The sequence below is a fragment of the Ruditapes philippinarum genome, unplaced genomic scaffold (genome assembly GCF_026571515.1).
Source record: "Ruditapes philippinarum isolate M1 unplaced genomic scaffold, ASM2657151v2 ctg6247_1_1_1_1, whole genome shotgun sequence".
NCBI lineage: Eukaryota > Metazoa > Mollusca > Bivalvia > Venerida > Veneridae > Ruditapes > Ruditapes philippinarum.
In genome coordinates this window covers 44,763-168,185 of record NW_026858760.1, presented here as the reverse complement: position 1 = coordinate 168,185, position 123,423 = coordinate 44,763, and the positions used below count along the sequence as shown (strand labels likewise).

Genomic DNA, 123,423 nt, shown 5'->3' with positions numbered 1-123,423 from the left:
AAACACAGAGTTTTATCAGTTCCCATGAAATTTGCCCCCGAAGCCCGTGTGATCAGGGTTTTACAAGGGGTTTTTTAATGGGTAAATTTCCAATTTGCTTGGGGCCAACCTTTAAACACGCGCCATGACGTATTTTTTAATAGTTTTTTTTTGCAAGCTTTTTAAAGTGCCAATCCCAACCTTATTTTAATACGACTTAATTTCATTCATTAAATAATGTTGTTTTTTTTTGTTTTTTGTTTTTTTCTGGGTTTTTTTATTATCGTTTTTCTGAAAAGAATACTGACCTTTAGCTACTGTATGCTCAAGAAAGCGTGACTACGCAGCCTAATATAAGAAATACATTGTATACCATTATTTCGCATATAATGAGCAAAAAACGATTAGCTACAAAGTTTTGGCACGGTCAACTTAAATGCCAATTTGTCTGCACGTGAATCACGTGCACAGATGAAATTATCATTTGTGAAGCAACTGCAGTAATCGTGGGATATTTTTTCTCTTTTTAGTAAAAATACGAGCTACCGTATTTAACATAATTCCCATCCAAGAATCAATGGTGAAGTCAAAATACCATTTTATTTTGCCATTAATGTGTTCAATTTTAACTTAAAAATAATCAATAATCCACGTTTATCCTATACATTTTTCATTGCTTATAATTGCACGGTCATTTTAAATAAATTACTAATTCATCTCAACATTAACAACAAAAATAAACATAATGTCATAAGGTTGTCATGGTAATGGATGTCGCTCGATCATTTTGTTCAACAACAACAACAACATTCATTTTTTTCACATAAGAAAAAGAAACAATATGTAAGGAAAATTATGTGCCGTTGTGTCTCATTTAGCTATCAGTCCGAGAAATAACTAACTGAAATCACGTGACCAATTGGCAGAAGACTATGCAATGTATCTAAATTCCAGTGTTAATACATGCACTGTTAATACTGAACGAAGGCGCAAAAAGAATAAAAAAGTACAGAAAAAAGAATAAAGATAGACAGAAGGAAAACAGACGAACAAATATGAATATACTCTTCTTGGTGCGCACCTTTTTTTGACTCTGTCGAAGTTCACATTTAACATATTACGATATTAAATCATATTGCACAAACAATTTAGTACAATATAAACAATTACAAGTGGATTAGAAATAACATTAATTCAACCGCTCATGTAAATTATTCAAATGTAGTATTGCCGACAATCATTTTCTATGCATCAGATTTTTTGGAGTATTTACTTATCTTTTGAAATGATCAATTCTTGTATGCAGCTCCTATTTCTATTTCTTAGATATTTATCGAATCCATAGTATTTCAAATCACATGCCTATATCAAGACGTTTGTGTAAAACACCCCAATCCCTATTGTTTTACTAGCTATACTAACATATTTTAGTACTAATTAAATTCATTATAATGACTTTTTCTTTGTACGCCATTTCCATTTATGTTTTCCAAGTTACTATCGAATCAATGCGTGTATGTATTTATCCAGATATTCTTAATATGTTTTATATCATGTGCTATGCCTTATTTCAATTGTTAATGTATTTCAGCGTATATATAACATAATCACTGTTTTATAGTGTGTGGTCCATTGCCCCAAACATTAACGATACAATATATATCATTCAATTGAAACTGGCTGTTAAACTGTTTTCAAATGGATATAAAATGAAAATTTATTTCAAGATAATTTGTATAGTAGTGTGATATTTAATGTAGCAGATTGCGAAATTCTGTTATATCATATACATTTTGGCTGATGACTATTACAATTTATAATTATACGATGATTCAATGAGAAACTGACTGTGTCAAACATATATTCATTGTCGTAAATATGTTCTAATGTTCATTCTACCGTTTCAGAGTAATTATTAAAGACAAAAACGAGATAATTATACACGCAATCGAGATTCTATTCAGCGCATAATGTCAATACTATACATGTAGTTAGTTGTGATTATCAGGCTGTCTCTGGTGCCCCTGCTTCGTTATATATAGCATTTGCCCGTAGATGAATTAAGGTCCTGCAATAATATAATTAAAGTCCAAATCAATGTAATCGGACCACCTCGGTGGTTATTCCGTAAATTGACGGAAATGGCCGAGAATTATTAAAGTTGCTAATGGCGGCAAAGCTTTTCATTTTTCGATTCAAGCGGGTTTCCGGTTTATAGAAATATTAATCAAAATCATTAAATTTGACCATGACTATATACGATTTATGCAGTGAATCACACTCAGCTTGTTCTAAGAGAACAATAATCATATGACTTGTTTCATTAGAAAGAAACCGGATCTACTTCCATTGTGCGGGAAGGACAATGATGTATCTCAAGAGGTTATTATTTTAAATGAAATCTTAGTCAACAGCTATTTTTATATTACAAACTTTCTTGTTATATTCAGTACATTTTTTTAAATCCCTAAAAATGATGAATGGCTTCGTCCATATTGAAAGATGGACCACGTCCATTTAAGATTTTAAGCATGATAAGGGTTAAAGATGGCCATGTTAACACTAGATGTATCATTATTTTCAATGTTACATGTTTTATCTACCTATCAACGGTTTTAAAACTTCAATGTGTTCGCCGCTGATATTATACAATTAAAAGATCCAGGCGAGCTATACACGGTCCATATCGAACATCTTGCTTTTAACTAACAGTTGCTGTGTCTCCGATTTAGTAATACAATTTATCAAAATATTTTGTACTCGCGATAACCAGTTTCAACTGGTCTTTTATTAAAATTAGGCTATCAGAAGATATAAAGTTTGACCATAATTATCTCATATGTATTCACTATTCTTGAGTGTAAGTGTATACATACAAACTTAGTATTTCGTGACGTACGCTGTATATGAAGTGACGTGTGCATTTTTCACTGAAACGTATAATATTTTAAAGGCTTATTTTGGAGTGTGCATTTAACCATTTATGCATTAAACTAGCTATTTGTTGAGATTTTGCAGAGAACTTTATTTAAGGTAAGTATATATATATAGTGTAGCGTTCTTTGAGAAATAAATTATTTCTTATTGATATATTTAATAAGGTTTGCTGCAAGTGGAATAAAAAATCGTAATTTACGTTTTAGAATCCCCTTCTTTTACAAATACCCCTTCTTTTTTATAAAGAAAGCAATCCGTAAATATGTTACGGTTTTAATATACAAGTACATGTACATCTTTATACATACCGCCGACTGGGCTGAAAGTTTTAATTAAATTTTATTAATTTGATTTAATTTTATCCCTCGGAAAATATAACCTAAAAGGAAATTGATGCAAAATGCAAAGTGTATACTGTAGGTAGAATCATTAAATAATGATAGATTAAGCGTTTAAAAAGCCGAGAAGAAAAGTTATTCTACTGTATTTTTTAAAAAGATTCAAGAATTTATTCATTCATCAGGCATATCGAAGCTACTAAAATACATTTGATGTATAAGAAAAAAAATTTAAACATGATATTCAAAGGTTCACAGAAAGTGACGAATATATTCTAAAAGACACTCATATGCGATCTATTTTAAAACATGTGACGTAACCGTTAATAATTACGGAAACAAATCAGGCACAATTTAGCTTGATATCGAAATAATAATTCCCAAGCAGCTTAATAAATCACTGTTTAGAGTTCGGATGCGTAGCCCTCGTGATGTAATTTCTGCATTGACTCAAAAAGTGATTTTATTTTAGGATTAAATCACTTGTTTCTTAATTCAATAAAAATAGCTCTATTATTTGGACGTTTTACGTAGCTGAATATGCTCAAATTAAATTTAAAACATGATTACATGTATTAACGTTAAAAGTTGCGAATTTAGTAGAACTTGAAACATTTTACAGTTAATGACGTAATATAGTTTTATTCATGATTTCGTAATTGTTTAAAATGTCCAAACTCGATCTGCGTTGTAAATAGGTTCAAAGTAACAAATGATTGAAAGGCAACATGTACAGTATTAGTGAATTGGGATCGAAGTCCCAATCAATGAACTCATCTTATGATATATGGCCAAACATTATTACGTTTCTCCGAATATAGCCGGTAAACTACGGTGGCATAAAGGGGACATCAGAAAATAGCTACTACGTGCGCACGCTACTACTAATACGTGCGCACGCGACAGCTACTACGTGCGCACGCGACAGCTACTACGTGCGCACGCGATAACTACTACGTGCACGCGCGATACTTACTACGTGAGCACGTAATACCTTCCATTTCTAAAATGGGCAGGGAAGTGCTTATTCATGACTTGTTTGAAATTAAAAGCTATCGCGTGCGCACGTAATAAAGTTTTTCTACTTTAAGATGCCGAGGCCCCTAAAAGGGACCAATCACATATTTTGAGCAAACTTGAAAAAAAATCTAAGAAAGCAAAAACAAACTTTGATAACGATCCATGTATCAGTTCAGTAGAAGAAGATGTTTACAGTTTTTTATCTCTTCAGCTCTAGCGGCCCCATAAAACGGGCCAATCAAATTAGTTTTAGCAAACTTTATAAAATAACCCCTAAGAATGCTACAAAAAAGATGTTTAAAGTTGTTTCTATTTTTAGCTTTAGTGGCAACTAGAAGTGGCCAATAATATTAATATCACGCCCGTTTAACTCACAACGAGTGTAAAATGTCCATCGGTAAAAATGTTGAGAGCAACTCCGTTCCTCGTTGTGAGCACCCATCTAGGACGTATGACACGATAAACAAGGTGAGGTTTTCATAATTTTTGAAGATTACAGACATTTATGTAAAAATATCGGAATGCAGTTAGCTAGCGATGTGTTTTCCGAGTATGCACATGTAAAGATATTGCCTGTTGGTCGACAATTTGATGGAAATACCGTGCGACGCAGTCACTCGGGGTAGCTGGAAAATTGGAGACAACTTCTCTCCGGACCAAATTTAACATTGAAAACGTCGATTCTGGTGACGTTTTGTGCATTCTAACCTTAAACAGATGCCCACAAGACTTCAGCGTAAATTATTATCTGAAAGTCTTCATAGAAACGAAGATATACCCTTTTTTGCTTTAATCCTCGTTGTGAGCACCATAACCTCGTTATGAGCAAGACAAGCGCAGTGCATGTCTGGTTTTAATATGTAATTCAGATGGTGAAAATATAATTTTCAATCTACCAAAGCAATTAAAACGTTTTTGCACAACAGCATTTCTTTGCAAGACGTTGTGCATACCCCGAAGGGAGGCAAATTAGTTTTGAACTGTCCGTCCGTCAATCCGTCAGAAAACTTTAACATTGGCCATAACTTCCTTATAAGTAAACCATAACCTCGTTATGAGCAAGACAAGCGCAGTGCTTGTCTGGTTTTAATATGTAATTCAAATCGCGAGAATACAATTTTCAATCTATCAAAAGCAATCAAATCGTTTTTGCACAATAGTTTTTCTTTGTAATAGTTCTTTTTTTTCTACATAACTTGGCCAGTCTAACATGAATGAAGCTCAGGATAAATACATGCATGTTTATATCACACAGACTGCCCTCGATGTTAACTCTGGCAACACGAAGTATATGCAATTAAATACATTATTTACCTCCCCTTATTAGTTCACCACCATTTGCACAAACTGCAAAACATTTGTAAAATCGTAGGTATATATAGTTTTTTTGTTTACCATTATCTATTAAGCTAAGAATATACTTGTGTAGTTGACATTATGGCCCATCTTAAATGTTTTGGACAATTTGACCTTCAAGGTAAAGGCCATTCAGGGGTCAAGGTAAAAATTACAGGTCCGTAGGAAGGTGTTGTGCAAAGGGATGTTGTGTTCAAATATGAATCAAATCCGTTTACTTATAAGGAAGTTATGGCCAATGTTAAAGTTTTCTGACGGATTGACGGACGGACAGTTCAAAACTAATTTGCCTCCCTTCGGGGTATGCACAACGTCTTGCAAAGAAATGCTGCTGTGCAAAAACGTTTTAATTGCTTTGGTAGATTGAAAATTATATTTTCACCATCTGAATTACATATTAAAACCAGACATGCACTGCGCTTGTCTTGCTCACAACGAGGTTATGGTGCTCACAACGGCCCTCATTAAACGGGCGTGAATATGAGCAAAATAGATAACACGCCCGTTTAACTCACAACGAGTGAATAATGTCCATCGGTAAAAATGTTGTGAGCAACTTCCGTTCCTCGTTGTGAGCACCCATCTTTGACGTGTGACACGATAAACAAGGTGAGTTTTTCATAATTTTTGAAGATTACAGACATTTATGTAAAAATATCGAAATGCAGTTAGCTAGCGATGTGTTTTCCGAATAGGCACATGTAAAGATATTGCCTGTTGGTGGACAATTTGACGGAAATACCGTGCGATGAAGTCACTCGGGGTAGCTGGAAAACTAGAGACAACTTCTCTTTGGACCTATTTAACATTGAAAACGTCGATTCTGGTGACGTTTTGTGCATTCTAACCTAAAACAGATGCCCACAAGTCTTCAGCGTAAATTATTATCTTAAAGTCTTCATAGAAACGAAGATATACCCTTTTTGCTTTAATCCTCGTTGTGAGCACCATAACCTCGTTGTGAGCAAGACAAGCCTAGTGCGTGTATGGTTTTAATATGTAATTCAGATGGTGAAAATATAATTTTCAATCTACCACAGCAATTAAAACGTTTTTGCACAGCAGCATTTCTTTGCAAGACGTTGTGCATACCCCAAAGGGAGGCATATTAGTTTTGAACTGTCCGTCTGTCAGTCCGTCAATCTGTCCGAAAACTTTAACATTGGCCATAACTTCCTTATTAGTAAACAGATTTGATTCATATTTGAACACAACATCCCTTAGCACCTTCCTACGGACCTGAATTTTTTTACCTTGACCCCTGAATGGCCTTTACCTTGAAGGTCAAATTGTCCGAAAACATTTAAAACACAATGTCCTGGCATAATGTTTTGGTACAACAAATCTTTGGACAAGGCCTTTCAACTATCCTATATTCTTTTGACCCCTGAATGACCTTCACCTTGAAGGTCAAATTGTCCAAAATTTAAAAATTGGTCATAACTTCCTTATTAGTATACGGATTCTACTCATATTTTGAAACAACACCCCTTTAGGCAAGACCTTCAAACTGATCTGTATTTTTTACCTTGTACCGTGAACGACCTTCTAGAACATCCAAAAACTTTAACATTGGTCATCACTTCTTTATAAGTAAGCGGAATTAATTCATATTTGGACACAATGCCCCTTTGGACAAGACCTTCCAACTGACCTATATTTATTTCACCTTGACATTGAATTACCTTCACATTGAAGATCTAATTGTCCAAAAACAAATAATCTATCTGGTCCATAAATCAAAGGACAAAGCACCACTTCAGGGGCATTGTCAACTTACCGTGATAGTTCTTGTTTTACATAACTTGGTCAGTCTTCAGCTCAGGATAAACACATGTATGTGTGTATCACACAGATTGTGAAATTGTTGAAATATTCATAAACACCCCGTGATGGTCACTCGTGCCACACTAGAGTATACGAAATAAAATACCTGATTTACCTCCACTGATTAGTTCTTCTGTTAATCTGATGACTTGTGAATATGAAGAATAATCTTCAAAAAAAGAAAAAGAAGAACTATTGCAAAGAAAAACTATTGTACAAAAACGTTTTGATTGCTTTTGGTAGATTGAAAATTATTTTCTTGCCATCTGAATTACATATTAAAACCAGACAAGCACTGCGCTTGTCTTGCTCACAACGAGGTTATGGTGCTCACAACGAGGATTAAAGCAAAAAAGAGTATATCTTCGTTTCTATGAAGACTTTAAGATAATAATTTACGCTGAAGACTTGTGGGCATCTGTTTTAGGTTAGAATGCACAAAACGTCACCAGAATCGACGTTTTCAATGTTAAAGTAGGTCCAAAGAGAAGTTGTCTCCAGTTTTCCAGCTACCCCGAGTGACTGCGTCGCACGGTATTTTCATCAAATTGTCCACCAACAGGCAATATCTTTACATGTGCATACTCGGAAAACACATCGCTAGCTAACTGCATTCCGATATTTTTACATAAATGTCTGTAATCTTCAAAAATTATGAAAAACTCACCTTGTTTATCGTGTCACTCGTCATAGATGGGAGCTCACAACGAGGAACGGAAGTTGCTCACAACATTTTTACCGATGAACATTTTTCACTCGTTGTGAGTTAAACGGGCGTGGATAACAGACTACCTTAGATTGCTACAGACAAAGTCTAGTGATCATCCATTAATTAGTTCTGTGTAAAAGTGTTTAGCTCTAGAGGCCCCGAAAAGGGGCCAATCAAATTATTTTAAACAAATTTGATAAAAGACTATAATTATAAGAATTAATGCTACAAGCCAAGTTTGGTGATCACAAATCAATTAGTTCAGTAGAAAATGATGTTTTAAAGTTTTTTTCTATTTTAAGCTTGAGCGGTCCCTAAAAGGGGCCAATCAAATTAATTTGAGCAATTTTGAATGAAGAAAGATATACTACTTAAGAATGCTACAGAAAATGTTTGGTGATCATCCATCAATTAGTTCAGTAAAAAAATGCTTTAAGGTTTTTCTATTTTTAACTTAAGCGGCCTCTAAAAGGGGCAAATCAAATTACTATGAGCTAATTTGTTAAAAAAACTACATAAGAATGGTACATACAAAATTTGGTGAGCAGCCAAAAATTAGTTCAGTTAAAGGTGGTGTTTAAAGGTTTTTTATTTTTAGCTTTAGCGTTTAGCGGGGGGGGGGGGCTAATCAATTTAATATGATCAAATTTCATGAAAAAAACTACTTAAGAATGCTACAGACACAGTTTGGTGATCAACTATCAATTAGTTCAGTAGAAGAGATGTTTAAAGGTTTTTTTCTGTTTTTACCTATAGATCGAGGCCCCTAAATTAATTTGAACAAATTTGATTACAGACCGTCACCGTCTAAGACTGTTACAAACAAAGTCTGGTGATCATCAATTAGTTAAGAAGAAAAAGATGTCTTAAGGTTTTTAGCTCTGTTGACGCCTATTGAGGCATTGAAATTTGACTACTGCTACACACCAAATTTGGAGTAAATCTATCCAGCAGTTTCAGAGATAACGTCTGACGACGGACGCCGGAGAATCCTTCACCTCAGCTGAACCTTCGCTAATACTTATTAATTGTTTAGAAAAATATCATTCAAAGGGTCAATGTTTTCTGTAAACTGCCGAGTCAATTATATTCATTCTGTACAATTTCGAATTTCTTTATTTGCCACTGCCTAAAATCGGGATGTGTGCTTGAGCTTAACTGAAAATATCAATTTTATAATGATATTGAAGTCAAATTAACCATACTAGAATAGAAAATAAAATAAAATAGAATAAAAAAGTGGAGTGTAAAGAGAAGAACAGCACAGAACAGAACAGAACAGAGCAGAACAGAATAGAATAGAATAGAATAGAATAGAATAGAATAATTATAATAAAACATGTTTTTGTGTCGCCTCTACGGAGTAGTGGCGACATATAGGGATCACTTCTCCGTCGTCTGTCTGTCCGTCTGTCTGTCTGTCTGTCTGTATGTCTGTCCGTGCGTCCGTCACAAAACTTGTCCGGACTACTCCTCATAAACTACTGGTGCAATTTCATCCAAACTTTACAGGAATGGTCAGTACCAAGTCTAGTTGTGCATATTGTCAGCATTTTCCGGTTCAATGATTTTTGTCAGAGTTATGGCCCTTTAATAATTTTTAATTTTAAAGTTTGTCCGGACTACTTCTCTTATACCACTAATGCAATTTCAATGAAACTTTACAGGATTGATCTGTAGCTCAAGTCCTTGCGCATATTGCACGGGTTTTCCGGTTGAATGATTTTTGGCCGAGTTATGGCCCTTTGAAAAAAGGTGTTTTTTTCTGTGTGTTGCCAGATACACAAAAGCTTGTCCGGACTACTCCTCATAAACTAATGGTGCAAATTCATCCAAACTTTACAGGAATGATCAGTACCAAGTCTAGTTGTGCATAGTGTCAGCATTTTCCGATTTAATGATTTTTCTTAGAGTTATGGCCCTTTAATAATTTTTATTTTTTAAAGTTTGTCCGGACTACTTCAATTATACCACTTATACAATTTCAATGAAACTTTACAGGATTGATCTGTAGCTCAATTCCTTGGGCATATTGCACGGGTTTTCCGGTTGAATGATTTTTGGCCGAGTTATGGCCCTTTGATAAAAAGGTGTTTTTTTTCTGTGTGTTGCCAGATACGCAAAAGCTTGTCCGGACTACTACTCATAAACTACTGGTGCAATTTTATCCAAACTTTACAGGAATGATCAGTACCAAGTCTAGTTGTGCACTGTCCGTCTGTCTGTCTGTCTGTCACAAAATTTGTCCCAACATGAAATTTGCCTTCATGAGGCGACACATGTGATTACTGATCGCTCTTGTGTTGAATATGGGCACAGGCACGAGTATCGGACCTGGGAAGAAAAAATATGACCAGATTGATAAACAAAAAAGACCTGTGTTCATCTTAAAAGTGTCAAAAAAACCAAAAAACAAATGTAAATAATGACCCCCTTTAAAAATATACTATAAGTTAAGAGTTTGGAGTTTCCGGCCTTCTCTTAACTTATAGTATATTTTTAAAGGGGGTCATTATTTACATTTTTTTGACACTTTTAAGATGAACACAGGTTTTTTTATCAATCTGGTCATATTTTTTCTTCCCAGGTCCGATACTCGTGCCTGTGAATATGGGTAGATTTTATAATGATTCTTAAGAAATCATAAAAAAGGTTTTTAGAACAGAGTATCACAGAATACAAGCCGGGTACATTCACCTGTGCATTTTTGTGTGTCCTCACGTAAACAAAACAAATATTTACAAACAACGTACTGATATCACGGTTCAAATTACTGTGTTCATTTATGTTACTATTTCAAATATTTAAGTTTACTATAATAACGACTGCATTGTTTAAAGTATCTCATCCAAAGCATAAATAATTGGCATGAAGTCCAAAGGTCAGTGGGTAAATTCGGTGGAAACTTATGTATAATATATTTTCCATTGTCATTGGGAAAAGTTTTTTTCATTTCTTTTTTAATTTTTTTTCGGTGGCTTAAACTGGCAACTGTCACTTGACCAATAAGCATTTGTTTTCCAATTCTGTTTGTATAGGTTCTATTTCTTTGTAGTGCGGTCTTTCAAATATTTATTCTTTCTATTTGAAATACCCTGAAGTTAACTTTTATTTACAGTTTAATCAGATGGTTTAATTTTAAATGTTTGACCTTTGACAATACTTCTGCGATTGAAAGGCTTAAGTTTTCTTATTGACCAGTTAATAAGTCACGAGGTTGACAAAGCATAAACGTTTTTTTTTTCCAAACAAAGGGAGACTACTGCGTTGAGTTTAAATCGTGTTCAGTACAATGTATCGTCACTACTAAATTTTAAAGGCCCAGTAAGATGCTTTTTTCCGTTTCTCAAAAGGTTTTACATAGTACATTGTAAATATATATTTGGTTTCCCATTAAGCTGAAGTCCAATTATAGTTTTAAGTTTAGTGTGCGGAAGAAAAAAGCGTATTGTTGCCTACTTTTACAAATCATTCGGGTTCTTCTGCAGCCATGTGTTTAGCCCAACAAATTGTGCGCTTTAGGGCTTTTTTATATAGACGATGGTCGCCATTCGTAAAGACAGACATCTATGAAATATCAGATTATTAAATCGGTCTGTCTTGCAGTCGAAATATTGAGACTTTAATTTAGCTCCAAATCCAATTACAATATTATATAATAGATGTTTGTCCTTTTTACAGGGAAAAAATGTTATCATTTTTTAGGCTTAATGCGCCCGTAAGAATGTAATATTTAGCATGAGGCCTGGCATTGCTCGCTGATTTGATTGTGTACTCTAGGCAATGTACCTCTTTAGATTTTTCAGTAGAATCCTCCTTAATTGTCACAAATCTGAAGATCCGATGAATATATCCTATAACTTCCCAAACCTAATTTTACAAAATTAAAAAAGCTTTAAAAAAATTTCAGTGAGATAAAATCGTTCATGTATCAGTCTGCAGCTGTTTCACATACTGATGTTTTTTGATATGTTAAAAAAGTATCCTTTAACAGCAATAGGTTTAATAACTTTTTTTCATAGAGCGTCTAGCCATTTTAAGTGTATTGGAAATATTCATCCAAGCAGGGCCTCGATCACCGAGTGTGCGTTCGTCATGGAAAATTTTCCTCACCCACGTGTAGTATACAAAATCGATCTGCTTCACTACAACACTACAGCTGGCTATTGTGGCCAATAGAGAACTATTTTACAGAATTCTTAATTCAGGATATATTTCTAGAAATAAAATTGATTGTATGATTTGTAACTTTATTAATTGATATAAGTCGTTATTTTATTTCATTGTGTTCAGTAAATTTATCGTGTTCAGCTGCAAACATTAACTTTTGCTGTGATATTTCATGAAGATTGTCTACAATGCCGGTAAGTTATTTAATCGCCTTTGTCGGCTATGTCAGACTGCCCGCGACATTTCCCGCGTTTTCATTTTCATTGTCTCTATAATGTCGTATATATTGAGATAATTATTTTTTTTGATTTTGTGAAAATTTGTTCTTTGTGTTAAATATAAAATAATGCGGAATATAATGTAATTCCGCTAATTGTGGAAATAATTACATTAAAAAGTGTGCATATTGGCAGTATTCTTCGACTTTATAAGAATTCAGTCTTTGATGTAAAAAGAATTGACATTTTTTTTCAAAAAGTTGCAAATTTTGCTTTTAAACTATTGCAATTTGATTTTTTTTGGATGAAATTATTTATTTACTTTTTTAATTTTGAACTTTTTCCTCTACATTTGAAAAGCATTGCCATGCCTATTTCTTTGCATTATAATTACTTGAGAAAATATGTTAAACTCTATTTCATAAGTATAAAGAAGAGGCAGTAAAAAGTTTTCAAATGCTTCGACTAAAATATTTGAACACTTACCCCTTAAACCTAGCATCTTACCCTGCAACCAATACAGATAAGAAGATGTAAGATTCTAAATTTTACCATTATCCTGAAAAGTTAAAACCCCATGTATAACAGTATACTTCTTAGTTGATAATCATTCTAAATTGCTGTTGCCAGTTTGTCTTGTGTATGTTAATTTAATATTTTATTGTGGCTTTAAAATAAGTCCAAATTATAATTTATTTGTACAAAACATTTCAAAGAGATCTTGTACTACAAGGACAGGAAATGGGATGGGCAGGATTTATGTATTTAAGCCAATAAGCCATTCCTAGATTTGTGTAGGGTCAGTGGAGACTTTGGCAATAATTTCAGTGGTCATGATAGGGTCAATTACTACCATGGTACAGAGGTTACATTAGTACATTTATTACCAATCAGTTAGTCTTAATTTTCATAAAAAGCAAAACATTTGCATTTATTATGTTAAGATAATAATTCATAATAATTCACTAGTTGTAGTTTGCATCTAATTATCTTATTATTCCCAATAGAAATCTTCTTTAAAATATCTTCTTTGAAATCATGCTGCTGCAGTTTTCCCATGGCAAAAATCAAGACTAACTACAGCTTTTTCCTTTCAAAGTAGCAGCAATTTTAGTGATAATATTTCCCTAAAATCAAGAGGCCTAGAATCAAGAGGCCTAGGCCTCTTTACAATCCCAATCAGGCAATGATAATGGGTCCAATTAGCTCTATTATAAAGCACTTCTTTGAGCAAAAGTAGAAATACAAATTATTATATCCTAGGTCAGTTTCCCAACACTGAATTTAAATACTTAAAAAAAGAGTAGAAATTAAGTAAATTTAACCAGAAAGTTAAATTCTAGTTGACATACAAAATTAATATCATATCTTTTCACCATTTTAAACATGATATTTTATACCATTGAATATGCATGATATGGACTTTACATTAATATTTGATTACCATTATTTTTGTTTATCTTGAATAATTTAATGCAGATTTGAAAGTTGCTGTTGCATACCAATTAGGTGGAATTTTACTATATATTCAAATTAAAATTCAATGTCACATCTATAATAATAAATATATTTAACAGTAATGAGTTCTAGTCTATAAAATTGATCTATAAAATTTAAAGTCAAACAATTTTATAACAGCCTCGGATATAATAAATGGTAAATTTTTTGTCTTTTCATAAAAAATACTCTTTTAGCTGAAGGTGATTTGCTGATTTTTTCCCCTTCTTTTCCTTAATTTGAATGAATTAAGTTTTCTGTCAATTCTAAAATTATATAAATTAATTATTTTTTGTATTCACTTTTTAATAAATGTTTAAACATGACCTACTGAAATGTCTGAAAATTTCCTTTCACTATATGGAAATATCTACAAAAGTTGATTAAAAAACCTATAAAAGTAAATATCCATTTACCAATATTTACCAATATTGTACATTGTAGATTGTTAATTATAAATTAATGTTGATCAAATAATGGCAATGGGTGCTCAGGTCTTTCCTGGCTTATGCTTTAAAAACATAAATTAACTTACAGTCACATGCATAGGGGCTTCATAAAAGAAAGGAATGAATATGATAACTGGGCACTAATTATTCATCGGGCAGGGGGTAAAGTATTTTCTAGGGATAATGATTTATTATTTATGATGGGTTCACAATATTATTTATAATTTTGCATATTATCTGGCATTTACATTATGTATTGCTCAAGTCGATTGTTATTCCACAGCAATAGCTTTTCAATTACAATTTAGTATTGAAAGTTGTTTACAACGTATATAGTATTGATGATGTATATTGTCCTATTTCTGGTTCAAAGTCACAGATTTACTGCGTAGTAGAAAACTTTGTTATTTTATGAAGCATTCAAATAATATTACCTCTATTCTGTGACCAAGTTTCTGTTGATAAATAAGCACCTTAATAATTATGTTTACTGCAAAATACCAGCCTATACCAGTCGTGTCAATAAACAGTAGCATTTGTACAAGAACAGGAACTGTTCTGTTCTGTATAAGACTATTGCAAATAGTATAACCATTTAATTAATTTATTATTAAACCAAAAATTGTAATGTAATAAATGTTAATTAACTCTCCTGCCTCCTTTCTGCTATAAATCTTGCAAATTTTTCTTATAAGACTTAATTGCCTTATAAATTTGATCGAAAAATTTTGCAAATCTTGTAGCTCATTCAAGCAAGAATAAGAAGAATCTATATTTTGCATTATATAGCAATTAATGCAGCTCATCGAATCACCTTTTATTAATAAAGTATATGTTTAAACTTTAACTTTAAAACCATTAAATTTAAATGCCAAAATTTAATGTTCCAAATATTATATAACTTAAAGAATTTTACTTATAAAAAATTATTTTGTGCACATGTACTGATTATACAGGCCTAAATAATGTTTTCTTTTTTAAAATGTTAGGGACTGATTCAAAAATTTAAAATCCAAATTTAATACCGTAATAAGAAGAAAAAAAAAGAGCGCAAATTAACAGTAGTTTAAATACAGTGTACTTTCACTAATTAGTTTTTAATGTGTTAATAAGAAAAAAAAATGTTGATCAAAATTAATACGGGTAGTTTTTTAATATCAATCATTCAAGAAAATTTGTCACATTCTTGAATAATTGTCAAGTTAACATTCAAAATGCAAAAAACGACAATTTATACAGAAATTTATTTGACATGAATAACGACAAGAAAACATTATATCAGAAATTTTACCAACCATCGTTGGGGATACCCAGGGCCGAACCATTAACATTGATGACATTTACATATATCAAACGTGATAATCCAACAATGTTTACCAACATGTCATCGATTTAAATATTCGATATGTCATTATGAGCCGCGCCACGACAAAACGAAACCCTATTACAAGTAGAGAAACTGATAGCGAACAGCATGGATCCTGATCAGACTGCGCGGATGCGCAGGCTGGTCTGGATCCATGCTGGTCGCAAACGCATTATGTTGGTTTTGTCGTGACGCGGCTCATATGATATAAAGAAACATTGTTTATATACACGTTAAAGTGGATTGGTCTACTATCGGCACATTGTCCATAAATATCATCAGATATTGATAAAAACAATACGTGATCGGGAAACTGAAAATGTGATACCATAATGAAATAAAGATGTTCCGTAATAACTTACTAACTATAAGTATATAGTAAACATATTTTATTGAACTTGATCATATATAAAATGCCATAACCATATAAAGCCATTAAAGCATTTTGCAATTTACCGGATGATAAAACCTGCTATAATATTATCATCTCTTAAATGGTGCATAATTTTGAAATTGACAATTAATTATGCATGAATTACAATTAAGCTCAAGTTTTAACCAAACAAAGGGTTTTGTGGCAGGTTACATGTGCATATTACCGTAATAATCTGACAGCTTGTTAAAAGACTGTACCACAATTAAAAATATATATATTTTGAAGAATTTTTAGAAATCAAGTCTTTACTAAACATAATTTTGATGCCATTTATTTATTTTGGGGGCGGACAAAAAAGCTTTCCATTTGAATGATTTCAAGTGGATAAATATCTTACAATTTAATTTGTTTCAAGGTTTCATGGCAGTTAGCGACTGAAATTGCTGGTATATTTTGTCCAATAACGTTATTCAATTTTTTTGGTTCATTTAATTTGCTAAAATCCGCACCAATCACCAGCATACTTATTGTTGAATGCTCACCCAGGTGGTACTCTGTGTGATAAGGTAGTTAGCATACTAGTATATTAAATCCATTAAAATTTGTTTCTTGCTGACCAGTTCATATATTTGTTAATGAGGGCAAAATTTATCGGAACCAAAGTAAAAACAACAAATGAAAATGAAAAAAATTGTGGTTTTTCTTTTCAGAAAGAAAAAGAAGTAAGTATACCCAGTTCCACAACTAGTAGCACAGAATCAGTGATGAAATCTGAAGAAGGCAAAGTTGTTGAGCGGGAGGGATGGAAGGGTACGATGGACTTTATCCTCACCTGCATCGGGTATGCCGTGGGTCTCGGCAATATCTGGAGATTTCCGTACCTGTGTTACAAGAGTGGTGGAGGTAAGGTTTATTTTTGAAAGTTCTTTAACCTAAGAGGCTCTCATTAGTAAAGTGATTTCAAATATGACTCCTTTAAGATTTGAAAAGAGAGAGTTTTTCAAAAAAGCTTTTCAAGCTTCCTTCCCAATCCCTAAATTATTTTTTTTATGTACTTTATTATGTAAATGAAAAGATTTCAAATAAAATATTGTTTAAACAAAAGATTCTTAAAGCATTGCAATGCAAAACTGTAAAAAATGATTGCAACTTGATTCTTAAGAAATGTAAAAAAAGATCAGTTATTTTTTAGCATTCAAGGTATAGATGATATTCAAACTAACTGATTATTTCTTATCACACTTTGCCCAAGGATTGTATCAACTTTACATTATTATTTTTCAGGTGCATTTTTCATACCGTATGTGATTTTCCTCTGTCTCTGTGGTATCCCGCTGTTTTTCATGGAGACAGTGTATGGCCAGTTTTCCAGCTTGAGTCCAATTGCTATCTGGAATATCAGTCCCATGTTTAAAGGTAAAATTTTTGTTCATAATTTCATATTATTGATAGAATTTAACCTGTACCTGGTTCTGGCTTCCAAAACTTCAAAAACCACTTTTTGTGTCACCTTGAAAAAGGCAACATATAGGGATTACTTTTTTCGGCGCAGGCTTGTCCGGAGCATAACTCAAGTCACTGTAAGTCAGATTGACTTCAAACTTGGTTTGCATGCTTCTTTCAATGACTCAAAGTGCAGTGCACAAGAATTGTTACTCTGCACTTCTTAATTTTTGAGTTATTGCCCTTTGTTAATTTTCATACATAATTTTCAATTTCTTCTTGTAAAAGCTATGGACTTAATAACATATTTCTTTTTCATCTGATGCAGCATATAAGTTCATTTCATGTCAAAGTATATAAATTGGTACACTCAGAAGACCTTAAGCTTACCTTTACCAGGCTTGAATATATTATATTTTGTCCAACTTTCAATCTGAACAAAACCATCCATAGTGAACTGTGCAGACCATGATCAGGTGGCATGGATGTGTCACATAGGTAGTGTCAGCTTGTGCCAGCAGGTAAATGGCTATGCATCAAATACTGTTTTTATTTCCTTTTTTGATTATCAATTATGAGTCGTGTTGTGTGGTAATTTTTATCTGTGAAATATCGAGAAAGATTAAGATTGTACATTTCTGTTATTATAGTGAATTATAATTGGCCATAACATTTTATACTTAAAAAAGGAGAAATAATATGCATCAGAAATGTTTATTGTTTATTTTATTGCTTTAGGCACATTGCAATGAACAAAAAAACAACATTTTTTCTATATAAACTAGCTAGTATATAATCAATTCTAATAGCAAACTTCAATAGGAAAATTGCATTTTCATTATACATTTACATGTTTGTATAAATGTATAAATTTCCATGCTGATTAGGAATAAAAAAAATTCTGAAAGTAAAAATTCTGAGAAAAAAAAAAACTTTAAATCTTTAAAGAAATAGAAACAAATAGGAAGATGTGGCCATTTATAATACAATAGAAATCTGCAGGACAGATTTATTTTAATCTGCTCAAAATAAGTCATTATGGGAAATGGAGCTTATATGGCTTGGTTGTAATCGCAATTAATTTTATTTTCCTCTCTTTCATAATGTTTTTCCATTCATAGATTAATTGTTCAAGGTTGAAATGTTAATAAAGGTTTATGTATTTGTTAGTTCTGGCTTCCAAAACTTTATAAGCCACTTTTAAAACATTTTTCTTCCATCTGACGCGGCTTAAATGTCCCGTCACAGTGTAAAACAGGTACGCTGAAGACCTTAAGCTACAATTATATTTGTATAATTTTCATGAATACCTTTATATATTGTGACCTGTCAATAGTTATTTTAATGTAATAATTCCAATATTTCCATTTTAAGATTTGGCACTTGATTGTTTATGTTGAACCTTAAGTTCCAAATCCTCTTAAAAAGTAATAAAACAGTGGTGGAAAATTTCCAGCCATCATGAAATTCATTAGAAAAACATGACTGGCATCCATCCAACGTGAATGATTAAATTGCAGAAAGAATGAATAATTAAGAGTTTAAGACTTGCTGTGATTTAATGGGAATTGGGTTAATTTAAGATTTCAAACAATAACTGGTGCCAGTCTGCATGGAAAGTTGATGATGTAATGGTAAACTTTCTGCACCTAAATCATTTCAAAGAAAAAGTCCACTTTGATGTTATTCTCTGACTTTGGGGTTGTTTAAAGATATAACTATTGACTGTAATTTAATGTATGTCGATCTGCTTAAAAAAGTTGGTGTTACAAAACAGTAAACTTTCTGCACTTTCATCTTTTCAAATATAACAGGAAGGAAATTTTTATTTAGTTTTCCATGAGGAAAAAATAGTTCTCATATTGTGAAAGCCCTTTCTCTTTTGACAGTATAACAGTGCTTCCTTTTCCATTCATGTGGTTTTAATTAGAATTGAACTTGAAGCGGCTCAGCTATGTCTTTCTATTGTGAAACTAGTAATGTTACCAATGTAGTATAATGTTTAACCAACAAAATTTGTTTACTGGACTTACATCCTGCTTTGGATTTAGATCTTGTTGAGATTTCAATAGTTGAGGGCAATAATAACGCTGTGGTCAAATTACAGTACTTAGATGCTGAAATGCAATCTGGTGACAGTTACACCTGTAAATGTCACAGACATGTTGTACCATGCAGACGACACCTAAGGTCTGCTTTCTGATACATCATATTCTATTTGTAGTCTGACATGAAGCCAAAGAAAGGTCATGAATATAGATGAATTAGATAATGTTTTCATGCCAAGAATCCAAATAATCTTTTCCCTAGATTGTTATTTACCATTTGCTGACCATATAATATTTCTTATAGTAGGGAATGTCTAATAAACAGTATATGATAATATATGGACCCATTTTTCAGACTGATTCAGTTTATTTTCAAACCATATGAGGAAATTAGACATGGCCACTTTTTGTGTGTAATTCCTGAAAAGACGCAAGATATAAAAATGTCTTCCCAGACAGATAATTATAAGTTTTCAAGTATATTTTGTCAATTAGAAAGTTTAGTTATGAAATTGTTGTATATTTCCAGGTGTGGGCATTGGTATGGTGATTGTATCAGGACTTGTTTGTGTTTACTACAATGTGATAGTTGCCTGGACACTTTACTATCTGTTCATGTCGTTCCGCGCCGTGTTACCGTGGAGCACCTGCGGTAATTGGTGGAACACTGATCATTGCCTTGATGTAGAGAGGTCTGTGGTGATGGCCGGCCGTAACGCCAGTCACGACTCAAACTCAACAAGTCTCATATCAAACCTTACAGCTGGGGCCAATTATACGTTGCTAGGCAACGCTACCTGGCTAACAGGGAACACCAGTGGCCTGATACGTAAAGAGGATTTGATCTCATCCAGTGAAGAATTTTGGGAGTGAGTATTATGCAGAGATCTGCCAAGAATTTGAAAGTACTGGGCCCTGGGCCCATCTGGTCTGAAAATGATGGGCCATTTTTACCAAAGTATGGGCCTTGGGAAAATAAGTAAACATTGACCAAAATAACTGTTAAAAAGTTTGTAGATAATTGAATTTCCCCGGTAATAAAACTTAAATCATATTTTATGACAAGTGGGTCACTTATAATTCAGTACTTTAATTTACCTATAATTAAAAATTATGCCTACATGGTAACTTTCTAACTAATATTAATTGCAGGCAAAAATAAAAATATTTTTTAAATGGCTGCTCAAAAATTTGATATGCAAATTTATTCACATAATTGCTGGTTCTTACTTGTAATGTCTTATATTGTGCATTATCCATTTAATTGTTCCTACTTTGCACCAAATGTCCCTTACCCCTGTATATTGACGAATTTTATTGCCCCTTGTATGCCTCTGTGTAGACAGCATACATCAAAGACATTTGCCGACAGACCTTTTGGTCATGAAAAAAGTCATGCACAATGTTTCTCTGATTGGTTAATCACCCTGTCAAACATTCTGATTACGAAATATACATCTTTTTTTACACTTCATCAGCCAAAACTTGCGTGAACTTGGGTGACCTTAAATTAGGGTTGATCAAGTTGAACACCTGTCAGATTATACTGTAACTTACAGCATTTCTTAAAATAGCAACACTTTTTTTTCAATTACCGATAATCATTTTAAATACTAAGTAGTTGTATAATTTGTTTGTTTGTTTTATTGGATTAAATTTACGGTAGTAGAAATGAGTATCTGTGTGGGAAAGGGATTATGAGAAGAAATGCGGTAAGTAGATAACATGGACAAAAGCTATAGGGGAATGGATAAACTCAAGAATATGCGTAATTACAGGAGCATGGGCAACATGTTGCTGTTGGTACCAGTTTTGACTGGATGACTAAATAACCCAGCAGACAGTTTTGTTTTCTTATAAGTCTGGCACAGATTTGAGATGCGCCCATGGCCCTTTGCTGCCGATTTTCCTGCGCCATTCTCATTTTTTTAGCGCCAATGGCGCAAAATCGCGTCCTCGGCAGATCTCTGAAATTTATGTAATATGTTTTATAATAATAATTTTATCTTAGAATCATGAAAGGGATGCTTTGATCTTTATGGTCTTCAAACAGGCATGAATTCTCTTTGGTTTCAATGACATTATGCCTGAAAATAAGGAAAATAATTTAGATTACTTAAGACCAATGTAATGCATTTATAGTGTTTACTGCCACATGATTGCTCTTAGATACCTTTACTTTTCCAGATTAGTGCCTTATAAAGTATGCCTTGTATGAGAGACTCTCTGTTTTTAGTTATATTTTATATTACCTCAAGAAACATGAATTTTATAGTTTCCAACTCAGAGCATGTCTTATCTTTAGGTTAATCTAGTTGTACCTGTTTATAACATACATTTATAGTATACAATGGCTGTTGTACTTTTAACCTATGATAACACATTACATAGTAAAGGTAAGCTTAGTACTTTAAAGAAAAACGAAAAAGTTCATTGCCCTTTCGGCCATTTACATGTTATGTTTATAGACATAATGAATGAAATTGATGGGTTTTTGTAGTAAAAGTCAAAATGTAAATTGAACTTTATATCGTAAGAGTGACAATTTTAAATATTTACTTAATCATTGAAATTGCAAAATGGTTTGAAAGCTTTTAGAAGTGGGTGGGAATTAAGCTTTTCATGAATAGAATCACGTGACCTTTGTTACAAAAACATATCTGACAATCAGTGTAGAAAACAAATGACAATAGTTTGTCAAGGTCAAAGCTTCTTTTGTATTAAATCGGTTAATCCCAGTTGTTAACGATACACAAAGGTAAAGCTTATGAATTCAACCAATGTGGCGCTTATGAAGGTTTAAGCAAACTTTAAGGCCCTGCACAAGAGTTCAAATCTACTTTATCTTAAGTTGAGTTAAGAAGGTCATTTTGACAGGCCGATAGGATGTAAATATTCTGTTTCCCGCCTTTTTAAACATATAGTCCATATTAGTCAAGCAATAGTATTTTGTTTAAACAGTGATGGTATGAAGTGTAATAATAAGTTTTAACTTCCGTTAATGTCATTGAAATAATCTGTCCTTGTCAATTACAAGGCTGTTATCTTTAATGTTTACACACTTAACAATAATAATGTAGTTCCCCTTGAAAAAAAAACTTTTTGTGGTTTTCCTTTTCCAACAGTTTTCATAATTTCATTGTATTTAATATACTTGATTTCCATGAAAAAGTTGTCGGTTTTTTTCCAAGCTTAAGGAGCATTGTGAAATTCATTCATGTGTAGTATATCATGCCTGAACAATATATAAAAATTGATAATAATATTTCAGTTGCTTAGTTGCCATGTCATAAAATATATGTTAAAGCTGCACACCTCCAAATTCAAAAAAAAATCAAACTTGAAAAAATTCCACTTAGATTTTAAGAAAAGTAAACAGATTGTAGATTCAAGTCATAGTTTACATGCCATGTGTGATTAATGATTGATTTTGCAGTATTTATCACTGCGTCACTATTAATGCATAAGGGTTATTTTTGCGTATTTTGAACTCTTTTTGCGTTGTAAACTTTTATGTTGCTTATAATGTTGTAACAAGAATTAAAAAACAATGTTCTGTTCTTTAAAATCCCATCTATCCTTGTTAATCTCAATATCTTAATATTTCAATTCTTTTAAAAACAAAATCCCTGAACATTGTAACTGTTAACATATCTGGATATGAAATTAATGGAAATAAAAAAAATGAATAAAAAAAATGGAAAAATGATTCAAAATTCCCCAAACAAACATTATGATACATTGTGTATTTCTTGCTATAATGGTGCTTTTTTAAAAATTTCTTTACAATCCATTAATTAACAGTTTATAATAATGTATATAGAATTGATATTTCATACAATTTTCATGATTTAATAGTCGTAATAATTAAACATCGTATGATATTCCACAGGGAAATAAGATATATACTGTTAATGAGTATTATATTGTATAGTTTGTGCCTCATTTATTCCATGTATACGAAATGAAATCTAGGCATGTCAATATGTTAATCTTGTGCCATATTTTATCCATTTAAATGAAATTTATGTCACATCAAAATGTTAAACATCAAAATGTAACTCTTGTGCCACATTTAAACAGAATCTACGCATGCCAATATGTTAATGTTGTGCCTATTTATTCCATTTAAATGGAATCTACGCCACATCAAAATGTAAATCTTGAAATTAATTTTTAAAATGTATAAACATTATTTACCAGAGGTTTATGTTAATTGCCAATATTAAATTGAAAAAAAAAATCTTTGATATTTCGAAATTGATCGGAAAAAAACAAAACCAATTTATCAACGTAATGTTTGTACATTAATTTTGTACAACATTATTTCCATTCATTGATCATGTTTAACTCTTAAAATAACTGTACAAATTATAGAATGACAAAATGTTAACCCCCTTTTCTATAATATTTGGCCTCATTTAAAAGTTTTGGCATGAATGGATCACTTTGGTGTCATTAATATACAAAGGGAATAAACAGACTGCAGATAATGTATTGGCTCAATTTTACTGAAATAAAATTTGTAGAAGGCCATTTTTCACTCAAAGATCAATTTTAATCTTTAAAACCATTAGTCAAATCTTATACAAACAGTAGGAGTGTACTGGTGTACCAAACTTATAAACTAACAAAAGGCTTAACAAAAGGCCGTAAAGCTCCGAAGTTTGCAAATAAAAACTAGGTTGAAATATAATTTAATAGGTTTCAAGGTTAAAAAAAAAATAATCATGTGATGTATTAAATTGAAAAGAATTTTCGAAAAATTGGCACAGTTTTTAAAAATGGTAATCATACCATTTGCTTTATTTGCTGTAAAGAAGGTATAGTAGTAATTATTTTAAGAGTTCAAACATAATTATAATAGTAAACAAACAAGAATCATGTGATAATGAGACAGTAAAATTTTGCTTGGGTAAATTGATTTGGCCGTTTTAATTTACATGGTTGATATGAATCCCACCAGGGGCTTTGGATTCTCTTATATCAGGGAGCTGGTTCTAATCAAGTATTCCTGCTTGTATTTTGTGAAAGGGCAAATTAAAGGGTAACTTTTCGGACGTTCCGATTGGTGAAATGGTTGTTTAAACAAAATGGTCATTCGTGTTGCGCTATATGTTATTTAAAATAACGAACTGGAGAATTTTGTAACAAATGAAATGCACACAAATTTAACAATAAATTGAACTCTTTATAAATTTATACATGTTTTTGATAAAAATTCATTTTGGCCCTGTAAATGCATTTACAAAATGTCAATACTGTCTCTTGCAGATTTCACCTGGATGCTTATACTGATTCATTATAAATACTTCTAAAGTGCATGATTTCATCCATTAAGAACAACATGTAATATTATATAAAATGCTACATTTTGTTCCCTGTCCTAATGATAAATGCATTAACAGTGCTCCTCTTAAACATAATATTCATGTGTATAATTCATTATTGATTTTTACTTGTGGAAATTTCCACTGCCTGTGTTTTTTTCTTGTTTGTGAATTTGTATTGATTCTCAAGTCTAAGGTGCTTTTCAGAGAGTGTGTTTCTCTTGAATCTTGTTGTTAGGTATTACTGAAACTAATCAATTAAGCTAACACATTTTTGTGATCCCTTCTGTTGATAGATGATGAATCATTCAATCATTTAAGCTAACTCAATCTGAATCTTTCATAACATTTCCATGTCTGACCTTGAGTTAATTTTGATCAAGTCTCAAGGTTGCACTTACCTTACTTGCACAGTCATGCTTTGATGAAAGATATTGGCTTTGCACAGATGTGAGTTTCCCTTGAAGAGTGCTACAGAAAATGAATAACAGTTTTGTTAACAAGAAAAAGATTTGTATGCACGATTCAAGTTTCCTTTGAGTTACAGGGAATAAAGTGATTTAAAACCTGCACAGTATTGCTTTTGAGCTGTGGTTAAAAAGATTAGCTCAAGAGAAATTTACCCCCAATAAACTTATACTGTCTTGTCAATCATATCTTATAAGTGTTTGTTGAAATCATTTTGAAAACTCTCTTTTAGCTCTTTATAACTCTGTTTACTAAATTTTAAGGAAATTCATGATTTAATGACATGCCTTTTACCGATAGGAATTCTTGTATTTCAATTACACAGGTATGCAAGTGTAGAGTAACAGTACATGCACATCTTCATGCTACATGAACGCATTATGTATTAATTATGATCCTTGAACACATAAAGAAGAGCATTATGTATTAAATATGATCGTTTATCATTCCAGGGAGAATTTAAATCAATGATTTAAGAAAATCAAATTAGTTAGTCTAATTAAATTTTAAATTAAATTTCTTTTTTATTTTTATTTACAGGAATCATGTTTTACAGTTAACGGATGGTATTGAGACTTTAGGTGGTCTGCGCTGGCAGCTGGTCATCACTCTCGCCCTGGCTTGGATCTGCGTCTTTTTCTGCTTGTTTAAAGGTGTTGCCGTCCTCGGAAAGGTGAGACATCTTTGACTTGTCGGGAATGAATTTGTATTGCATTAAGTTCTAAAAATATGGAAGGGAGATAACTGATCTTTTATGAAGAAGGGAGAATGCTTATTTTACAAAGGAAATTATTTACATGCATTTAAGAGATGGGAGATAACTCCTTTTAACTAGAAATATAGCATTTAAAAGATTGATATAATTATGGCTTTCTTTGCTCATCACAATGCTCTCCATTTAGTTTCATAAGGGAGGTAAATTGTTAGCCTTGAGAAATATTTGCCATAGATTTATTTTTATGGGAAATTGAAAATGATCGCCACTGCTGCTTACTGTTTCACCACTGCAGCGTACTGTTTCACCTCAAACTTGGCAGGGGAAAAATGTTTTTTTGAAGGATGGTTTTGTTGGTTAGGATATCAGATAGGTCATTCAGTCTTCGTGTACTGTGGCAAGGCAAATTGATATTAAAGAATAAATGACTTTTTTTCTTCTTCAGAAATTGAGAGTATTTTTGTTGTTGTTTTTTGTGGGGTTTTTTTTTGGGAAAATGCTTATAAATGTTTTACGAAAATTAAATTTTTGCATAGTATATCTAAGGGTTTTATGACCAATAATGTGGTTTTATTGTGGGAAAAATTACAGACACCCAAAATTTTTCCACTTTAGCAATTCTGAGAAGTAAATATTCTTCATGGCCTAGCATATAATCCTGTGTTCAAGAATCCAAATTTACCATTGGGTGAATATTGTGTCTCAAGTCAAGAAATCACACTCATGGTTAAACAATAATAGATATATATGCAATTTGAATTATGTTTTACATAATGGTCGAGTGGTAAAGGCTGCCTTCTTCAGGTCACTTACCCCTCACCTGCTTGTGCCCGAAATAATGCTCGGCGGGGTGCTTGACCACCAGTATAGCTGTAATAGGTCCAATTACCCGTACAATGTATCCGTGACATGCCGGTAAATCCAACAAACAAACATATATTCTCTCATTTTATGTGACTATACAGTTTTAAAGTTCCTAACGTTTATTAAGTTCACTTGAAAACAGTTTACTGTTTCAAACAATTTCTCTATTTTGATGAAAATTTGCACAAATCATGCTGCTTTAAAGCTTAAAAGATGTAAAATATGACTATTAAATGTAATATTATAAGTGTTTTTTATTGTAAAGTTACATTACACAATCTGTTACCATGGAAACAGCTTGAAGTTAATATGAAAATAAATGAATTGTTTGCAAAAAGAAAAGAGAGGCATGTTTGCTTCAAAAAATTTCAAATGAAAAACATCAAAGTACAAACATACATGTTAACAAATATGTAATAAATTGAAGGAAATTCTATTAATATACAGAAACAAAATATCTGAGATTAATATATAGTTTTGAAAGCTGGATTGTGCATTTTACAGATCTATAAATTTGATTTTTTTTGGAGATATTTTTATTTTGAAACTTTATTTAATACTTTTTTTTCACAACTGTCCCTGTCTATTGTTTAACAATCACGCTGTTATTTAAACCTTAATAGCATTTGAAATAAATTTGTTCATGTTCAGTACATAAGGACTGGTTTGAAAATTTTTTGCAAGTTAATATTTGCATCATTTGAATAATTTCTTTTGTTAAAAATAGAATTTCAGTTTATTAAAGTAACACAAATAAACAGTCATTGATTGAAAACCAGAATATTACATTTAGCACTTTTTTACCATACAAATAAAAAAGCTGACAAAAGTGAATAAAATTGTAAAAGCAAATCTTATAAATTGACATTTAGTCTGAAAGTAAAGTTCAGGAATAATTTTGATATAATTCGGTGAAGCACGATGACAGTTGACATTTTATTTCCTCTCTTCACATTGATTTTTGCCTATATATAGCTGCGATAGAAATTTTCCATGCTGCGTCTGTCATTTCTCAGCCAAATGGATGTGACTTGCTAATGTTAGAACTTAGGAAGTCTGCAAAATTTATTATTTGTAAGCAGTTTGTGTCTGTCTCCGAGGATTTAATTAGGAAAATCACTGCATTCTGTGAATATATATAGAAAAGTGAGGAAGATAAGATCAGTTACGGCCAATAAATTTTTTTGATGCAATAAATGCATGATCTAAGTGTGTGACAGAAAAATTGGAGAAATATATACATGCACTAAATGGGGACCCCTGATAGGCATACAACAGATATTTGTATGTCCAGAGAATAAATTTGAGATAATTGAAGTTTTGGATGCATCTTTTAAGCGGGCATTTACAGTAACAGTATTGAAATATGCATGCATCACAATCATGTTTTTCATGACCCACAAAGTGTCCCATGGTAACACCCATACACTAACACCCACGGTAACACCAATGTTCCATCACTGTTTCAAATGCTTCCAAAAGCTGGCAGCAAACAAAAGTTCTACAAGTATTTTATCAGTTAATTAATCATGGCTGGTATGTTAAATAACAAATTTATTTAGGTGGAGCACTAAGGAATGTAGTATGAATTGCCCACCATTTGGGTAATTAGTTATAGAAATGTATCTGGTATTGGTGTTTTACAGATGCGATTAGTTATGTTGATTTTCTTGTGTATAAAACATGAAGAGTAATGTAAACATGTCCAAGATTTAGTATGAAAAAAACATCACAATGTTACACTAGAATCTTTCATTCATAAGGAAAGTTAAAATGTTTTTTTTGTCCTTCCAAGGCAAATAATCATGGGTTGGGATGCTACTGAGATGACCATGTTTCTTTGTAAGACAGCTGTACTGGATTGTTCCAGTTGGACTCCTTGGGCAACTGGGTGTTGGGTATAAATATACTCAAATACACACACTTGTTCAAGAGATGGTATAGAGGGGGGTGGGGGGATATATAGGCCCAAAGCTTTCAAAGGTAAACTAAATATGAATATGCCATCATGATAGTCTGTGTTGGTATTCTAGTCTCTCAAAATGGGGAAAATCTAAAATTGCCAGCAATTAATTACAAGTTTTCTTACTTTATTTTATTCAAAAGTGATCATTCAGATAGGATTTTGATCAAAGTCCAGTCAATTGTATTTTGTCATTTGTGGGAAGGGAGTGGGGGGGTATTATGGTTAGGATTTTACACAAAAATCAGTAAAAATTGAATATGAAATTTTATTCAGACTGATTGCTATTTCAGGTAATGCATTTTTGCGCTCCTTTCCCATATTTGGTGTTATTGGTACTGTTGATCCGTGGAGTGACGCTAGATGGCGCTATTGATGGAATCAAGTTTTACATCATACCACGATGGGAGAAACTCGCCACTTTCCAGGTAAATATAATTTCCTTTTTGCAACAAACATTGTAATAATTACACACAGATTTGCTGCTTTTATATTATTACATGTACTTGTTAAAGATGATTTTGTTGGCACAGTATTGGAAATTTCAGCTCAAGGCAAAATAAATCTAAAGTAGATTCTGGAGTGTTACATCCAGGAATGTTAAACTTGTTATATACCAATATTAATACCCTTATCATAATTGTTTTTAACTTGATAGCTTCTTTTAAGTTCATAGCTTGTTACGAATAAATTATGTACTTTTATAAATTGTTCTCTACCTTTTCTGTGATCAGCCTAGTTGTGGTAACTTATTAAAAATCAAGCCAGTATTTTAGTGACTGATAAATAAATTATATTTTGATATATTACTAGCTAGATTCATCAAAGTACAAAAAAATGCAGAAATATACACTTATTAATAACATGATGTAGAAATGTTGATGATAGGATACATGTAATTATAACCATTACGCAAAAATAGTTTTGTCATACACATCCAATCTAGATATCTAGGGTGGAAAGGATTAATAGACACATAAAATGGCATCAGATATTTACATTATGTTTGTTATTACTTAGGGTTCCAGATAGACACCTGAGGTTTTCCTCCACTAATACAGTTGGAAAGTCGCCATATGACCTTTACTGTTTTGGTGCATTGTAAAAACAAAGCAAAAAAATGCAAAAAATATATATATATAATTATGTGTGTGTGTTCGTGTGTGCACTGGGAGAGAAACTTGGGTTCACCCTTGGGCAATTAAAAAAATATGAATAATTATGTAAAAGCAAACTGCTTAGGGATACTATACTTCAAAATATATAAATTTTTGGCATGAAAATTCAGTGAACAGCTGGGAAAAAGTTAAGAGAAAACAATTCAGTACATTTAGAAGTGAATTAGTTGTTCACTTTATGCTTTATTCCATCATTAAAAGAATCATAATTACTTTTTTATTAGTCTTAATTGTAACCTATTTAAACAATTTGAATAGAATGATAATAAACAGGTGTAAGACTGAAAGGGCTTCTTACATCTCCTGCAATAAAGCAACAAAACGTAATATGTGGATTAAGTAATGATCCCTCCATGTCTGAGATATAATTAACCTACTTTTTCTTGTATATTTCCAAGCAAGATTCCGTGCTCGATTTACTTTTGAACTTGTATTGCATAGTTACCATGGTAACCTTTGATATTTATTGTTCAAGAAAATTAGATTTTCTTTTGTGTTTTATAACTTGTCTGGTGCCAGTCCCAGTCCTGGCTTCCTTTAAAATAAATATTTCAATTCTTCATTGAAACACATAAAGTTGTCTTTAAATACTTTTCTATTAAAGCATCATACGATGTTTACTCACGGCAGGGTAATATGTCCACAAATTTGATACTTCACGCATTCAATATCGAACTGTTGTCATTGGTTATGCACTTGCAATACTGACACTGTGACATAATTATGATACTGCGCTGTGCCTGACAGATTTCATTTAAACACCAACCTTCACATTACTTTGATCATGCGAATTTTAAACTGTTAAGCTAGTCTCTTAAATAGCACCAGCTGCTTCATTTTAATGCCGGGTATATATGTACATGTATTTAGAAATGTTCGAAGCATCGGTTTCAAAAATCCAATATGCAGCCGACATCTGCTTATGTATCGCAAAAATTTAAACCGCTTTTATATTTGTTTTAATTTCAGGTCTGGGGAGACGCTGCTTTGCAGATTTTCTACAGCGTTGGAATGGCATGGGGTGGTATTATCACAATGGCATCGTACAATGACTTCAAACACAATGTTTACAGGTAAATAACTCAACTTGTTCTATCTCTCATTAAACTGTTACATAAGAATGCTTTCAAGAAGATGTTTTTTTCTCCTGTTATGTTTAAGCATTATGGATCAATGGCATTAAGTTATATAAAGATTTGGACCTCTGCCACAGGGATTTGTATTTTGTATTTGACAGTATGGTAAAGGTTTTCTATTTGTTCGGCAGTATGGTAAAGGTTTTTTATTTGTTCGGAGGCTGACTGATGTATTTGAGGTCACTGTCCTGTTATGATTTTCCATTACCATTCTATTTAAGTGTTTGATTTTTTTCTGCATGGTCTCCTGTGTATGAGATGTTTAAACTGTCATTAATAGTCTAGTGTTTTTTTCAGTGTTTAATAATACTATATTTGATACTTAATTAAAAAGCCGTCTTGTTTTCCTCCAAAGTCTTTGAACTATATTAAAAAAATTTTGGCAATGTCATCATTTTGCACGGCGAAAAAAAGTAACACAGTTTGATTTTTGTTTCAATTTACTTTGAAACAAATTTGAGAGAGTAACAACAGTACAAAAAAGAAAAGATCATTTTCCTAAATAAATAATTTTGTAAAGAGAAGAATTTTTGAATGGTTCCCACTTATGCATGTTATGGGAAAACCGTTATTTTTTGTCCTACAAGAAAATGTGTAGTAATGCATAACTTGGCAAGCTGCAGAAGATTTTACTGATTATCAACCTGAACAGAGAGTTACCTGTCTTATATTAATGTGTCTGTCTGTTTTTGTTTATATACCTGTCTTTATAACATGTCTGTCTGTTTACAATGCTGTTTCAAGGACATATGAAAATCATTTGTTTATCATGAGCTTACATATCAAGGTTGTAAACTTTTGCATGCTTTATAAAGGCCAAATAAAAAAAAAATTAATTATATTATTTGTTTCTTAGACCCAGTTATCAAATGTTGCCAACCTGCCATTGTTTTAATAGTGAAGGTCAAATTTGAAACACAAAGAATTTGTATTTTTGTTTCCTAATAAAACCTCGAAGGAATATGCCTTATTTTTCTTATGAACAGAAAAATTGGAAAAAAGTATCATAAGTTGTGGTTCAAGATAAAAATATATCAATACTGCCGTATGGTGCATTTTTCTAAACAAGGTATTGACAACAAACTGACGCGATCAGTGTTAAACCTCAGTGTTAACCGATATTACTGTAACCTTGAAATTATTGAACTTCCTTGATTCTATCTTTTTTGATAAAAAAGACTGTAAACATTCTATGTCCTATTTTAATTGAAAAAAAACTGTCTTGGTGTGCAATTTTTGTATATAATTTTTTTTCCATGTTTTTAGTCATAATGATATCAACTTTGTGGCTTTTGGACACTATAGAAATTTTTTTTCTCTCTATTAAATCATGTTTAAAATTACTTTGCTTATCATATATATGGTACGTAGAAAATATGTTAAAGGAGCATGGCTCCAAATGATATGTGCTAATTTTCATGAAAATTTCGAAAGTGTACTTAAATTTAAAAGTGTTATGTTGTGATTTTTGTAAACAGCGCTTACAATCCACATAAATTGCCAATAAGAGGTCAAATATGCACAAATAGCCCTTACTTCATTAGTAATCCTGTAAAAATATGTTGATTAATACTGAAAAATTGGTCATTAATTGCACTTAACATGTGAATTATTATTTTAATCTGGAATCTTTTTCCTTTCCTTAAAATCATAAAATTTTCTTGAAATATATTTGCTCATAAGTTTAATATCTAGTACAAACTGGAAATGAGCATTAAAATAAAGTCTTTCATTTCCAAAACAATTTACCTGTAGCCATATGCGTGCAGAGTATGGTATGGAAAAGTTATTTTGTTGAGGGAAAAAAATTTCCTATACATATATTTCCTATATAAATCTATATTATTTTAAATCTGAGGTTAATGGGTTGTGAAATTAATGGGGTATGGAGAAATTATCACTGCATGCAATCTTTTAAAATTTGTCAACCTTGCAAAAAAAATTTGGACCGTGAATTTATTACAATGAGGGGGGGAAAATCTGTCACATTTAAAGTGCATATCTTTATAGTTCAAACAAAATTTATTTAATGTCTATAAGCTTTAACTCTACTTGTGGCAGTTTACAAAAATTTTTGTTTCTATATTTTGCAAAAGTATAATTTAAAAATGACTGTACGAAAGAAATATGATGGAATATTTCCTTTTTAGTAAATGGTGCATGCACAAAATCATTGTTTAAAACACACAAAATTCTACTGAAAAATAGCAGAATAATATTTTTTTCGGAATATTTTATTCTGTTTACGTACAATATTTATGTGTATTGAAGTAACAAGAGACATTTTATGTGAAGCTCTTTCGAAAAATCAACCATAAGATTATGGAAAATATACTTTTTTTATGGTTTTCAAAAAATATTACAAAAAATATATCATTAGATAAAGCTTTATATCCTTTTAATGCTGTAAGTCAACTCTTCTTATTTTTTTCTCCCTTACTTTTACAATTTGGTCAGCCATAATGTCATTGACTTTACGGACATCAGAATTGTGTGACAAGAATTTTTTTATTGTAAATTGTTTACCGTCTTTTTATTGACATACAGCCATGAATATGTGTTAGCATAATTTTTCTGTGCTATAACAATAACAATTTGTACTGGTATTTTGTCTTAATTAAAGCTCCATGCCTCCAGATGAGCCAAAATATTCTGAAAGTTAAGAAAAATGCACAAATAAGATTTTAAGAAAAATAGAATTGTTCAAATTTCAAGTAATAATTTACATGTTATGTGTGATTAATGACTGATTGTGCAGTAAATTATATATCATCATATTACTACTGCGAGACTAAATGCAGTAAGGACTATTTTTTCATAAAAAATGTTCATAGGAAGAAAAACCTTGAAAGTTAATTTGATATCAAAAAATATTGTTAAAAAACTGCATACACACTAAACAAGCACATACAAGTTTAAAGCAAGGTCTATGGAAACTTATTTATAAAAAATATTTGATAAACGATGTGGAACGTGTAATATTTCATGATTTACAACCAGTCATGTTTTGTTTGTTGAAGATAACAAATGCAAAATGATATAGGAGAAATCACTCCTTTTAAAGCACAAAATATCTTGAAATAATTTCCTTTGTAGTTATATTTAGTATAACGGTGAATGCCACAATAAAAAAGAGCTGATACCATATGTGCATTAATAAACTCACCGTTTTAAACAAGAAATCAGTGAAATTAATAAAAACATCTTTTTTATAAAAAAGGGTTTTATTCATACAATATGTGATTAACATTAATGCATAACATTTACCTATGTTACAAGTTATAGATTGGGAAAATTTAGTATGAAAACCATAGACAATTATAAGAAAATTGGGAAAATTAAGACACATACAAAACATTCACTTTACAGATGAAGAAACGCTATAAACTTAAACTCCATAGCTTCAGCTAGTTTAGGAATTTTGGAAGGAATTTTCTAGATTCAATTAGGAGTTTCATCACTTTCTTCAATTTGGTTGACAACCTGTATTTTATGCAAAATGTAAAAAAAGTCATTAAAAGTATTAAATGACATTGATGGATACATAAAATACATTTTGCGGAAGGAGATTTATCAATGGGACATCATACTTGATAATGCTCCGAGTTTCACACACTGTTGTCAAGTACTTATATACTTAGTTATATACCATACTTAAAACAGGATGTATTTTCAAGCTTACATAAAACATTATAAATGATAAAATATTTATCTTCAGATATGTCATTTATACTCTGACCAATTAAGAAAACAACACTGAGGCCCTGCACTCAAACTATTAATACTGAATGTCCTATTGTTGTTTTGTGTGTTTGTTTCTTTTTCCTTCATCTCATTGTTTTGGGATCTGGGATAAGGGGATAGCAGCAGAGTTTTTTTAAAGGTCTTCGTTTAAACATATTTATCTAAGCTTGATTGCGAAAGAAGTTCTTGCAACTTATATATATCACTTTTGAATCAGCTTCCTGGAACCAACCAGTACTTTTGTCATATGAAGAAACATGGTCGTGACATGATTAGGGCTCGAACCCATAATCCCTGGGTTGAGAGGCAGACACTTTAACCACTAGGCCACCTCTCCCTATAGTTCTTGAAATATATTTATTATTAATATAGTGATATTTTATCTTTCAATACCCAAATCAGAAATGTTTTGTTTACATATAGATTTTATAATGTTGTTTTTCTTTGTAACATTTTACGACAGTTGTTGAATTTTTGTTGTTTCAGGGATGCTATGTTGGTGCCGTTTATTAACTGCGGAACAAGTATCTTTGCTGGTTTTGTGATTTTCTCTATCCTCGGGTTTATGGCACACGAAACTGGAAAATCTGTAGAAGATGTGGTAACACAAGGTGAGAATGTATGCCCTGTATTATTACAATGCATAATATGTTATTATGTATATAACACTTAAATTTTAGTATCTATCAGTAATACAAAATGTATAGACGTATGGCTGACTTCTTCAGCAGTGAATATTTCAGTTTTTCAATTTTCAATGATCTTTGAGGATAATGTAAGATCATGGTGATTCGGCTTTCCAGAAAATAGTTTCATATTCTGTATCAGTAGATACATTGTATAGAGGCATTGTATACAATACTGAACCAAAATACTAATATTATCATATTTGTATTGTCACAGTTTATGACTTGAGTGAAATAACATTGAACATTGAAACCTTTTTTTTTACATTTATCAGTAACAGATGTTGTTTTTTTTACACATTTTGCTATTAAAAACAAAATTTTTATAATTTGTAATGACTTATGTATTCGATAATGTTTTAAGTATAAACATATAGTCAAGTTTATGATTATCTGAACAACATGTTGTCACCTTAGTGAAATAACTGGTTAACTTCTATTAGATTAAGAAGTACTTAACCAATTGCTAGTCTACACTAAGGTGAGTTATATACATAAGTAAAAGCTTTCTGCACTATTTTGAATATTAAGATTTTTATACTCTACAAAGCCATCTTTTTAAATGAATGTCTTATATTTTATGAACAGGTCCAGGGTTGACTTTTGTTGCGTACCCTGAAGCCGTGTCAATGTTACCGATCTCGCCACTGTGGTCGGTGCTGTTCTTCCTCATGTTGTTTATCATTGGTTTGGACAGTCAGGTAACCATAGCGATTAAATTTCTATTCCTATCCCTTCATTATCAACACATTTCAACGTCAAAAATGTTTAGAGCTTTTGATATTGGCTGAAAATAAAAACAGGTTGATAAAGCTCGGCATGTGGTCCATTAAATGTGTTTTATAAGAGGACAGATACTGACAGTTACTCGCTGTTGTATTAAATTGTTTTCCATTTAGCAACAGCCATACGGGCAGAGAAAAAAAGAATTTAATTGACTTTGCTGAATCTCTCTCTATTTGTGTGATAAAATAGCTAAAATTTTCCATGACGTCAAATAGATACTGGTAAATCTGTTTGTGAATAATATTAAACCAAATTATATAGAAACATTGATAATGAGTTTTCACTGCGTGTTTTTGGGAGATTTTAAATTTGCAATTATTTAAATCAGGATACTTAAATGCTTGTCATGTAGAGTTTTCTAATTTAAATTCCCTGCACATTTTATGAATAAAACTGGTGAATATTAATCATGTTTATGTCTTCGTCACAAACCTTACGTAGTTATTTTCTCACTTAAAAAAATCACTGCAGATAAATCATGCCCGACAGACATACCAAGGGAGGTAACCTAGCAGAAATTAAATATAGAAAACCCATGCAGAGTTTTATCCCCTGAAAAAATGTTAAAGAAAATTATCAACCACTTAAAAAGTTTTAGGAAATTGTATACATACAATTATTGACAATGCAATATTTCCATGAAGAATGCAAGCATTTAACCTTTGTAAGATAAATTGCAGTATGTTTTTAAACTTAGTGGTCTTTTAGGCCTTTTATTACAAAATAAATAAAAAAATTTTTTTTTAATGCACAGCAATCTTATTAGGCACAAAATAATTAAATCACTAAATTCAGAATTAATAAAGAAAATTAACAAAACTCACTAAAGTCTGTAACTTTCTACAATTTTAGATCTATTAATATTTTATTTTAAAATGGAATATTTTGAAAACTTTGCAAGAAGGTATTTTAGTTTTAGAAAAAAATATTTATTTAACTTTCTGAAATTTATATCCGGCTTTATCTTTTTTGTTTCAAAGTTATTTATTATAGATAAAAAAACTGCATTCACGAGAAAACTTTAAAAAAATTTTTTTTGAATTATCAAATAAGAAATTATGTCAAATGTATTAGTCTTCATTCAATATCTAAAAGTTTTTTCTTACTTTTATCATTTAATTCTATTGTTTGCTGCAGAAATTTATTCAATGCCAAAAATGTACACTTATGTCTTAGCCCACAACAATGATAATTTACTGTTATTTACACTTTTGAATTTTTTTTTGAAATTTCACATTGATTTTTGCTTTTTACTCACCTATTAGAGAGGCCACTTGTAAGTCGCGGTCCTAAATTCCACAGTAGTAATAAAAACATACTGCAATCTTGTTTCAGCTCAAAAACACTTGGATTTTGCCTCTTACAATATCAAAGTTCATTTTTTTATTATCTTACACACCGTTTGAATTATTTGTTACATTTTGTATTAAAATTTTTATCTTTTATACATTCAATTGCACTTGTTTCATTGATAAAAAAAAAAGAAAAAAAATCTATTGTATCATCATAATTATTTTTATTTATCAGATTTTATTTTGATTTGAATATTATTCACATATTATTTGTAAAATATTAATTGCTAAATTTATTGTTATGTTTATAAATAAATCAAAAGTGCTATCAGAAAGTTTTTGTAAAAATAGTAAAAAGGTGTTGTAAGTTTACAATATACAAACAAATAACCAACATACATATATCAGAAAATAAATAATTTTTACTTGAAATATTAACAAATTCAATAGATTATATCTATTCAAAATGAAATAACTTCAAATTTTCTGTTTTGTGCAGATATTTAAAAAAATACTTTGCAAAATTTATTTCAATAAGTATTTTTTTGTGTGAATTACCATAACTGTCTTATTTAGATCTTATGGTTTTATTTTTTTTTTAATTCTTTTAATAATAGATTTAAAAAAAGAACTCTGTTCTGTTGTTTAAAATGATTATTTTTGTTGTTTGGTTCCTAATAGAACCTGATATTTAGAGGCATATATCCAAGGTGTGACTTAGTTTTTGACATTTCAGATAAAATGTTACAGGCAAATTGGAATCTTCTTTGAAAAATAAAATTATGATGCCTTGAAACCATATTCTATGTAATTTCAAAGGACTAATTTTTATGGAAAGAATTTACTTTGATTTGTAATATCCACTTAAAAAATTTTATGCGCATAAATTTGCACATGTAAATTTTATATGCATAAGATTTGTATATTTAAAAAACAAAAATTTTAATATTTTTGTGTACCATTTTAAAGGAAATAAATTAACGAAATGAAAGAATACAAAATGATTGTATGGAAAATGGTACAGGGCATTAAGTGCACTTTTTGCTTTAGCACTTAAACAAGACAAAATCTTATCAAAAAGTTTTATTAACAAAGGAGTTGATTCCAATTTCCCTGAAATGTCTATGTACCATAATATACCGAACCAACATTCCCTTGGTAAGGGCCCTCGGCATTAGACCTTTATGTAATACTTTATATACATGTACATGCTTTTTGTACAACCACTTTTAATGTGTGAATTTTCTCTGAACTAGAGTCTCAGACTTTCACGAGAATAAGCACGCCTTAGAAGTGGGTGTACTTTGTTTTCAGGGCTGTTTTTTTGCAGGAAAATATTGTCCATTTTTTGCTTGCGTTCTTCATGTGAACTTACACCTGTTAAAGCATACCCGTTGCTCTCAGCATTTTTGACTTCATCTCAAATTTAGATCACCCAAACAATCTATTTAAGCATTTTCTACCTTACGAATTTTAACTCGTGTAGAATAACATATTATATTTTTAGATTCACAAACATTTCAATTATTTTTCTGGCTTTTTATACAATTTATAACTTTTATAAAATAAAAATGTGTAATCTTGTAACCGTAAACATTTATATTCAAATCATTTTCTTATAAAGTTTTCATAGCAACATAAGTTGCTATGGACTTTGCTTTGGAGATTATTTTTCTTGGATGTGACATTTACTATAAAAATACTACTAATTGATATTATTTTACTCTAAAGTGCTGGTATAGTTGTACAGGTAAGAGAAATTTGTAATGGTTAGAACTTACGTATAATATAAATTAAACTGTTTGTGTTTACAATGCAACCATTTCCCCGAATATATCTTATGAAAACCATTCTTGAACAAGACTGCTTTTCATCAGGAGGAACAAAGGAAATGAAATTATATATTGAATTGTGAAACCAGTCCAGCAAAGCTAGACTGTGTTTCTTCAGGAGTAAGTCATGTGAGCGTGTTCCAATCTGATGAAGTCCAAACAAAAGGTATTAAAATGTGTCCGTTGGAATGAAATATGTCTTGTTCGTGCATAACTTAAAGTAAATTTCATCAGAATTTTCCCATTCAGCCTTCAATGACATACTTTAAGAAGAGTAATGTTATAATTTTAAATGACTGTGTGTATTAAAAGAATAAATGCAGCTGTGCATAATGTGACTTAATGTAGTGTTACACTTCCCGTCCACCGTCCATCAAAAAAAAATTGGAAGTCTGTGTTTCAGATATGATCTATCTAAAAATTTATATCATACTTTTGGTTAGTATAATGACATCATTTACAAGAACACAATGCCTCGAGTCTTGATAAGTATTTTCTACAAATTACATGTACCGTATTTCTGTCCTGTAAATAGGTCATTTGGTTGTATTGTAAACAAGCCAGCTTTTTGTTCCCAACATGTTGATATTCGTTTTAGTACACGTATATAAGTCTTTTAGTATTTTCCTTTGTTATGAATTGTTTGTATGCAAATGAAATTTGATGTATAAATATGTCCAGAGTAACTTAACCAAATAAAAAATTCAAATAATTTAACAGAAAAAAGATCACTCAATTTTAAATGTGAAAAAAAATGTGAAAAATAAGAATAATAATGACTTGTTCAGTTTGAATATCTTGAAGGATTTCGATGAACCAAAAATTTAAAATATAATGACATAGAAGAACTTGGTAAATTTATACTCAATTTACTCAAAAATAGGTTAATTCACTGACTAGCTCATTACATTCTTAACTATAAAAAGATTATTATAATGATAAAACTAAATGTATATAATATAAATAAGTCAATGGGGATTTGGTTCATTTATAATTCTACCTGTATTTCTCTATGTACATTGCAGTATTCCAAAATTACAATAATTAATATTTTATAATTAATCAAATTAATAAATAATTACAATACATCTGAAACCTACACTTTACATTTAAATGGTTTAAACATGGAATAAATACATAAAAATACATATAATTATGCTAATGCGTAATATTAATTATGATAATAATAAATTATTTATTTATAATAGTGACATGTGTAAACATAATTTAAAATCAAATCATATAACTTATTAAATACACCCAGCCTAATGGGCCTATAAGTCACACCTTCAACTAAAACATGAAATATTTACATCAAGTGATTGTATTGTAATATATATAAAATTAATGAATTTTAAATAAGGATTTTATTCCACAAACATGGTTATATTCAAAGATCACACATTCATAACATTTAAATTATTTAAACCTTAACCTACATAACATGTGTAGTGAATTTACTTACTTTAAATTTGGATAGTCCATTCAAAGTTTAAGGGATTTCAATATACAAAAATTTAACTACCAGTTATATACCGGTAATAGAGTCTGTTCCGAGACTGGACAGTTACGTAGGCTTGCCAGTCTCTATGCTGGTGGTATAACTAAAAGGGCAAATCACAGGGGGTTAGAGTCGGTTAAGGTTTAAATACAACGCATGTATCAAGGTATCATAGCATGTTTGAAATAAAATCAGAATTTTTCCACGCATGAACACCCCAAATTTTTTGGGTGACAAGACCTGACCAATCATCCACCACCAGTTTTTCTGAATATGAAATGTCAAGCTCTTTCATTGCTTGGTTAAATCAGTAATGATGATTTATAAAGAACCATATTACAGATAACTAAAGAACCTTACTAAGATTTATTTTTTAATTTATTTTCTAAGTTATTCATAATCTTAAGTAACAGACAATTGTTTCAAACATACGTTTTTTTAACATAATACTATGAATGTAAGATTTAGTTTACATTGAAATAATCAAAAACAAGGCAATGTGAAAAGTATTTTCTAGAAATTTTCTGTTTCATCTCCATACATTTATAAGTTAAAATTTGAATTAAAGAAGTTCTACTCTTTAATACTTTTTAAAAAATTGATAAGGTTACTTTGGTAGAGAAAAAGATAGTAATGTTGACAACATGTAAATGATAAGTTTTAAGGCATAGTGCTACAAAAAAAAAAAAACAAACATAATTATAATATGAAATAAAAGTAGATATATTTAGTAACTTTGATATGAAAATATCAGTATGTCCAGATATTAAATTTATCATGAAATAAAATACCTTAATTAAGCTTTTATGTAATTTAAAAAAACAAATTAAGATAATTAATTTATGAATGTTGTAAGTTTTAGAATTAATTATATGATAATGATGTCATAAAGGATAAAGGAATTAAAAAAAAATCAACCACTTAATTTGAGAGGTTCTGGACATTCAATTGTATTTTTGGCATTTCTTGTTTAGTCACAGGGTCGTGGGGGTCGTGTTGGAAGACGTGTCAGGGCCAGGTGGTTGTCGTCAGCGTCGCTAGTGAAGACGGCTTTAAAATCGCTGACACGCACGTCAAGTGGTACTTTATAGTGTAGAAATACACAACATTGTTGATTTGAATGGTCCAAGTATGTATACTGCATTGTTTAATACTACATTTTATACTTCAGTTCAATTAACATGTCCCTGAATTTTAAAAAAATGTTAATTAATTGATTTTCATCAATCTAATACGGTAATTTTTGGTAAACAAACACAATTTCAACACTTTAGAACCTCCCCTAGCCAGTACAAAGATTTTATGCAGTATACATAATTGACCAGAATGAAGTCTTAAGACCAATTCTTTTATTTTATGTTATGTAAAAAAATCATGTGATAGAAATACTTGAAAATTGTTTTGTGTAGTGTAGGGCACTGCACCTTTTTACTGGCAAAATTTCAGATTTTTTTTTATTTAACTTAAAAAATCTTAACATAAAGATGGAGGAATTCCAGTAAGGTGTAGATAATATTCTTACATTTTCAGGATGTATGAGAGAAAAATATATGTAGAGAGAGAGAGAAAATAGCTTTTACCTATGTGCTGGTATGAAGGTTAGAGAGAAAGTGTTGCATGAAAGGCTATATGTATACAAGAATATTATCTACATAATTATATACTGCATAGAGTTTACACGAAAATTTAATTTATTGATTTTTTTTCGACACACAATGTGTGTAAACCAGTGTAAAGGGTGCAGAATTTGTTGCATTTTTATTGAGAGAACATCCCATTTTCTAGGAAAATTTCTTGTTTTCTATTTAATAAAAAATGTAATTCATCCGTGCTTTCATTTCACATGTTATAAGTTTAACTACTTTTTTCATTGATCATCATTAAATCATCTCATATCATGCAAAAGTGTAATATGGCTTATCACATACAGAAAATTGTCGTGTACAATTAAGTTTAAATTACTTAAGAAAATAAAACTTCTACTGAAATCTTTCAAGGTTATTGCCACCAATCTTGGTATTGAGACCTATGAAATGATATTTTGGCTTTTCTAGAAATTGATTTGGTTTCGACGTAAGGAAAAAAATCAACAAATAAACAAATACACATTTAAGAAATGGCTTGATCATTTTCAAGCAATTTCTTAATGTACCTATTTATTTGACCGATCAGCACTCTTTTTGCATTTGACTTTTCGTTTCTCGTTTTACCGAGACTATAAATTATGTACACGGCAGTTACATGTATTCATGATGACAAGAACATTATATTTATGCATGTACCCAGATGTTGATATAGGAGGTTTCCTTTGTAGAAATATATGAAAAAATTATGAATGAGTTTAGAAAATCATGAAACCTTTCATAATTTTGCTTTCACCTTCATGTTAGATTCATTTATACTGCATGAAACAAAGAAACAGCTTAATTATACAAACATTTCTGTACCATATCTGTTGACAACACCTTCTAATGAACAAACCGCCAAGACTCCCAAGTCCTTTCCTAAACAAAATCTTATCTTTCCCTATTCCTTCTACACAGAATCTGTATTGAACTGTTTAATAATTGTTATGGTACTCAACTCAATGTATTAATAGTAGTCAAATGAACAAAATATGACTATATATAGCAGAAACCTGACCGTGTTTTCTCTCAACAGTTTATCAAAGTTTTTAGTAAGTTTCCCTTAAAACTTAGTTTAAAAACTTTCTTTCTTGAATGCATTGGTCATGAAAATGATAAAGTTAAACATTTTTAGATTCCCTGAAGGGCATCCAAGATGGCCCAAGGGCATCCAAGATGGCCCGATCATGTAAGATGAAAAATGGATTATGTTTCACACAGTTCTTTAAAGTATTACGTAAGAGAATTGTATAAATAGCATTCAAGGTCAATACTAGTCTGGATTACAACTGCCTGTTACTAGGTTACCGCAGAATAGTAGGCAGGGAACCAGAATAGGTTAATACAAGCTAACAGTCCTGTACCCTGGTACCGGCTTAAGCATGGCTTAACATTTAAAAGTAAAAATGGTGCTTTACATCTAAATGTAGAAACATCTGCAGAATGTCCATTTTTCTTATCAAAGTGTTATTGTTCCCTTTTAATAATAACAAGATCTATCAACTCATGAGTGTCGAACAATATCAGAAATGTGATACCTTGTTATGGCAATTAATATCCTGGCTTTTACTGCCTTTTAATAGCTTGGTGATGGGTCATTATTTATAACTGAATCAAAATTAGTATTCACTAATAGAGACTTAAGTCAATTCCTCTGGCTTGAAATATGTTTGTGGAATAATAAGAAGTAAAGCTTATTTTGTAGTTTAGGAAATTGCTCAGTGATCTCTTGTCGGTATTACAAGGAAAAACACATGGTATAGGGGAGTGCTTGCCTTACACACATAACAAAATAGTAGATAATATGTAGATATATTGCATAAATTATGACAAAGCTTCAATCAATATCAGACAGCACTCTTATATAAATAGAGACCTGTTGAAATATAACAGCCATAGATACATAGTGGCTCCTTTAATTACGCATATATATTTAATTTAGTTAGTTACCAGTACTTGTTTAAAAAGAATCACATAGCTTCAGGCATGATGGAATACAAACTTTAAAATATACATTTTTTTTTCTGTCCACTTACAAAGACAAACAACCACACAAATAATCTATATGCCCACACATTCATTTACAAATCATTAATTTTCAAAACACACTACACCAACAGCAAAAACAGTTAAATTTATTTTCTGTTATTTCCCCATATTTCATAACCATAGACTTATTAGGTAATTAATATCACCCATTAGTAGTTCTTCTTTATCATATTACTTTTTCCTCTCTTACACTTATCTATATATGCAACTGATGAAAACAAACCTGTCAGCCTGTTTACTGATAAGCCCTGCCTATTGGATTTCATTGGTGTAATTGAGCACAATAACAGTTTCACCTTTTCAGTAATATTTTGTAAAAGGGTGTGGGGGTGTGGGGATGGTGGAGAAAGGTTGTGAGGGTTATATTATTATCACAATTCTGAGGACAGGCATGTTTTTGTTTGTTTTGCTTTTATATATATGTATATATGTATGGTAGGCCCCCCTTTTGTATATTCTAATAAAACGCCCCATCTCATCAAACAATCATATTATTTTTCATTATGTATTCATTTATGACATAATAAAGATATCTTGTATTTAAAAGAGAGGTGCCAATTTTGCTTAATATGCAATTTCCTTTATTTGTAGTTTGGAATGTTTGAAACATGTTTAAGTGCATTTATGGATGAGTTCCCGAAAACTCTACGAAAGCGACGTGTCTTGGTTTCAGCCATAGCATGCTTCATAGAATTCCTCCTAGGTCTACCGCTTATCACAGAGGTGAGTTTATACATGTAATATGTGCATTGTTGTTGATATAAACCTTTATTTCACACCCCATAAAATATAACCAATGAATAGTTAGTGTTTGTACCATATGATGTTCCAAAAGAAACATAATTGAATCCAGTCTTATCAATTAAGCCTCGTTTTAATTTCCAGAATCCAAAAAATGCATATCATACTCCATACAGCCTAGACTTCATTTTTATAGTCCAAAAAATCTATATCAAATGTTTATTGCACTTAAAGTAACAAAGCTTAGATCAGACTTAGTAAACAGTTACTGGCTTATTTACTTAGAGGTTTAATTGGTGACCCTAATAGATTCATGTGTAGATTACTTAACAAAGAGATTGAAATTTTTATCACCTGGGTAAAAAATGTTTTAAGACCTGACAGTTGCAAGTGTAGTGTTTGAAATTAATAGAAGTTATTTGAATAAGTTGAACCATTTGAATAAGTTGAACCATATGAACAATTCATTTTCCACAATAACTTAATGTTTTAGCTGGATATTATTTTCAAAAGATAAATGAGAGATATTTGTATTTTTTCAGGGAGGAATCTACGTGCTACAGATCATCGATTGGTATTGTGCAAGCTTCTCCTTGATGTTGATTTCATTTACGGAATGTGTTGCCATCGGATGGGTTTATGGTATGTTCAAATACAATGTAGAGCATTATTATCCATGTAGCTTATGGAATGTCAGTGGTTCTTACTTGGGTGGCCATGCGTGCCTGAAATAATGCTAAGAGGGGCACCTGAGGTCTGCCTTCACCAGTAATGCTGGAAAATCACCATAAATTATAACCTCTACTGAGTTAGTGTGACATAAAATGCTTCCCAAAACAATAAAAAAAAAAACTGTATTATTATTGTATTTCATTTTCAACCAATTTTCATTACATAAACCAATGAAGTGGCTTTCATTAATCAATGCTGCAAGGTTTGGCCTACCAAGCTTTACTGTATTAGTAGCCTTAATTCTGGTTCATTGTGTTTTCAGAAAATAAACCACCGCTTGTTTCCTAATTTGAAAGTCTTGAAAATCATGTTACAATTTCTATTTTGAACAAGAAAAGAACTTAAGTGACTTTTAACCACAGATCTTAATGATAGAAAATTCTTTTATCAATAACATGTATTTATAATTTTGTATCTTAAAAAGGAATGATAATAGTCAATAATGTTGGTTGTTTGTTGTTGCAGGAGTGGATAGGTTCTACAGGGATATAGAGTTAATGATTGGATACCAACCCAATGGTATGTGGAAGGTTGCTTGGAAATATGTTACACCCTTGGTCATATTGGTATGTTACTTTATTTTTAACCCTTATATAATGCTTAATATCTTAATGAGACTTGTCTATTTTTCAATCTTGAAAAAAAACATTCCCCGTTTTAAATTGAAAATGTCAAAACTGACTGAATAGCGAACAGTGCAAACTATGGTCACACTGCACACAAATAGAGAAAACAGAATCCCTAAAGAAAGCCAACGGGGCAAAATGGACAATGATGCAGGCTTGGTTTGATTGAGCCTGTTCATGAACGGAACTGGAAAATGCAAGTTACTGTCTTGCAAAGGCTTAAGGAGAATTCAACATTTAAACACGAACATGGTGAAATTTTGAAACATCCGCAGATGTGATCATACAAATCATGCATGGGTACAGGCTTTTTACTATGCCTGAAAGCTCTCTTTATGCCCCCGCCATATATGGGGCATATAGTGTTACCCTGTTCCGTCATTCCGTCATTCCGTCCTTCTGTCATCATCAGTTTCCGTTCATTATCTTAATAACCGTTGCACATATTGAACTCAAATTTGACATATAGATATGTCATGAGAAAATACAGGTCAAGTTCGAAATTGGTCATGGTTCGATGATTTTTGGCAGAGTTATGCCCCTTTTACTTTGAAAATAATATGAAATTTTCAGTTTCCGTTCATTATCTCCCCAACGGTACAACACATTCAACTCAAACTTGACATATTGATATGTCATGAGAAAATACAGGTCAAGTTCAAATTTGGTCATGGTTCGATGATTTTTGGCAGAGTTATGCCCCTTTTACTTTGAAAATAATATGAAATTTTCAGTTTCCATTCATTAACTCCCCAATGGTACAACACATTCAACTCAAACTTGACATATGGATACGTCAAAAGAATGCGCAGGTCAAGTTGGAATTTGGTCATGGTTCGATGATTTTTTGGCAGTTATGTCCCTTTCACTTTCAAAATAATATAGATACATCTTAGTAATAAGCAGTTTAAGTTTTAATTTGGTCGTTGTTCAATGATTTTGGACAAACTTATCTTTCCCGAATGTTGGAAAAATTTTGAACTTTCAGTTTCAGCACTCATACTTTTGTGGAAATGTATATAGCCATTATTTTGGCTACAAATATGCAATATGCTTTTTTCAAAAGGTTAAGACTGAATAATTTCAGTGCCTTGAACATTGTATGAAAATGGTTTGTGTTAACATTGAAAAGTTTTAAGGGCTTTGAACTTAAAATGAAAAAAATAATTTGTGCAAACAAATTTGGAACTAAATATTATAACATTTGAAATTTTGGCTGCATGCGGGGGCATCGGTGGCATGATGACACATTTCTAGTTTTCTATATAAAATCAATTGAAATAATACTAAATTCAGGGTTTTCAGATTTTGTGATATTTTTAACTTGTACACATTCGAAATATGCCAGGAAAGCAAACACAAGGTTTAGAAAGTTGCTAGTTTTATAATATCTAGATTCTTAAGTATTCAATTCCTTTCTCCAAAATTCAGCTTACTTTATGAATCATAATTAAGTATTAATACCTAATACATCCATGTTTTTATATTTCAGTTCGTCTGGTTGTTCAGTATAATAACTCTTGGTCCAGTTACGTACGGAGGTAAGGCTTATCCTGAATGGGCGGTGACATTTGGCTGGTGTCTTGGCAGTGTATCTATTATACCAATCCCAGCTTGCGCTATTTATCAACTGCTCAAAGCAGACGGCACATTTATGGAGGTAAATATTTAGAGGCATTATAATTAACTGTGTAATTTCTGATGATAGTATCAGTTCAGATTTGGTCTTGGATTTGTTTTTGTCCTATAAGGCATATTGAACGTTGACCGCAAAACTGCAGTAACATATTGCAATCAACCCTTGTTATGCTAGGCGATTTAGTGGCGTTGATCTTTGTCTGTAATAAACTGTGTTTAGTTTGATTGTGATGGAAGCTATAAGCTTATTGAAACTGTCGAATCTGTTCCTGGAACAAACCAGTGCTATGTACTGAATGTCAAGTTTCTTGCTCAAGGAAGCAATGGCTAGCTTGCCCCTGACAGGGTTTGAATCCACGCAGTCAGCAATCCTTACTAGTCCGAGGTGTAAACCACTTGGCCATGCTGTTGTTAATGGATGCCACCAATATAACACTGTTTATCATGTCAAAGTTGCTTGTCCCATTATGTCACAGATTTTAATTCTTAAAAAACCAAAGTTCAATTCAAAACTTGGGGTTTATTTCTTAGACTTTAAATGACGATATAAAACACGAGAAATTTATGATTTGACGGGTCTGAGGGTCCAAAGGAACACATTAACTTGGGCTTGATGTGTTATCATCAATGTTAACATTTTGTTTGCATATTTTGTAGTTCGATGATAATAGATAATCTTTAAGAATTGTGAATGAAAATTCCTATCAGATTAAATTAAGCTTGATATCAATGATACTCAGTTATATAAATCATTAAATGTTCATTAGTGTCAAATATTTTTTAGCATCAAAATACCAGCTCCAATATCTAATTATACATTTACTTTTTTTTAAAAAAAAACAGCGTTTACGTAAAATAACAACACCGTCAAAGAAATGGGGTCCAAGGAAGGATGAGCATCGTCAGGAATATTTGGAATCGTTAGAGGCCGACAAAGTACTACAAACATTACCTATGTATCAGACAAGAACTGTCAAACGAAATGTTGCTGAACCAGAGGCAAAATCATTTTTGTCCTGAAATGGAAAGGTGTAAATCAGATATTTAAAAAAGACAGTGTATTTTGTTATTCCATCGTGCAACATAAAGCCAAGCTTGGCCAGTTTTCAGTTTCCGGCCGTTGTTCATAATTGCGGCCCATTTCGGCTTTGTCTCCAGTTTAAGATCATTAACACAAAGTTGAAAGGAAATCAGGTGATGCAGATTTTATCTAAAGATCATGATATTATATGTGATAATTAAAAGACAGAGTGAAGAATTACCATTAGTAGGTCAAGGACAATGTAGAAGAGGTGCAAAAAATATCTAAAAGATTACCGATAGTAAAGTTTGGATTATAATCATAAGTTTTTCTGTAGAAAAAGGGCAAGATCTTGACTATTTTTGGCTGTCATTTTTATTAGCCATTAATATAAGTTCAAAAACGCTCGAGAAAGTAAAGCTTGAAGAACCAAACAAACTAACAAATGAAAAACACTGGGAAATTTGGAACAATGCAAAAAGGGTATAACGATTTTTATGTCAGATTTCGTCTGATATTTTGTTGAGATTCTGTGATCTAGTGATTTATTATATGTGAAATCAATTTCTTTTAATTTATGTATATATTTGATTTGATTTGATGTATTCAATTTATTTAAATGTTAGAAATCAACTGATTTAGTCTGAAAAATGAATAACTGAAAATGGGATTTGGGATCATACAATAAAAGTTTAAGTACTGAAATACTAGTACAATTACACTTCCAGGTCAGACCAGTGATGGCAGTTTTGTAACAGTTTTTGTTTCATTGCTGTACGAAATATAATTATATATGATCACCATAGTATGATAGTTCTTGTATTTATGAGTCATCATTTCATATACATTCAAGCTTCCTTTGTCTTGCAAAATAATAAACATTTTCCTAGAATACAGATAAGATTTAAGTTTTATATCATGCAACTGAGTTAAAAAGAAAATTAAAACACGGGTCTAGTACCTTATTGTATTTCACAAATTGAAAATAATTTATATAATTTTAATGAAAAAGGAACATTTATGGCATAGCTTTGTGTCAAGTCGGCAAGTTGTATGAGGCTTATCGTTTTTAATGAATCAACATTTAAGCCTCACTTTTACATGACATAATTATACATATTTTTAATTAACTAGAACATTTGTTTATATTAAAGGGACTCCACTAAGATTCTTTGACCAGGATAGGAATGGAAATAAAATTTTGTGATTTGTATTCCATTTGATGTAGGTCTAGACCATTAACTTGTGTACAAAATTTCATGTCATCCGCTCACTCCATTATTCCAGAATGATTATTCAAACTGTGAAAAATGGCCCCAAAATTGGAAAGCATTGCAATGCTCAAATTAAGAGATAGCACAAAAACACAATTTCCAATTTTTTTCTTTGATATTTTTAATTTTGTTTTGCATATATTTCTGTTTTAAGTGCCTAAGCTGATCTATGTAAGAAATTCAAATTTTATGTTTTAGGCTTTTGGACCTCAGTGGAGTTCCTTTAACACTTGTTTAATATTATCATACTCTAGATTTTTGCCATCCTGGTTGTTCTGGTTAAGCTAAATACAATCATATGTAACAAAATATTTGCTGACCACATTACAATCATAGATCTCAAATTAACAATCTTTTTATATGGATATTATAATGTCTATAAGAGGGACATCATGTTGTTGTTTTTTTTCTTTTGTTCAGTAAAGTTCAAAGAAAAGTTGTTAGCACAAATTATTTACTGAAATGATTGGTGTTCTTTCAATAAAACATCATTTTTCTGCGCTTATGTATTTGTGTTTTCGTGAATTAAGATATTTTTATGTACAGTCTTATCCATTGAAACTGTATGAACAAAATAGATATATTTTTATTACTTTCTCTTTAATTGTTTTAGATAAATTGCAATTCTGTTTTTTGTATTATTCTCATAGATTGTAAACTGCATATTAAACTTACATGTGACTCTTTATTTATGTTAAGGAAACACAATTTTCATTTTCATTACTGTAATTTTTTTTGTTTTACTTGTAATTTTTATTTGGAAATTACAACTCCATTCTGGGCCCAAATGTTTTGTTTCTGTCTATATTCTGACTTTTAATCAAAATGTAGGACATGTTTTTGAATAATGGTATTAAAATTTCTTTGATTTTAGTTTCTTTCTTTTCCTTAAACCCTTTTACCCTTCACCTGCTGACTTTCTCAGGTTAATATATACATGTACATTGTATATTTTATTTCTTATTAAACATACTTGCCCAACTTCCATTTTTGGGACTATCCATTATTAATTTTGGAAATATCAAGATGAAAATTTAAAGTTATTCAGCCAACAATGAAGAGCCTCAGGTCAGACAGCATGGATGTCCAGACTGGCATGGATCTACACTAATGGCAGAGATTACCATAATCCGGTTCTCATCCAGTCGTGGAAGGATATAGCAGTTTATTATAGGAGTATAGAAACAAAAACTTATATTCTAGATTAAGTATACAAAAAATTGAGCATCTATTTGTTGTTCTAACACCTTTCTTATCAGGTTGATGAAGGCTTCTTTTAAATTTTATAAATGACCTGTTTCTACCCACTGATAGAAATGCTAAAATGTATACAATTGTAACTGCATTACAGTCATTACAAGTATTACATCAAGTCATAAAGTATTACAACATATTTTTGACATTAAAATTCTCATATTAATTCTGTCTTATTATTAAGAAAACCTGATGCAATAGTGGGTTTTGCTTGATTTATTGAAAGTGTTCACAGTATTTTAAAGGCATTCATTCAAGTAATAAGTGTTACACAATGGTTTTTATCAACAAAATATTGGGCATCTAAATATTTAAATAGATTAACAATCAAATGTATTTATCCTCTTGTCTTTGCTTAAAGCAGCATTCCTCCAAATGCATGCTAAATTTCGTGAAAATTTCAAAAGTGTATTTAAATGTAAAACATTGTGTAGTGAACAAAGAAAGTAATTACAAAGTGCAAACGGTACATACAGTAAACATAAAATCACCAAAAAGAGGTTAAAATATGCAAATTTACCCCTTACTGCGTTAGTTACGCAATAGCAGTGACGCAGCAGAAATACGATGATAGATACTGCAAAATCAGATATTAATCATATATGAAATGTAAATTATTACTTGAATCTTTTTACTTTTCTTTAAATTTAAGTTTGATTTTCTTGAAATATTTTGGCTCATTTGGAGGTATGCAGCTTTAATATTTTTATATACTTCATAATTTTTATTATTATTATAAGGTTGTCCTTTAAAAAAGCACATTTTTGTTTTGTTTTTGTTTGTGTTATTTTTTTTTCACTGAAAGTTACTGATGTTTTGACAACTTCAACAATTTTCAGTGAAAAAAATGTATATTGTTAAAATCAACTGTTGTTAAGGACAAACCTTAAAGCAATGCAAATCTAATGTCTGAATCATTTTTTTCTGCCACAGGTGTTTTTATTTCTATTGAAACAGAAGTCAGTTTCAGGGGAATTTACGGTATGGAAAGTTTTGCTTTGCCAGTTCAAACTTTTGAAATGTTTCAGGAAAAATACCATGATTTTGATAACAATGTATTTGCTTTTCAAAATTTTAAGCCAAAAAGAAAAAAATGTTTTCTGAATGAAAATGTTTCATAGTCCGTGGTCAAGTGTTTAAGGTTGGTGACTTCAAACCACTTGCCCCTCAAGTTATGGGTTAAAATCCTTACAGGAACTTTGACAGCTAGCTTACGGAATCTTGGTGGTTCTACACAGGTGCCTGTTTGTGCCTGAAATAATGCACGGAAGGGCACCACCAGTAAAGCTGGAAAGTTGCCATATAAATTATACTGTGTTGAAAAAGTATGAAAAATGTTGGATATTATTATCAAATGTTTTAAGAAATTGGGGAAATAGCTGTTCCTATAACGGGAAAAATGTATCAGACATTAGTCTCTAATGGACCATCGATTCTGAGGTACAGAAAAATTATATAAATTCCTGTTTATTTACAATATTGCAATATTTGTGATTTTTTTCCCATTGAAAATTTTGCACTCATTGTTTGCCATATTTCTTTTTTTATTAGGTTATTAAACTTATTTAATAAGATCATTTAATTAGTCGTTTATCTATCTAGGACAAGAAGGAACTCTTGTTATGTTAATTTGATTATTGGATATGACTTTTTTTTCATCGTTGTAACAAGTGTCATAAAACAAACATTGTTCAAGACGCGCTAGATTTTCTTTAACAAAAAAAAAAGATTTGTTGCCTTGCATTTTTGTCACCAATTTATTTGGTTTGACATTTAACTATTTTGATTTAATAATTCAATTAATACTCGTTATCTTCAAGGTGCTTTCTTATAACATAATCATATCATTTTCAAAGAACGATTGCATTCAAAACATTTTGCTTGCATAGTTGTTTGTATAGTTACAAGTACTTGTGAATATTAGCCTTTAAACCGCAGAATTTCTTAAATGGACTTGTCTGACATACATTTTTGGTACTGCCCATTATCATTTTTAGGGATATCAAGATGAAAATCTGAAGTTTCATCAGACAACAGTGTAGAGCCTGGTCAGACTGCGCAGATGTGTAGGTTGGCCTGGCTCTAACACTAAACACTAAACATTAATATAAAATTTCATATTGTGCCTTGTGTGAACGAGAAAAAATATCTGAAAAATTCAGATTTTTTTTTTTCTTCAATATTCTCTTGTTAAACCAGCGTTTATAGAATTATTGAATATCATTATTTGTCAATCTTAATTTAATAGATATTTGGCTGGAAGGGTTATACAAATGAAAACCTGTAATTTTATCAACATTTTAGTTAAGGCATTCAATATTAAGGCATTATCATGTCATTTAAATCTGCTGTGTATAGTTATCATTAATTATATTTCACATTATAAGTCTTGTTTTGTGTAGCTCTTCTTTGACCCGTCATCAGCTAACATTTGTATAATAAAATTATTCTACATGACTTTTTTTTGTGTATCAATAAACACAAAGAAATGCTTTGTATTAAATTCCAACATTGATTTAAAAGTTTTAGGTTGAGAATTTATCTGTGTGGGTATAAATATACATTTTGTATAATTATGTTCTTAATTTATTTATGTTCACTTCATTTACACAAACATATAGTACACCGCAACATTTTCTTTTTACATGTATAAAAAAGCTAAGGTATGAACAATTGATAACCTGTATGACCCACAGAAATTTCTATAAATACAACATATCCTTTTAAATTTGATATTGGTAACGTTTAATGAATAAAAAGAGTGTGACAATCTTTTTATATTTCAGGCAGTTTTTATCCAAAACATTGGATGGTCAATTAATTATGATAGATATTGAAATTTATAGCTAATTCAGCTGATGTCGTCATAAAATGTTGAGCATAATATCACATTAAATAAGAAAGTCTCATCAATGTCATTGCTTTTAATTTTCTTGATTCAGCATATGACGCAAAAATCCTAATCTTGACCTGAAACTAATATTCATTTATTCTTTACTTTAATCGAGAAACAATATTATTAATTAGTGTTTTGGCATCAAGCCCTCAAAATTCAGTCTTTATAAAGATGATGGATAGACAGTCTAATAGTAACAAAGTTTTGCAATAGGTCCAAAGAATTTTAATAGGTCATTGTTAAAGAATTCATTTATATATGCATGTACATGTATGAAATTGCAGCTCGTCTCAAATCGTGTTCTATTATTAATGACCTAAGTCAGAATAAATGCCAGTTTTAATACGTTTATTATGATAATTCTTTATTATCAGTCTTGATCTTTATATAAAGAAAACATTGGTTGCATTTTTTTTTTGTGATTGTATTTTTAGTGATGATTAAAATACAATTTAAGATATGTTTTGTAATTAAAACGATTGAAAATCTTTTGTTTGTTATTGTTTTATACTGCTACATATGATCTATAAAGATACTATAGTGGGACTAGTTCTCAATCCGTCAGAATGAAAATTATATGATGTCACCATCCTCTTGTGTATTTTCTTTTCATCTTCCAATTTCTCACTATGGAATCTTACTAAAGTTATACAATTGCACTTGGAGCAATAATCACAAAAGCTGATGTTTTTTGTCTCGTGCTTTGTGCGACACAAAAAGAGAAGGGACAGATGGACAGACAAGGGTAAATCTAAATGCCCACCCCCCTACAGTGGGGGCACAAGGTTTTCATTATTCAATAATAAACCTTCTATAAGTACCACTTGAAATTTGCTGCTCTGATACTAGTACTTGACCAACACTTTTTGAGAATTTCATTTTTAAGTGTTGCAAAATGGTCACTTTATGTTATGGTTGTAAAATTTATGACTGTTATGCTTTACCCATTACCATACTAAATATTTTACATTGACTTGTCCATCTTTATGAAAAATTTTCAAAATACCGTTACCAACTGCACAGTGTAGACCATGATCAGACTGCAAAGATGTACTGGCTGTTCTTGATCTGCACTAGTCACACTGATAAAATATGTTGCTGCCAATAGGCAAAGGTTATTGTTCAGTAACAGTACACCTTGTATGACATATAGCAGGACTATGATCTATCCTATAAAAGATTGCAAAAATACTGATCAACTATCTCTTAAACATAAACAAAATCATGTACTGTTTTGAAAATATTTATTGTTTACTATCATCACCAAATATAACAAGATATGTTTGTAAAACATGTATGCCCCCTATCAGCAGCCAATTAGTCATGTGATAAGGTTATTATGCATGACTTCTGACCAGGTCATCAAACAATTAATAAGGGTTATCAAGTATCTACTGGTCATGATCTTAACCTTTGACCCCTTGACCCAAAACTCAATAGGGGTCATCTGCTGGTCACAACCAATCATCATACAAAGTTTGAAGTTCCTAGGCCTAAGTGTTTTTAGTTAATTGATAGGAAACCGTTTTAACATACAAGGTCAATGTGACCTTGACCTTTGACCCCTTGACCCCAAAATCAATAGGTTATCTGCTGGTCATGACCAATCACCATACCATGTTTGAAGTTCCTAGGCCAAAGGGTTCTTAAGTTATTGATTTGAAACAATTTTTACCTACAAGATCAATGTGACCTTGCCCTTTGACCCCTTAACCCCAATATCAATAGGGGTCATCTACTGGTCATGACAAATCACCATACCAAGTTTGAAGTTCCTAGGCCTAAGGGTTCTTTAGTTATTGATCGGAAACCGTTTTTACCTAAGAGGTCAATGTGACCTTGACCTTTGACCCCTTGACCCCAAAATCAATAGGGGTCATCTACTGACCATGACCAATCACCATACCAAGTTTGAAGTTCCTAGGCCTAAGGGTTCTTTTGTTATTGATCAGAAACCGTTTTTACCCAAGAGGTCAATGTGACCTTGACCTTTGACCCCTTGACCCCAAAATCAATAGGGGTCATCTACTGATCATGACCAATCACCATACCAAGTTTGAAGTTCCTAGGCCTTAAACTTCTTTAGTTATTGATCGGAAACCGTTATTGCTTACAAGGTCAATGTGACCTTGACCTTTGACCCCTTGACCCCAATATCAATAGGGATCATCTACTGATCATAACCAATCACCATACCAAGTTTGAAGTTCCTAGGCCTTAAGGTTCTTTAGTTATTGATCGGAAACCGTTTTTGCTTACAACGTCAATGTGACCTTGACCTTTGACCCCTTGACCCCAAAATCAATAGGGGTCATCTACTGATCATGAACAATCACCATACCAAGTTTGAAGTTCCTAGGCCTTAAGGTTCTTTAGTTATTGATCGGAAACCGTTTTTGCTTACAAGGTCAATGTGACCTTGACCTTTGACCCCTTGACCCCAAAATCAATAGGGGTCATCTACTGATCATGACCAATCACCATACCAAGTTTGAAGTTCCTAGGCCTTAAGGTTCTTTAGTTATTGATCGGAAACCGTTTTTGCTTACAAGGTCAATGTGACCTTTGACCCCTTGACCCCAAAATCAATAGGGGTCATCTACTGGTCATGACCAATCACCATACCAAGTTTGAAGTTCCTAGGCCTAAGGGTTCTTTAGTTATCACTCGGAAATCATTTGGTCTACGGACCGACGGACCGACAAGTGCAAAGCAATATACCCCCTTTTCTTCGAAATGGGGGCATAATAAATATATACCATTTCAATAAATTTCATCAATAACAAAATATTTTATTCCTGGTAAACAAAATGTTTTACTAAATGGCCAGAAAACTTCATTGAAATGTTCACTTAACATTGTATATAGTTAAAAAATTTACATGATTTATGTGCAATTTAAAGCATGATCATAATGAAAATATCCCCGGCAACATTACACCCGCACAGATAAATAGAATAAAACTAAGTATGATAACTGTATTTTAATATTTTAAGACATTACTACATCACTACCCAATCATACAACGACATAATGTCAATAAAAATTCATTCAACAGTGGTTCAAATACATGTTTTTCAACCAAGTTATTGTCACTTGTGTGGTTGGCTCCTGCTCTAGACACCGCATTTTTTTTCTTGTATGAAAAAACTTGTCACTGCTAGAAAGCAGTCATAACTTGCAAAAATCTTTCATAAACTAAAATAAATATGCTTTCACTTACGTCATCCAAGGTCAGTACTTAACTTTAAGATCCCAGTAAAATTACCAAATAAAAAAATAATAAAACATGAATTTTGCTCACTGAAAGATATACAAGATATACCTGGTAAAAGGCAGTATAAATATGGTCATCCATGATTAACAAATTTGGTAAGAAAACCCTCTGTAAAAATTCTAACACGGGCTAAAAATAACTAGTCTCCTTACATCTACAAAAATAATGAGTGACCTTTGAAGTTACACAGTTTACAATAATTATACCACAATTTAATCAAATGTAATGATATAAAAGTATTAAATGATCATAAACATGAAAATTTAAGCTTTTTACCTTGTTTGATGTACCACATCTAGAAGAAAAATTCATCCAGTAAATGAAATAGTTTTAATAATGATACAGTTAACACTAATCTGGTAAATTATTGATGACTGAAATGAGTCAAAGTGAGTAAGTTTTAATAAAAATTGAACAACACACAATTCATACAAGAATTTGGAACAGAATTACCAATGTCACTCTCCTAGGGGAAGTTTTACATGAAGCACAAGATTGTACTATTTCAAAGACTGAGGAATAGTATCTGGACGTTAAGTACAAAAAATCTTGATCAATGCTGCCTATGCAACAATAAATTAGTTAAAGAAAAAGAATAAAAATAAACTTCTGTGTATCAACACAAAAAAATTGTATAGTTTTTTTCCCTTTTTAAAGCCACAAAATGTGACAAATACATAATAAATGCCCATGGTATGGTCCGTCACAGGGAAAATGTCACATCAGGTCCCTAACTTTTTCATCAATCAAGGTATGTGGGCTATTCGTCAATGGCATTTTTATTTGGTTGAGCCTAATTTAGCATCATACCCTGTTACAGACCATGTTAGGCTTTGACCTCCCAAGTGTGACCTTGGCGTATGAGGAAAATGTTCAGGTATTGCAAATAAAAGGACACAACATCTTCTTATAACAAATATTTGTGCCAAGTTATTTCAAATTCCTTTGATGAATGGCTTACTTATGGACCAATCACAAAAGTTTAACAAACGGAGTCCTTTTCTATACTCACCCTATCTCTTTGAAAAGGCAAAGGGGGCAAAGGGGGCAAAGGGGGCAAAGGGGGGGGGGGTGGAGGTTAAAAAAACCATACCATGAATATTGTGTAAAAACATGCACCTACCAAGGCAACTTGTAGAAGCCAGATTACAAGCATATACAAATCTTGGTTTAAGTTTCTAAAAGGTAAAATTTTATAAAGATTTTTTTACTGAGAATTGTTACCAAAAGCTTTCCATACAAATTAAAACAATATAAAAATATATATTAACAGAAGTATATTATGCTACATGAAAAGTTGAAATGTTAAAAAAAAATTTTTAACAAAAGTGCCACAATGTCTCCAGACAGCTCACCTGAGATCCGTTGCTAGAAAGGTCATTATTTATCAAAGAAGGTACTTGGCCGGCAGGGTAACATTGTTTCCTGTCATTTTTTGACCTAGTTACATGATGTATATGACTTTTGCAGAGGTCAACAAGGACATGCAACTTGCTAAATATTACATGCTAAAGTTATTGGCACTTTGTAGTTTCCTCTGCATTGCTGTTTTGGACAAGATTTTTATACATTTTATTTTCAAAGTATATTTTAGGCCAGTCAATAAACTCTTAAAGCCTCAGGGATACTGAGTAGATTAGTTTAATACAGTACATGTATACAGAAATTGGCTGACAAGTTATCAGTAGGAAAAAGTGGATGATAGTGTTCAGGGCTGAATGAGTTACAATGAGGTCCAACAGACTACAGGCATCATGCAACCAGAAAAGCTTCACCTCTCAGCTCTTTCTGCTCAGGTGAGCTCATCAAATTCATAAGCAGGATAAAATATCTAATTCTGATTTGAAAATATCCAAATCAAGAAAATAACTATCACAAAATGTTAATGTCTTTCAATCTTAACTCACAATTCCAGGTGGGAATTGCACTTAATCACTGTGGTACATAAATTTCTTTGTTCTGTTGTGGAATTTCTTAAAACCTGAAAACTTCCGTCTTTTATGAAGATTTTTTCTTCCTCTTTTTAGATTTCTTTTTAGATCGCGATTTTCTTTTCTCATCTTCTGAATCTGATGATGATGATGAAGAATCACTGGAATCACTAGATGATGATGATGATGAGCTGGATGATGATGACTTTGATGAAGATGATGAAGAAGACGATGATGATGATGATGACGAGGTATCACTATCAGAGTCACTGCTTGAGCTGCTAGAACTGCTTGATGAAGATTCACCATCACTTTTGCGTCTGAAATGAGAGGGAAAGCATCAGTTTACTTATCTGTTATCCTACTCAATATCATTTTGAGTCCATTGCCCTTACTTCGTAATTTGGGACTGTACACAGTGTAAACTCTTAAAAGCAGACTGCTGTAGAACAATAACCTCAAAATAACCTGGTATCAATTTATCACAAAGTAAAATTTCCCCAGAAAATTCAACTTCTCTATAGCAAGGAATAAACATCTAAATACTCCAATAAAATATTTTTCTCTAATTGGTATCAATTAATATTTTAATTTAATAATAAACTTACCCATTTATTAAACATCTAAATACTTCAATAATAATGTATTAATAAAAATAAAGATGGGGAGGAACTGCCTGCTTCTTTGCAAATATGCAGACGGTTCTCCCTCAAAATAGGGAGAGAACCGTCAGGGAGGAAACGTCAGGGGAGGAACTGGTAAGGGAGAGAATAGTCTGACTACCATAGCGAGAGACTAAAATCTTTGGCCCAAAGGGTGGTTCTTTGCATTAATAAGGTAGAACTGTATTTTTAACCTAAAGGAATTCAAGATAAATTTGAGCAGCCAGAAGCAGAGGAAGTTTTTTTTTTTTAACTACTTGTCTGTTAGGCTAAATTTCAGCTTCAAAACAGTTATTAACATAGTAAGTATTCTTGAGTTAATTTTACACCAGTATTTTCAGGCAAGTACATGAACATGATGAAACTGTAAAATTCTACATTTACAGTACAAATGACTAAAAGGGGTATAAAGCTATATAATATCTGCTAAAATATTTTTATAAAATCTAAAAGCAGTAAAAATATGCTTTTCTTCCATAATCTTATGACCGGCTCTTGACTTTTTTTTAATGTTTCTGTTATTTGACACATAAAAATCTGTACTTTAATCGAAGAAAATGTTTCAAATCAAAATTTTATGCTGCTGATTTTGTGTGTGCAACATACTCAAAAGAAAATATACCAACATATCGCATTCATAAAGGCATCTTGAAAACATTCTTTTTCAAAATTCAGACAAAAATTTTGTAAACTCCAAGCAGTCGAAATATAGTTTTATACACTTTAATTAAAATGTCATGTAGCAAAATTTATAACAGTTGGTATAACCTCTTTTTTCGTCTTTTCTTCTTCTCTTTCTTCTTCTCTTTCTTCTCTTTCTTTTCATTTCTGATACTTTCCAGCACAGCTCTAGATTTGGCCCTGTAATATTTCAAGTTGAAAAAGTTTAATAAATACTTCCAAATAAACCATTTTCACTGTTTGGAGGAAGGCTTAACCTGACATCTGAGCATAATATACTTTCATAAAAGATTTTGAAACAGGAAATGTTACATATTTCTTTAAATAGTAGTTTTTGTTTCCAATATCAGAAACATAAGAAAATACGTAATAAAAAACATAATAAAAATCGTATGCCAAATTGCCAATGAAACATAATATTTAAATTTCTTGAACTAGTTTTGAAGCCTTTGCCTTTTGATGCTTCACAAACAATTCAAATGAGAAATGTTTAATTAAAGACTGCATAGGTGGAAGAATACAAAACACTATAGTTTAATGTATTACAAACATGTACATTATGATGAAAAACTATTCTTCAATGGTTACCAATGGTTACCGTACAGATTATTGCAATTTTCATAGGAAAACCTTTAGCTTGCAAGCTGCAATAGCCTCTACCTGTGAGGCCAGTATGGGGTGTCTGTGGACTAGTGGTTAAGGTCGTTGACTTCAAACCACATGCCCCTCACGGCTGTGGGTTTGAATCCCGACAGGGACTTTGGATTCTTTCATGTAAAGAAGTTATCCAGCTAGCTTACGGAATGTCGGTGGTACTCAGGTGCCCGTTCGTGCCTGAAATAATGCATGGAAGGGCACCTGAGGTCTTCCTCCACCAGTAAAGCTGGAACATCGCCAAATGACGTAAAACCCAAACAAACATGAGGCCAGTACAGATTAAAATCAGTGGGCACATCCATGCCATAAGGTCATAGCTTGCTCTGTTTAATACTCAGTATGTTCAATGTATTTTCAATTTTTCCCCTATAACTCATTTCTGATGATTGATAAGTCTATTTAATACATCATGGGTGATAAGAGTTTAAATGCAGAAAAGCCTGAAATAGCTTCAACTTCAGCACATGAAAAAAGCTCAAAGTACTTATCCAAAGTTGTAGCTAAGGACTGAAGCAACACATGGTAGGCCAAAAACCTGTTTTGCCTCATCGTCGGTTACCCATGGTATATATTCCATACATAGATATATTAATGTAGTATGGACGAAAGATATACCGTGGGTAACTGACGATGGTCTTGCCTATGAATATGTCAAAACCTACAAACATAAATATAATGTTAATACATAAGATATAGTATGATGGATTTCTTACAGAACTTCCAGTTTTTCCTTCTCTTCTTCTTTCTTTAATCTCTTTGTCATCTCTCTTGTACGAGACTCTCTGTAAACATATTTCCGCTTTCCCGTGCACTCAAATGTCCAGTGTCCTTTCTCCAAGCATTTCTGACAAGTGAAATTTTCTGCACTTGGCTTACTGAAGTAATTGAACAAAATTCATTATTATTTTTTGTAATGGTATATAGTAGAACAAAGAATTTGCAAGGAACATTGTAAACAAGCAATTTTCAAAGTATTGAAAGCAAAACTGTTTAGAATCACCACACAAGAAGTATGTCAGCAACATTCTGAAAAGCCATGGCCTTTCAATTATGCCATTATCCAAAACATGAATGAACCTTTGATTTATCAAGATTTGTCTGTATCATCATTATGACATAGTGTGTTAGTTTCCCTGCCTAATAAGGGAATTACATGTATCATGTTTATACAACAGATAATCAAAAGATCAAATTTTCTAAGGAATAGGATCATTATATTATGTATAACTACTGTTTCAACTTTGATATATTTTAAGTAATAGTGGTTGGCGATCACCAAAACCGGACAACCACCAAACCCTGACAGCCCTGAAAATGCAGTCACTTTTTTATCAACAATAAATGCATGTTTCTTCTATAATTTAGTAAATAAATTTATTTCAACCTCTGTAAATGGTAATATTTTAATGTCTATTTCAAGAATGTTGACGTTGAAATTTTGGCGTCAAGAAAGTAATGCCTGATCTCATATACCAGCTATAATCATTTGCAGAGTAAACAATAGAATTCCAAAACTTATAATAATGTATATCATGTTAAAAATCAAAAATCAAAACACCTAAGCTTTTATCTTAATTAAATCACACCATGTACATACATGTATCTGTCCGGACACATGGTACTGTAGAGTAGACAATTTAGGTGATTCTGATACCCTCCTTGACGAGCCTCAGATATAAGTGTCAATACAATCAGAAATAAACAAACTAGTTTGATACTTAGGATAAGAACCTAGCTGTACTATGTCAAATTTTTAGGTCTCTGGGTTGGAAATTATGAAATCTTTATGGAAAAATGTTCAAAAAGTGTCCAGCTGATGGTTCCCGACCAGTAAATTTGTTCCAAGCACTTTAAAAGTGATCCAAACATGCCATAATGTCGCGGATGTTCAGGATTGTCCCAGAAATAAGGTATCTGTCCCCGAGGTGTCCCACAGATGATTTATGTCCCGGGAAAAATAAAAATCTAAAATAATCTACTTTGAAAAATTAGGAAATTAGCATGTATGAGTGATCTTATGTTACAGTTTTTATGTATAGACTGGCAGATGGAGGGCATACCTTTAAATCCCCTGATAGTTACCAGTAAAGGACTATAATGACAACTTATGAACATCATCTCCATATTGCTACATGTATTTATCCGTATTTTTAGTTTCATGGACAAAATATCTGATAAATTCAAAGTAATAACTGTTACAGAATTAAAATATTGCCATTGGGAAAGAAAATGTGGTTATAAAGTTACAGGATGATTGATCCAATTATATTGCTATTTTTAAAATAGCAACCAGATTTTTGTTTAGAAGGTCCACTTAGCTGTAATAAGCAATGTTAATTGTATGGCAAATATTTAACTATATGGCTTGGCTTTGTAATTTCAACTTGCACACAGGAAGTCTTTTAAAGTGTATTATCCTATACTCATTTTTGTACTTGGGGACCATATGCAGGGCAGTATTCATGGAATGGTACTAACATGGCACATTGTAGGTTCCATAACTGCCATATGAAAACATCTGCGGATGTTCCTAAAATAAAAATTTACTAGGCCACCTCATGTAAAATGTTGTATTGTTAAGCCAGTACTAGGAGGCATGGACGGTATATTGCAGTTATCAATACCGTCTATGAACAGGCTCAATTAAACCACAGATTTTAATTGACAATTAAAATCCATGATCAAACAAAGCCTACAACAGTTTCATTCTTTATTTACCATACATTCATTGTTTTCCTTTTTGTTTCAAAGTGTTAAGTACTACAAACTAAGACAAATACAGTATAAATGGTTGTATATCAGTCTATCTACACTAACTGACCTGTATTAATTAGCAGGCTATTTTGACAAAATCTAAACTGCTAAACGGACATGATTTTACAAATAACGTTTTGGCTAGTTCTGGCTTCAATTACTTTATGTCACTTTTATTTTGAAGTTGTGCTATAAATAGCTATAACTATGTGAGTGGCTGTAATTGGTTTGGTTGCCTTTCTGGCAGTACTATAAAACATGTTCGCTGATTTTAGGTACGTTTTGACTTGAGGACGTATTGGATAACAGAGATACATTTTGAAAAGTCAAAAACATAGTATATGAAGAACAATAGTCCAAAGAATTGTTCTTCATAATAATTATAGTAAAGATGACTATAATGTAATGTTAGTGACGGACAAACCTTTTTCCAAGAAAAGAATTCATTGTCTCACCATACGTTTGGGAACGTTTTATAGTAAGCACAATATATTTGACAGATTGGCTAAAATCATTTCTATCAAGTGTTCCGTACAATTCGATATCAACCGGTATCCGGCCCATTGTTTTGTTGTTTTTTTTCTTTATTGAAATTCAATAGTTGAAAGTTTCTTATGGAAGATTTTAAGGATTCCGTATTTATCGGATTAAACCCTTTTTACCAAACAGTTTTCCCCTTTTTTAATGTTTTGAATCTTTTTTTAGGGTTTTTCATCTTGGGGGTTTTTTTGTTTAAGGGAATATGGGGTCGCTGCAAAAAATGTTTTCTAAAAATTTTCCCTGACACGTCAGGGGGGTCTCAATAAAAATAATTTGATCCCCTGGCGAAAACGCGCCCTTTAAGGGACACCCAAAAAAGATGCCCACGAGTTAACGGAATTTGACCATCAACAAAGACCAGTTGGGTGCGACCATATAAAAATGGTCAGGTCCAAGGGGCTAACAATTTCTAAATACAATTATATTTTACTCTGGTAGGAAGGTTTCAGAAAGTACTTGTATATAGTTTAATATCTAACTGAATTCAATGAAAGGAATGGTTAAACACAAAATCCGAAAAAAAAAATTCATTCTTTTTAATATCTACGTAAACCCAAAATAAACAACAATGTGTACATAATCTTTATCATCAATGTAACAATATATACATTGTACTGACTGGGATCCCATGACTAACTATCTTCCATTTCATGTCAAACCCCTGCGAGACGGAGACATGACTCTACCATGACTACAGGAATCCAGAACAGTCCTAGCTCTTAGATAACCCCTGATATCTCATCTCAACACACCTCTAGTTCGGTGGAAGCACGGAAATTCTCTGGCAAGTCAGCCAGAAGGTCTATCCAACTGGAGATATCGACGCCACTGCAGTAGGCGCTTGACTAAGATATTTTTTCTTATAACCTGCTTACTTTATAAAGTGCAATTGGTTAAATACTATATTTATTGAATTGTGTAGATGGTTATAGCTAATGATAATAACACAATCTTCTTCTTATAAATCTCACTCAAATCAAAACAATCTACATCTAAAAAGTGCATACTCATAATTTTAAACGCAAGATCTTGATATGAGACGTAAATTCGACTAATCTCCGGTTATTTTTTTATGCAGTGGGTTTTAAAAATAATACATATATATGCATGCGATTGTTCTTGTTCTATTTTTTTTATTTACATAGCATTTATGCCTTTATAAATTAAACGTGATTAACCAAGTAGATGTTTGATAGACATGTTAAAATAAAATTTATTTATTCATATCTCTAGAGCCATCTGTCAATACCTGTTATCCGGGACATTTAATCACCTGACAAAGACCTTAATTCGCATCAACTGAAATTGTTATTTTTGTGGTATTTTTAGGTTAACAGTGACATCATATAAATATTATTCCATTCACGGACTTAATCAACATTTAAAATATAAAAGAGTGACGGACAGACTGTAAAAGAAAAGATAGCAATCACATTGTGCCACATCAATATTCCTTCGGGGAATATTTAAACAACACTACCAGCAAATGTTCATACCTGTAAATTGTCCATCTGTGAAGCCATCATCGCTTGCTCTCCTCAGAGGTTCGCAGTGCTGTATCATCTGATTGCCTATCACAATAATACAAACTTTACACTACTTGTTATTTTTACTCGAACTCTAACTCATACAATAAGAATGTATAAAAGATCTATAGTTGCTTGTGCCTAAACATTAACTGTAACATGTATCGATGTTATAAACCTCTATGTTATTATTAGTCACATACGTTGTTTTTTTCAAAGTTATTATACCTAATTCTTAACACAATGTCCAAAAAGAACACAGTTTTCTTACAACCTAACACATTTTTCTTCCGCTCACTAATAATTAAAAAAGGACACGTGAATAAAAATGCATTATGTTCTAAAAACAGAGTAAAATTCAAATGACCTTGAAAATATCGATGGATGATAAAAATAGAATCTTATACTATTCTTATCACAAACAATATATGTTATTCATCAAAACCCATCTATGTTTTACGAGTTGTATTTTATTTAGTAATTGTTGGTCATTAGTTAATCTTAAATTGAATGGCACTGAACTTGTGGCAAAATATACTATGTTACACTTATTCATTATCTCTCATGTACAGATTCAATCACCGAGTCTGCAATTTTCACGTAATTTTGTTGTGATTAATGCTTCTGAGGGATCACTTTCTTTTCAGATTTTTATACTTCACAACAGCAGGGTCAAGTGCGATGTGGCATCTGTATAAAGCTAGCCCCGCTTTATTCACTTGCATAGTGTTATATTGTTTCTGTCCTTCGGTTCATTGATGCACAGCATATTAAGTGTTGAGATTGAGTATCGCTAAGCCGAGTCGGGCTTATATGAGGCATGTTTGCCACTTATATTCATCACTATCCATTACAGATTCTAATCAACCAAGTCCTGCAATTACGTATTTGTGTGATTAATGCCCCGAGGATTTTTTGTTTCCAGATCGAACTTGGTAATAATAGTTTATACTGGTTATGTTTTGAATACAAAGAAAAGAAACATTATTTACTCTAGAAGATTTAGTACTTTATATCCTAGTATCATTTTCTTTAATTGAATGATCATAGTGTTAATTTACATTTGGGTTACATTTATTTCCGTTGGGTTATATACATTCGTACTCAATATATAACATACTAAAGACTTCTAAAATTGCACTCCTAAAATAGAACTTGTATTTCTGCATAACCTTTACTCTTCAAATCAATACTTTTAATTAACAAGTTCATATAACTTGATTGTGAGAGACAGTTACATTAATATAATCGACAGCACATTTACTAAAAAAAATATTTTATGAAACCAAAATTAACGTCTCTTTGGGTACGAACAATTTGGTAACAAATATTGTAATACCGGCGACTTTCTTTTTGCAAAGTATAGAAAAAAATACTGTTATTATTATGTCAATGGAACAATTTGGTTTCGTTTAACATGTTAAATCAATTGTTCATGTTTATTTTATTTTGAATGTGTAACGACCTGTTATTTGTAATTTTAGTGCATGGAAATTTCTCGGTCGCAAATTTTGTGACCTTTTGACCCAAAACAATAAGTACAAATGAATCTTACGGTATCAAAGTGTTTTCACTGTGTGAAATGTTTGTTAAGGAAATCAGAATGTTTCAGAACAAGAAGAAACATTACTAATTTATACAGTGTTAGTCATTTTGGAACTTTGAAAAGTAAAAGTGAGTGGATTGAGCCAGTTGGTAAAAGAACTGGCATTCTTGTTTATAATTCATTAACAAAGGAAATGATATCTCCAAAGGCAATGTCTTATACATGTGTAGAGTGCAGCGCATGTAATGTTGGAGGTCATTAAATGCATTCTCCCCAGTCCATTCCTCCCTGACATTTCCTCTCTGACTGTTATCCCCCTATTTTAGGGGAGAACTGTCAGCATGTGCAGATTGTTCCTCCCCATTTTTATGCTAACTTAAGGGTGAGCAAAAAGTTGCCGCTTTGTCTGTTCATCCATCTGTGTGTCCCTCCGTCGCTGTTCTTGTTCAAGACATAACTCTGAAACAACGAGTTATCAACATGAAACTTTGTAGGTACATGTAGATAGATCTTATTGGGTAGATGTGCAGTGCACAAGAACTGTAACTCTGTCTTGCCTAATTTTAGAGTTGTTGCCCTTTGTTGATTTTATGCCATTTATCATTTATCATTTTTAATGTAAAATTTCAAAGTTACTTCTAATTGAAAAGTGGCAGTAATTTTCTGAATACATTATACTTACTTGATTACTTGATTTTTACCATACAGTACAGTACAATATTCAAGGGCTTAAATTGAAATTGGTCCATCTCTATATAGAAATAGAAGCAGATAGACCAGTTTCACTCTTAACCTTGTAATAACTGAAAGTCGCTGACAAAATATAGAAGTTACAACAAAAGTCTACATATTTTCTGATCTGTTGTGAAATTATTAAACTCATGAATTAAAATGTATTGTTTTAAATAATTTCAGGTACATTTGTGGACCGACAGTTTATGATGCCTCTCATATTGGGCATGCCAGCAACTATGTACGCTATGATATCATAAGAAGAATTCTGACAAATTTCTGTGATATAAATGTGATCTATCTAATGGGAATCACTGATATTGATGATAAGATTATCAACAAAGCAAACTTTGAGTTATCATATGCATGCTGTTTAAATATGATTATTAATCATGCATCACCATGAGAACTAGGGTTGTTAAATAAACATATTTTATTTCAGCTTGATGCAAACCAAAATTCTTCAAATCATAATATTCACTTTCGAGTCGGTTTCCTGAACCAAACCATACTGTCATTTGAAGAAAATGTCGTAGACCTCAATTGGGCGTGAACCATATCCCTGGGTGAGAGGCAGACCTCCCTCTTAAACTACGGTGTTTTTAACAAATTCTAGAACAGCTTATATGATTTAAGCTGATAGAAGAGTGTTCAAGGACTTTCGATACCATTGTGCTCTCTACTTATGTCGTCTGTGTTCTTTGTCTATTACATTTTGCTTGGTATCTCTCCCTAAAACCAATGCACCAATAGGGTGAACCTATATAAGGATGATCCTTAAAATACCTTTTTAAAAATTGCTTATTTGTTCCCATGATCACTGAACAAGAGGACTAACAGCTAAAATAGAAAACACCTTAAGACATATATCCCCTCCTTAACTTTAGGTGGTTATTTGATGAACTATACAGGAATTATCGATAGTATCCTTTACAAAAAATTGTTTAATAGTTTTGGGCCATTTGCCTATTTATACCAATGATTTCATAATGATACCATATACTGAGAAGAGCGATTAAAGACCATGGTCCTCTTGTTAAATACATAATAAAGGTAAATTGTTTACATGTATACCAAAATTAAGTGGGGCTACTTTATATTGCTTAATTCCAATGTCTTTATGAGCATTGTTGACTGTTCTTTCTTGTGGTACCGTATATTACACTTAAACCCTTTCAAGCTTTTGCAATGACAATTAAGGCCCTAGTATACCACCATTATAATGCCAGACCATCGTGCTTATCTGTGAAATTAAAACCATGTTACTGGAAGATGATCATTTACAGAATTATTGAATTATGTAAAATATTTCAGTTGGATCAAGAGTTTACAGCTATTACGTCCCACTCATGAGCCTGTCATTTCTTCCAAGAATGTCTAAGCACTGATGATAATGCAAGCCTACGCCACATCTAGAGGACAGATTATTAAGAGCGATATAGCATTTTAGATTCTTATAAAGAAAGGAATGCTTACAAAGCTGACTGCATGCTTAGGATATAGGTCTGTAAAGTAAAGATAATTAAAATAACCCGTTAATTAAAGCAATTATAAATGATGTTTGTCGCCCATAAGTTTATCTCTAGTGGCAAGGGGTAAATAAACCAAACACATTAAAACGCACACCTGACATATATTATCATTGGTCTTTAACATATCTTTTTACAAATATTATATGGTTCAGTATATTCGTTGTAATGTTTCATACATATAATCTGATCTAAGCATGAGATATTAAACAACAGTGCACGGCTTCTTTATGACCCCGACAACATTTTAAAATCAAGATCACACCTAGAGAAAAGTGTTCTTTAAACCAAAGCTATGGCTTTTGGACTAAAAATGGCTATCAACAAAACGTTTATGCGCTGAATTAAAATTATATGTAAAGTAATTGGCAATGCATGAAATAATTTCTAACTAGTATGTATATGATAAATATACTTTTAACCTATAAATTATGTATTTCATCTATTTGTTATCTGGATCATAACCAAAAGCTGATTGCTATTTAGTGCTGTCTTTTCATCTTAATTACTCATTAAACATTTATGTGCATTATATGATTAAAATTCCTTCAAGTTATTATAATTTTTCATTTATCTATAATTTACTCATATTAATATTTATCTATAATTTACTCATATCAATATTTTACCTTTTGCCTGCTAGCCCAATGGATTCTTCCCATGCTACAAGTGCAGACCAAGATTAGCCGGCACATTCAAGCTGTCTTATCATGGTCTGCACTGTTCAATTTTCAGTCATTTAATATTTTGAAATGTTCCCTAAAAATTAGAAATGGTTATGTCCTGATTAAAAGATGGACAAGTCAATTTAAGATACTTAGTTTGGTACACAAAAAAACGTAAGTGTTAAAACTCTTCAAATTTTCTTTAAAAAAATAAGAATAAAGTATATTACTTGTGCGAAAACTTTCTGTCTTCATGTTTATATCACTTACAGATAGTGTATATTTGACTGTAGAGACTTTGGCAACCTACAACAATTTGTCCCGCCTCTTCTGAGAAAAAGGGGACCAGGATCTGTCACGTTATTCAAAGTTAATTTCTTTCTCAGTTTATAAAATGTTTAAAATTTACAAATATTTGTTCTTGTCAGTTGTTGTTAATCAATCTGCATATTCATTTTGAATAATTTAAAACAAATATCACACATTTGAAAAAAGCCCAAGCAATTGTATTGTTCGCCTTCCAGCGATCTTCTTATGCTTGTTTAGCTAGCTAAGGTAGGTAGTATATATATCTTTTTATTTCAAATTTTTTGGTGCCCCCACTTCAGCTGGCGCGCCATTTAGATTTACCCTTGTCCGTCCAGTCGTCCGATCCGTTCATATCGTCAGCACCCTATACTCAAAATATTTTACACCTACGAAGTCACATTTATTGAAAACTTTACAGGAATGCTGATCAGCCATCGTATAAGTTGTGCACCTTGTGCTTTTCGTCTGGATATTTTACGTAATCGATGTTATTGCTCCTTCATTTAGTACAAATTTTTGCACATTTCAACTATGTGTCGATGTAACTCAAAAACGTACTTCTGACTCTAGATTCATGAAACTCTTACAGAATGTTGTCAGCATGTTTGCTTGGCACTGGTATTTCCTCGATCTTTTTAGTATTTCAGAGTTATTGCCCATTGACCTACGTAAATTTTGCAATTCGCCAATTACTCCAAAAGGTATTTGACCTATCATTAAACGCTCAGCATATTTAGATTTGCACCTGGGGTTTCGCTTGTGATTTATCAGTATTTGTAGCAGTTTTATTCCCTACTTTAGTTAAAAAATTGACGACAGTGCGCAGGGTGGGCACCCGTGTCCTATGGAACATTTAAGTTTCTATCAATAATAATATAAAATTCAAAAGCTATTGTCCATGGCTTGGCATTGGTTTTTTAAAGTCTTGAAACCAAAGTTTTAGTTTATCTTCACATAAAACATCATGTGTTTTCATTGACAGAACATGCTTACACGTTTATGTAAAATAAAAGTAATTTTTTGTTTTGTAATAAAATTGTTTGGGTAGTTGTGCTCTTTGTGGGTAGGTAGCTGGAGTGGAAAGAAACAATACGTGTATTTTATTTAAGGCCTAAAGGTTGATACAAGATGTTACAATCTCTCTTTTAAGACGTTTTAATCTTGTTTATTATGCTATCGTTTTATATATTTGTAAGTCAACACAATGAATAGATAGATATTGTAGTTACATGCATATTTTTCCTTTAGTCAAAAGAAGTGCGCTTGATTTTGCATTGTGGAAAAGTTCAAAACCTGGAGAGCCATTTTGGTCATCACCCTGGGGTCCCGGCAGACCTGGTTGGCATATAGAGTGTTCTGCCATGGCAAGGTAAAATGTATATGTTATACATATAAAATGCAGTTAGGTTTTTACTAGTATCAAGCAAGGGAGATGATTCATGTATTTAACTCCAAACACAAGAGTTACTGTTACTCATTGTCATTAGTCATGTCCTTGCAATAATGTTTATTTGTAGACAGAACCAGATTGTCATGTACGTTTGTAAATATATTTCATTTAAAACCAGAAGACAACTGCTAGGTTTTACATTATTACCTTATTTCACAGAATAGGGAGAGCTATTGTACTCTCCCAAGCATTGGTCTGGTGCCATTTAATTTTAATTTAGTGCAAGATCTCAAAAAACAGAAGGAAAAGGTCGAAACTTTACTAACTTTTTGAGGCAAAAAGGGGTCATTTACGGGGCCCAAAAGTAAAGGATTTTTACAAATTTTAACCCCTTTTTAAACTTAAAAATTCTACTTATCCCGCTTTTTGTTTTTTCCTTTTAAATTTAAAAAAAACCCAGCAAGAACTGACCCCAGTTGTTACTTCATGTTGCATGCCCCTATACACAAACCCCCTTGGTCAGTTAGTCTGCCATGTCTTTTTTCCCCCGGGTCAAAAGGGCTAAATAAAGGGCTAGGGGTTTATTTTCTAGATTGGGGGATCAGGTGTACACAAAAATTGTGCCAAACAGCCCGCAAAAAAAATTGCCATTTTCCCCCCCAGTCTACCAAAAACAGTAACTAGACCAACTTGTTTTTCCATTTCCTTGCTTTTAAACAAATTCAGGTATCGAACATGCTGTCCTATTAACAGCTTTTGTCACAGTTATTATGCTAGTTTGTTCTTTTGGTATTACTGGTTATTGATTTCTTGGTGTATGATTGTGTTACGTCGTTCGATTTGGCAGCGTGTTAGAAAACATTCTGGAGGATCAGATCTGATGTTCCCTCATCATGAAAATGAACTGGCCCAGTCATGTTCATTCCATGATGTAGGACAGTGGGCCAACTACTGGATGCATACAGGTAATGTTTAATAACTTAGATAACCATAGTCACAGATTTTTTTGTATTGACATTAAATTCCTTATCGTAACTGAAATAAGTTCATCAAAATTATTTATTGTAACAGGTATAAGTTCATTTGTTTATTTGTTCATTTATTCATTAAATCTTCTGGCAGCAACATATTCTAACCATGGGACCAATACAGACCAAGACCTTCTGGCACATCAATGCCCTCTTATCATGGTCTGCACTTTTCACAGTTCAGTCAGCAAATATTTTGAAACTTTCCCTAAAAGTGATTAATTGTTCCATCCAGTGGAAAAGATATTTAGCGTGATAAGGCTTTAAGAAATTTATATTTATATTGAAAATTTAAGTAATGCAAAAAAAGTCATATTCATCATCGGCTGTAGATGAGATACAAATGACATTCTTTCAGCTGAGATATTGGTGTCATAATGTTTTACTTCACTTTTGTTCCAGCATTGTTCGTTTCTTTTTACAGGACATCTTCATCTGCAATATGACCCAGAAAAAATGTCCAAGTCTCTGAAGAATGTTATACCAACCTCTGATCTTCTGGAGAAATATTCTGCCAACCAGTTTAGAATGTTCTGTATGCTGACACATTATAGAAATAGTAAGTTTATTAAAGTTAGATGCTCAGTTTCTAACTCAGGTTACTAATTTAGAACAACTTGTGCTGTTAACTGGATTCTTAAAAAGTTGATTTAAAAAGTTGTCTTCTCAGCTCTGTAAAATAAATTTAAGGGCACTTTAGGTGGGTGTCTTCAATTCAATCAGTGCTGGGATGTCGGGTTTTTTAATTTTTTAACCCTTTAATTTCTCCCTTTTAAGGAAAAACTTTTTTTAAAATTAGAGTTTTTGGGGTTTCTGTAACTTTAATTTTGGAAAATTGGGAATTGGTTATTTTTGCAGCTTTATACTTGTGTTAATTGCATAGAGTTCTATTACTCTGATAAGATTTTGATATTAAGTGACTATTATGCCCATCCAAGTGTAATTGGTTAGTGTACAAGTAAAAGTCAAAATACATTTACGTTTTTGTTAGCTCGACTATTCGAAGAATATGAGAGCTATTGTAGTCGCCCCGGCGTCGGCATCAGCGTCCGCGTCGGCGTCTGCGTTGGTTAAAGTTTTTTGTAAAGTCAAATCTCTCAATTATTGCTTTGAGATATTCAATTGAAACTTACAATACTTATTTATAGTAACAAGGTACATCAGATTGACAAGTTGGATAACTCTGCCTACAATATTGACAGAATTATGCCCTTTTTAACTTAGAAATTTTGGTTAAAGTTTTTTGTAAAGTCAATATCTCAATTATTTCTTGAGATATTCAAATTGAAACTATACAATACTTATTTATAGTAACAAGGTACATCAGATTGACAAGTTGGATAACTCTGCCTACAATATTGACAGAATTATGCCCCTTTTTAACTTAGAAATTTTGGTTAAAGTTTTTTTTGTAAAGTCAAATATCTCAATTATTGCTTGAGATATTCAATTGAAATTTAAAATACTTTTTTATAGTAACAATGTACATCAGTTTGCAAAATTGCATAATTCTGCTGCAATATTTGCAGAACTATTTGCCCTTAAATTTGAAAACTTAGAAAATTTTGGTTAAAGGTTAAAGGTCTTCAAAGATATTTACTTGAAACTTTACACATGTACTTAGGGTCATAATTTTGAGGGTCATAATTGTATTGTCACTGACCAAGTTCCATAACTATCCTGCATTAAGGCTGATTCATATCCCCTTTTCTACTTAGTCTCTTGGTTAATGTTTACATGCAAGTTTTACATATCTCAATAACTATTAAAAGATATTTATTTAAAACTTCACATATGCATTTAGGGTCATAATTGTAGGTCACTGACAAAGATCCATAATTCTATCTTGCATTTAGGCTGATTTTCCTCCCCTTTTTCAACTTAGAAATTCATGGTAAAGTTCTGCTTGTAAGCTGTTATCTCTATAATTACTGAGGGTTTGTGCCTTTTTTGGGACAATTATATGCATTCATAATAATAAGCAGTGATTTACTTGATAAAACATCTTAATTACAAGCCTTTGTACCTTTTCTGTCAATTTTATGTATTCATAGGTAATTAGTATTATTATACTCAATAAAACACCCTTGTGACATTACCTTCCGAAATAGTCAAGCCAATACTGTATAATTTAGACTGTCTCTAAGGCCTATAACATGAATTTATAAAACAAAATTAGCCCTTTTGTGAACTTAGAAAATTTAACATTATCAAAGCTCTAAATTTTACGTTATCAAGGCTCTTTTACTATCAAGCACTTAGAATAGTCGAGCGTGCTGTCCTACTGACAGCTCTTGTTACATTATTGTATTCAATCTTATATTCTGCTTTGAATAAAACATCAGTAACCCTCATGACCCAGGAATTATTTTATAAATATTGGTACATGTGTAATATTCAATTGTTAAAAAGAGAGAAAAAATCTTTTTATATTTAAGGCTCATTTTTGTATTTTATCCAAACATTTGTAATAATCTTTTATTAATTTTTTTTATTAAACATTAAAATAGTCAACTTTCGAAATATATTGCTAAAAAGGAAAGTAAAATGTTAACATATTACATAACTTGTAATAGTATCCTATAGCAAAATGTTGAGACTGTTGCAACAAGTTTGAGAAATTATTAACAGTTGTTTTACAAAAGGTTTTTCATTCTCCTAGATTGATTAAGTTTAGTGACTTACTAATGAGATATTCCTTTATTTTAATTTTTATACAGCTATAGAATTTACTGACTTAAAGATGGAGAAGGCTATCAAACTGGACAACAAGATAGGTAATTTTCTACAGCTGAGTGATGCCTATGTGAAAGGACAATTAACAGGTGGCTTTATACCAGAGGCTGAAACTATGCAAAAGTAAGGATGTAGAATTTGTGTGGATGTTTAAAAATCAATGTTTCAATCAAGTTGTTTTCTAAATTTTTATGATATGAATGTTTGTTAACACCTGTTTTGGTCTAGTTAAAGTAATATTTACTCTTTGAACTTGAGTTAAAGGTTCAAATCCTTACACTGCCGGAAATGAAAATGGCTCACCTATGCCTGCAATACAGAGCCAGGCCAGCCTGTACATCCATGCAGTCTGACCATGCTCTATACTGGTAGTAGCTCAATTTTTCAAGGTTCACATTCTCTACAATCCTTACAAAACCTTATCGATCGCATTTGTCATTTGTGTGACAGCTCTTGTTTACTATCTGTATACTAAGTCATAGTAAAACATAACTTTCAAATTTTAGTACAAATATTGATGATGGCATGAATCTCTTGATAATATCTTAAAATCACATCATATTAAAGAAAGCTACTTGTTTCCAGATTGGAAGAGACGGATGCTAAAATTCAGGCATTTCTAAAAGATGATTTCAACACTCATGCAGCAATGTCAGCACTTTTTGATCTCATATCAAATATAACAATAGGTTTAAGTCAGGTAAGATTATTTCATAATTCAGAGTTCCAGCAACATGGATATTTTATGTATGGATGGCAACAAGTTTGCTTATTGAAGGTTTGTGATTAATCATAGAGATCTGTAAATCAATATTGCAGTCTGTTTTCATACTAAGTATGTTATCTCTTATTTTTTAAATTAATTGAGAAAGTAATGAACTTATGAACATCACTGCAACTGGTAGGCAAAATAATATGTACTAATATAACTGTCATGAATTTTGACAAAAATATGCCCTTTTTTCAACTTTTCATTTAAATGTTTTCATACCAACTGATATTTGCTCATCACCATTTAAAGGTATTACTTTGAAGTCTCAAAATCTAGTTCATTTTTGTTCATTCCATACCTGCCAGTAGTTAAGAGCAATGAATTTGTGTCATTTGCCCTGATCACTGTTGGTTGGAAACCCATCAGTGACCTTGGAATCTTTCATGAGGAATGGAGCTATCCAGATGATTAACAGAAGGCCAGTGGTGCTGCTCAGTTAAGAAGAAATGCAGAAAGGAGTGATATCAGATGACAGCCAATAAAATGTACTCTAAGGAAAAATGAGGCTGTGTGACCCTTTTTCAACCTTTTGAAGACTACTTTTAACTGGACTGACTTTTCCTATCAGTTTTCTGCCCCGCTCAGATCACAAAATGCCACATGGTATAGGCACAGTGTTATATATATTACAGAAAGATGTTGAGTGTAGAAGTCCAGGGACAGTAGCGGCTGTACAAGTCTATGTAAAAAGGGTGTGTAAAAAACTAGGCTTCCATAAGAAAGGCTGGAAGGTAAGATAGTTTTACCTTTTTTAATGCTATATTTAAAACTTAAAAATCTAATTTTGGTATTTAAACTTCAGAGAAAAATAATGTATTAGTTAAATGATATTATTTGGTCTAATTGATGATCATTTATCATACAACAGGCCCAGATTGTAAAGTCTGGAGAATGTAAGATAAACAGACAAAAGTTAAAAAGTAAAAAGACCTTACTTCTAGTGGCATTTGACCTTTCATGTTGAGAGATAGGCAATTATTTGTATAAACATAGGTCTACAATGATACATTATCCATAAGGATCCATTAAGTTTTTGCTATATGACAGAAGTATAGAGAGTTGTTTAATTTAATATTTTAACAGTCTGGTAAGGGGCATTGGTGGCTTGAGTGGTTAAAGTAGTTTACTTCTAATCACTTCAGACTTGCCTCTCAACATTGTAGGTTCGAGCCATGCAAGCTTAGATTGTACATGTTAGAAGCTATCAAGCTAGCTGATGGTAAAAAGTCTGGTATAATATTTCATGTTTTACAGATGTCACAAGATCCTGACAATATGAAGTTAAAGGAAGTGCTAGACAATACAGTAAAATTCAGGTGGAATGTGAGACAATTTGCTCTACAAAATTCTATACCAGGAACAGGTACTTGTTTATATAATTAATAAAATTATATACTCGGATTATCCAATAATTACACTCTAAGTACCGGTACTGTTTGTTTTGGGACTGCTAAAAGCTCTACAAACTATTTTTAATATAATGTTAATAATTAAGTGTTTTCATAATGGCTTTGTTATTGGGCTGATGACTATCATATTAGCTTGAGGCTAATATGACAGTCTTAAGCCCAATAACAAGGCCATTATGAAAACACTTAATAATTGACAAATTTATTAATTAACTACACATAGTCTAAAAAAGTTAAATACTTAATGAACAAAAATAACTTGTCTGAAATTCTGTTGTTTTGAGGTATTGCAAGTTTTTAGAATGTCTCGGAAACCTACCTTGCATCAATTGAACAGAGTGACTCTTTTTCAATGAAATCAAGGTTAGATTGTAATAATTTCATATTATTTATTTCAGAATCTCTCTCAAAGAAAGAAAGGAAGAAGTTACATAGTGAATTTTTCTCTCCTCTTGTGACAAACTGTGATGAATTACGCTCAGAATTATCTCATTGTAAAATATTGGTAAAAGTAAGTATTCCGTTAATATTACAACACTAATTAACACTTACAAATGTAGTACACATCATATGGTGACTTTGCGGTCAGAAGAGAACCTCAGATGCCAATCTGAGGTCTATTATTTCAGACCCTAGTGGACATTAAAGTAGAACCAGTCACCTTTCATATACAGTGAGAGAAAAACTGATAAAAAAGGTTAAGTGCAAAATTATGACATGTATGCTACCAATTCTTGTTTCATTTTAGCTAGACTATTAAAAGAGTTATCAAGCTATCCTACTCATGTCTGGGTCTTGTGTTTTGGTAAAAGTTTTACATGCAACTTCTTGTACAACATTTATTACATCAAACACTGACGATATTTGCGTGTTACTTCACACACTTTCTTGAGATCATAATAGAAGATCACTGTGTTGGTGCGACATAAAACCCAACCAAACAATACAAAAAATTTGTATAATGATGATTATTATTATAATATTTCAGGACCACAAGACCTACTCATCCTGGGAATTTGTGAACGCAGGAACAATGTCAGATGAGTCACAATGGGAAGAACCTGAAGAACATCTAGAAACGTCCCAGCAAGATGATCAAAATGATAAACAATCTGATGATACTAGTGCTTCTCAAAACACTGACACAAGTCCTAGTGAACCGTCAGAAAAATCTCCTAGTTCTGATGAAAGAACTTGAACCAGTTAATTCTTTATAGTGATAATGAATCAGCATTCTCTACGTCTGCATTAAAAGTTGAATTTGATTCAACTGCTAACCTAATCAAGCTTGGATTTCTCCCTACAGTGAAAACAGGATGCCATTAATATTATTTTATTAAAAATGGTTTTAAATTTTTTTGGCTGAAATTTTTTATTTTTTTGTTTTAACCCAAATTAAAAATCTTTTTTTGCTCGGGCCCTATGAACTTTATTTTTGGTTTTTGAGGTTTTCTCCTTTTATAAAATTTTTTTTTTTCCTGCTTTTTTCATTTTAATTATACTTAAATTTAGAAAAAAGGTTTTATTGGAATTTTTTATTTGATTATAATTTTTGATTTTGATAAATACCCCTGTTTTAAAACAGAAATATGATTTTAATCATTTTTTCTAAAAATTTTTTTATATATCATGGGTGTTTTGTTTTTTGCTTTTTTTTTTAAGCTTGAAAATTTTTCTAAAGGGTTTTTAAAAGACTATTACAGAATTACTTTATGAATTTTTTCCTTTCAGGCGCTGGGTTGAAAAAACCTTACACTATTTGAAAACCAAAGGGTACTATCATAAGGGGTGTTAGCCGCAGCCCATGCAATAACTGAAATTTTAAAATTTTTAATTGGATCCCCCCAAAAATTGATAATTTAACAGTTTTTTAAAAAGGAAGGGGGCAAGCCCTTAAGAAAAACAGCAGGTTTAAACTCAAGGTTTTGAATATTTTTTATTTAAGTAGATTTAAAAAACCTATGATTTTTAATTTTTTCTAGATGTCAACAATAGGACATTAGGGAATTGGAGAAATTCTCTAAAAAACCCGCAACCTTATTGGCGTTAATACAGCTTTAACCAAAACATAAATTTATTATTTCTCAATAATATGAAAAACCCTCTCAAATAATTTTGTTTTTTAACTAACCTTTTAGCGACTATTTTTAAGATATTGTACACACCCAGGGGTCAAAAAACTGGTTTTAAGTTTTTTGAACAATTTGTATCTCCAAAAAGGGCTTTTTTTGAAACTTCACAACGTTTTTTTGAGTAGAATAAATCACGACTAAGGCCTATAACTCTTACATGGATTTTGTCAGAATTTTGACCCTCTTTGAACTTTTGAAATTTTACATTATCCAGGCTTTTGTTTTATTTTCAAGCACTAAGAATAATCTAGCACACTGTCCTGTCAACAGCTCTAGTTTTTTGGGTTTTTTATTAAATTTATATCTACATGTATAATAATTGATTGCAAACTAAAATTCATGACTTGAAGTAAAACACTAATATTACTAAAAATTATGTGGTGAAATTACAAGTAGCATTAATCTATAGATATTAAAGGAATGTGTTCTAATTATTGAATTTTTTTTACTTGTTTATTTTCTAACATTCTTGTTTATTGAGATTAAACATTAAACAAAGCAATGTATTCACTTTCTAAATTTAATTCTTAATGACTGTGCCTATTATGTAAGTAATACTAGTTATTTTTTAATTAGTTTATGAATATTCATTATAAAGATAGTGGTTATACATGTAGGTAAAAAAGTAAGTACAAAGTAGAAATAATATATATATCATACATGCCATAACGTCCCGGATGCCCGGGATTGTCCCGGAAATCGGATGTCTGTCCCGGAGATGTCCCGGGCATCGATTTGATCCCGGAAAAAAAATCATGATATTTTGCAAAATTTTCATAAATTTTCTTAAATCAAATCTCGCACATTTCACCTCTAGATCGTAAAACATAATCTGACCTGGTACACATAATACACAGGAACGTTGACACTTACAAGTTTACAATATACAGCCCCCCAATTATCGACTGTCGATTCCCCTCGGCAATAGAGTCTTCATGCATCGGCAATTAACATTCTCTGTTGAATTCGGCAGCGTTTAATGGTCGGGTTAATTAATTGTTACGGCCCTAACAATTATCGTTAATCCCGATAATCATTAATTTTTAGATCAATCGCTAACTTGCCGAAAGTCTAATTATTACAAACAATGTAAATATATCTATCAATAAAAAAATCAAAGGTGTCAAATAAATCACCTTGCTGTGTTTGTTTTTTATGAACTGGAAGAATTGCATTACGTGACATGTAGTAATTATCATGACTTTAAGATATAACGGGTGAACAACATGGCTGCGCCCATTCACCGGGTTTATAACTTACAACTTACTTGCTTTTGGGAATAATCAATTAAAAAAGAAATACTTTTAAAATGATAAATATGTCGACCTAAAAGACAACTTATAAAACTAGTAAGTTAACTGTTTATCATTAAAATTCAGGAGAAAGTCGTCCTAATTTAATAACGTTATACGATTGACACCCCCCCCCCCTTTTCCACAACTGCCTACACATCCATTATTGCCGCGATGAAAAGTGTCCCGGAAAGCTGTCCAAAAATTATGGCATGTATGTATATATATATATATAACTTAGTTTATATGTTGCATAGTTTGTTTCCATTTATATATAATTTGTGAAATATTGATTACCTAGTGTTTTTGAAAAAACCTACCTTCTCAATCTGTAAAATTTATTTTTGTGTTATTTATTATGTAAAAAATCAGTAAATGAAAATTTAATAAATGAAATATTGTTTAAAGTAAATAAAGAACATGTGACAAAGATACATGTTTTTATTTGAAATATTTATGGAAGAAATATCACTTAACTTTCACATAAATAATAATTCGTAACCTGGTTCATTGTATTCCAATTAATAATATGCTTATATGTAATTCTAAAAGGTTTTACTCATAGCTTTTGTTTTGAAGGTGAAATTAATCATTTTGAATCTGTTATCATTTTTAGCTCAACTATCCCAAGAATAGGAGAGAGCTATTGTACTCACCCAATGTTTAAGCTCATTTTTTTGTAAATTGAATAGGTTTTGTTTTTTACAAGCCTGTTATAATAAAATGGTTTGTATAATGGGATGGTTGCTGGTGGGCAGGTGTCAACCAGGTAGCTTTCGGCATATCTTCATGCATGGAGGGATTTAAGGATAACTTGACACAAATGATCTGAAGGATGAGACCGTTTGTGCACAGATGAATCCGGCCTGTAGGTCAAAGGTCAAACTTAGAAATCAGAAGAGCATATATGCTTATGCTAAGAAAAACCTGTACATGCATCACAAAAATTAATATGACAGATGTTCACCATTGTAAGGTTGTGTGTTGAGCGCAAAATTCTTGTCCATGCAGCCAAGGTCAAGGTTATACTGAGAGGTGAAAGGTCAAATTGAAATAAGATGTGTGTTTGAAGGATTATATTAATTAAGGTTCACAATCATGAGACTGAGCCTTGGACGCATAATATAGGGTTATTTTAATGTAAGTTCAAGGTTACCAGAGATGATGAAATGTTCAGTTCTGTTCGCAGGGAAAATTCAGTTTCATGAGTTCAAGGTCACTTGAGAGGTCAAAGATTAGAAAACAATATGGACAATTGGGTAGTTTGACTTGTGGAAGTGTATCAGAAATGTTCACACTCCTGAAACTGGGGGTTACCAGTATAATCTAGGTCAGGTCAATATATGCAAATGTCAAGGTCGTCATGATTTGTGGGGTTTTAAATGTAAATGTTCACTTTTATGAGATTGAGCATTTGAGACGGGCGTATATATGTGACAGATTGACAATCTTGTTAATATAACTTGAACAAAAGTGTTATAAATACGATTGCTATATCCTTTTTCAACTTTATGTAACAATGTCATTTTCTGTATATAACATATATAAATAGTAACTATGTTAACAGTATTTGCCCTCGTTTGTTTGATAGTAAAATAAATGGGGGATTATGTCTCTCACGATATTGCCACTTGGTGCATGCAACAAGTTTAAGTCTTAAAAGTTCTACAAAATGTAGAAAATTGGTTGTTATTTGTTGAAGTCGTTTGTTTTTCTGACTTAAAATCCATATTTTTATGCATTGAAGGTGCTGCAAATAAATGAAACTAAACAGATAGTATGACTTTTGTTTTTACACAACATATAACCATACCCTTGGGCCTTGGTTCTTTTTCAACTTGTATGTGAGTATATTACAAGTAGGCAACGTATAACAACTGTTGCACTACGTTTCAAGTATGTGCATGTACACATAATTACATTTATAAAAATGGTTTTATATGACACAAAGAGTAAAAGTGGCCCTGTCTAGCTTGTCCGATTTTGGAAAGTGATTTTGAACAGAGGCCCTTTCGAAGGTCCCATTTTGAAAAATGGCCCGGCGTAGGTTCCATTTTGGTACATAGATTTAAATCTTTCAAGATTTTTTTCTGAAAATGGAAGATCTAGCCCTTTGTGGTGTCAAACATTTTTTTTGTGTCCTTTCAAAATATATGTACATGACATCGTCTTGTAGTCAAACATGGTCCTGTACTTGGGGTTACTCTCTTTGTATATTCTTGCATAGGCACACAACTGTGTACATGTATTTTTTTTAAAGCGAAAGCTGAAATTTCTGTTTTGAAACACTGATTAGCAGACCGCTATATACAAATGGTCATGGGTAAAATATACCATGCATTTTGAAACGTTTACCTACATTTATTTACTCAAGAGAGCGATATAGGCCTACCCGAATCTCTTGTCATTTTGTCTTATCAACGCTTGCATTCCTTCAGTTTTTAATTTGATAAAATAATGTCTAAAAACAAAAATCGAGTTAACAAGTCATCACTTGTAAAGGTTTATTGGCTGTAAAAGCTATTTTAGTCTGCTTGCCAACATTTACCTGTAAGTCAGAAATTCTCCTACCGCCTGGAAAATGATGAAAGGAACACCTGTTAAGAAAGTTTATAAAAACAGTCTGTTGAAATTTATACAAATTATGATAAATTGGAAATTTTCAAACAACAATGGTATAGTAAGAAGTTTAACAGTAATATCACGTCGTGTTATAACTCTTCTATCAAAATGATAAAAAGGTTTTGTCGGAAGTTGGCAGAGGTGATACCAGCGTGGTAATGATTACTGCAGACTGTACGAAATCTATAAGAGATTTTTCTTGCTGGTATTGAAGAGATGTATTCTGTTGTTTTCTTCCGGTGGAAAAGCTTTATATATTTATTTTTTAAAATTAAAATGAGTTAAAGGGACTCCACTGATAATTTTTGACATGACCGGACTGGAAATATATTTTTTGAGATTAATGTTTCATATGATGTTAATGGTTCATTTGATGTAGATCTATATCTATCACATGTGTGCAGTACAAAATTTCAGATCATTTGCTCACTCTGTTTTTCCACAATAATTGTTCAGATTGTGAAAAATGATCCAAAATTGAAAAGCGTTGCCACGCTTCACTCGAATCAGATCAAGAATACGATTTTCAATTTATTTCTGATTTTATTCTTAATTATCCTTTGCACATTTGTCTGTTCTAGTGCCACAGTTGATTTAGGTAAGAAATTCAACTTTTATCTATTTTGGCGTTTGGCCTTTAGTGGAGTTCCCTTAATATTGACAAGATAACTTTTTGCAAATACATGTAATACATGTATTACATACTGAAATAGTATATGAATGGGAACAAAGGATTGCAATGTAAATTTCGTTGTTTTTTCTTTTCTTCTTCGTTAAATTTGTGTTGACAGCAACACAATTTATATTGTGTAGATCACAAAAACAAAAAGCACCCAACTTTTAAAAATACAACTAACATTGAAAAAAAATCATTCTTAGATTTGTTCCATCTGTTTTCAATTATCGCTGAAAATCAAGTTTGTGTTTACCCATCAACACATCTAAAAGGTTTACGAATGCAAGAACTATTTTAGCCTGTCTGGTGCCAATGTTTACCTGTTATTCTAACATTATATGTACCTGGAAAAATAAAGGAGAGCTAGCGCATCTGTTAAATGTTGACAGTTTATTTGAACATTGTGTTGAAGTAGATATAAATTACGGCAAATTAGAACTGTTCAAACAAGACTGGTTTTATCATACATTTTAACGTTATATGAGCCGCGTCAAGACAAAACCAACATAGTGGGTTTGCGACCAGCATGGATCCAGACCAGCCTGCGCATCCGCGCAGTCTGATCAGGATCCATGCTGTTCGCTGTCAGTTTCTCCCCTTGTAATAGAGTTGATAAGCGAACAGCATGGATCCTGATCAGACTGCGCGGATGCGCAGGCTGGTCTGGATCCATGCTGGTCGCAAACCCATTATGTTGGTTTTGTCATGACGCGGCTCATATGTATATTTATTACCCTGTCTGTTGGCTAAATATAAGATAATGGTTGCGGGGGCAGAAAAACTTGATTTATAAATAGCTAAAATTCTGTTTACTTGCCAAGAAATATCGAAATCTTATGGTAATTCGAAAATAGATTTTGAACTGATTTGGAATTTGAATACATGTACATATATTTTTCAGTTTATTTAATCTCTTAAATAAAATTTTCTTTTGCACATTACCTCATACTTTTCATCAAACTCAGTTCAATTTAACAACACGAAAATTGTAATAGTCTTATTTATAATAGCACTTTAAAAAATCTTCTGTGCAGCATTTTAGACACGATTAATTACCGAGTGGAAACGACTGGTGTTGAAAACAACACTTAGCAAGTTAAGTGAAAAAATATCACTGTTTAGCCTGTTAGGTAATGGGTTCCAGACTTCACAAAACGCGTCTCAATTCTACAAAGGTGCACAAAAACCCCGTAATTTCCGACATCTCACATTAAAAAAACTTATTAATTTCTTTCTTTCAATTAAAAAAATCGATCATGCGTTAAGATTTGCAGAGCACAGTTCATCTTTTGAATCATAGACATGTAAACAAATGGTAAATATTTTACCAGCTAAAATATACTGTATTTCGTTTCTTGAATATTGGGAAAAATCATAATGAAATATTCTGGTAGAACTCTGTTCACTGAGTCGATTCGGATATTACTTGAACTGCCAAAATTTCGTACTGCTAGTGACTGTTAGTTGCCGAGATTATGGAGAAAACGTTCAGTGGTTGAACCATGGATTTCCTTGATTCGTATATTCGCATTTTGTTATTATTTATATATTTTGTTTTAATAAAAGGACAGGATAATAAAGGGAGGTATGTATATTATATTTGTTTTGTTTGAATCAGTTATAAAATAGGAAAGTGATTAATTGATTTTGTTTTGTTTTGTTTCATAGCTAATCGTATCAAAAGTGACAAAGTGATAAGAATATGAATTTCTTCGTTTAAAAAATTTTGTTTGTCGGTATTTTTTTTTTCATTTTTGGTCAGTTCAACTTTAACTATTATTAAAAAGCTATAAATTCAAAATAGATTGTATACGCGTGAAGAGTTTAAAGAAAAAGAAAGAAAAGAGGCCAACGTTTTTAAACATCAATTTAAAATCATTACGACAATTCAAATATTTTTGGTAAATTATATAAAACATTATACATGTATATTTTACATGCATATTTCTATTTACTACAAACTTGTAATATAGTTCATTTTTAAGAGGAAAAATATTTACATCTGAGGTGCGAATGATTCCTTTATTTATTTTGATATTTAAAGGTATTTTTCTTTTGATAAGATATACATGAAAAATGGTACATGTACTTCACAACGTTAAAACCTGGAGTTTTGTCATTTTCTTAAAAAAAATGCTTGATGTAGTATTTATTTACATATTTGTTTGTCTTAATTCACGTCATATCGTAAATGTAACATATAATTTTCCAAAATTACAAATAACTAACTCCCTCAGAATTGTCCAGTAATGTTATTAATTAGCATTTTATCTATTTCAATGTTTTTTTTTTTCATGAGCCTCAAGCCAACTTGGACCTGAAGTGATTAGCCTTTGCCACCAATACAGAGCCAGGCTCGGTCAGCCAAGCTTGCACATCCAAACAGTCTGGTTGGGTTCAAACCCGTTGGCAGCTCAATTTTTGTATTTTGAAATCCCTTAAACTTTGCTAATACATGTATCCATTTCACAAATTCTGCAGATTAAGTGACACATTGTATATGCAAATTATATCAGATTAGATTACCCCTTTACGTGCTGAATTTCGTAAATGGATTTGTACAGCTTCCATGTTTTGTGCTGCTCCAGTGCCACAACGGGTCAGATAACCAGACCCATTTACAATGGCAAATATACTTATTTTTTCCCGATCTTTAAAAAAAATCCCAATCGAACTGAAATTCTCGATATCAAAACCTGAAAAATTTGCTGAAGTTCATTCCAGTATAGTATCCAGATATTTCATTGTCAATTTTTAATGTATTTTTTAAACTTTGAATCATAATGATAATGATATTTCAGCGGTTGTAATAAACAATTTTGCACAATTCAAAATACTATGCCAAAAGTGCATGAAGAAGCTTTCAAGAGTAACCAAATATTTTTCCGAATTTAGCAATGTTATGACGCAAAATATCCCATACTGGGCAAGGTATACTTTTTCCCCAAAATTGCTAGGAAAAGGCACGTGTCCATTATCAATGTTCGGGATGTCAAATTAGAAAATAAAGTCAGCCTACCAACATTATAGAAACTGCTCAGACTCCATGGATTTCCAGGCTGGCCTGGCTCTATACTAGTGGCAAAGGCTAACCACATTCTGTACCAGCATGTTAAGGTTAATTATAAGACTTAAGGTTAGCTATTGAATTTAGAGGCGAGCCTAGTGAAATTTTCTTACATATCTCATTTTCTGACAGTTCAGACAGCAGTTCAGAAATTTTTTCTTAAAAAAAAAAAAGACTGAGTGAAAAATGTTATACTGAAACTAAATTTATACAAATCTAGCATATAGAGTTACATGTACTTGAAAAATGGCTTTACAAATTGTATGTGTTTGTACATGCGCAAATTTCCGATTTGAATTTTGTAAAGCCCGCTGCTATTTTAATAAGTATTAAAGGCATTATGTGCCTCAGAAACAAATTAATTTTTACTTCTTTAGAAAGGACAAACATAAATTGTAGATAATGTTAGATACTTATTTCTCGATGAAAGTTGTGCTAATTATGAAAGTATTTATTATGAAAATAGCAAAAGGTAAACAAAGTAGTATTTTGACTTCCATACAAATTACTAAATCACTATAACTGTACTTATTGCCAAAGAACAGAAGAAAGGAATTGTTCAGGCAATTGGCCAATGAATAACTTGTTGGAAGCTATTTAACGATACCAAAAATAAAACGCTTTTTTTTTGTTTTTCGTTTTTTTTATAAATATATTAAACCTAAAATATTAAATTTGGCCTTTTAAAATTGAGAAATTATTAGAATATTTCATGGAGATGTATTTTACTCTGGGGCTGGCAACTGGTGGAACAGACTTGTCAACGTCACAGCTAGCAATCAAAAGTATAAACAGATAGTGTTTTGTTTTAATTCAGGTCCTTATATGTTTATTTCTTTTTCTTTTCATTTCAGAGCAGAGATATTAAACTTATTGCAAGCTGTAAAGATATCTCGAACGCCGCCAAATTATGACTCCCGTAAGTATAATTATTTCTTTATAAGAATGAGAATGATTTCGGAATGCCGTTAGGGCCATCGCCTATGAATGTGTTGCTCTGAAACGCGATAGTCGATAGTACGATGGTGAAAACGCGAAATCACGAAATTACGATGGTGAAAACGCGGCAGTACGATGATGAAAACGCGAAAGTACGATGATGAAAACGCGATAGTACGATGATGAAAATGCGATAGTACGTTGATGAAAACACGACAGTACAATGGTGAAAACACGATAGTACGATGATGAAAACGCGATAGTACGATGATGAAAACGCGATAGTACGATGATGAAAACACGACAGTACGATGGTGAAAACGCGATAGTGCGATGATGAAAACACGACAGTACGATGATGAAAACGCGATAGAACGATGGTAAAAACGCGATAGTACGATGATGAAAACACGACAGTACGATGATGAAAACGCGAAATCACGATATTACGATTGTGAAAACGCGAAAGTACGATGATGAAAACACGATAGTTGATCGTAATATCATCATCGTACTGTCGTATTATCGCGTTTTCGCTATCGTACTGTCGTGTTTTCATCATCGTACTGTCGCGTTTTCACCATCGTAGTTTCGTGATTTCGCGTTTTCATCATCTTACTGTCGAGTATCGCGTTTTAGATCAAACCATTCATAGGCGATGGTCCTAACGGCATTCCGTAAGAATATGCACAAGTACTATTATGACTGTGCGAAAGATAAGCTTGAGGATTCACGGGCCATAATGTTTTAGTGGCGCCAAAACATAGCAAATCAAAAGTTACATTACCCAGTTATATAAATTGTTCTTTTTTTTTTACCTCGGACTATCTTGCTAGTTTGATTTACATCCTATAAACAATGAAAAATCAGAGATCAAGGCTCGTTTAATGCGATAAATATTTCCTATTACGGAAGCAAATCTGTTTGAAAAAGTACACCCTTGTTCACTGTATAAGATCAATTCTGTGATATGACTGTACTCGTCTTCCATTGTGTTCCGATGAACAAGATTTCTCCCCACAAATTTGGCAGATATTACCAAAACATGGTAAACAGATAGAATTGATTATCTGTCACTGTGAAGAAATGACGGGATAACTTTTTTTACATTCATCATATTATTTGGTTCCAACTTGCCGCCGCTTTTTCTTCCATTTATCGTCTGCTATGGGGATTTATATTTTGTAAAATCAAAGACATATAGATATATGGAACATACAGACTCTGGTATAACCAATAATTTTTCCACATACACACAAAATAAATAGATTATCAATGTCTCTTTCATTTTTTCCGCTTTTTGTGTTTTAACATAGTTAAAACCATTTTTGCTGACTGTTACTTGGTTGAATTCAAAAAATAAGTAGCTCATTTAAAACTTGATATTTAAAAAATTCATTTATAGAAACTACATGTATAGTATTAGTATGCCACGCACGTACATCGAAACTTCCCGAAATTGAATTCCAACTTCATGAAAAAAATGACAATATTTGTGTTAGTCTACATCGGCTCTCTGGGCTCTTCATTATTCGTACAAGTATGCCTGCTTAGAGTTTGTCATTAGTTTTCTTTATCTTAAGAAAACCCTTAAGGAACGAAGCCCGACAAAACCTCTCACTTCTCAAAATTTATATAGAGAGGATATTCAAGTTTTTTTCTATAAATAAAGGATTTATTTTCATCTTGTGGTATGAAAATAAATATTGCATGAGTTGTGGTAGCCACAAGAGAAATCAAATAATTTTCATACCACAAGCTGTAAATAAATCCTGTATTTATAAAAAATCCTTGAATTTTCTTTTTATTATATACATTTTTATCTATTACAATTTGAAGGACTTACCCTCGTATTTTGTGTACAGTAATCCGACAAGACACCAGTCAAAATACGAAAAATATGTTTCACTGCAGTGAAAAATAAATTTGTCACAGTGAAAATACTAAAAAATGAAAATACGCATTTTATTTCATCACTATTTTTCAAAACTTCATTTTTAAGTATATACAAGTAATAGATATTTTTTTCACACATGAGTGTCATAGTATAGTCATTCATTTTACAAATGAATACAAGTAAAATGTGTCGTAAAACTAGTGTAAGAAGTACATATGTAGGTCACTGTGTATACTAAGTACTAAAGAAGATGTAAAGAAATGATTGAATTAAGAATAATTATCCATATAATTTTAAGGACAAAAGAATTGTTTTATATAACATATATGTTTTTTTTTTAAAAATACATGCTTCATTGTATAAGATATTACACCAATATTATAAAGATGCAATAGTGGTTTTATTCTGCAATCTGTTTGCAAGGTCTGCCTTTAGTTTAGTGTATTATCATCTGCCTTTAGTTTAGTGTATTATCAAGAGTTTAGCGAGGTCTGCCTTTAGTTTAGTATATTATCAAGAGTTTTGCAAGGTCTGCCTTTAGTTTAGTGTACTATCATCTGCCTTTAGTTAAGTATATTATCAAGAGTTTAGCGAGGTTTGACTTTAGTTCATTATATATCAAGAGTTTTGCAAGGTCTGCCTTTGGTTTAGTGTATTATCATCTGCCTTTAGTTAAGTATATTATCAAGAGTTTAGCGAGGTTTGAAATTTAGTTCATTATATATTAAGAGTTTTGCAAGGTCTGCCTTTAGTTTAGTGTATTATCATCTGCCTTTAGTTAAGTATATTATCAAGAGTTTAGCGAGGTTTGACTTTAGTTCATTATATATCAAGAGTTTTGCAAGGTCTGCCTTTAGTTTAGTGTATTATCATCTGCCTTTAGTTAAGTATATTATCAAGAGTTTAGCGAGGTTTGACTTTAGTTTAGTGTATTATCATCTGCCTTTAGTTTAGTATATTATCAAGATTTTGGCGAGGTTTGATTTTAGTTTAGTATATTATCAAAAGTTTAGCGAGGTTTGATTTTAGTTTAGTATATTATCAAGAGTTTAGCGAGATTTGATTTTAGTTTGATATATTATCAAAAGTTTAGCGAGGTTTGATTTTAGTTTAGTATATTATCAAGAGTTTAGCGAGATTTGATTTTAGTTTAGTAAATTAGTAAAAGTTAAGCAAGGTCTGCCTTTAGTTAAGTATATTATCAAGAGTTTAGCGAGGTTTGACTTTAGTTTAGTGTATTATCATCTGCCTTTAGTTAAGTATATTATCAAGAGTTTAGCGAGGTTTGACTTTAGTTCATTATATATCAAGAGTTTTGCAAGGTCTGCCTTTAGTTTAGTGTATTATCATCTGCCTTTAGTTAAGTATATTATCAAGAGTTTAGCGAGGTTTGACTTTAGTTTAGTATATTATCAAGAGTTTTGCAAGGTCTGCCTTTAGTTTAGTGTATTATCATCTGCCTTTAGTTAAGTATATTATCAAGAGTTTAGCGAGGTTTGACTTTAGTTCATTATATATTAAGACTTTGCAAGGTCTGCCTTTAGTTTAGTGTATTATCATCTGCCTTTAGTTAAGTATATTATCAAGAGTTTAGCGAGGTTTGACTTTAGTTTAGTGTATTATCATCTGCCTTTAGTTAAGTATATTATCAAGAGTTTAGCGAGGTTTGACTTTAGTTCATTATATATCAAGAGTTTTGCAAAGGTCTGCTTTTGTTTAGTGTATTATCATCTGCCTTTAGTTAAGTATATTATCAAGAGTTTAGCGAGGTTTGACTTTAGTTCATTATATATCAAGAGTTTTGCAAGGTCTGCCTTTAGTTTAGTGTATTATCATCTGCCTTTAGTTAAGTATATTATCAAGAGTTTAGCGAGGTTTGACTTTAGTTTAGTGTATTATCATCTGCCTTTAGTTAAGTATATTATCAAGAGTTTAGCGAGGTTTGACTTTAGTTCATTATATATCAAGAGTTTAGCGAGGTTTGACTTTAGTTCATTATATATCAAGAGTTTTGCAAGGTCTGCCTTTAGTTTAGTGTATTATCATCTGCCTTTAGTTAAGTATATTATCAAGAGTTTAGCGAGGTTTGACTTTAGTTTAGTGTATTATCATCTGCCTTTAGTTAAGTATATTATCAAGAGTTTAGCGAGGTTTGACTTTAGTTCATTATATATCAAGAATTTAGCGAGGTTTGACTTTAGTTCATTATATATCAAGAGTTTAGCGAGGTTTGACTTTAGTTCATTATATATCAAGAGTTTAACGAGGTTTGACTGTATTTTATACCAGAGTATGAAGATCTTCTGTATACATTAATGATTTAACATCTGCCTATCTTTATCTTCCGAATCATAGAGCGAATCTTTTCGCTGTTAACAAAACGTAATCAAAGCAATGTTCTTAAAAAATAAAATGCTGCAAGCGCTGTCTGTTATTTTCATGAATGTATTTTATCTAGTCAATTATCGTATAAATATCTTATTTAGTTATTGTTGCTGTTTGATGCTGATTTTATGGAAATGGTATATATTATGCATTCAATTTTAGGTCTTGATTATATGTATGACTATTTCAATATTGTTCTGGATAATTATTTTATAATATACCTAGCTATACAGCGACTTACAGATTGTTTTTACAATGCTGGATCAAACATGACCACTAGAAATAATGGTGTCAATCATCTTTATACAAATCAGAAATGTCAAAAATGGTTTAGTTTTACATGTTAACGACTTCGTACCAATTTTCAGTCGGAGATTAGGAGAATTTCGTATAGATGAAGCACCTATGACGCTCTAAACGACTACAAATAAGCCAAAAACGAATATCTCGAAACATGTCGTAACTTTAAAGCTAAGATTTGAAGCTAATGAAAGATCAACCAAGACTTGTCGCTGCTGCCAATTGTACTAATTCGATATATTTTTGGAATTATTTAAAGACAAGCTATCTCTACTGTTTAAATATTTTGTACTAAAATATACAAATATACAAACTATATATTGGCGCATATGGTTCAGAAAGTTGGTTTTCTTAAAGCTTAAAGATATTGACATAGAACATAACAAGTTCTGTAAATATGTATTGAACTGAAACTGGTTAACTCCTAATAAGTATGTCTACCGAGAGTCGGTCGTTTTCGTTTTTTCACTTTATTACAATGGCGAGAGTCTCTTAATTCATCTAGCAAACAACTGTTTTAATAAAAGTATTAAAATTGGTTTTATAAGAGAATCATACCTAGATCTAATTTAAAATTCATATTTTCCGTCAGCCATTGTCAAATTGAGAGTTAGGTCTTCGATCAATAATACACCAAATGATAAAAGGATATGTCCTTATTGTTTTACTGATTTAGATGATGAATATCACATTCTATTGATTTGTAATCACTTTAGTACTTTACGTGAAATGAAAACATTCTACCAGATGATTTGGTGAATAACCCTTCACTTGAAAAAATGTACATGTATATCAGTTCTAAGAAACGCATATGCAGCATTGTATAACAATATAGTACGCTTTCTTCACCATGCACTTAAATATAGACGCCAATACATTCATAAATAAATAAAATATTGTACCTAATGATCTACGAAATTCTGTTAATATCTTTTAACTGACTGCTAATGCTTATATTACAATAATTCCATGCATATTTATGATCACCTCATTGTATTTTCATTGCAATTTCATGTTTGTTGCATTATGTTGTATTTTGGGCTGGAGGCATATGTTGCAGGAATAAACATGATCTAATTAAGTTCTATAAATAGTAGCACTTCTATTCAATAATAATTATATAAAGTTGGATGTTAAGAATAAATTATAATCAACCAACGTGTTATTTGCAGTCGAGGCAGCGGTGGTTAAATGTTATTTGGATGTCAATCAAGTTGACAGTATCAGAGAAGCCCACATGGTAGGTGAACACAGTTTCTAACAGGAGTCAAATGTATAGCTAATAGACCGTGCTGACATGGTTGTATAATCGAAGTAATATAAGACCAATAACTATTGTATCAAAATCCTCCTTAATTTTAATATATCCCAAGGCGGGATTAGAACCAACAACGACTGAGGTCAAGTGAGTCATGCTCTGATACAACTCTAACAATTCTCTCATAAATGCCCATTGTCTGGTATGAGATGTACATAATTTGTTATATACGACCAATAACTATTGTATTCATCTATTTTATGATGAAGTAAAATGCAATTTCCCAAGAAGGATATTTAATTATCCCATATATCACTTGTTTAAAAAACGGTTGCCACACCAACATCAAATTTCAACATTTTTATTATTTTGAAGGACTTCACAGCGGACATTGGTCTACATTTAACATGGAAAGATACTAAACTAATGGAGAATATACGACAATATAAATACACTTTCGATTATTTGGATTTTGATGCTCTAAACATGGAGAAGGTCTGGGTGCCAGATATATATTTCCCTAACGAAAAGAAAGCCGCGGTACACAACATAATGATGGCCAATAAAATGCTGAGACTTTACAAGAATAGTACGGTCAGCTATAAGATAAGGTATACTTTACTTACTACATTGTAATTCTATTACTTAACATGTTGTTGGTTTTTGCTTTTCTTTTAATGTTGTTCCAATGCTGTTGTAGGTTAAATTCAACGTTTTCTGATTTTTTTTCTGTGATTGACGTTTGAGATTTTAGTCTCCGTCACAGTGTTGTTGTACTCAGTGACTTTTCAGCATAAGTAATGGATAACTTAAAAGGACTTTCTGTACGTTATGATTATTGCGGTCACAGGAGGTAGCTGTGCATGTATAAAGCCGTCTGCAAAATATATTGATAGCTTATTCGCATGAAGTAATTGGACTCCCAAGGCGGGATTTGAACCAACAACGACTGAGGTCAAGTGAGTCACATTGTGCGACAATAGGCTCCCCTTGCCTAGTAAAAGCTGTCTATAATATGTCATTTATATAAAAGCAAACAGTACCGAGGGTTGGTTGTGACCCGCGTGCTTTAATAAATAAATAAATAAATAATAAAAGTAATTTTGCACTTAGATGTCTGATGCTAATTTACATATAATATGGTTGAGTAGATTTGTAACAGATTCACGTTCGTCGTTCATGTATTAAAATACTCTTTAAAGTTCGTCAGTCATAGAACAAAAATGTACATGTATCTCTCAAATACGAAACATGAAATACATCTTAACATTTCTTACTCAACTGTCAATAATTTCTAAGACCATGAAGAGGTCGTAACTAAATGGATGTTACTCCTTCATTTGGATTACCATAATATTAGTTGCAAATGCTCTTGATACAAGGCAAGGTCAAACTATGTTATGCCTCCCGTACAAAACAACAAATAAGCAAAAACAAAAAACCGGCGGGTCTCGGGGTGGAAAGTTCTGTATCGGTGTCTCCATGTATAGCTATTGTTCTTTAAAAGGAGACAAAATACGTAATATTCTGTCCTCTTTGGCATATTCTAATCTTGCTGATCCATTACAAACTTCAAGATAAATATTACTAAAGATTCATTTTACAGCTTGTTATAATGTCTCTAACTTTATATGTTTTACAGAGTCTCAGTGACGCTGAGCTGTCAAATGGACCTACGAAAATATCCGTTCGATAAACAAGTCTGCTCTATCCTCATGGAAAGTTGTAAGAACACTCATTTTATTAATTGAAATAATACATCAATACTTATGCTATATCATTATGATATTATAACGATTATGTGAAGTAGTAATTGCCTTATTTATTGATATATACTAAATCATAATATATTAATATGTTACATATTGATTGATTGGTTTATACAAATTTATTTTATTGATTGTGTTGGAACTATAAGCTATATTAAACACTCTCAGAATCATAGTTCTCTGGAACAACAGTAACTATGAGCAATGAATGTTAATGATATTTTTCGGCTTGCCCTGAAGTTTGTGAACAAGCGGTTCAGCATCTTAGATATCATAGTCCGACGCGATTATAACTCACTCGGCAAATAATTGAATTGATTAATGATTGTATTGATAATAATTAATAAATTTGTTATTGACATTACATTAATTAATTAATTAATTAATTAGCAGGTACGGTCAAGACGTATAATTTAAGTTCTTAAAATAATGTAAAGCGCATCGTATTGTTCGCAAGACTTTATTTATAGTGTTATTATTTCGGACTATAAGTATTTTATTTGTTAAGACTTGAAATCAATGGTCCCTGACTGGAATCTAGAATTATAACTCACATTGAAATAAATGTAGCAATCGCTCTGCATCGCTTGTCTGATTTGATCAAATGAAATTAATACGGAACATTGCTGTTCGTCTAGACTTTAGAAACGAGGTGTACATAGGAATAATGATATTGGAAAATGGTTACAATTGAAAATAATACAAATACGACCGAAATATGTTCCACTTTTTCGTCTGGTTGAAATGTTTGTTTTCAGTTTCCAATTATTAGGCTTTTATTTATAAATGGGATCTGACATCGACATAACTGGCCAAGAATTTTAACTTGACAACAATATTGTCAAAGAGTTTTAATGATTGTTGAGTTCTTTAACCATAAATAGACATCTCAAGCTCAGTATGAAGAAAATAGCGCCATGTTACATCATTATTGTTTTGCAATATTACGACAACTTCATTTTCATATTTGACTTAAACAAGAGATGGATTCCATTCACATTATAAGAAAATGTAACGGATACGTGCCCCCCTACCCCCCTCCCCTCAAACATTACTTTATTGCGATCCAATACGGTTATCCAACGTATTTCAAGTAGAAATAAATACGTTTTCAGTTATACTTGGTAAATGATCCTTAGTATGATGTCGGCCTGGCGACAAGTGCATGCGAAGATCCACTGTTAGGTGCATGTATTCAGTCAGTATTTATATTACAATGATGAATGGTTTTGTCTGAAAGATGGGCATTTAGGGGAGGGGGGAGGGGGGAGGATTATTCACAGTACAATATAATGCGGGTTTTTTGGTAGGAAAATGATACTTGATTCTTTTATTTTCATCAGTTAGTTTCACATCAGATCAGCTTATCTTACTGTGGGACGAATCTGAGCCAAGTCCACTGTTTACAGCCAATATAAAAGAGTTACGTCAGTTTAGAATGATCGGCACAGATTATAAACACTTTAACCGTTCCCATGGTATCACAGGTACGTTCATCTTTATTATATAATTAAATCCTACCACATATAGAATGCGAACGACCATACTATTCATCTATCGATGTTAATACAATTTTACAGTTACATTTTACTGTTTGTTTTAATATATATCAATGGTTTAAACATATTTGTCTAAGCTCGATTGCGAAAAAAGTTCTTGCAACTTATATAAACCACTTTCGAGTCCGCTTCCTGGAGCCAACCAGTACCGGTGTCATATGAAGAAGAAACATGGTTGTGAACCGATTAGAGCTCGAACCCATGATCACTTGGTTGAGAGCACTATGCCACCGTTCCTCTTTCATAATATTATTATTGCGTTCTTCGATTTCCAGGTAATCATAGTTGTCTACAAGCGGACTTCCATCTTGTACGTAACATCGGATATTACGTCATACAAATGTATGTTCCAAGTCTACTTATAGTGATGCTATCCTGGCTGTCGTTCTGGTTAAACGTCAATTCTATTCCGGGGCGCGTCACGCTCGGCGTCCTATCTGTACTCACAATATCCACACAGAGTACAAGCGTCAATGCGTCTCTACCACGTGTCAGCTACACAAAAGCTATTGGTAAGGAAGTTTTGAACTATGTAGTAAATTTGTTAATTCGTCCTAAAAATCACGCCATAGAAAGGATGTTGTTTTCCTTTAATGCTGGCAATTACCGTAAAACGTCGGCTCTTCCAGAATACTTCGGATGAGTCCATTGCGAGGCATAATAGCCGAAGAGATCAGATTGAAATCGTGAAAGAAAACTCAAGGCAATGTGCAAATTGATTGCACATAATAATTCCAGTGCTGCCTTTGATTTTTTATTCCTACACTAAGCAACATACATGTATATTTTGAGAGAAATCAAATGTCACATTTTGTCAGTCACATGAAACTATATGTTTACATTGGTTTACACAGTGCATGTGGTTTTCAGAGTTTGGAATATACATAAAAAAGTTTGTTTTGTTAGTTTTAAATCACATTGACACTGTAAAGATCATATGGCGACTTTCCAGCTTTAACTCGGGGAAGAAGACCTCAGGTGCCATTCCGTGTACCGGTATTATTTGTAGCACAATCAGGCATCTGAGTAGAACCAACGACCGAACCGTAGCTTTCTCACATGAAAATTTTGCAAAGTCTTTGACGAAATTAGAGCCGACAGCGGTGAGGGTCGAGGGGCAAGGGATTTTAAGTCAGACGCCTTAACCACTCGGCGATAGAGGTCCCAAAATCATAGTATGAAAATATTTCATACATTATTTTTTGTTACCAGATGTTTGGATGGCTACTTGTCTAGTTTTTGTATTCGCCGCGCTCATTGAGTTTGCGGTAGTGAATGTGTTGAGTCAGAAGGTACCTGGTCGCCGGTTCTCTCTCGCCACTTTGTTCCTCATACAGGGAGAGAAAGAAGAAAAAGAAGTAAGATTAAGTTAATATGGTGATATAATCGATTTATAATTATCAAGTGTATATTTAAAATATTTCACCATTTGGTAAAACAGTATAATCTCTGCAGAGAAATACCCTTTAAGTAGCAAATAGTTTGGTTGTTGTTGAAGAGGTGTCGCTCTGGAGAAGTTAATCATATTGTGAAGTCGATTTGGGGAAGCAGTTTTTTAACATTATACTCATTTTAGTGATTATTAATTGATGCTATGTATATACTGTATTTTATTGCTGCCGAAGAAGGCCGCAAGGCCGAAAGCTACGGCAAATTTGAATTAGCGTTTTTGATTATATATGTATCTTTAGAAATTGAGAATTCGTGTAAACATTTGCTGTACTTTAGACATATGGTCTCATTTAACAGTTTATCAAAGTTGTTACATGTGTATTTTTCTTTCAAATTCAAATGTAACTATCAATCTTCATACAGCAGACGACAGTGGACCAAGATGGACGTGTATCACTAGAAAGACAGCCGAGGAGCAACGTAGTGCTGTGTTCCGCATACCTCGATATTGCGTCGAGGGTCATGTTTCCAGCCGCGTTTGGGATCTTCAACATGATCTACTGGATTTACTATCTAAATGTAACAGAGTACTAAACCAACTCGAGTCGACATCTCTGCTTAAATGGCCCTATAATTTCTAAAAGAAGATAGTAGTAAAGTCAATTAAGAGTGGGATTGGTGTTGACAAATACAGTGGTTTTTATATTTGGCCGAAATTTGGACAGACATAAAAGAGCGATAGAACGTTTAGTTATTTTATAATGCATCTGTTAATAAATCGATGGTGTCAACTAGCTTTAGATTGAACTAGCTTTAGATTGCCTAAATGTCATCATATCAGTCAATGTCTATAAATGTCGCTTTAGCTGGTTTGAGCTCTACATCTACTATCATAAACAAAGAGAAATGTATGTTTGGTCTGTTGTAGAAACATGTAGAAATTATCAGTGCAAATGAAGAAAGCTCCCATTTAAAGACAGAGTTCACACTAACATTAACAGTTGCATTGCCTGTTTGTGCGTTTTCTAAGTCACCCAACCCAAACAGAAATTAATCTTATAAAAATATTAACGGCACCTGTTCTGCTTCAACCAAGAAAAACATGGCTCCATATAGTAAAAAAAAGTTACATATTAAAGCTTGGACATAAATTGTTAACGTACGTCCCAGGTTAAAGGTCACCACATCTGCACACTCTAAACAAAACTATGCATTGTGTTTGTACTAACAAACTTATACAACATTCCTAAGTTTCCGACCGTCTCAGTCGTTAATTATGCATATGGTAATGTAACGATGCATATGTCAGTAGTTTATAAATTTTTGGAGTATGTACATTTTTGTAGTATGTACATTTTTTGTAGTATGTACACTTTTGTAATATGTACATTTTTGTAGTAATGTATATTTTGAATATTGCAGTTAATTTTTCGTAAAAATGGCATTTTAAGTAAAGAAATCTTCATTGTGTTCCTATAGTGTTGATGTTTTTTCTCTTTAAACAGTCAACGCCGTACCTTTTTCTTTAAAGAAGGACGTCGTTGAACAAAAATGAATATTGGGAGATCGCCATTTATAAACAAAAAATCATCAACGAAAACGATACAATCTGGCCAGATTAGACTGTTCAACTGTTTAGTTTTATCATTTTGGAACCACCTTACCTCACGAAAGAAACACAGTTAGCCTATTGTAGGGGTTATGACCAAATAATGAGTCAATGACGACATTCATGCGACTAGTAAAAAGTTATCTGGTGCAAAATGGTAAGTTTTATTGGAGTGTAAATGACGTCAGGATTCAAACAAACAAACAAATGTCACAGGACTCTTTTTAAGTTTTGCATTTTAAAGAGACGCTAGATGACCCCTTGTCACATTTGTTGAGTAGAACCATCAACACTCTGCAAGATACTTGGATTGTTTCCTCGCATAATACAATCAAGAATCACTTGATGGAGTGGGAACATATATGTTTATAATATACATCCCTGGTAGACTCAAACTATTACCCGTTGCAATGAGAGGCAATCATTTCAATTTCAACTGCTGTACCACCACAGTTTAGACTGAGGTCAAGACTTTGGAATAACAACTACACTGTATTGGCAAAATTAAAAGAGAAAAAAGAAGAAAGCTATTAAAGGTCAATATTTTTTTTAAATCTTAAGCTTATAAGTATTCTTCATTTTATATAATTTATTATTCTGATGATTTTTCATATATAACATATAATGACAATGTTTTTGAAGTCTTAAAGTTTACTTAGAATAATATTTTTGGAATTATAACAAAGAATCTGTATTGTCCCTACCCAACAACCCTATCCTTCCTAATCTAAGCATACAACATTAAGAAATTCTGTATTTATAATTACTACCATTGAATTTGATAACATCTTTACCAATAAAAAATTCCCTGGTCATTTTAACTGTTTAAATAACATAAACAATAAACAAACCTTAGTTACACGATTTTTACTATAATCAAAACGTTGACCTATAAATCTTCAATCATACTGATTTTATTAAACTAAATAAAGCTATATATTTGCTTCAAAAAATGATTGTTGAAATTTTTGAAAGATACAAATTAGTATACTGTCATAAAGTGCATTGCCTATGCACAAAATCATTGCTAAATGGTTAAAACCTTACTTAAAATAGCAACATAGTATTTTGTTCCTAAACATTTTATTTTGTTTTTGTACAATATTGTGTTATATATGTGTTAAATAACAGAGATACAACTCTTTTGAAATATCATTTTACTGTTAATAAACTTTATAAAAATATTTCATTAGATATACAATGTACCTTCATTTTCCTTTAAATTACGTAATCTATGGTAACAAACAGTCAAAATAGCATCAATCTGATTCAGGACATGACTTTAACATAAATCAAAGGAAAGAGATATAATCAACAGGTATTTCATAAATCAATACTATAGTCTGTTTTTTTTTGTGACATGACATCAGTTGTCTCCCCTGCTATTTTAACTTAACTTTTGCAAGCTATGATAATGACTCATCTATTTAATTATGCCACTAGGCCACCATGAACATTTTGCAGTCTGACTAGACTCTGAGAGGTTATTTTTGTTCCAGCCAGGCTTAATCATGTTGCCTGCACAATTTTATTGCTCTAATTTTGAAAAACATCAAAATCATGATGAACACTTCTAAATTTAAAGCAAACCATGTCTGGACTACAAACTCAGCAGGGCGCAGGTCAAGTATATCACCCTGTGCCAGCTCTTCCATTCAGGTTCACATTTCACTTAACACAATATGTTTTTCTTCAAATACTATCTTAAGTTAGCTCTCATATTAAATTCTAGACTTGTGAATTTTGGACATTTTTGCACAGGTGCTCTTATCTTGATTCTCCGTACATGAGTGTCTCTACCATTCTGATGGTTTGATAAGATGGCAATTTGTATCATAAAAGTTCGGATAGATTTTCCATTGATATCTTTCAGTGGTACAGATATCCAGCCTATAGGTTCACTTAACTCTATCTGCTCCACCTCGACAAGATCGTTAAAATGTGTCCCCGCTCTTATAGATACCCTGTAAATATAGGATTTGTTATATTATAGTTTCCATTAACAGTTTGCACAGTTGAAATGGTTTATCTGTGAAAACATATAACATAATGCTGGCTTTGCAATTATCTGACATAGCTTTGACTAAAATTTATTTGATGTCCCATGACACAGGATTCACTTCTGACTTTGCTTGACGGTAAGAAAAGGTGAATAACTCTGTAAAAAGGTAATTCAGAGTTACAGAACCTTTGCAACTGCAGCTTGTCATGATGGTTTCTTATTGTTAAAGCATTTAAATAATTCAGACAATGCAGCAATCATGCTTTGAAATAGACAAACTAAGTATGAATTAGTAGGGATATAACATGACTGGCCTGTAGCAGTTTAAACAAAATTCAAACAATCAGTCTAACTTATTCTGGCCAGAGATATATTGTTCTTTTTATCTATCCTCTGTGGTTTAAAGTTGAGTATGACACAAGGGCAAAACATTCCATCTATAAGAATTTCTTTAGTATAGTAGTATACAATCAGCTAATAAAGCAATTGCAACAAATACATTGTACATAACAGGATGGTTAAACAAACCTATTTGGTGTGTAACTCTCATCTGCCTTATAATCAGTGTATATACAAACATCATGAATGGTGGTCTTGCGTCGGAACTGTATGTTTACAAGGTGAGGCTGTGGACCATCAGATTGCCAGTAAGAATCGTATGAGTCATCTCTTAATTGTTCAACTCCAAACCCTGGTAAATATATAAACAGTGGAAGACAAGTAATAAGTTATATTCATCCTTGGTAGAAAACTAAGAAGGATGAAATTAAAATATAAAGAAAGAATAAATGGAAAAACAAACATCATTAAATGAATATGATCATAAGTAATTTTACAATGGTTGAGAACAGTTCATTTTATTGTCATAATATTTATTTCAAATCTGACTTTTTCAATATGAACAGAACTGCCTCCATGGTCGAGGGTTTAGAGTCGATGACTTCTAGTCCAGTTACTTCTCTGGTGTGGGTTCGATCCCCGGGAGATGCTTTAGTAGTTTAGCACGGAGGAAGGTAGTCTAGTACTGGTGTAACTCTGCAGGAACGATGATTAGGACACTACCCTCCTATATGACTGAAATACTGTTGGGAAAAGACATAAAATGAAACAAACAATATGAATGGTATACAGGCAGTGATCATGTTAAAATCTTATCCTAAAGAGGAGTTTGTACTTCTTGAGTCATTATGTCACAAACATGTTTTCTTATAAATAAGACGTCAATACTGGTTAGTACACAAAATGGACAAAGTTGCAAAACAAAACTTTTGTGTAAAATTCTGATTGTGTGTTAGTTTGTTTGAATATCTTTGACAATTGTTTTCATTAATTTGCTCTTGTTCAAGTGGCTGTTATACCTACGTAATACAGACTAGCAAAGTGGCGCATCACTGAAATTGCATGATGACTTAAGTCGTACACCAACACAGTATAGGTCATATGGTGACTTTCCAGCTTGACTGGTAGAGGAAGACCTCAGGTGCCCCTTGGTGCATTATTTGAGGCACAAATGGGCACCTGACAAGAAATATTGACGTTCCATAAGCTAGCTCGATAGCTTTTTTCCAAAAAAAGAATCCTGAGACACTGGTGTGGCTCGAACCTCTACCTACAGCGGTGAGAGTACATATAGTATTAACATTCACTTTGAAAGGATAGTATTACCTGCTTTACAAGAGGATAGAGACCAGACTGCTTGGTTACCCACTTCTCTATAAACTCCATCCTTCTCATCCTTGAATACATCCAAGTCTTGACTTGCTACTACTTTAGTTGCCATGGAATATTTTATCTGAATAAAAAATATATATACAGTATAATACTAGAATGTTTAAAGACAATGTGGAATAAAATTGGAAAGGGTTTATATGATACATAATATATGTTGTACAGATGAAATTAAGAAAATTAACCATAATCAAATAAAGTATACAGTAGCACTGAGGTCAAATGTATTTGGTAATATTTATGGTAATCACTTGCTACATGTTTTCACTAACACTAGTAAAAGAAATACTCATACTAATAGACCTACCGCAAGAATTTGACACAGAATTCAGTGTTTTTTCTTTGTATAACTACTACCCTAAGATGGTACTGTTCCCAATTGAAAATAGACATTGAAATTCCCAATTTCCAATGTTTAAATTCCCAAAATGGCTGTTCAAAATTTCTACAAGGCCAAGTGATTTCTCTGAAATCATTTAAATCAAACATATTCATATAAATCATCACTCAATAATTCTACCTGGACAGTGGAAGCTGTTAGCTATCTTTATTCGTGATGACTAATCTTATTTGTACCTGAAAAAATGTATTAAAAAAATTCCCAATTTAAGTCAAAATAAGCTACATGTTTTTACTAACACTAGTAAAAGTAATACTCATACTAATAGTAAATAGACCTACCACAAGAATTTGACACAGAATTACCAATGCCCTCTGCCTATGGTAAGTTTAAAAAGTAAGTTCATAATACTTTGTATGTATTTGTGACTCTCCGAAAGGAGGTAAAAAAGCTAAAAAATCAAGCTTTGACAGTTGGCGCCAATATTAGGCCAAGTTGACAACTGACAAAAATGCTGCACATGATCCCCCCCCCCTTATATTTTACAACCGAATAGAGGCAGTTATCCCTAGACCAAAATAGGTATACTTTCCTGTGAAATGCCCTGTCTTTATTAGAACCATAATTCAACAGCAGCTGACTTATTTAAGCTACTGAGCTAGCTGATATATCTAATTAATGAAATACAGAAAACTGCCCCTTTAGACATCTCCTGTTATGCATTGAATTGAAATTATTTTTTTTCTATTTAAATGTGTGATTTATTTCCAGTCTCTGCCTTTTCTGATTTATTGTGCTATATTTTCGCTGGGACAATAGATAACACTTAACATTTTAAGTCCCAGATTTTCCCCTTCAGCTCTCCAGAAACTTGAGAAAGCACAGGTTGTTTTGAAAATTGAAAAAAAAATCACTGATAGAAATTTCATTTTAATATCCTATATCCAATGAAACACATAATAAAGAGATGAATTTAAACAATGATTTAATATATAGTTACAAAACATAGAAATCAATTATTTGCATATCTTACATACCTTCCAATGTTTACCACTACCGCTTTTTCTTTCTTGCAAATGGGGGAACGTAGATAAAGGGAGACAACCTGTACGTTACAATTGATAATGCCGTAACGTTCCGGATTTATTTTCAGAATAATTAACTTTTTAAGGCGCCTTTCATTTTGAAATTAAGAATTTAAAAGCAGGAGAAATGACCACACTTATGAAAAATGAATTATAAATATAAATTACTGATATTGTCATGGAGATATCGAAAACATTTTTTGAAGCACAATGTCTGTGTTGCCATGTAGCAAAACATTTAATCTTGATTTTTATTAAAATCAATATCGAATTATTAAATTGGTCATATTATGCAAAACTTAAATGGCACTAAACAAAATGTAAAAAGATATCCTAATATGCACAAAAGCAGCCATATTTTGGGATCAAATGCACAAAAAAAAACAATACAGATAATAACTGACACATACACAATATATACCATACAATTTTATATTTTAACGTCTCGAGATCTGATCAAAATAAGAATGAAATTTACGACCAAGATCAATATTTAGATCAACTGTAAAATATCCACATCCTTTAAAGTAAGTTGATTTTATTCTAACATTTGATAATCATGCTATTTTAAGTCCATTTTTATCAAGTTGATCAGAGACATAGATATTATCTATGTCTCTGAGTTGATAAATAATCTGTTGCATAAACAATGACAAAAAATTGATATTTTAATTTTGATCCTACTGTTGACTCTGATCAAAGTATCAAATATCCTGACCAGTATGTGATCATCACAGGGTTGAGTTATATCTCTTTTTATCGTTTGGGATAATATATGAGGAAGTCGAGGTTATCACGATCATTCAATTTGGCTCAATTGTTACCCGGTGTTATAGACTTGCTGGTCTCTGATAAATTTTGAAAAATCTAGAACAAATCTACAACCCCCCCCCCCCCCCAAAAAGAAAGAAAAAAAGTGAGATTAGATGACAATTGATTTATATAAATATTGACGGAGAACATGGTTATTTAGAGATACGTCACACTATATAGCGTAATAGAGGAAGGAAAACTGACTCTCACGCTGACGTATATATACATAGCTATTCTTGCATAGCAGACTGGCGTTTCCGTGAGTTTTACCCATGCCGGAAATTTCGTTGTTATTTAAGTTGTAAGTTACACGCTATTGTAAGAAAATAGTTATGGATGAAATGACTTTAATTTCCATGAACATAAATCATGTTGAGGTAAACCATTTTAAATATGAAATAATATGGCAGAATATGCAAGAAAAAATATCTGACATAATTATGTTTGCGGTTCGGATCGGAATATCCGTCCCTCGGGAACCCGCCCAAGCCTCGTTACCGCCCAATGGGCGGATCCCCTAGTCCGAACCGCAACATATGACAGATATAATTAGGATATACGTTTGGAAATTGTTAAGTATAAGTCCCGTCGTACGGCTTACACACGCTTTCAATGTGAGAAAAAATGAATATGTTCAATAATTTTCTGCGTATATATTGTACGTTATGTACACGCTCATATACGCTACACAAAAGCTTAATACGCTAGACAGTCGCTAAAAGTTCGTAACTCATATCCTAAGTACATTTCTTACACGGTTGCGATGAGAAAACGTATAAAATGTTTAGCGAATTTTAGACTATAGTAACGTCGTTGTAACGTATAACCGACGAATGAGAAACGTAAGGAACGTCTCTCAACTGACAAGCATTTACGTTACTTATACGCTCGTTAACGCTACCTATACGTTTTTATCACACACCCGTGCCGATTTTGCGACTCCGTAAATATGGTATTGCACGGCCGTGCATATATTTTGACGTGACGTCATTAGCGTTATACAAACATAGTGTAAAGACGCGCTAAATGTTAGCGTTATACGCGTCAATGAAAATGACTCTTATTTCACTTTAAACGGTCTTTATTTTGGGTAAGTGATAAATAGAATATTAAATTCGTGTAAGTTCATTACTGAATTTATTGCACTCGTTGAATAAAATAATATTATGCTCGCCAGAGGCTCGCATAATATAATTTTATTCAACTCGTGCAATAAATTCAGTATTGAACTTACACTCATTCAATATCCTCTATATATGCGCTACGTTAAAAGATAAAATACGTCCACATATATGCTCGCATAACTTTTTTACCAATTCATACGTGATCCATTAATCACTTCATGGATAACCCTCGAAATGCTTGTTCAAACGTCTCACTATGAACTAAATGAGCTAGATGACTTTGAAAATATTTTTACATTATGTATACGCTTTAAATAACTTGACAGGACCTTTACCATGAAATATATAATATGAATGTTTACGTATCTTTTGTAATTTGTAAGTGACGCTTTAAAATCTGATAAAAGTCACTTGAAACTCACCCGGAGCAGCTGCAGAAAGCTGACACTATCTGCGCGTAAACGATGTGCGTTAATGGCATTGTATCATATGACACTGTGATAAAGATAAGTGTTGAACTGATTATCAAGTTACATGAGAAGAGATTTAAACATGCGTGTTTATGTTAGTCGCCGGAAATGACCATATTGGCCAGATTATCTGCGCACTTGCTGCATGGCCCGGTCGTAGATCTCGAGACGACACATTATATCAGCGACTTTTCGGGCAGAATCTTAATTCCTTGACTTTTTCTTCGTTTGTCTGGATACGACAATACTGCCAAAGCATCACGTTTCAGACGGCATATCATAACAAACACGGCTCTTGGTAGTGCCGTCCTCCCGAGTTAGTCACGACAAGTCAACCATCCGTCTCTGGTACTTGAAATTACATTTGTAATTGACATACCGTGCGCCTCCGCGGGAGGGATTTGGAGAAGAATATTGGGCAGAACTTTGTACTGCGATAAATTTTAGTTATGGTTCAAATTTCAGACACTCTTGATAACCATCCAAACGGAGCACCGCGGTTCACTTGTCGGAGATACCCGAGTTGTTAAAATAGACAAAACACATGATCGGACGGAATAGTACGTTTTTTATTTTGCAATTGATTTCTATGAGATATTATCTTAATGTACGCATCAAATTACTCATGTACATGTACATGTATATGCTCCAATTTTCCTTGTATCTGATATTACAATCATTCCCCGGGTGCAGCTTGAATCATGCAAAAATAATTTATTCTAATGTCTTATTGGTGTTTGAAAAAGGAAGTTCAATTTGTTTTAGTTCCTGGGTGACTTTGATGAATGATTTACAAAGCCCGTGTTCTTTGTTAATTTTACGATGTATTTACATAACAGTTTAAGCGTTCTTTTTCCGTGTTGTATTTTATCTAATAAATTTCCTACACGCTATTCTGAATGGTTTAAAAGTCTGTTTTGATCAGTGACGTATACATTGGGTAAAAAAAGTTAAATTGGAATCAAAATGGAACACAAAAGCAACCTTTATAGCTGCATTTGACTAGTGGTTTAAGTATAGGTTGAACTTTCAGCCCAAGAGTCCTGGGTTTGAGTCTTAAACTCTTAATATAGCGTGATGGTCTTGTTTCCCGAAATGACACCAGTATACTGGTTGGTTCAAGGAACCAGACGACTCGAGCCAGATTATTGTCATCGTCGGATACCCTTAGGCCGACTGCGTTAGTCACGCGATAGAAAAGTATAAATATGATGATAAATCCAGGAAATTCAGTCAATAATCGCACTTTTAAATATCAATTGAAAAGTTGAATTACTTTTTTTTCTCTTAAAATCTTAGCACATTTTTCTCAAGTTTGATTTTCTTGAAATATTGTAGTTCATCTAGGAGACAAGCGCTTTAAACAGGTCAAAAGAAGCGACATATGATATTAGACATTTTTGTTCTTAATGGCGTCTTACTATAAGTATCTCAGTCGTTGACCTACTTTTTGTATGCATGCACGCGCTTAAATAAACGCTATTGATACGAATAAACTGTCAACAATTTAAAAATTATGGTCTTCTCATTGGTCGAAAAGTAGGCCAAAGTCTCACACATGTGTGCCTAAATTATGACTATGAAATTTTGTTTTTCGGCACGGACCAGGGCTCTTATAATTCATCATCAAACTTTTAAAATGTCCCGTATGTGATATTTTCCTGTGGTTAATCTTTTTGCAGTGTTCAGTATTGAGCTATATTACATATACATGTATATATAAGTATTATCTAACAATCAAGACTATATAGATAATTCAAAATACATTAAAGAGTGATCAGCATATAATTTTTAATCAGCAATACTTTACTCACTATATATTAACAACAAACTATTTACATTTTGGAGGTATAAAAATATAAAAAACTTAATAAACATAGATTTAAGCAATACATAATTCATAAATGACATACATATAACTATAAAACCTGTACATTTAAACTGCACATTTAAACTATAATTTAAAGCGGATTCATTCCATTGCCCTGCAACAACATGCAAATATAAATTGGGAATATACAGTTTACCCCATGGTGACCAATTTCGATTGGTACCACACCGGGCTGTCTAAAGCTGGTTGTAATTAAAATTATATTTGTTCTAACTGAACTCCCATTCATTAAATATAGATTGTTTCAAAACTAAAGCAGGGCAAATTAAAGCAGGGCAAATTAAAGCAGCAGGTTTATTATACATGAATACATAAATACATGCGCACCGGGCAAAGATTAAACAACACACTTTTGCAATAAAACAATTTGAGATCAACAATTTGCAGGCCTTCAAACTTAGCAAATACATTTGTATATAAATACACTGAACAATATATTCAGGTCAATTTGATTGTAAGTAAACTGATACACGTATGTTTGCACCGAAAGTAATCATGTTCCACGTGAACTTGAAATTCTATCAAATAACCATTACATTGTATATTAATAATAATATCCAAAAATACCCCCTTTTTAGTATAAATAAACACTATACTATTTAGGGGGTATATTTTGCATATTATCGTTAATATTGATATAATTTCAAGTACCTGTGCATTTTCTTAACAAATTTCGACAGACATTCACTTATACCGTTAATACATGTATAAATTGTTATATTGTTATATTGTAACACAGTAATTCATCTTTTAAATGAGCCGTGCCATGACAAAACTAACATAATGGGTTTGCGACAAGCATGAATCCAAACCAGCCTGCGCATCCGCGCAGTCTGATCAGGATCCATGCTGTTCGCTATCAGTTTTGCTACTTGTAATAGGGTTGGTAAGCGAACAGCATGGATCGCGGATGCGCAGGCTGGTCTGGATCCATGCTGGTCGCAAACCCACAATGTTGGTTTTGTCATGGCGCGGCTCAAATGGCTGTACCACTTAAGTACATATATGTCATCGGAATCATATCCATTTAGTAGTTAGGCGTAGCTGTTAGGATATTTCAGTCGGTGATATATATAAAAAATATACATATTCCTCACTGAAATATTCATTGTGTTCCGGCTTGACTTTGACAAACATTTAGTACCGTATATCTATCTACCCACACTAATTGACGTTGCTAATACATGTAGTCATTTCGACGCTTACCAAAACATTCCCGGATATGTCGAAATTTGCCAAAACACGTATACTGCAATCTCCCAGGTTATATGGCAGTGTTCGCAAGATAATAACGTTCTCCTTCAACTTCTACAAACTTTGTCTATGCCTGACTCAGTAGGTGACTATTATCAATTTCAAAATATCACTGTTATTCCGTCTTCCACTTTATAAAAGAAACATATCTCTATCACGTTTATCACAAAGGCGCCACATGGAGGCGGCCATTTTACCATGTGACTGAAAGTAGTTCCAATTATATTTCACCTTATTATGTCAGAGGTCTATTGGAAGCATAAAAACCGAGGAGATCAAATTGGATTTTATGAGGGACGGTAAAAATTGACTCTCACGTCAAAGAAGCATGTTCTTGACTCTTTTCATTTACAAGTTTATGTAGGAGTTGATCTGTTCATGAGAAATAAATATAATTATAATAATATTATATGCATTAACATTAAAATACTTTTTAAAGGCACATTTATAACTATTTAGCCCTATAAGTTATTTTGAATCTCTTTTTTCCTCAAACTTTGAACGTTTTGTGAAATATTTTCATTTTAAGATTTCAGGTCATATGATTTGATTTCAAAACTGTCTTCATCACCCTGTATTTCATTGGTTACTTCAAAAGTTTGTTCTGCGCGCTGTGATGCGCGCTGTGATGGGCGCTGAGATTCGCATTGTTGTGAGGACCCGCCTTGTAATGATGGTAGAAGGGAGGTGTCTCTATTACTACGCCGAGATAGATAACTATGAGGAGATTTGCAGTTGTTGCTTTTCTTACACTCTGTCACACGTTCTGAAATTAAAACATAGAAATGTGTACATTGAGAAATATGAAAGTAGACAAAGCCTATGAGCGGGGAAATAAGAAAAAAATAAGTTTATTTTATATTTGTCTTTTTTTTTTCGTTTTAAATTTTCATTTGGTATTTCATGCACCGCTTCCGTTTTCAATCGGAACACCTCTACGATTGAACTTGTTACGCCGAAAAGTTGCGATGGTTATTACTCTGACACTGAAAATTTCATTGATAGGTATAAAAATCTATATACATATTTTTAATTGCTTTTTATTTGGGTTCCTTTTAAATATACACGTCATCGGTAATATGTCTAGGTGTTAAATTATAGGGATTAAAATTGTAAGGAGAAGAAATATAACAGATGATGTAAATTTACCATTTACTATTTGCTTGAGTTCCGTATTGTGACGATTGTCATCTTCGTCATCAAAACAACCAAAGTCCGAACATACGTTGTTTGAAATATTTCCGAGCGGGTTTGGACGTTCACTTCTTACGATCTCTTTACGATAAGAGTTATCGTCTGCTTTATTAAGATCATTGACGCATCTTGGTCTGCCCTGGTTGTTATCAGCATTTTTAAGTGGACATTTATCAGGAAAATGGCTGGCTGGACATTGATAGTCCCAATTGTCACTGGTCAGTGAGCGTTGAATCTCTGCACGTACTCTTGGAAGTGTTTCTGTTTCGTCATGATGTTGTACCTGACTTTCCAAACTGTTGTTGGGGAGTCGAGATCGGAGGTCAGTCTGACACCCCGTATTTTTAGTCTCCTCTTGACCATAAGGGGGTAACCTCTCGATAGACGACATATCTGCACACAAAAATAAATAGTTAAATAAAACATGTAGCTGTAAATAGTTTCTGGTAAACGGTTAATACTTTAACACGCGCTGGTTTAAAGGGCAACTGTAGTTAGAACTTTTTATTATCTTAACATTTTTTCTATAGAATATCCTCATGTTTTGATAAATACCACCGCTTCTGCATGAATTTATCTAAAGAAGATATTTAGGAAATACAAAATAAATAATAATAATTATTAAAAGAAAATATATTTAAATAATAAAAAAGTTAGCTACCGCTGCTTTCCGGTTTGTCGTCAGCGTTTGTTGATTCAGTGATATCACTTCCTGTGAAACTTCTACTAGTATTCAAGGGCGTCGAGGCCTCAAGACCTATAACCAAACAATTTACATAAAAACTAAAGTATATTTGTATACGAAACAGGTAATCGTGAATAGATTAACTACTTTACTAAAATGTTACAACGCCCTCTCCCCCCCCCCACACACACACGAGAATATATTCTAAACTAGATTAAGCTAAGGCATGTCCTAAAAATTTCTACAAATGAGCCGCGTCACGACAAAACCAACATAATGGGTTTGCGACCAGCATGGATCCAGACAAGCCTGCACATCCGCGCAGTCTGATCAGGATCCATGCTGTTCGCTTACAAACCCTATTACAAGTACAGAAACTAATAGCGAACAGCATGGATCCTGATCAGACTGCGCAGGATGCGCAGGCTGGTCTGGATCCATGCTGGTCGCAAACCAACTATGTTAGTTTTGTCATGACGTGGCTCAAATTATTTTCAGGTTCAATTATATTTGTTTCAGAACTAACAAGTACTTAAATTTCCAAAAATGCTAGGAATCATCGTTCAGCCGGGTATTTTTTCTCTCTCGTAAAGAGAGGACTCCTTCCTCCCTGAACAATAAAACTAATGTTTCTTTTTAAAAAATCCGAATAGTTTTTATTCCGCATGATACTATACACACTGGTTTTTTTCTTCTTCGTACATGTAGGTCATATTTCAATAATATTTGAGCCGTGTCACGACAAAACCAACATAATGGGTTTGCGACCATCATGGATCCAGACCAGCCTGCGCATCCGCGCAGTCTGATCAGGATCTATGCTGTTCGCTTACCAACCCTTACAAGTCGAGAAACTGATAGCAAACAGCATGGATCCTGATCAGACGGCGCGGATGCGCAGGCTGGTCTGGATACATGCTGGTCGCAAACCCATTATGTTGGTTTTGTCGTGGCACGGCTCATATGTGTAGGAAAACTAAACGGGATTGCATTATAAATTTTCAGTCGAAATTTACTCGTTATAACTAGACAACAGTCCATTTAAAGAAAATTTCCAGGAACTGGTTGGACGTGTTAAGAATTAGTTTTGTGATACAGCAGCAATAAATAAATTATTAGTGTAATGTTTTACAAACCTTTGTCACTTGTAAGTGACGGTATTTGGACGTTCATCAAAGCACTCTTACTTTCAGGATCGTGTGAACTATCTTCATCTGAAACAATATTCATATTGAATAAATATTATAACCAGTTAGTGTTTGGAAATTATTTTTCTCCAATAAGATTGCAGGATTTCAAATGAAACGTAACATATCGCTACCTTTTTATTATTCTCGTAAATATAGGCAAATGCTTACTAACGTACATAATTGTGAACGTAAAATGACCACAACTTGCACATAATGCAACACTCGAATCTTCTCGGTTTTTTCCGTCAAACTTCGGATTAATAGCCGATATGTTCCGATAACCATTATCTAGTCTGGATTACCTGCCCTTTTCTCTTCGTTACATCGTATAGCTATTTTCATACAATGAAGAAATCTTATAATTATATTCCTTTTTTCCAAACAACAGTGTTCGCTGCGGGAAGCCAAAACAAACTACAAAATACCAGACTCTATAAAAACCGGCAATAAGTATAAATTGTTGGAATAAACATGCCCCGTGTAGTAAGGGTTCAGTCACATGAATGGTCGTTTATCCATGTGTGATCGAAATTGGCGACTCAATGGGTTCGAGTAACTGAAGTCAATGCATCTCTTAGCTTCAGTTAGGTGTTGTTTTGAAGACTGTACCACCCGGACTAGTCAAATTCATCTTTGTGTTGGTGCGCCGTAAAACCAACCAACCAACCAACCAACAAAACAAACAAACAAACAAACTTACCACGATGTCTTCCTTTATAACATAATATATAGACGATTGTTATACTGAGAATGATGACAAGTAACACCAGAAGCGCACCTACAGCTATCAACACGTCTTTAAAGACGCCTCCATCTAGAAGTTAAGAAGAAAAAAGACTATGTGTTAATGTATTTTCAAAAATATTTCATACAAATATAAATTTTGTTACTGGTAAACCGAACCGTTTTAATTGAGGAACATAAAACAGTGAAGAATACAGTATGCAGTCTTCAGCTCAATACATATTAAACTGCGACCAACTTTCATAAAACTCTTCAAGATGTAAGAAATATTGCAGGAGACACAACAATGGTACGAACCAGACAGACAGACGGCCGAACAGACAGATAGACAGACAGACGAAAATAATGTCTATAACTTCATTTATATGTCAATCATTGAGGGGCCGTACAGATGAAACATGTATGTAATTGAAGTACAATTGAATGTGCACTTTTTTATATATTTATTTAAATATTTATATCCGGTATCATTGTTTAAAAAATAAATATATATTTCAAGGACGAAAACGAGGCTTCTCTAGTACCTGTTGTATGTGTCCTCGTTGTTACTTCAATTGACTGGCGTATTGTCACGTCCCACTGCAGACTCTCGTTGCAGTAGTAAGACCACGTGACTGCTTGCGTATGTTTGTTGACTAAGGAACATGAGAAATACACGGAATAATTCACGTTGCTATACCCCAGATCACATACCCATTTGTCGTCTGCTGTTTTGTGGTCGTCTGGTGGAGGCCCGCATCCTTCAGAATTTAAAGATGGTTAGTTTGATTTCTTTTGTGTTAGAATTCTACGTGCATGTATAATAGGAAATAACTTAATATTGACACGCTTAAGTTTTTTCAATTTACAAATTGAAATGGTGTACACATTTTAATGAACGTAATATTATTTACTTATAATTATTTGGTTAAGTATTACATTTTTACATAAGGAGGGCTGTATAGAGCAAATTCAGTTCCAACCTCTAAATTAAGAAACTTTTCAACACCAGATAACATAATTTTTGCATATCGCCAGAAGAATGTTCTTTCAAAATATTTTTTATCGTTAAAAGAATTAAAGTTAACTGTTTGAAAATCTTTTATCTGACAGCACCACTATTGGTACCCTATAAAAATTATGAGAACCATTTTAATTGCTTCTTTTGCTTTTTGGCAATAACTCTTGTAATAGCTATAGTTATTATTTTGCACGAAATTCAAAATACCACATTATTTACATTTTGCTACCTAACATTATTGAAATCCATTATTTATACATTACTAAACACATGTGTGACCCTTCTAAATAAAAAAGCTCATTTCCAATTTCTAAAGAAAAATATAGTTCATTTCAAAGGCATGTGCATAATCTACCTGGAGTTGTTCCGATTTTACAAACTGGATAAAGTTTGTTGTCTCTTTCATATGGCGTTATTTCTGCCGTGATATTGGAATACTTGTCCCCACAACGATATTCCTGGTGGCGCTTGTTACTCTCGTCATTTTGGAAAGCCTTTGTTACATCGCAATACAGGCAATGCTTAAATGTAACACCATCCTCGGTGTAAATGCTGAAAAAACAACATACATAACTACAATGTAAGCCAATACGAAAACACAGAAAAATGACATAATAAATAAACAATGACTTTCTTTGGAGTGACAATACGTACATAAAAACGACTTTTTTTTTAGTAATCCTGTCCGTCAAAACACCACCAACATCAATAACGAAATAAAAACACCACTATCACTTACAATAACAACAACTAGTATCCTAAACGTAACAACAGCAACTCCTACAGAAGACTCAGTTTTAAGCACTCTTCCCCACAAAAATATCATTAAAACTAATTATAGCAAAGTTATAAAAGTTTAAAAGATTTATTAAGGGGCGTACGATGCCGAGTGGTAAAGGTCTTGCGTCACACCGTTGTAGGTTCGAGCCGACGACCGTTAGTTAGCCGGATAGCTTAGAAACATGAAAGAATCCAAAGTCCCTGTCAGGATTCGAACCCACAGCGGTGAGGGGCAAGTGGTTTGAAGTCAACGAACTTAATGGACGCCCCTACGACAAGTAATGGGAATAGATAACACTGTACAGATATCAATCTATTGTATAAAACAGAAATAATAGGGTCTCGTATAAATACAAGGCTATTAAATTATTGTAATTATACTTAGTACGTAAGACAATATATCTTTGCTTTATTGTCACACAAAGTGGGGGACATTCACATTTGTCTCTTGGTGTTTGAAATTATTTTTTTTTGTCTCATAAGATTGTATAGGTATTATTCTTAATCCCGATTTTTTTTCGGTTATTTTTGCCAATTTTTCGAATAGCATTACTACGCCTACTCATTGCACCTATTTACATTGTTGCAACTTAAATTTAGTGAATTAGCACAATTACCCAGTCTAGCAAATCGACTGTTTATAAAGAAAAAATAAAAATATTTGAGCCGCGTCACGACAAAACCAACATAATGGGTTTGCGACCAGCGTGGATCCAGACAAGACTGCGTATCTGCGCAGTCTGATCAGAATCCATGCTGTTCACTATCAGTTTCTTTACTTGTTATAGGGTCTGTAAGCGAACAGCATGGATCCTGGTCAGACTGCACGGATGCGCAGGCTGGTCTGGATCCATGCTGGTCGCAAATCCATTATGTTGGTTTTGTCGTGACGTGACTCATTTGGAGACATCGACACCGTAAAGAGTGAAAGATCTTATGCCTGGCGACTTTCTACGTTTACTGACGGACGAAGACCACCTATTTCCATATGCTGGCTATATATACGTGGCTTACTAAGACGATTTTAATGATCCATAGTCGTTGGCAGGATTCGAACTAAAAGCGGTTAGGGGCAATGGTTTAAAATTATCGACCTTAACCACCTAGCCACGGATTCTCAAAATGCTCCCGGTTGTTTGTGCTTCTAAGTTAGATATAAAACTGTTAACTTAAAATGAATCATTTTAAAGATGTGATGTGGTGAAAAGTTTTACAGACAATTTATGGTGGTTGAATTATTGAAAACCTTATAATATTTAAACTTGACTTTTACTTTTGTAATATGTTCGTGCAATCGCGAGCCATTCTAAATATTTGTACTCACGAAACTAACGAACAAACAAACTCTAGCTAATACAATCAAAACAAATAAAAAAAATACAAAATAAAAAAAACAAACAAAAAAAAAACAAAAACAAAACCACTCACTATTTTCCTGTTTCACCTGGTTTAAGTCTTTCTGGTAATAACGTATCCAAGGATTCAACAGGAGTTATATACAACAACAACAACCACATGATATCTCTAAGTGACATCTTATTTATCTTGATCGTAAGCAAAATATTAAAAATATTTATTTTTTAATACACGAAATAACAAAATCTTATCTGAGCGTAGTTTAACCTCCCACTGCTCGTAACCCTGATATTTTACATGCTGAATGAATGTACACAAAAACAATCAAGGAAGTTTAAATCGATTAAAACCCACGCGTCCTTTTGATAATTTACCGAGTTTAATTCGTCCGGAAGAAAGGTCTTACCGACTCTTTTTTACACCCCCCCCCCCGATCCAACAAACAAACAAATAAAAGAAGAAAAAGGGAAACAGCTATGACATAGATCTATTAAATTTTTACATCTTTATAAATACTTTATGTCGGTCATATTTCGGCCATATGTACGTTCGTATGGCCGGTCTTCCTGGATAAGTAACAGTAATAGAAAACCTCTTAGCAAGTGCCCGGCTAACTATTCTACTTTAATTTTGATTTAGAGATGAGTGATCAGTTGCCATAGAGAAATTTCATCTCACCCGAGGATCGCACCAGCGACCCCTGTATTCTAGATCTCTATTGAGCCGGGCGGGCGGTATATGGCGGACAAATATTTTATTGTTGAAAGTACGATTTACTTCGATTGTTTTCATTACTATTTAATAAGGAAATGTATCTTCGAGGATAACGCGGTTTAACATTTTTCTAAGAAGCGTAATTGCATGAAGGTCATTAAGTACATTTTGTACTTGGAAAAACCTATACTGTATAAGTTTTCTGCGGTGACTTTATTTATGCGGTCTGTTTCAGCACCGCAAAAAGGTGTCACAAACTGTACACAAAAAAACCTTAATCCAAGTCCCTAAAGAACAATGCAGCATGTAGCATTTATTTCAATAGCAATATCATATGAATGCGATTATACAAACAATTTACAAACTTTTAAAACATCAAAAAGTAAACATTTATTTGAGCAAAATTTAAATAACTGTGCCACAATTATTTATGACCAATAATAGCAATTGAAAATGTTTCATTAATTATATCAATTTTACATTTTTAAACAGGGGTATCTGGCAGTAATATAAAAATATTCCTATCAAATAAATATGTACATATAAGAAAGGAATTAATAAATCATTCAAATGAAAAAAAAACATTAATTATTATTCAAATGTAGTTCATGTCAAAATATTTATGTCACCCTGAAAAATTTATGGTGGTGGGGTTTTGTTCACTCTATAAAACTTGAGGTGTGGGGTTTTGTCCACTCTGTAAAATTTAGGTGTGAGGTTTTGTCCACTCTATAAAATTTTGAGGTGTTGGGTTTTGACTGGTGGGGTTTTGTTCGCCATAATTTTAAAGCTTCCCATTGATTTAAAGGATGTAGCGCCGTCAGTGGTTCAATAGTCATATACCGACGAGCATGCAGTACAAATATGTCCCTGGCAGTAGAGTACAGCCTTTGCAGAGCATTCAAAAAAGTACGATCTTACAATAAAGAATACCTCTGCAGAGCAATCACCTCTCTACAACGGTATCGTTGCCCTTACAATAAATGTTACCTCTGCAGAGCAATCGCCTCTCTACAACAGTATCATTGTTCCCAAAAGTGAGATCTGATCTTACAATAAATGTTACCTCTGCAGAGCAATCACCTCTCTACAACGGTATCGTTGTTCCAAAAGTAAGATCTTACAATAAATGTTACCTCTGCAGAGCAATCGCCTCTCTACAACAGTATCATTGTTCCCAAAAGTAAGATCTTACAATAAATGTTACCTCTGCAGAGCAATCGCCTCTCTACAACAATAACATTGTTCCCAAAAATAAGATCTTACAATAAATGTTACCCCTGCAGAGCAATCACCTCTCTTTAACAGTATTGTTGTTCCCAAAAGTACGACATTACAATAAATATCATCTCTGCAGAGCAATCACCTCTCTACTACAGTATCATTGTTCCCAATAGTAAGATCTTACAATAAAGTTTACCTCTGCAGAGCAACCACATCTCTACAACAGTATCATTGTTCCCAAAAGTAGGATCTAACAATAAATGTTACCTCTGCAGAGCAATCACCTTTCTACAAGAGTATCATTGTTCCCAAAAGTAAGATTCTTCAATAAAAATTACTTCTGCAGAGCAACCACCTCTCTACAACAGTATAATTGTTCCCAAAATTAAGATCTTACAATTAATTTTACCTCTGCAGAGCAATCACGTCTCTACAACAGTATCATTGTTCCAAATAGTAAGATCTTACAATAATTTTTACCTCTGCAGAGCAATCATCTCTCGACAGCAACCAACAATCTTTGTCTCCCACAGGGTATTGTTCTATAGAGGTTGTACTTTAATATGTTTTCTTCCTGCATGTGACCCCCATCATATCCACAAAGTATGCAACAGTGTTGAAGACGAATGACATTTTTATTGAAATCAGACCGAAAAAAAAATTGAAATTTAATTTCTTCAGAAATATTTGTTCTCCCCCCCCATCAGATTTTACATTATAACATACAAATGTTCATGTATATTGTATTTGCAGATTAAGATACATATTGTTTGTTCATGCAAAATGACTAAAATGGACCATGATCATAAAGTGTGTAAGCAATGATAAGAATATTCACAATTAAAACCATCCGGCCGCATTTAAGACCACTTTGGTCCAGTCCAGATGGTGGTCTTAATTGACGGTTTTTGTAATATTGTACGTATTTACTAAAATTAGTGATATAATCCCGAGTCCGGATATCTGAACCTTCGAATTTCCGGATGCGGGTATTCGTATAAAATACAAGTATTACAAAATATTCAGATGAAAGTTAAATGTTTTTTTTCCATTTAAACATCTTAAACGTCTTAAAAAAAACCCCAAAAACAGAAAGTTAGTCCAAGCATGCCGGTGATATTAAGATCATTAATGAGCCGCGTCATGACAAAACCAACATAATGGGTTTGCGACCAGCATGGATCCAGACCAGCCTGCGCATCCGTGCAGTCTGATCAGGATCAATGCTGTTCGCTTACAGACCCTATTACAAGTAGAGAAACTAATAGCGAACAGCATAGATCCTGATCAGACTACGCGGATGCGCTGGCTAGTTTGGATCCATGCTGGTCGCAAACGCACTATGTTTGTTTTGTCGTGACGCAATGAATTATCGAACGATTTCACACAGATGCCTATCAGGTGATGCATGTTTTAATTCAGTCACTGGCTTTGACTATTGGTTTTTTAAAACCATATAACTTAATGTCCCCATGTACGCGCAGTATGAAAAGGTTAGGGAAAAATAATTCACAATGATCTACTTCAATGAAAACCATTGTTTCCATTATACATTTTGACTTTAAAGAAGTTAATGGCCGATCGTGACCATGTGGTTTACCTATATTCCCCAGGGAAGGTATAACACTTGTGACCTGCACGATTTAATGATATTCGGCACGTTTTCATCCAAATATAGAAAATTAATCATCAAGATTCTAAGAA

The 123,423-nt window shown here is 32.3% G+C and overlaps 6 protein-coding genes across 9 annotated transcripts; 3 read left to right on the top strand and 3 right to left on the bottom strand.

The window, feature by feature from the left end:
• The first annotated feature begins 2,880 nt into the window (after nt 1-2,880).
• On the top strand, nt 2,881-51,807 carry LOC132754155 (sodium- and chloride-dependent GABA transporter 1-like). 3 transcript variants are annotated; one of them, XM_060744750.1, is made up of 14 exons: nt 2,881-3,012; nt 16,953-17,145; nt 17,527-17,658; nt 20,263-20,602; nt 26,072-26,204; nt 29,367-29,501; nt 31,221-31,324; nt 35,618-35,742; nt 36,406-36,518; nt 45,494-45,625; nt 46,186-46,285; nt 46,841-46,941; nt 48,494-48,661; nt 49,483-51,807. In XM_060744750.1, exons 2-14 carry the CDS (start codon nt 17,007-17,009, stop codon nt 49,657-49,659), a joined length of 1,899 nt encoding a protein of 632 aa, XP_060600733.1. In that variant the 5' UTR covers nt 2,881-3,012; nt 16,953-17,006; the 3' UTR covers nt 49,660-51,807. The 3 variants fall into 3 exon arrangements, with proteins under 3 accessions (XP_060600733.1, XP_060600731.1, XP_060600732.1); XM_060744748.1 differs by lacking the exon at nt 2,881-3,012 and adding an exon at nt 12,317-12,530; XM_060744749.1 differs by lacking the exon at nt 2,881-3,012 and adding an exon at nt 14,192-14,210.
• Nucleotides 51,808-60,283: 8,476 nt separating this feature from the next.
• LOC132754154 (zinc finger CCHC domain-containing protein 10-like) lies at nt 60,284-65,591 on the bottom strand. Its single transcript, XM_060744747.1, has 4 exons — nt 65,471-65,591; nt 63,006-63,167; nt 61,723-61,815; nt 60,284-60,612 (listed from the first exon to the last, which is right to left on the bottom strand). Exons 1-4 carry the CDS (start codon nt 65,491-65,493, stop codon nt 60,360-60,362), a joined length of 531 nt encoding a protein of 176 aa, XP_060600730.1. The 5' UTR covers nt 65,494-65,591; the 3' UTR covers nt 60,284-60,359.
• Nucleotides 65,592-68,407: 2,816 nt separating this feature from the next.
• LOC132754157 (probable cysteine--tRNA ligase, mitochondrial) lies at nt 68,408-80,579 on the top strand. Its single transcript, XM_060744752.1, has 11 exons — nt 68,408-68,882; nt 69,573-69,761; nt 73,142-73,262; nt 74,037-74,248; nt 74,736-74,870; nt 77,032-77,170; nt 77,633-77,747; nt 78,452-78,550; nt 79,074-79,182; nt 79,627-79,739; nt 80,217-80,579. The coding sequence occupies exons 1-11, from the start codon at nt 68,657-68,659 to the stop codon at nt 80,424-80,426; spliced, it is 1,668 nt and encodes a 555-aa protein (XP_060600735.1). The 5' UTR covers nt 68,408-68,656; the 3' UTR covers nt 80,427-80,579.
• A 6,666-nt stretch (nt 80,580-87,245) lies between these two features.
• LOC132754151 (glycine receptor subunit alpha-2-like) lies at nt 87,246-101,988 on the top strand. Of its 2 annotated transcripts, none has more exons than XM_060744745.1 (9): nt 87,246-87,535; nt 89,872-89,936; nt 95,711-95,778; nt 96,172-96,407; nt 97,439-97,521; nt 98,909-99,052; nt 99,400-99,636; nt 100,337-100,482; nt 100,943-101,988. In XM_060744745.1, the coding sequence occupies exons 1-9, from the start codon at nt 87,453-87,455 to the stop codon at nt 101,108-101,110; spliced, it is 1,230 nt and encodes a 409-aa protein (XP_060600728.1). In that variant the 5' UTR covers nt 87,246-87,452; the 3' UTR covers nt 101,111-101,988. The 2 variants fall into 2 exon arrangements, with proteins under 2 accessions (XP_060600728.1, XP_060600727.1); XM_060744744.1 differs by having other exon boundaries at nt 87,250-87,535; nt 100,940-101,988.
• A 706-nt stretch (nt 101,989-102,694) lies between these two features.
• LOC132754152 (anaphase-promoting complex subunit 10-like) lies at nt 102,695-107,329 on the bottom strand. Its single transcript, XM_060744746.1, has 4 exons — nt 107,233-107,329; nt 105,793-105,919; nt 104,656-104,818; nt 102,695-104,089 (listed from the first exon to the last, which is right to left on the bottom strand). The coding sequence occupies exons 2-4, from the start codon at nt 105,905-105,907 to the stop codon at nt 103,825-103,827; spliced, it is 543 nt and encodes a 180-aa protein (XP_060600729.1). The 5' UTR covers nt 105,908-105,919; nt 107,233-107,329; the 3' UTR covers nt 102,695-103,824.
• Nucleotides 107,330-111,464: 4,135 nt separating this feature from the next.
• On the bottom strand, nt 111,465-120,090 carry LOC132754150 (uncharacterized). Its single transcript, XM_060744743.1, has 8 exons — nt 119,854-120,090; nt 118,001-118,197; nt 117,170-117,385; nt 116,602-116,715; nt 115,848-115,925; nt 114,688-114,783; nt 113,982-114,419; nt 111,465-113,598 (listed from the first exon to the last, which is right to left on the bottom strand). The coding sequence occupies exons 1-8, from the start codon at nt 119,958-119,960 to the stop codon at nt 113,357-113,359; spliced, it is 1,488 nt and encodes a 495-aa protein (XP_060600726.1). The 5' UTR covers nt 119,961-120,090; the 3' UTR covers nt 111,465-113,356.
• Nucleotides 120,091-123,423: the final 3,333 nt, after the last annotated feature.

Coding starts and splice junctions, on each gene's coding strand:
- LOC132754152 (XM_060744746.1), bottom strand. CDS start 105,907: ATGGCAACTAAAGTAGTAGCAAGTCAAGACTTGGATGTATTCAAGGAT. Junction 104,819..105,792: donor TCTATCCTCTTGTAAAGCAG/GTAATACTATCC, acceptor TATATTTACCAG/GGTTTGGAGTTGAACAATTA. Junction 104,090..104,655: donor GAGAGTTACACACCAAATAG/GTTTGTTTAACC, acceptor CTATATTTACAG/GGTATCTATAAGAGCGGGGA.
- LOC132754154 (XM_060744747.1), bottom strand. CDS start 65,493: ATGAATTCTTTTCTTGGAAAAAG. Junction 61,816..63,005: donor AAGGAAAAACTGGAAGTTCT/GTAAGAAATCCA, acceptor GAAATATTACAG/GGCCAAATCTAGAGCTGTGC. Junction 60,613..61,722: donor AAGAAAAGACGAAAAAAGAG/GTTATACCAACT, acceptor CTCTCATTTCAG/ACGCAAAAGTGATGGTGAAT.
- LOC132754150 (XM_060744743.1), bottom strand. CDS start 119,960: ATGTCACTTAGAGATATCATGTGGTTGTTGTTGTTGTATATAACTCCT. Junction 117,386..118,000: donor TAAAATCGGAACAACTCCAG/GTAGATTATGCA, acceptor TAAATTCTGAAG/GATGCGGGCCTCCACCAGAC. Junction 115,926..116,601: donor TTATAAAGGAAGACATCGTG/GTAAGTTTGTTT, acceptor ATATTGTTTCAG/ATGAAGATAGTTCACACGAT.
- LOC132754155 (XM_060744748.1), top strand. Junction 17,146..17,526: donor GTGTTACAAGAGTGGTGGAG/GTAAGGTTTATT, acceptor ATTATTTTTCAG/GTGCATTTTTCATACCGTAT. Junction 35,743..36,405: donor AGAAGATGTGGTAACACAAG/GTGAGAATGTAT, acceptor TTTTATGAACAG/GTCCAGGGTTGACTTTTGTT.
- LOC132754157 (XM_060744752.1), top strand. CDS start 68,657: ATGAATCTTACGGTATCAAAGTGTTTTCACTGTGTGAAATGTTTGTTA. Junction 74,871..77,031: donor GCTGACACATTATAGAAATA/GTAAGTTTATTA, acceptor ATTTTTATACAG/CTATAGAATTTACTGACTTA. Junction 78,551..79,073: donor TCCATAAGAAAGGCTGGAAG/GTAAGATAGTTT, acceptor CATGTTTTACAG/ATGTCACAAGATCCTGACAA.
- LOC132754151 (XM_060744744.1), top strand. CDS start 87,453: ATGGATTTCCTTGATTCGTATATTCGCATTTTGTTATTATTTATATAT. Junction 89,937..95,710: donor GCCGCCAAATTATGACTCCC/GTAAGTATAATT, acceptor TGTTATTTGCAG/TCGAGGCAGCGGTGGTTAAA. Junction 100,483..100,939: donor GAGAGAAAGAAGAAAAAGAA/GTAAGATTAAGT, acceptor ATCTTCATACAG/CAGACGACAGTGGACCAAGA.